General features: G+C 43.4%; 1 protein-coding gene, 1 long non-coding RNA gene and 1 pseudogene across 4 annotated transcripts; 2 read left to right on the plus strand and 1 right to left on the minus strand.

Annotated features, from left to right (window-relative positions):
• The first annotated feature begins 19,663 nt into the window (after positions 1-19,663).
• EIF4E3 (eukaryotic translation initiation factor 4E family member 3) lies at positions 19,664-103,660 on the plus strand. Of its 3 annotated transcripts, none has more exons than XM_066351809.1 (7): positions 19,664-19,866; positions 40,299-40,371; positions 50,654-50,748; positions 52,348-52,408; positions 54,936-55,002; positions 65,887-66,042; positions 99,761-103,660. In XM_066351809.1, exons 1-7 carry the CDS (start codon positions 19,739-19,741, stop codon positions 99,829-99,831), a joined length of 651 nt encoding a protein of 216 aa, XP_066207906.1. In that variant the 5' UTR covers positions 19,664-19,738; the 3' UTR covers positions 99,832-103,660. The 3 variants fall into 3 exon arrangements, with proteins under 3 accessions (XP_066207906.1, XP_066207905.1, XP_066207907.1); XM_066351808.1 differs by lacking the exon at positions 99,761-103,660 and adding an exon at positions 87,733-87,930; XM_066351810.1 differs by lacking the exon at positions 99,761-103,660 and adding an exon at positions 70,308-72,212.
• Positions 103,661-110,424: 6,764 nt separating this feature from the next.
• LOC136381994 (probable ATP-dependent RNA helicase DDX5 pseudogene) lies at positions 110,425-112,279 on the plus strand (annotated as a pseudogene).
• Positions 112,280-139,484: 27,205 nt separating this feature from the next.
• On the minus strand, positions 139,485-141,782 carry LOC136382464 (uncharacterized). Its single transcript, XR_010747238.1, has 3 exons — positions 141,687-141,782; positions 140,984-141,121; positions 139,485-139,717 (listed from the first exon to the last, which is right to left on the minus strand). It is a non-coding gene; the product is annotated as an uncharacterized lncRNA (long non-coding RNA).
• Between the last annotated feature and the right edge of the window lie 2,397 nt (positions 141,783-144,179).

Here is a 144,179-nt window from a genome sequence, read left to right on the forward strand (position 1 = left end):
AATGCCCTTTTTTTACCTTCATACTTGATAGTTTTCCTGGGAATAGAATGTCTGCTATATTGGAAATAATGACTAATGATGCTGGATATCATTTCATGTGTTTATTTGCTATGTCTTATTTGCTGATGAATTTGTTTAAATTTTTGTTCATATTTTTTCATTAGGTCATTTTTTTTTATTACTGACCTTCAAGAGTTCTTCATATATTCTTTTTCAGATATTTGATATAAAAATATTTTCTCCTAGTTTGTGGTTTGTCTTTTAATTTTTTTAACAGTGTCTTTTGGGCCCTGGCTGGTTGGCTCAGTGGTAGAGCGTTGGCCTGGCGTGCAGGAGCCCCGGGTACGATTCCCGGCCAGTGCATACAGGAGAAGCGCCCATCTGCTTCTCCACCCCTCCCCCTCTCCTTCCTCTCTGTCTCTCTCTTCCCTCCCGCAGCCAAGGCTCCATCAGAGCAAAGTTGGCCCGGGCGCTGAGGATGGCTCTATAGCCTCTGCCTCAGGTGCTAGAATGGCTCTGGTTGCAACAGAGCAACGCCCCAGATGGGCAGAGTATCGCCCCCTGGTGGGCATGCCGGGTGGATCCTGGTTGGGTGCATGCGGGAGTCTGTCTGACTGCCTCCCCGTTTCCAACTTCAGAAAAATACAAAAAATAAATAAATAGTGTCTTTTGAAGAACAGAACATTGTAATTTTCGAGTCTGGTTTATTTTGAATTATTTTATGAATCATGCTTTTGTTGTCATGTTAAGAAGTCTTTCCCTATACATGTTTTCTTCTAGAAGTTTTATTGACTGAGGTTTTACATTTAGTTTTACGTTCCACGTTGAGTTAATTCTTATAAATAGTGATTGAGAACTTACATGTATGACTTGAATTTTGTTAAATTTATTGAGACTTGTCAGATGGGCCAGAAGATGGTCTGTCTTGCTAAATGTTCCATGAGCATTTCAGAAGAATGTGTTTCTATGCTTGTTGGGTAGAATGTTTTTCAAATGTCAGTCAGGTCAAGTTGATTGATAGTGTTGTTAAAATATTTTATAGTCACTGATTTTCTGTCTACTTGTTCTATCAATTATTGAAAGAGGAGTGTTGAAATCTCTTGGCTATAATTATGGATTTGTTTATTTCTCCTGGCACTTATTCTAAGAGTTTGGCTTCGTGTATATTGGAGATATGTTATCAGGAACAAAATGATTAGAATTGTTATATATCTTGGTGAATTGACTTCTTTATATTATTAGTCAACCTTCTTTATTCCTGGGAACAGTCTTTGCTCTGAAATTTATTTAGTATAATATTAATTTAGCCACCTGAGCTTTCTTTTAATTAAGAGGAGCACAGTATATCTTTTTCTATTTTTTTATTTTGAAAATTATTTTATGGTAAGATATTGTCTTAAAACCAGGCAAAGGATCAATGTAACTTCAAATTTTGCTTACAGCTTACCTGGGATTTTAGGGTGTGTGGGTGTGAATATGTGTTTGCTCATGTACATCAGTGTGTGGTTTTGAATGAATTCTCACAATTTTTTTGTTCTCTTAACAGTTTTTCTCACATATTCCTGGTTCATAGTAGGTTCTCAGTAAATATTTGTTAAATTAAAACGTTTTGCATTCTACCTGTGGAAAGACAAGTAGACATTCTATCCTTTTCCTCTTAACATATTTCTGCTTTCTATTTAAAGTATATTTCTTGTCTTCTATTGGATTGCTTCTTATGATTTCTTTTTACCTCCTTTGTTAGATTATTAGCTTTACTTTCATGCTGTGTTATTTTAGTGCTTGACATAGAGTTTATGGAATAATCTTTAATTTATCACAGTCTGCCACCAATGGATATTATGCCTCTTCACATATAGTATAAAAACTTATAATGGCTCACTTTCCAAACTTTGTGCTGCTATTGTCACACATTTTTCTTTTATTTATGATATAAACCCCATACTATATTGTTATTATTTTTGTTTAAACATTCCACTCTAGTCTTTTAAAGAAATTATTTTAAATAATAAAATAATTCTCATATGTTTACCCATGAGATTACCATTTCCAGTTCTATTTATTCCTTTCTCTAGATTGCAGTTTCCTTCTGCTGTAGTTTTCCTTCTTGAAAGTCTTCATGTGATATTTCTTGTACCGTGGGTCTGCCAGTGATGGATACGTTCAGCTTTGCGTGCACTTTTCTTTCTCTCTTTTATTTTAAATTTTTATTTATTGTTTTAGAGAGGAGAGAGAAGTTTTTATTAATTTATATTAGAGAGGAGAGAGAGAGAAGGGGGGAGGAGCAGGAAGCATCAACTCCTATATGTGCCTTGACCAGGCAAGCCCAGGTTTTGAACCAGTGACATCAGCATTCTGGTCTATGCTTTACCCACTGTGCCACCACAGGTCTTTATTTTTGGTTTTATTTATTTTCGCTATTGTTTTCCATTTTATTTATGCTTTTATTTTTATTTTTTATTTTTCTTGCTTTGCGTTTATTTTGCTCTTATATTGGATGTCACTGGTGCCACCCCTCCCTCATCCTTGTGGTGGCACCAGTGACATCCATGCCTCCTGGGGCAGCAGCAGGTCACTTCTCTAGGCATGAGGCTTCATCAGAAAACAGGATACCTTGGCTCTCAGTTTTATACCCTTTGCTCAATTTCTGCAAAAGCACAATTTTCTCTAGGGTGCTAATCAACCCACCTGCAGAAGCATGTGCAATGCATGGTCCATGCTGCACCATGAGGACAGTAGGCTAGCGTTTCCCAGGGCCTGCTCAGTGGGAGATGTTTCTGGGTGGTGACTGGACACTATAGCCCCAAGCCAGAGCCATGGAGAAATCACCAGGGTCTGCTAAGTCAGCACGGCTTGTCTAGTTCTTTTATGGGATTTAGATTATTGAATTGAAAACTTTCTTTTTTAACGTAAGCATTTAGTGCTAAAAATTTCCTTCACAGCATGGTGTTTGCTGAACTTGATGTATTTTAATATGTTGTATTTTCATTTTCTTTCAGTTCCATGTATTTTTAATTTTTCATTGAGGCTTCCCTTTAGCCTGTAGGTTATTTATATGTATACTATCAAATTTTCAAGTGTTTGGAAATTTTCTTGTTGTCTTTTGTTATTAGTTTATTTAAAAATTTGTTAAGATTTATTTTGTGTCCAAGATGTAATCTATATTGGTGAATGTTCCAGAAGCATTGAAAAAAGTATGTTCTGCTAAAGTGCTATGTGTATATGTCAGTTTCATGCTATTTGTAGATTGTGTTTTATTTCTTCTATATCCTTGTTGATCTTTTGTCTAGTAACTCTGTGAGTTTCTGAGAGTGAGGTATTTAAGTTCTAAACTATGATTGTCTATTGCCTATTTCCCTTTCACTTTATCAGGGTTTGATTGGGTCTATTTTGAGGCTCTGCTGTTTAATGCAGATATGTTTGGGTTCATTAGGTCTTCTAATGATTGCTCTTTCATCATTATATAATATTCTTCTTTGTCTCTAGTAAACTTTGTTCTGAAATCTACTTTATCTGATATTAATACAGCTATTATTTTTTAGATTATTGTTTACATGGTATCTCTTTCCACCTGTTTTCTTTCAATCTACCCATGTTGTATTTGAAGTGAGTTTTTTGTAGTTGGTATATTGTTGGATTATGGGGTTTATTATAGTTATTATTTGTTTTTTAACTCAGTCTGCTTGGTGAAGATAGAATCCTAAGCTTCTTCTTGGCCTGGGTAGAGGTGGGATCACAGTTATTTCATGATGTTTGGCTGGTATTGAGAAGTTATTGTCTAAAAGTTTTCGGTCTTGGTAGGCTGCTTCTTTTCTTGTTCTTTGGCTAGAGAAAACAGTATTTCCTTGCCCTTGTTTATTTTTGCCTCAGCTCATTAGCATTTTTATGTTGCCAACTTCTTCAGATCCAAGTCTGGAATATGTGGCACAATGTCATATATGGGATATATATCATTCTGTCATTTCTTAGGTTCCAAGGTTTCTAGCTTGTATTCTACCTTCTTGTTATCTTTGATCATCTTATGATTTTTCTATGTATATAATTGTAAGGATTTTTCACTGTACTTAGTGGGAGGAATTAGAAAAGGCATGTCTACTCCATCTTTCTTGAAGCAGAATTGTTCTCCATTGTTTCTGAAAAGACATTTTACTGGGTATAGAATTCAAGGTTGACAGTTTTTTTTTTTCTTTCAGGACTCTAAAGAGATTACTCCAATATATTTTAGCTTGTATTATTTTGTATGAAAAGTCATCTCTAATTCTTACTTTTGTTTTTCTGTTCTTAAAATGTCTTTTTTTTTTTTTATTGAGCAATTTGATTATGCTTTGCCTTGGTGTGATTTTCTTCACTTCTTGTGTGTGTTTGTTGTTCATTGAAATTTTTGGATCAATGGGTTTATATCTCTTCAGTAGTCCCTCTCCAAAAGCAGATGACTCAACCAGACTTATGGCAGATGCTAAACTGTTGTGAATTTTTAGTTGAACTCTGATCTTTCCCAGGCCCCATACTGTTTACTTAGTAGGTGTACATATTTTTTGTACACCATATACACCAGCACTTTTTTCCACAGGGTTCTGTTTTTGAATGTCTGGGGACATGATTTAAATACTTCCCTAAGTCAAAAGCCCACCTCATATTGTAGATGATATAGAGAGAGATGCCCTCATGGAGGTGAAACTTGTCCACAGAGGAGAGTTTGTAAGTTTTAGGAGCACAGAGTTGGAACCAGACCAGCTTGGGTTTGGACTCCGTATCTCTTGTTGTTGTGTTATTGTAGGAATGTTATTTAACCATTTTGAGTCTCTAATGTATAAAATGGGAATGATAATCATACCTCATAAATTCAACATGTGTAGTAGTAAGATAAGTAAATATGGAACATTGTTAAATACTCATGTAATGGTAGCTATTATTACTTTTATCTTTAATAGCCTTTATTTTTGTAGAACAGTTTTTGGTCACAGCAAAATTGAGCTAAAGGTACAGAGTTTTCTCTCATATTCCCTGTCCCTACACACGTATTGCCTCTCTTACTATCAACATCCCCTACCAGCCTAGATATTTGCTACAATCAATGAACCTACATTGATAGATCATTATCACCCAAAATCCGTAGTTTACATTGGGTTCAGTCTTGGTGTTATACATATTGTGGGGTTGGACAAATGTATAATGATATGTATTTACAATTACAGTATCATACAGAATCATTTCATTGCGTGAAAAATCCTCTTTACTTTGTCTTTCTCTCCTGACCCCCTAACCCAGGCATGGCCAACAGTTTTTGCCCCCAGGTCAGATTAGAAAGAAAACTTTTTTCATAGGCCAGATGAAATATTAAAATTAAAAAATGTTAAATACAAAAATGATTCATTTAAGTAAACAAAATTTTATTATGTAATTTGTTTATGAATAAATGTGAGTGAAAAAATTTTAATATACAATATTATTTTAATAAAAATATATTTTAATAAAAATATAACTACATACCGTATAAATATCCAAACTATTATAATCAATCGAAACAATATTTAATAGAATGAGCTTGAAGAGGTTATATTGCAAATAAAACAATTATTTTGTTTTACAAACAACCTGGACATGTTTTCAGTTATCAACTGCAGCTATTGTCTATGTTACAATGCCACTTGATTCAGTACACTTGACCACAAAAATAACGAATTGTTTGACCTTGGGTGCACACTGGCAAACTTCGCCTAAAAGAATGTGGGTTTCACATCACCGCTAAACGTCAAACAGTTCATATTGAGTACAGACGAGTACAAAGGTTGTAAATCTTTATAATGGAATTTTTTAAAAAAATAAGTATCGCAAATCCATTCGACCAATTATTGGAAGTTAACCCTAGTCACACGCGGAATTCTTTTTCGCATATCACTGTCTTCTTAAATATCTCGATTTCCAATAATCAAAGATGCTTCCACTTCTGAGTAGCTGAGATTTTAAAGTAGCAGAGAATATTAAAAATTTAATTGCGGACCACATGAACTCATATGGCCCGCGAGCCATATGTTGGCCATGCCTGTCCTAACCTCTGGCAACCACTGATTATTTTACTGTCTCCATAGTTTTACTCTTTCTAGGGTGTTTTTTGGAATAAAGGATAGATTTTTATAATGTATCACTTTCTGATTAACTTCTTTCATTTTGGTAATATACATTTAAGCTTCCTCTATTATGTTTTTTCATGGCTTGATAGTGCATTTCTTTTTATCAAGGAATATTCCATTGTCTAGTCTATTTATCTACTCTACTGAAGGACATCTTATTTGCTTCCAAGTTATGTCAATTATGAAAAAAGCTGTTATAAGCACTTGTGTGGAGGTTTTTGTGTAAGCAGTTTTCCAGCTTCTGTGGGTAAAGACCAGGAGCACAATTGCTGGATCCCATGGTAAGAAAGTGTTTAGTTTTGTAGGAAACTGCCAAATTCTCTCCCTAAAATGGCTGTGCTACTTTGCATTCCCACCAGCAGTGAGTGAGAGTTCTTGTTGTTCCACAAACTTGTCAGTATTTGGCGGTGTCAGTGTTTTGAATTTTGACCATTCTAATCTGTGTGTAGTAATAGCTCATTGTTGCTTTAATTTGCAACTCTGTGATGCCGTAAGATGTAGAACATCTTTCCATCAGCCTATTTGCCATCTGTTTATTTTCTTTGGTGAGGTGTATGTTCAGGGCTTTTGCCCATTTTGAAATCATGTTTTTCATTTTTTAAATGTTTATTTTAATAGGTCTTTTGTACATTTTGGAGCGGTCAGCATTTTCACTTGACTTATTATCTTCTGTATTAAATGGAGGGCCTCAGCTTTATAGACTGCAAACATGAAAAATCATGTTTGTCTTTTGGAAGTAGGTGGATAAATTATCTTCATCTGAAAAAGAAAAAAATTTCCTTAGGATTCCCTTGATCCCAAAACATTTCAGGCCGCCTGCTAGGTACAAGAGCCCTCTGCGCTATAAATCCCACCCCACAAAATTAGCTTATGCCATCTGTTTCTTAACAATTGCCTTTTCAATAGTGGAAAAAACCTCTTCAACACAGCGATGCCTTTCTTCTCTGTCTTCCTTAGAAATCTGTGGATTTACCAAGGGACTGCTGTAATCAGTGATGGTGATAGTATACTTGTTAGCAGGTCACCCCAACTTCCTGAGAACTGTTCTGACCTAGATCATGCTGTAAAAATACTCACTAATGCCACCGAAGAGAAATCCTTCCCAGGAGTGTTATATTGTCTGATTTCCATTCTCCTACCCCTTCACTGTGCATCAGTAAATTTATATCAATGGGATTTTCATTTTATGTTTTTATTTACACACCAATTCTTTTGCAAATCATTTTAAGTCCCCTTTTATGAGAGTGAAGTTCTGTGACTATGTATTCCTATATAAAATACTACATTATTGTTTTTAATGCAGATTTGAAATAACGGTAATGGATTTCAGCTACAACAATTTCTCCCATTTAGAGGAAATGAGCACCTAGTTAGATGAAAAACATAATTCCTCATATATTTTGAAAACATCCTGTTTCCATGGCAACTTGTACTTATCAGCTTGCCTGGTAAAAGAAATGTTTGAATTCTTTCTATGATAAAAAATTTAACCAAACATTAGGATTTCAGGGTTTTTTATAATTTAATTATGGTTTTGGGCTAATTCTCTCTTTTTTTTTAACATGGCTGCTTTTGTGGAAAAGAATCCTAAAGACCATTTGAGGGTATCTTCACCTTCAAAATAAAAGAGGATTCGCAGGCAAAATGCTAATAAGCATTGGAAAAGAAACTATTTTTGCTGGTTATAATCATTTCCTGATACCTTCCAGTTGAATTATATCAATGGAGATGAAGCAGCAACTTATTAAGATGCTACTGTTTTGACAGAGAATAAATTGGTTATGCATTTTTATCTGGATATTATAATCATTAGGCATGTTTCCTCACTGCTAATCTTGCTTTTATTGGGTGGTTTGTGCCCATTTACTCTGAAGTTTATTTATTTATTTTGAGGGAGAGGCAGGGGGAGAGAGAGAGACAGGAACACCGAGCTGCTCCTGTGTGTGCCCTGACCAGGGAATTGAACCAGCACTCCCCGTGCTCCAGGGTGATGCTCCAACCAATGAAGCGATCCAGCCAGGGCTGTTTACTCTGAATTTTGATTCTTGCAATGATAGCTTTATTAACGATTTTTCTTCAGAATTAAATATAGAAATTATTTGTATTGTTAACTATGCTTTTGTAAAATATGAAAAAGATCATACTGTATTTTATTGACAAAATTATATTTCATGTAATATAAAATAACTTAGTCCAATAAGACAAGAAAATATGACCCTTCAGCATTTTAGGAATGAAAGAGAAACCACTCAAAGTTAGGATAATTCAGAGTTTAGTTCTGAGGATCTGGAGGTTTTTGAAAGGACAAAGATGATTCTTAGCCATCTTCTAGATCATTGTCAAGGACAGTAAACATTTGTGACACAAAATGTATGTGCAAAGTAAACTATAGGTGCCATATTTATCAGCCTCCCTAGTAGATGTTACATTTTATAACTCTGGGTATGATCACTATGTGCATCCATTTCACTTCCCAGAAAAAGATACTATCTACCATAGAAACTAAGAAACTTTTGTTATGTGCATTCTATGTAACAAATGAAAACCAACAGGAAAGGGAGTAAAAATTGGACAGACTCCTTCTGGGTTGGGAGTATGCAATCCTGCTGACCTTTAATAAAAGGAAAGAGGTTAAGTAACTGGTGAGGTTTTGTTGGCCTAAAACACCATTTGGAAGTATCTTCATGATCCTAATATAGTGCTTTGTACAGTAGTTATAGTTCCAAGAATGTTACACAATTAATTTTTTTTTTTTTTTTTTTTTGGAAAACAGGTAATATGTCTCCATTTCAAAAATTGCTTTATTTTCCTTTTATAATGGCCCATTAATTGATAATGGCATCTCAACTTTTAGAATACTTGGCTCTTAAGTAAAATGACATAACATTTCAATCTATACTTTAATAATGAATGTTTTAATCATAGAGGGATTCATTATTCAGTTACTTATTAACCACTTTGTGATATTCTGTGAAGACTACAGGTGAGCTCCTCACCCCCAGGGAACTGAAGCTGATGTGGAAAATGGGTTCAGGTCATTTTGTATACAACTCACCACCTCCTAGGCTTTGTACAGATATTTTCTGTATCAGGATTGCTTATGGTATTGTATTTTGTTGATGTGATTGTTTATATGAGGTGATTATTTAAGCTTAGATAGCACAATGGCCTTCCTTAGAGTGCTGGCTTGCAAAATGTTCCCCTAAATGATGTCTGAACGATAACTGAAAGCTCAAAACAAAATCTTACCCCTAAACTTGCTTTTTAGCTGTGAAGAGGTAACCAGTGCATTGCCGCCTTATCACTGTGCATGCGCTTGTCAGCTGGCAGAGGGCTGGGGGGCTCCACAGTGGGTGCAGAAAACCAAGGTAGGCTCTGTGGACATGCTCTTGTCACTACCAATCATTCCAGTGTGTCTAGGACTGAGGACGGTTTTTGGGTACTTAGTGCTGAAATCCTGACAAGAAACAGCAACCCCCAGTGTAGCATCGAAGGGTTTGTGCAGGGTCTCCCTCTGTCAGCCCTTTGGGGCACATATCATTAGCACACTCATTGTTCAGCTGAGAAAAATGGAGATTCAGAGAGTTTGAATGATTTGTTTCAAATCACACAGCTGTTAAGTGTGGACTCAAACACACTCTGGACTTTCTTCTGTTCACATTGCCTCTCTGTTGTCCATCTTTTCCTTTTCTTTAAAATCTGCTTAAGACCAAATTGAGGCTTGCCAGCTTTCCTGTTCAGCCTCAACTTCTGATCTGAGCAATCCTCCCACCTCTGGTCGATTGGCCTGGGGAGCATTAATAACTACTTTTCATAAGGAGCCAGTGACTTACAAAGTATTTATATTAGTGCAGGACTGCCTATTGTGGCGACAAACCTTGGTAGCAGTATATATGACAAATGCTGGGAGTTCGCTATATCAATCATTGGTCCTGCAATCAGTAAACAGTCCTGTGTGGCCACAGCAAAGGTTTCTACATCTGAATTCTTGTACTGGCCACAGAGCTGATGTTTCTGAAACCGTCAGGATTCTTTTATTTACCAAGGAAAAGCATAACTATTCTTTCGTCTTTCCTGTGCTAGGGCAAGAGATTCCTAAGGAAAGCAGTTTGGTCACCTGCTTAGCCATCACTCTGGAGCTGGAGCTCTGGCATTCCTACCCCTTTCAGAGCTATGTCTGGTGACTGATCTCTGATGGAACTTGACCTGGCCCTTAAAGGATGGTTGGAGAATTTTGATGGGCAGAGGAGAAAAGAAAGGTCTAAGGAAAACAGGATGAAGATTTGAACACACACAGTGTGTTTACTGAGTGGGTATTAGATGGGTCACTGGTTCTGCAAAGTTGAATCTCCATGTACCAGATGCTGCACTGAATGAGGAGGCAGTGGTAGAAGAGAGGGTCACAGACCATGTCACCTCACTGCAGAGCTGAAGACGCACCAGGAGAAGAGGATGCAGCCAAATAGATTTATATTTACAAATCCATATATTTAATATACCATATTTTTTGCTCCATAAGATGTACTTCTTTTCCCCCAAAAGTGGAGAGGAAAATGCCCATGCGTCTTATAGAGCGAATGTTCCTTATTTTTGGCTGCTGTGGGGCACTGCGCCAGTACACATATGTAGAATGAGTATTTGAACGTGAAAGTCTCTTCTCATTTGTTAACAGTGCTAATGGTTGTTAATACTGCTGTTGAGTTTACATTGTTGAAATATTATTGTGGTTTATTTTATTAAATATTTTAACATACCATTTGTTCAGAATATTTTTTTTCTTATTTTCCTCCTTAAAACCATAGGTGCATCTTATGGTCAGGTGCATCTTATGGAGGGAAAAATACGGTATATATGTATATACAGTGTATCCGTAAAGTTATGGTGCACTTTTGACCAGCCACAGGAAAGCAACAAAAGACAATAGAAATGTGAAATCTGCACCAAATAAAAGGAAAACTCTCCCAGTTTCATACCTATTCAGTGCAGTTCGATGTGGGCTCACGCACAGATTTTTTAGGGCTCCTTAGGTAGCTATCCCGTATAGCCTCTACAGACTCGTCACTGACTGATGGCCTACCAGAATGGGGTTTCTCCACCAAACTGCCGGTTTTCTTTCATTATAAACGCGCCAATATTCACGTTGCACTTTGGTCACGGATTTGAATTTAGCGAGCCACAGAACACACTGAACTTTCCTCTGTACCGTCCACATCTTGACTGGCATAGCCGTGGGCTGCTCTGCTGTATACATGGTGTTACGTCATCATCTGTGCATGCGCACATGCTGCCACATCATCCTACAGAAACTGGGAGGAAATGTACTTACAAATACATTTAAAGAGGTGGATTAGGTGGGAAGGATTTCACATGCTAGACTGGAGATTTCAGAACTCAGCCTATAAAAGATAGTAGGCCATTTAGGACTTTTGGACAAAGAAGTAGCGGGAAAAGTACATTTCAGGAATATTAATCTGCCATCCATGAAAAAGATAAATTAGCAGAGGAGAAAAACTAGACATTGGGAGATGAATTTACAGACCTATCCCTTTCTATCAGTAGCTGTTGTATACGTAGTTTATCTTCTTAACAAATTTTGGTGGTGTGCCATCCATGTGACTGGCCCTAGGCTAGCTAGGCACCGGGGCACAGAGGTGCATAAGAGGGGCCCAGCCTCTGGGACAGGCAGTGAATCCGTGCAGCTTGTGACTCCTGCTGTGAAGGAAACGATCAGGGATGGGGAGGATCTGCTCGGGAGTTGGGGGGGGTGTAGGGAAGATCTCCTAGGAGGCTTGAGGTGGGAGCAGAGGCCAGCATGCAGGGTGGAGGGGCTGGAGGGTTAAGAAAGGGAACAACATGCGCACTGGCCTCGAGGCTGCCAGAAGCTCTGAGGACAGGCAGGGAAGATCCAGAAGGTGCCAATCCTGCTGGCCACCAGAAAGTTAGGCTCTGTCCTGAGAGCAGTATTAACTAGCGAAGCACTTCAGGCATGATCAAATCACTGTTTGGAGACAACTGCTCCAGCTGCTCTCTGGCAGCAGGTTGGAGGAGCAAGTGCTGAAAGCAGGGCGACCAAATGAAGGATACTGTGCGTGGCTGGAACTCAGCAGCGGGGACTGGGAGGGGTGGAACCACTGGGGAAAGAAGGAAGACCAGTGCAAGGGGTGCAGGGAGAACAAAAGAAGGAGTCTGGTGGACAGTGGGTTTGGATGTAGACCATGGGCACATTTTCCAGGGTTGGTGACAGGCACGACTTCAGTCTCCTCACTGCAAGTGCTTAACAAACACTCCTTTATATCAATACTTTTTCCTTCCACGTGCCACCCTGAACCAGACCTTCACTGATCTTTTAGATTCTGTATTAGTAACACTTTTCTATAACCCTTGTTGAGCTTGCAAGGTGCATTATACATATTTTCTTGTGTATGACTCAAAGCAGCTCATTCAGGGAGCTCTTGTCATTGTTTCCCTGTTTCCTGTGAGGAATCTGGAGCTCATCAAGGTCAGTAACTTCCTGAAGTAACACAGTTTACCCATGACAGGATCTCAGTTAAAGTAGGATTCAGTCTCAAAAGCAATTACTCTTTTTTTAAAAATTGAATTTATTAGGGTGACATTGATTAATAGGATCATATAGGTTTCAAGTGTACATTTCTATGACACATCATTTGTATATCGCATTGTGGGCCCAACCACCCGAAGTCAGATCTCCTTTTGTCACTGTATATTTAGCCCTCTTTACCCTTTTCTACCTCTATCCCCCTCGCCCTGGTAACCACTTCACTTCTATTGACACTCAGTTTATATCCCACCTATGTGTAAAATCATATAGTTCATAGCTTTTTGTGATTTACTTACTTCACTCAGTATAATGTTCTCAAAGTCTATCCATGTTGCCATAAATGGCACTATGTCATCATTTCTTATGGCTGAGTAGTATTCCACTACTATGTGGAATATATGTACCACGTCTTCTTTTTTTTTTTTTTTAATTTTATTTATTCATTTTAGAGAGGAGAGAGAGGGGGAGACAGAGAGACAGAGAGACAGAGAGGAGAGAGAGACAGGGGAGAGGAGCTGGAAGCATCAACCTCCATATGTGCCTTGAACAGGCAAGCCCAGGGTTTCGAACCGGCGACCTCAGCATTTCCAGGTCGACGCTTTATCCACTGCGCCACCACAGGTCAGGCCACCACATCTTCTTTATCCAATCCTCCATCAAAGGTCACTTCAGTAGTTTCCTTGTCTTGGCCACTGCGCATAATGCTGCAGTGAACAGTGTGGTGCATATATCTTGGTGAATGAATGTTTTCAAGTTTTTCAGGTAAATACCTCGAAGTGGGATTGCTGGGTCATATAACTACTCTGAATTTGGGGGGGACCCTCCATACTGTTTTCCACAGTGGCTGTACCAGTTTGCATTCTCACCAGCAGTGAATATGGGTTCCTTTTTCTCCACAGCCTCTCCAACACATATTGTTACTTGTCTTTTTGATGATAGCTATTCTAACAGGTGGTACATCATTGTAGTTTGATTTGCAGTTCCCTAATAGCTAACGAAGTTGAACATCTTTGGCCGTTTGTATGTATTTTTGAGAGAAGTGTCTGTTCAGGTCCTCTGTCCATTTTTTAATTGAATTGTTTTTTGGTTTAATGTTGAGTTGTATGAGTTCTTGATATATTTTAAATAGTAACCCCTTGTCAGAACTGCTGTATGCAAATAGCATCTCCCATTTGGTTGGCTGCCTTTTTTGTTTTGTTGTCAGTTTCTTTTGCTGCGCAGAAGCTATTTAGGTTGATATAGCCCCATGCATTTATTTTTGTCTTTACTTCCCTTGTCTTTGGGGTCAAATTCATAAAATGTTCTCTACGGCCAAGGTTCATAAGCTTAGTGTATTTTTTTTCTAAGTAATTTATTGTTTCAGATCTTATATTTAGGTCTTTGATCGATTTGAAATTAATTTTTGTACATAGGGTTAATCACTTTTTTTTTAAATGAGAGGAGGGGAGATAGACAAACTCCTGCATGCTCCCCAACTGGGATCCACCTGACAACCCGTCTGGGGCCGATGCTCAAATCAACCAAGCTAAGCTCAGCACCCAGGGCTGACGCTCTAACCAGTTGAGCTACTGGTTGCAAGGGGGAAAGAGTGAGAGAAGGGGGAGGGGGGGAAGAGAAGATGGTCACTTCTCATGTGTACCCTGACCAGGGATCAAACCTGGGATGTCTGCATGGTGGGCCAATGGTCTATCCACTGAGCAAACCAGCCAGGGCCAGTAATCACTCTTAAACCATGATACAGTCTCCCTCACCGCCCCCACTGTCCTAGGGAATTTTCACGTCTCCCCCACCCCTCCAAGCCATCACTCGAGAACTGACCTACTTGCCATTGCTGGAAGTGTGCCACAGGCCTGTGGCTTCTCCCTATGCCCTAGGGAGTCTGAAGTCTGCCATCTAGTGGCCACTGTCTTCCTATTTCTCTTTAGCTTTTAGAAGGAAGGAAGGAAGGAAGGAAGGAAGGAAGGAAGGAAGGAAGGAAGGAAGGAAGGAGGGAGGGAGGGAGGGAGGGAGGGAGGGAGGGAGGGAGGGAGGGAGGGAGGGAGGGAAGGTAAGGGAGGGATGGAGGAAGGAAGGAGGGAGGGAGGGAGGGAGGGAGGGGGGAGGGAAGGAAGAAAGGAAAGGTAAGGGAGGGAGGGAGGGAGGGAGGGAAGAAGGAAGGAAGGGAGGGAGGGAAGGAGGGAGGGAGGGAGGGAGGAAGGAGCCTGACTAGGCGGTGCCACAGTGGATAGAGTGTGGGACTGGGACACATAGGACCCAGGTTCAAAACCCCAAGGTTGCTGGCTTGAGCGCAGGCTCACAGCTTGAGCATGGGGTTGCTGACTTTAGCGTGGGATCATAGACATGACCCCATGGTCACTGGCTTGAGCCCAAGGTCGCTGGCTTGAGCCCAAAGGTTGCTGGCTTGAGCAAGGGGTCACTCACTCTGCTGTAGCCCCCGAGTCAAGGCACATATGAGAAAGCAATCAATGAACAACTAAGGTGCCGCAACAAAGAATGATGCTTCTCATCTGTCTCCCTTCCTGTCTGTATGTCCCTCTCTCTGACTTTGTCTCTGACCAAAAAAAAAAAAAAAAAGAAAGAAAAAGAAGTTCCCACATATAAGACAGCCTGCATATTTAAAGCCCCACACCCTGTAAAAAGGAAACCTCTCAGACTTAGTGAAGGAGCCCAGTAACATAAACATAGGGTATTGCCAATAAATTCCCCAGCTTGGTCAACAAACATTTAAAAAATGCACATGCACACACTGTCATTCCACTGGAAAGTGAGCTCCTGGAGACAGGGATTTCTTTTTCTGTATTGGTCACTAATGAATCTCAAGAGCCTAGGACAGGGCATTTGTATAGCAGACATGCAACAAATATTTTTTGAATGTAGAATAAATGACCACCTAACGTTTACTGCCTCTTACGATATACCAGTCACTTGATGTGTCCACTTTCTCATTGAATCTTGATGACTTATGCTCATTGAAAGCTAGGCACTGTCAGAATGCTCATTTCTCTGATGTGGAAACTGAGGCACAGAGGGATAAGAAGCTTGCCAGGTTTGGGGAGAGCTGGCTTTGACTGAGGTTTTCTGACTTTAGAGAACATGGATGGAACTTTTGTGCATAGTGTCTCCTTGTAGATCTGTGTGCCAGGCTTTGTGTGTGGCATAGCCGCCTTTAGACAACTGCTAGAAGTACCTCCAAGGGCCCACCAACCACTCCCCTCTAATGTTTTCACTTTTTTCCCCGTAGTGCTGTGACAGAGACAATAATGGAGGGAATACAGGAAAGGCTGGCTGGCCAACAATGGGTCCCTGTCACTAGCTAGGTCAGTGGCTGTGTGACCTTGCAGTGTCCTCAAATCTCAGTTTTCTCAGTGGTCCAAGAAAGAGACTGAGTTAGGATCTCTGCCTTCCCTTCCAGCTCCAACATTCTACTGTTCCTGTGATTCCCAGGGAGCCAGATGTGAGTGGAAGAGAGAGGACCACTTGTTACTAGGCAACCAGCACCCACCTCACCCATGTTGCCATGGTGATGATAAAAGTTAGGTTGATGGGATTACCAGCTAATTACATATGAGAGCTCAAGGTCTGTCTCTTTCTTGCTTGTTCACTGGGTCTTACTTCCTCTTTCTCTTAGGAACTGTGGAGCAATCTCCCCCCAATCACCACCATCTGCAGTGTCCCCAAGGCAGCCCTAGTGCAATGGGCAGCAACTGGAAATAGAAAGCCTGGCTGAGTCTCTGAGTAGCTGTGTGTCATTGCACAGGTTGCTCAGCTTCTCTGGGCCTCCATTTCTTCATTTGGAAAATGAAAGTATTAGAATAATGCTCCCTAAGGCTCTTCCCTGCTCTCAAATCCTCTGATGCCTATGGAGTGTGTCAGGGGAGCCGACCATACTGTTACTAGGCAACCAGCAGGCACCCAGCCCAAGTTGCCTTGGTGACTGCATGCTGGAGGGGAGGGAAATAGCTGCTGCAGCTAATTGCTTAATTATTTATGAGTGCCTCAAGTCCTTTTTATTGTTTTTGTTGCTAGGGGCTGTGTGGTCACCCTCTCTTCCTCTCTCCTGCCACCCCAAGCCGTCTGAGTTACGTGTTACTCAATACATATTAGTCTGGATCTCAAGCTACCCAAGCTCTAGACCTGCTCTTTCATTTTCTAGAGTGTGGCCTCAGGTAAGTCACCTCACCTCTCTGGGCCTCAGTTTCCTCATTTGTAAAATGATAGGTTGGCTTAGATAATCTTCAAATTCCCTTTCTACCCTGAAATTCTAATTCCTGCTGTCCAGTTACAGAGGGGGATGACAAGGAGAATTTTCTCAATTTGTTATCTTCTAAGGATGACTCTGAAGAGTAATAACACATTTCAAACAGGAAGGAATGAATGTTATGCTCATTGTGCTATCCTTGCCTCTCACCTTAGTGACATCACCTGACCTTCTTTTAATCTAAAGCTCATTTAAATATGTTTTTGGATATCCTCTACTTCCAAAATAGATTTAAGGGGTTGTATAAGATGCATATGTGAAATTAGGTTATTACAATAAAGATAGCAATGAAATAATATAAAAATAGTGATACTTCTTCATTGGTTAATACTAATGTTGTTGTGATTGAGTATCAAATCTAGTATTGAGCATCCTGGAAGCCAAAGCAAAAAAGAGAGGGAGGTACATAATTGCTACTCAGTAAATAAAAATTGCCAGACTGTTCTTCTAACTTCTGAAAGTAATTATCAGTTGGTGCATACTGTCTTTTAGAAACTGCAGATAAAACTTGTAAATTAAGCCCCGTCTTGCTGAGGGTGTTTTTAAAGGACATTGGAAGAAGTGAAGTTGGACAGTTTGACTAGTGTTGACCGTCAGACAGCAAGCTCCCTTCCCAGCAATGCTCTAGGATTTTGTAAACATAAATGTTACTTAGTAAATATAAATTTGCAGAATCAACTATTATTTACAAACTAATAATATAGTAAAATATATCAAAATTTTAAATATAAGACAAATTTTATTTCTCCAAGCTTGTTCTGAAATAAACTTGTACAGATGAGGAAACACATCAAATACAAAATTGCTTATGGTAGCATTATTTATAAAAGAAAATGATTATACACCACAGAAATCTTGAGGACTAGTAAATATTACTGCTCTAGAATGGGTTACTTTGCTATTCTTAAAATAAAGCATCTATATGTTTTGATATGGAAAAAAATGTTCAAATATATAATGTTAAGTAAAATAAGGATTGCAGCAATGATATAAAATGCTTCTATTACTGTTATAAAAGATACAGGTGGGTATACAATTTATATGTTTAGATACATGCTTTTTGTGCATACTTGTGTTTTCTGGAAGGAAGCTGTTCCAAGTGGTTTCCTCTAAGCAGGAAGACTGATAGCCTTGGGATGAAGGAAGACTTCCTATTCATTTCCTTACTTTTACTACGTAGACCTGTTAGATTTTTTGGTTAGAGAGGCAGTAGAACCTGGCACTTAAAAGCCTTGACTGTTGTCTGAATACCTGTGTTCAAATCCTGGCTCTATCACGTACTGTGTGATTTTGTAGTTAATTTAACTTCTCCATTTTTCATCGATAAAATGGGCCAATAATAGTACCTTCATTATTGGATTGTTGTGAGGATTGGGTTAAGTATAAAGTGCTCAGGACAGCCTAAACAATACCGTATATGTATTTTCTTGAAAAAATAAAAGGCAAGGTTTTTAAAAATGCATTTAACCAAAGGACCGCCAGTATCTGAGAATTGGAAGGACTTTGTCACTGTTTCAAGCATCATATATTGTATAGAAATTACATTTGAAGCAAGGGTCAAAAAGCAATAGTCTTGTTTTCATTGTCATTTTATCGGGACTTGAATACTTGGGGAAGGCACCTACCCCGGGACTGGTAATAGGCATTTACGATTCTTGTAATGACCCTGAACCCATCTGAATTTGCAGCTCCTGTTCTGGTTCATCCCAGTGAATGCTCAAGCGAAGAGCACAATGCATGTTAGGCCAGGTGGAAAATCTATGAGGAGCTGAAACTGTTCAAGGCCAGGGAGGGCGGATCCAGAAATTCAGGGTTAAAGAGAGTATCCATGCCTATGTCCTAGCACCTCTCCTTTTGAGAGAGTGACAGAGACCTGTAAGGGGCTGTGCCAAGAGAATCCCTCAAGAATCTTCTAGCATAGGGACTTCCTCTTTATTCAGAGGTGCGGAAAGCAGAGGACTCTGTTCAGGACTGCCTGGTTTCCTCCTCCTTCCTTGCAGGTGCTTTGGGGCAAGCCTAGAGAACTTCCGCCGACTTTGGGAACTTCCCTTTGAATTTGGCCACACTTTGGGTCAGGCTTGGGACCATGGCTATGGCATATGGTGACCCTAGAGAGGGTGGGTTGGAGGCTCTAGTCCCTTCAAATCAGCGAAGTGGAAAATGTTGTCACCATGAGGAATGCAAGGCTGACCTGTTACAACGTCATGCCTGAGTCCGTGGTTCTTGGCCTTGGTACTCTGGCCCTTTCTATGGGCAGTTTTGGGCATCCCAGTCTCTATCTATCTGGCCAGAGGGGCCCATTGCATCTGTCTGTCACATCCATCTGTACCTCTATCTTCCCTTTCATCCCTCCACTCATAGTCCAACTATCTGCCAACTTGACCCACTAGGCCTCCTTCCCTTCCACCGTGGAGTCATTCCTCCGTCTTTCTGTAGCCCCCTCCATTCAACTGTCGACCTCCAGTTTGGCTGCAGAATTAGCCGCTTGACCGGTACTGTTCCCCTACCCTGATAGGCCGCGTCCACCTCGCAGGCCGCTGCTCTGCCCGGGTCCGTGCCCATTTCCGTGCCTAATTGGCCCCCACCTCGTTCGGTACTGGCCAGCTTCTGTTTGCCCCGCCGAACCGCGAGGCCGTGGGCGGGGCGTGGGCGGGGCGGCCGGCGTGGGGGCGGGGCCGGGCGCGTGAGCCGGCGGGGGGCGGGGCCAGGCGCGTGGGCCGGCAGGGTGACTCAGCCGCCGCCAGCCCCGCGGTCCGCTGGTCCGCTGCTGTGGCAGGCGGGGCGGGGAAAATGGCGAGTCCCCGGGCCGCTACCGATGCCGCCCCCGCGCTGCCGCCAGGTCTGCAGCAGCTGCCGGTCCTGCCGCCCGAGCCGGGCGGGATCCCGCTGCACTCGCCCTGGACCTTCTGGCTGGACAGGTGAGGGCCCCGCTGTGCGCGCCGGCCTGCGCCGTCGCTTTCTCTGCCGCCGGACCCCTCCGCCCGCTGAGGCCGGCGCAGAGCAGGATCGGAAGCCGCGGCGTGGGCCGGGCGAGCGGCTGCGAGAGAACAGGCGCAACCCCAGAAGTTTCGGCCGCACTTTCCTTTTCTGTTACTTTTAAAAGAATGACGGCGGGCGAGCTTCGGGCTGGGTGGTGGCTTGGGAGCTAGGGACACAACCTTGGCTGTGACGGCGCTGGGGAAAGCTGACCCGCCCCTGGCAGAGTGCGGTATCGGTACTGGACAGCACGCAGTGCCTGCACCCCGCGCCCAGCAAGACAGCCGCACCCCTCCTTGAGTTCTTTCTCCTCCCCTGGGCAGGCATTTTTTCTGAGCACTTACTGCGGAGCCACACACCTGCTGGGCGCTGGGAATTCAATGGGGAACAATACCTCACCTTGTCAGTAAAGTGGAGACTTTTTCTCAAGGGACAGCTCAAGTGCGCTGTTCTCAGAAATGCCTTTGACTACCATATCTAAATTGCGTACCCCATCCTGCAACAAGTCACCATTCCGCCCTCTTTGTTTTTCTTTATGGTGCTTAATGGTACCACAGTGTATTATTATGTATCTGTTTACTTTCAATCTGTCTCAGTCCCTCAACACTTCTCCTCTGTTAAGGGCCAAAAGCACAGACTTTGTTTTTGACACTTGCTCTATCTCAACACCTAGAATTGTGCCTGGCACACAGTAGGAGCACAGGAAATTTTTGATAAATTGATGAATACAAAGTCTTTTTTTAGTATCTGTTTTATAGTGGATGTCCAACGTAACACCCCAGGGTTGTCCCAAGAGCTTATGAAAGTTTTGATAGCACTGTATCTGCTATGGTTAAACTGTTAGGAGGAAATGTATGTGACAGTTTTCTATGAAATGTACTTACAGACACAAATGTGGTCTTAATAGGCTTTGTATAAAATGCTTCAAGACTTTTTAAAAGTGATATTCATCTTTTTAGGGAAGACAAGTTCATTGTTTCTTCCTGTTGGAATTAGCACCCATCTACACTGCTCACAAAAAATAGGAGATATTTTATCGCTTCGTATTCATTTTGAAATATCCTCTAATTTTTGTGGGCAGTATATAAGAATTCACACTTGGAGTCATTGTCTTTTCCCACCCAAAGAAGAAGTTGGAGATGGGGAAGATACAGCAAGTCTTATTTTCCAAAATATTTTCACTTTCATTCTGGGATGCTAAGAGAGCATTTTACTGTCAGAACAAGTGTGGTTTTGGCAAACTATCAAAATGAAATCATGGTGTTTTTGTTTTAAGGGGTGTGCGGTAACTGTGCTTGTTAACTGGTGTCTGTTTCCGAGGAGTTAAACCTCAACCTGTGGTCTAAATTTTGACTACTATTGAATGGTGGGAACAGTATCAGAGAGTTTCTTTTTAAACAGGTCAAAAATTAGTCTACCTAACAGGCAGCACTTTATAAATGGTCTAATATTAAGACTATATAACAACACACAACTTCTTAAGAATATTTGGTATCCTTTAAGGTAAGAACATGGTAACTTCAATGAAGACAAACTATAGCTTTCCTATTATACATTTGCACATTTTCATTCTCTGAAAGCCAGAAGTCAGGTGAAACACTATTATTGTAACAGTGTCCAACTCTTTAATAAAAATGACTCTATTAATTTAGAAATTATAACTAGTTCCAACATTGCACACATGAATTCATTTTCCTGATCAGTCATCCCATAGCTTTTATTGAACTTTCTCCACTTCTTTGGGAGCCCCATTACTTTTATGTAGGCTGCCCCTTCCTCTTTGGGGAATGAACACATTGAGTTCTAGAGGTTCATTTACAACTTTCTCCCCTAGAGAACAAGATTCTAGAGAGAGTGGTAAGGTTCTCAGCTAGTATCTGCCACCAGAGACGTCAGTTTTGAGCTCCACATCATCCAAAGGCCTCCCACTACTTAAAGCTCCCCTTTAGTATCTATCTCCTGGCCTGTCCTATCATTCAGCCTGCTGTGATGATGGACAAGTGAGCTAGCCTTCCTAAGCTTCACTTTCATTGTTTGTAGTAGGGGGATAATCATAGGACATATCTCATAGACTGTGACTGAGGATTAAAGGGGAGCCATGAATATGAAACACTGACACATAAATACTAAATAATGTTAACTTCTAACACTTATGTTTCATGCTCTCAAGTTACTAACCGCTTGCTCCCCCTCCCTTTTTTTTTTGTATTTTTCCGAAGTTGGAAATGGGGAGGCAGTCAGACAGATCCACCCGGCATGCCCACCAGGGGGCGATGCTCTGCCCATCTAGGGCGTCGCTCTGTTGCAACCAGAGCCATTCTAGCGCCTGAGGCAGAGGCCACAGAGCCATCCTCAGCACCCGGGCCAACTTTGCTCGAATGGAGCCTTGGCTGCGGGAGGGGAAGAGAGAGACAGAGAGGAAGGAGAGGGGGAGGGGTGGAGAAGCAGATGGGCGCTTCTCCTGTGTGCCCTGGCCGGGAATCGAACCCGGGACTCCTGCACACCAGGCCGACGCTCTACCACTGAGCCAACCGGCCAGGGCCTCCCCCTCCCTTTCGCACATCTCATCCACAGCCACCAGAGCAGCTTATCTGATGAATTCAGTGTGAATAAGCCAACAACCTCATTCATTCTCCTTGTGGTTGAATTAGACTCCTCAGTGGAGTTATTTGCATTTTTAGTAGTAAACTCCAATATGAAATTATTGGGGGTTTTGTTGTTGTTTTTAAATAGACTCTGGATTTAAGCACATGGGAGGTAATTTTGGTTGAGGGTATAGAATGAAGTTTCCTTCTGTTTTCTGGATACTTAAAGCCCTGCCCTGTCTTGATTCTTGGAGGTCACTCTTGTTTGTGTGTGTCTCTGCTTTGTTTTCATCACATGGTTACCCCATTTCCTGTGAGTTTTAGCCACAGGACTCAGTCTTCAGCCATCTTCTTGTCTCCATCCACATCCGTGACCTCATCCAGTCACAAGACCTTCCGTTCCATCTGTACACCGGTGATGCCCCAAACTCGACACTGCAAATGCAGCTTCTCCTGTGTCCCTGTGGATGTTTAATGCACATTCGACCTCAGTGTATTCTATACCATCTCAGTTATCTGTGACTCCTCCTCACCTTCCCCGTTTCTCCTCTCTCCTGTGCCTCTGCCATCCATTATCAACACATGCTATTGATTCTACCGTTAAAGTGTGTTGACCTGCATCCTAGACCTTGGCTTGCTGCACCTTTCTCACCTGGGTGAAAAACTGCTCTCCCTGCTTCTGCCCGTGCCTTTATATCCCATTCCCATCACAGCAGCCAGAGTGGTCTCTTTAAAACCCAAGTTAAAGCATGTCACTTTTCTGCTCTCTGTTTTACACAGAGCAAAAGCCAAAGTGATTATAACAGCTCTGTCCCAGCTCCTAGACTCTGCAGCATTTCTGCCCCCACCCAGGACAGCTTCCTCCCTCTGTCTGCTTGTTGCTAACCCTTTTGCCCACACCCTTCTAGCTCACTGGCCCCCTTGTTCTTTCTCCATCATCCTCAGCATGGTCCTTTGCCTGAAATGCTCTTCCTTCCATCATCTGCTAAGCACCTCTGCTTTTTCTTTTCTTTTTCTGGCTTCTTCTCAAATGTTATCTTCTCAGGGAGATTGTCCCTGAGCACTGATATAAAATGGCATGCACATTCAGACACACACTCCCCATCATATGGCAAACCTGCTTTATTTTCTCAATAGGACTAGCCCCATTTGCCAGTCTTCCCTCGCTAGAATGCAAGCTTCACAGGGTTCTTTATCCATTGCTCTATCCCAGCTCCTAGATCAGGGCCTAGCACAAGTTGGCCTACACTGAAGGGCATTATTGAATTCTATCCATAGAGACTTGCCTTCTGCCGTGGTGGATTTGTACTACTTTGATTATCATTTGCAAATCTGCATCTCTAGCCTTGACCTCTCTCCTGATTTCTGGACACATACTACCTACCATGTGCTGTGTAGCAATACTACCATCCTACACATTTTTCAAAGTTGGAATTTCCATTTGTCCCTTGAATCCTCTTCTCTCTCAAACACCCTCCTTCATCCAGTTCTGTACTGCGACTGTTGGTTCACTGGTGGAAAGCTTGTTCCAAGCCTCAGCCGACCCTCCTCCCCATGTCCCTCTCTACAGACCCAGTTCGCTCTAGCCCCAGGTCCTCACTAGCTACCTGACTCCAGTTTCCCCTTATCCAGGTACCTCCCCGACCTGGGTTGGCAGGGTCAGCCCCCTAAACGACACTGGATCTTGTCATCCCAGGGTTCCCTGCCCCCTCTGCTTCTGCAACGGGTTTTGACTCTGTCTCTCACCACCTACAGGTGCCTCTGCTTGTGGGGTTGCATGTGCCAGATGGGTGAAATTTTGGATCTTCACCCCGACTTTACTAGCACAGCTCAGATTGTTTTTGTTGTGTTGGTTTGCTTTTACAAATGGGTCACTTTAATTTGGAAATAACATTCTTCAGCTTTAAAAGAAGTGAAAACTATAAACTTAGAGATAATGGTACAGATTTCCATATTTCTGTGTTTAATATGAAATCTACTTCCTTCTAAGCCTCATGGCTTACCTATCCCCAACAACAAAGTACCACAGCCTGTCCATTCTTTCTGGTAACAGCAGATTACTGGTTCTTTTCCTGGATAAAGTATGGACTTGCCAGCCTCTGAGATTATTCTCACAATGTTTCTTCTGCTTGGGATGCCCTTCTCCCCTCTGTCTGCCTGAAAAGCTGCCATCGTACAAGGCCTTACTAAGATCAGAGTCTGGAGCTGTCCTTCAGTAGCCCCTTGTCCCAGCAGGTTAAGCACACAACCTTGTGTTTCCACAGCACTTTTTATAGCACTTTTTGATTTAAGGGTCATTGATGCCTTTTCTGTCCCTCCTTGATCATGAGGCTCTAACTGCTCCTTGTCTGACTCCTAGAAGTGCAATTCAATGTACATAGTAGATGCTTAGTGAGCGTTTGTGTTCTTGTGTTTTATGTTTTAGTAATGAAGGTGGATCATTGCGGCCATCTCCCACCAGCCCCACCCCATCAGAATTTATCCGCACCCTGCCATTTTTCTTCAGGTGTAGTCCCTTACCACTTACCTTCAATCACCTGGCTGTGCTTGTTAAAATTCAGGCTTACCATCTTGCTCAGACTTAGTGAGACCTGTGGGTAGAATGTGCATTTCCAACAAATGCCTTAGGCCTCAAAACTTGAGAATGACTGCTCTGTTTATTGATTGAGTTAATTGAGCATATTAGTTGCTAATCACTGTTCTGGGTGCTGAGAATGCAAAAATGACGACAGCATTGGACCTGGGCCTCCCAGGAAGGTTGTCTCAAATGCTGTACGCTTCAACAGCACCAGTAATGAGCTCAGCAAGGTACTGAGTTCCAGCGGGCCCCACCATTCAGGGTGCCATGCTCTCAAATGCATTCCACAGTGTACTCCATAATAACAAAACTCATCTGTGGAGGTAGGCCAGGCTTCACAAAGAAGATCCCCAAATCATCCTTGTTTATAGAATGACCCGTGGGGACCAGGAGAGGGCAGGAGGCTGCATGAAAGGCCGTAGCTGAGAGGTAGAGAGTGGCTGACATCTCAGCTATTCCCGTGACCCCCCCCCCCCATTCTTGCCTTTCTGAACCAACAATCTCTGTTAAAGTCCTAGGATTTTATTTCCTGTAAGGGGCACAGGTCTCTGGATTGATCAAACAGGGAAGGGCCTTGAGTGAGGGCTCACGGCCTGTCCAACTCGGGGTCAGTGGTTGCTTTCTGCTGATAGGAGGCCTGTGGCTCCTAAACATCCTCACTCAGAAAGGTTAGTACTAGTTCTAACCCAGGATTAACTAGTTCTAACCCAGGATTAACTAGTTCTAACCCGGGATTAACTGTTCCAAAATAGACTTCCTCCTTTCAATGTTCGAGATGCCTTTTCCTTGTTTCTAAACCTCAGACAGCTAGCAAGACTTTAGTGATCTGCCACGATGACAGGTCAAAACCTGGCCTTGCTCAGTTCTGTTGTCAGCTCTGACATAGCCATGCCTCTCTTTCAGCCAACCTCCATGTGCTGAAGGATTAACTGTGTATCAGGATCAAACCAGTACCAGTTGCTACTGTTAAGGAGCTTGTAGGCTAGGAGTTACAATAGATGGAAGCAGGACAAAACCAACATCTAGTTAAAATGCAAAAATAAACCATTTAGATTATATAGTTTCCATGGATATATTATTAAATGTTAATGATAGGCCCTGAATCATTTTTGTCTGTGACTCTTTCTCAAACAGCAAGCTGCTGTCACCACAAGCCGCAGATCTATCTAAAAGTGATTGAAATGAATCTGTCTAGAAGTGATTTAAAGGAGTGAGTGATCTATAAGGGACATCATTCATCATGAATGAGCCTGAGCAGATTTTTCCCTCCGACAGCTAAGCTTGATGGCAAATTCAACCGGAAGACTGGCTTTTAGGAGACATATTCCTGGCTTAGTAGTTCCCCTAGCACTGTTCTCTTTACTGAAATGAGATGACTTCTCAAATTAGGTGGAGTATCGTCATCGTTCATTCTTTCATCAGCCATTTTGTATGCATGTATACTGGCCATCTGTCTCCGTTCGCTGAAAATACTGTACCATGTAAAGTTTTAAACATCCTTTTCTACCTTAACCTGTTAATTTTAACTTCCATGTACTTCAGGGTGCTAGGTAGTTACTAGACTGGGTACTGGGCATAACTATCCACAAAATCCTCACAGTATTTAAGTAGAACATATCAGCAACATTTATAAATGAAAACAGTGAGGGCCAGAGAAGTCACTTAATTGAAGTCACACAGCTAATACAGATCAGAAACAGGATTTGAATTAAGTACTGTGTGACCCCCAAGTCCTGGGGTCCCAACTGCGCTGAACACTCACTGCATCCCGTGGACAATGAGGGGACACAGCTCTCCCATATTTCATATCTGAAAGACAGGAGCTGGACAGGATGTGCGAGGCAGTCTGGGCCTGCCACTTAATTTCACAAAGAAGGAAACCAAGGACCAGTGTCATCGAAGATAATTAAGCCAAGGACTTCCACTTTCAAAATTTGTAGGGAGAGAGGAGAGCCCTGTCTAAAAACCGTATTTATAGAATCATCCTTTACTTTTATGATAACACTGTCTCAATCTCTCTGACTAATGAAAAAATGCATGTGTTAGAATAGTGATGTTTACCTTTTTCATACGATGGTATCTATAATTCATGAGCTATTACTTCCTGAGATGTTAGCATTTTTTATGGTGCCTTGACTTAGATGACATAGGCATATCTCAAACTTTAATGTATATGTGGCATAATGCAGGCTGGATTTGGTGAAACGTTTTCAGCTTCTTTCCATTGTAAGAAGCATCTCCACACATTCAGTTCAGTGGTTAAGTGGTGCTGTGGCCCACTAAGAGCTAGCCAGGTCATGATTAAGGTAATTTCCTTAAGAATTTACAAAAGCCTCTGTCCCGATGAGCTTTGTTCACGAGTTGAGCCTGCACCCTAAGGATGGGTATAGTGGGGAAGGCATGTTTGGACTGCGAAGTCTGAAGTGAAGATTGTAGGCTGTAGGAGAGTTGAGACTATATTTGGTTCAGAGTGTGTTTGTGGCACCAGGCAGAGGATGGGTCATGCGGTAAATGACCAGTTTAGTCTAGTGACTAAGAGCACCATTGGCAGGCAACTCTTGGTTCAAGTCACAGTTCTGCCACTAGCCAGCTGTGTCTCTAGGCAAGTCCTGCCTCAAACTTAGTTTGCTTATGTGTAGAGTAGAGTTGCAACCATTATTTACCTTATGGGGTTTAATGAGGATGAAATGCATGCATGTAGCACACAATATGTACTCTCCTCAGTTATTGGAGGCTCAGTAAATTTTCTTTTTTTGTGTGACAGAGCATGACAGATAGGGACAGACAGGAAGGGAGAGAGATGTGAAACATCAGTTCTTCATTGTGGCACCTTAGTTGTTCATTGACCGCTTTCTCATATGTTTCTTGACCAAGGAGCTACAGCAGAACGAGTGACCCCTTGCTCAAGCCAGTGACCTTGGGCTCAAGCCAGCCACCATGGGGTCATGTCTATGATCCCACGCTCAAGCTGGCAACCCCGCACTCAGGCTGGTGAGCCCGGGCTCAAGCCAACGACCTTGGGGTTTCGAACCTGGGTCCTCTGCATCCCAGTCTAATGCTCTATCCACTGCACCCCTTTCTGAAAGGCTCTGTAAATATTTCTTAACTAAGGGTAGTGATGAGATTCAAATATACTGCTCACAAAAATTAGGGGATATTTTATTGCTTTATATTAATTTTGAAATATCCCCTAATTTTTGTGAGCAGTAATTCAACAACCAGTTCTCTTCCTTAATGACCATTTTAAGTATAAAAAAGATATACCGAAAGGTAGTATATTATTTCATGCATTTAATACTTAAATAAGAATAATAAAAGAGGCACACAAAACTAGATTGTTATGAGTTTTAAAATATTAATGAAAAAATACTGTATTAAATAATACCTAACAAAAAACAATAAAACTTATTTAAGATACTTCTACATTGCTTCTTAATTGGCATCCTCACTTGCAATTTTTTTCACCTGTGGACAGAATAAACATTATTACAAGGTGCTTAGAATATGCTATTGTACAGATGAACGTTAAAAAAGAGTAAAGAATGTAAATTTGTGATTTCTACATTGGGCAGCTGCCCAGGCACCCACCTTAGAGAGAACTCTGATCACAAGTGCCATTTTAACAACTGGTTTGCTGAACTCAACAAAAAATTAGGTATTGGTTCTGCCGAACTAGTGCGAACCAGCTGAATCCCACCACCGACTAAGGGGGAGGATCAAATGTTTTCAAGCATTTCAGACTGAAGTTGAGGTAAAAGAGTTTTGTCTTGTGGAGATTCTCAGGAACTTGCTTTAATGAGTAGATAAAGAAGAGTTATAAATAACATATTCAATTTTGCATGTAAATGGGGCTTAGATGGCTTAAAACCATTCAAGTAGAACAGTTGGTTCAACCTTATTGGACTTTCTGCCTCCTCCTAGCTACACAAATGGAAAGGAATTTTAACCAGTTTTACATAGAGAATCTTAAGAGGCTTTTCCTATTATTCCACTATTAAGTTGAAGATACACAGGAGTAATATAAAGCTGGAGTGGGAAGTTTTGATCTTAAGTAAACACTAAGCCCTGCCCTGACATCTTTCTGCTAATCATCTACAATACTTGGCAGACCTAGAAGGATCCTTCTCACTTCTGCCTTAAGCATCATGGCTCTGGCTTAGTTATATCATGTGGAGGCAGCCCTTGCTCTAGCTATGGCCTGAAGCCCAGAGAGACTGGCACTTGATGGGCTTGCTTTTGTGAGGCCAAATATAGCAGCTTCTCAGCTGTGTGTGTAACTCTCACAGACTTCTTGGAATTTTTACTCTTTTTCTTACAGGTGAGAAAAATGTGCTTGGTGTCTCATTTCTGATTACTTTCTCATCTGCTCCTTCTTGTGCCAATGATGGTGGTGACAATGACATCAGCAACAATTGCTTATTAGAGATCAGGAGCTGTGGCAATGCTTCCTACAGCATTAGCTCAGTAGTCGAAGTCGCAAAGCATTGTGCTCAAAGAGAAGGTGAGGGGCAGAAGATTCAGGCTTGTCACACAACTGGGTGATGGCAGAAATGGAACTTGAACTCAGATCTTTGATTCCAAAGACCATCTTTTTACCCCTTCTGCTTTCCTGTCTTTCTGCTATAGCCCATCTGGGGCTTTTGCTTGGTAAATTATTTTCCTCTCATGGCCAGCCCCAGAAAACAACCTGAAGATGTGTTCTTCCTGCATTGTGTTCCTTGTATCATATTTTGGATATCATTTGGATATCATTGTTACCAGGGTTTCTGTTGGCATCTAACCCTGTCCTGCATTGCAGCTTCTTTCTCAGTGGCTAGATGGAGGATGGTAACAGAGAGCATGATAGGCAAGTGCAGAGGGCAGGCACATGAAGGGGGAGCTGGTAGTCTAAGGAAGGGTGAGAGAAGGACTTGTCAGGAGCTGTCCTTTGTGACATCCCAGGCTGATATTGACTGGTTTTTACTGATAGGCATCCCTGTCCATGAGGAGATCATGGGCATCAGAGCCAGACAGAGCAGAGAAAGAACCCAGATCTGCTACTTAGAGACCGGCTCACTAACCTTCAGTTTCCTAATCTGTAAAGTGGGGATAATGATGCCTACTTGGCAGAATTGCTATGAGAGCTCACAATAACATATGTAAAACCCTTTCAAATAATACATGCTCAATAAAATGAAGCCATTATTACAGTGAAATCACTAAATCAGAGGGAAAGCTCCCGATGGAACTGTTCAAACTCCCTAACTTGTTCTGTCCCATGCTGCGTTCTCAGCTCCAGCTGTATGCTGTGGGAGGGTGTTGTAGAATTCAGAGAATGTGAAAATAGGTCCTCATTGCTTGGTTCTGTGATTTTCCACAGCTCAGGCTATATCTCCTGCTAGGAATAGACAGAGTCAGTGTGTTCTTGGCTTTCTCAGAAGAGTATCTAAGCATTGTTTCTTTACCTTGGGAGTCTAGAGATTCAGAGAGTAGGGGTGCCAGTTCTAAACTCTGCTGGGACGAGGGCTTTGTCTCGACTCCCATCAGCTAAAAGAGGTGTGCAATGAATTTTGGTGATTAAATAAATTATGAATCCTCGGGAACTATTGTGACATGCCTGTGGCAGGGTTTCTCAGCATTGATTCTATCGACAGTTTGGACTAGATTATTCTCTGTTGAGGGCTGTCATGTTCACAGTGGGTGGTTCAGCAGCAGCCCTGCTTCCATCCACTGGATGCCAATAGCATCCCATTCATTCATGACAACCCAAAATGTCTCTGGATATTGCCAAATGTCCCTTCAGGGCCATACCACCCAAAAGATGAGCATCTTTGGCCAGCAGAGAGAAGATGTAGTTAGGGCTCGCTTGGGCGATTTAGGTTTGTGACATGAAAGAAGTAAAAAGACTTTCAAAAAAAGAGGAAAATATACTATACATGTGATACCAGTAAAAATGTTTCTTTTTTGGAATTCTACTACAGACATTTACCTTCTGGTTGCTACAACTATCTGATAGCTCAACAGGGAGGAGAAGGTATGGCTGTCAGCTGCCTGCACTGCTGCTTTAGGAAACATGAACAGTAGGACGACACAGCTTCTGGGGCAGCATTGAACCAGCAGGTCTAGCACACACTGCTCTGTTCAGAAGGCAGATCATTTAACAACTTCAGCTTGTTTGCCCCTTTTAAAATTGATTCTGTGGATTTGGCCCAGTTTTGTTTGTTGTAGATGTCCAAGGTTCAAACATGAGGCTTTGCTGTATTGGCATTTTTCACTGACCATCAGAACCAGATTTGGTTCACAGAATAATGCCATGCCTTGCCCTGACCAAGCCAAATATTTACTATGATCAGAAGTTTTGACAACTCCATTTTGTTACTATGAAAACTGAATATTCATAAAACTGTGCAGCAGCCGGAAGGAGCCTTTCTGATCACAGAATCCAACCTCCTCCAGTAGGAAATTTGAAAAATGAACTGCTGTGGAACCTGACCCACTTCCTTTCAAATACTTACTACACATTGGTGTTGTACAATGTTAATCAGAGTAGAACTGTTGTTGAGCATGATCCTGTGAGTTCAGTGAGTATCTTCCCTACTCTGATCGTTGGAAAGACTCTTCTTACAAAGTTACATGAACACAATATAGTATTAAAAATATGGTTCAGCCTGACCAGGCGGTGGCGCAGTGGATAGAGCATCGGACTGGAATGCCGAGGACCCAGGTTCGAGACCCCGAGGTCGCCAGCTTGAGTGCGGGCTCATCTGGTTTGAGCAAAAAGCTCACCAGCTTGGACCCAGGGTCACTGGCTCAAGCAAGGGGTTACTCGGTCTGCTGAAGGCCCACAGTCAAGGCACATATGAGAAAGCAATTAATGAACAACTAAGGTGTCGCAATGCTGGACGAAAAACTAATGATTGATGCTTCTCATCTCTCCGTTCCTGTCTGTCTGTCCCTGTCTATCCCTCTCTCTGACTCTCTCTCTGTCTCTGTAAAAAATAAAAAAATATGGTTCAGCAAAAACTGTGGTCTGCATGAGAACACTCCAAGAGTCAGTTGCAAAATCCCATTGAAAATGAAAGTATGGCTTGACTGGACCATTCAGCAGTTAGGGGTAAAGAGCAGAAAATATCAGACACATCACCTGTATTCTGATATGGTAACCTTGCCTTGGGCAAGGTACCAAACCTTTCTGAGTTCTGGCTTGCTCACCTATGCAATAGTGACCACACAAGAAATAATACTGACAGCTACATAAGTAGGTTTGCCAGGACTCAATGCTGTCATGGAGGTGAATGCAAGAATTCATTCCATTCACACTGGCTGCTGACATAGTTTCCGTAAACCCTAACTAGTGCTGCCTAGTTCCTGCTTTATTCTGGAGGCCTGTTTGGACTCTTTAAATTTGTTCAAAAAAATGAAACAGAGGGGACCTAAATGACTGTGTAATGATCTCTTCCTCTAGAAAGTGAGTAAAAGACGGGAGGCATTTAAAAAGTTCATCAGTGAACCTTCTTCTAGGTTAAATGGTAGTGTCTTCACATAGTACCTGTTAAGTTGACATAATGCTATATGAAGTGAACATTCAAATTATTCTCATTCTATACCATCATAAATTAAAGTATGACTAAAAATTAGTAAAATTTTGAAATACACAGTTTTACCTTGGCTGGTTGGCTCAGTGGTAGAGCATCAGCCCAGCATGTGGGAGTCCTGGGTTTGATTCCCGGCCAGGGCACACAGGAGAAGCACCCATCTGCTTCTCCACCCTTCCCCCTCTCCTTTCTCTCTGTCTCTCTCTTCCCTTCCCTCAGCCAGTGCTCCATGGGAGCAAGGTTGGCCCGGACGCGGGGGATGGCTCAATGGCCTCTGCCTCCCTGTCAGGCACATGCAGGAGTTGGTCTGCCTGCCTGCCGCCCCCTTATCCCCCCCCCCCCCGCACTTCTCACTTCAGAAAAATACAAAAAAAGAAAGAAAAAAAAAGAAATACACAGTTTTAGAATGAAAAAATACAAAGTCCATGTACTACTCCCTTTGGACCCCAACACCCCACTCTTCAACCATAGGTGGAGCCCTGTATACATTCTCACACGTGATTCGTGTGAGCCAGGATATCTGTGCTGGGCATAGTCATTTGGGAGGTCAACTCAACTTTTCAAAAGAGGAAATCAGTATTGAAATAAATGCCAGTGAATATCTTTTTAGAAAAAGTTCAAGTACCTCTTAAATAGTTTTTCCCACGTTTTCATAATTTTAGCCCAGAACGACATAAAAGCCTGCATTAAACAGCAAATCACTATTTATCCAAGTCAGCATTTTAGCAGCCCAAGCCCAGGTAGTGGGACAGATGGATGAATCAGTCACAGGCAGGCAGTTTGAGAACCAGGTGCTGAACAAGTACCTGAACTCTTAACCACACTCTTCAGAATAGTTATTTGAGGCTTCAAGTCTGGCAACAAAATGCAGTCAGGGTGGTGGTTGTGGATTTCTTTTTTAAAGCACCCACGCCCAGCTTATTTATAAACAACTTAGAAATGAATTGTAAATCCAGTGCTTTAGGTCTATTTATTTATCAGAGTGTGCCCGCTCAATAGGAGTCCCTTGTTTGCCCTCAGACTAGTCCATAACTGTGCTTACTTAGTGGCCCTTCAGGCTAGGGAGCTGATTTCAGAAATGTCTTTGGTATTCATGTTTGATATCCAGGGAGCGTTCACTGGTCCATTGTTCTGGGAGTGTCATGTTTAGAGCCCTGCCATTTATGTATCGTGTCACCCCCATCCCCCAAAAGCAGACACCTGGGTGTGGCCCTTTGCTTTGCCATCCCCTCTACCTCTGAGCTTTATTAGTTTTGTGCACATCTCCAGTTTGCAGTGGTTTAATGACTATCCAAGGAATCTGACATCTTGATGTTCTACAGGGACTGTCTCTCTGAGGGTCAGTGACTGGCAAAGAGTGTCCCTTCTATGGATTCCATATCTTAGTGCAGTGGTTCTCAAAGTGTGTGCCAGGGCACACTGGTGCGCCCTAGAAGATTTCCAGGTGCGCCCTATGGTATTCCAGAGAAATATGTGCCTATTGGGGACCATAAAACCAATATGATTTTTGGAGTTTAGATTTTGGGGGGACAGAGGTGTGGGGAATTGGCTATAAGCTGACAGTCTGCCCAACCCCCCACCTCACTTGCCTGATTAGGTTGCAAAAGGCTGTTAAGCTGTGGTGCTGGATTGTTTACACTACCCTCCATGTTCCCTGGAAAGACTAGAGGCAAGTTTCTTCTATCCTTTGTTTGATATAAAGTTAAGATTTGCTAATGGCCTCACTTTGCCGTATAAATAAAGCAAGATGCAGTTTTGGGGCACGATTTATTCTTGCCAGCAGCAATTACAAGGCCCTCCCGACCCCATATTTTCTTAATTCTGCACCGTTCCTTCTTGGGACGTGGAATCACTAGCTGCGCTGGTTTGTGGCATGTGCCCAGATATAAAAATAAATATAGTTACTCTATTATACCACTTCATTACGGAAATACTGCTCTTTTTGTTAACACATCATTATTGAGGAGCCACTGTGCCACCACACCTGCAGCTGTTGTAAAATACCAAAAGCTACAGAATCAATATTCATATTTTAAGAGGCTTGAAGAACATTTTATTAATTTGGGTTAAAGTGTGCAGAAAAATTGTGAGAAATAGTCTCTGTACTGTGTGATTGGCATAAAACCAGGATGGCCCTTGGCATTGTATTGTAAATGCAAAGGGGAGGAAAACATGGATCCCCAGACATTCCACCACACCTGTGGGGAAAGGGGTGAATGGCTAGCCAGGTACAGGAAGAGAAAAGCCAAAATAAACCTTTTCTTATAGCAATGAGCCATTTGCGGGCATTTGTCCCCACAGAAACTACCTCTCCTATGTAAATGCGTGTGGTTAACACATGTGACTCTGGACAGAGAGATGGCGGATAAACACTAGATAATATAGGAAGGCCTTTTAGTATGTAAAGAGACATCTTTCTACCATTGTGTTGGCTTGTAAATTTTGTTTTCTCCAAAATGATGTATGGCTTGCAAATTGAACATGGTCCTATCATGTTAAAGGACATATGACTAACCAATAGTGGTAAAGGGCTCCTAATTGCAATTTTTTTACTTCTGTACTTCCCACTTGCAAAACTATAAAAACTAGGTAGAACAAAGGGCCGGCGCGCTCTCCCTCAAATTTCTTTCAGAGTTGCCGCCGCTTGGCCAAGCTAAGACAATAAAGCTTTGATGTGTAATGGATGGACTTTGTTCGTGTCTTCCATGTTTCAGGTCCCTCCAGATTAGGTTTAACATTTGGGGGCTTGTCCGGGATTTTAGAGATTAGAACTTGGCCTGCTTGATCTTTATGCAGGGCTACTATGATAGGAACAAAAAGATAGAAGCTAAACAGAACTCTCTCGAAAGGGTTTGAGAACGGCCGTTTATGAGATTCTGTTTAGCCACATCCAAACAGGCGTTCCCTTCGCTCTCATTTCAGGCATAGAACAGTAAAGAAATAAAATGAGTTTAGAGAAAGAGAATAACTGGAAAAAGCTGTAATTTTCCCAAACTCTTAAGTATTTCTATTTACTAAAGAAAATCAGATGATAATAACTTTAAAAAGCATTTGTCTTCTAATTATTCATAAATTCTAATAGCTGCTACAACCAGCAGCCGAAATCCCTCCATTTCAACCCCCGCTGAAAGGCAGGTATAGCTTATCTGGGAGGGGAATATTTTCCTGCTCCTCTCCTGGGGCTGTGGCTCCTAGGCAGAACCCAGCCTCGCTCGCACAAAGTTCAGCCTGCCGTAGAGTCGCCAACCCCGCGGCCACAGGGATTTGGGGACCTGGGCCTTGGAGGTGCTTCCTCTGCTGCTGCACCTCGAGCTCGTAGGAGCTGCACATTCCAGCAAAGGAGGCTGCGCTGTGCACCTGGCCTGTGCCACCCGTGAGACACGTCCCATCTGCTGCCTGTGTGCCCCTGCGGGACACGCTTTCTTCGCCGCCCACGCGAGTGACCGCCTGCACATCCATAAGGGGACCATGGCCGGGCCGCACTGGCGGCCGCTCAGACTCAAGGCAGTGGCTGCCACGGCTTCTCATGCTTGCGCTACCGGAAACTTGGTGGCGTCTGAAGCCTTGTATTTGGGGCACGCCTTCCCTGCTGCACCCCTTTTGTATGTGGATTCTGAGCACTGGCCAGAGCTCTCTCCCGCCCCATGTGTGTCTTTTTCGCCCTGCTGACCTGGGAAGCCACCGTTTCTGCCTCCGCCGTCACCTGCTCGCTTCACCTCTGAGGCACGAGGCAGGGCAAGCCGTGAGGCCAGCAGGAACCCTAGTCCGCAGGCGGCCTTGTCCCTGTCACTTGACTGGCTCTCGGCTCATCGCCCCTGCCTGGGGAGGCCAGCCTTCTGCTCTTTAGAGCAGGGATTTCCAAGGATCCGAGACAAAGACTTTGGGAGCAGAGGGCTGCGGAGCCTCAAAGTTTAAAATGGCCACAGCCGCGATATTCCCATCTCCCAAGTTACTCTCAGACTCCAAGCTCTTACATTTGCATTCCTCTGTTTCTACCTCATTCTGATTAAATAACTTATTCTCAAATAAGAACATTTGTACAAAAAGAAAAAGGTCCCTCACTTTTGAACCTAGTACTCCCATAGTTATTTATTCCCAAATTATTACTATATTCTCCCCTCACACTGTACTTAAAAGCTTCACTCTCTAAAAGCTTTAACTCACTTTGTGTGCTCACTTCTGGGGGAGTTCCATTACCTCTCCACTTTCCCTTCTGCCACCCATGTCTGGCTGTGGGGAGAATAGGGCCAAGACGAATGCAGTGACAAAAACAGATAGACAAACAGCAAATAAACCAGACAAACAGCAAAAACAGATAGACAAACAGGCGCCACTCTTCCCTAGAGCTCGGAATATCTAAACTCAACCGGGGTTCCCTAAAAGTGGGATGCCCTCCCAAATCTTCCACCCTCGCATCCGAGGGGAGATGGCCACCGGCCCCTTCCTGGCTCGTCAGTCAGGGCTCGCGTGGCAACCAAATGGTTGTGACCTTGTTCTACTTACCCGGGGTTGAACAAGAAAGCTCCGGTGTGCAGACTGACGGCGGTCCCTCGATCCCTGACGAGCCCCCAAATGTTAAGCCTAATCCAGAGGGACCTGAAACATGGAAGACATGAACAAAGTCCGTCCATTACACATCAAAGCTTTATTGTCTAGCTTGGCCAAGCGGCAGCAACTCTGACATAAATCTGAGGGAGAGCGCACCGGCCCTTTGTTCTACCTAGTTTTTATAGTTTTGCAAGTGGGAAGTACAGAAGTAAAAAAAATTGCAATTAGGAGCCCTTTACCACTATTGGTTAGTCATATGTCCTTTAACATGATAGGACCATGTTCAATTTGCAAGCCATACATCATTTTGGAGAAAACAAAATGGCTCATTGCTATAAGAGGTTTATTTTGGTTTTTCTCTCCCTGTACCTGGCTAGTCATTCACCCCTTTCCCCACAGATGTGGTGGAATGTCTGGGAATCCATGTTTTCCTCCCCTTTGCATTTACAATACAATGCCAAGGGCCATCCTGGTTTTATGCCAATCACACAGTACAGAGACTATTTCTCACAATTTTTCTGCACACCTTAACCCAAATTAATAAAATGTTCTTCAAGCCTCTTAAAATATGAATATTGATTCTGTAGCTTTTGGTACTTTACAATACCTGCAGGTGAGGTGGCGCAGTGGCTCCTCAATTATTATATTTATTAACACATCATTATATTACTTTTAGATAAACACACCCAAATAAAATGTATAGATTTTTCAAAAAGAAGCATGATATTGAAGAATTTGATTCTGGAAGTGAGCAAAAGTTAAGTGTAAATAAAATAGGACTTGAAGGCTGATGGGCAGAATTTAATTTTTAGCATTTTCCATCGCTAACACTGAATAATACGACTGGGTTAGAAACCTATTCATGGAAGCTTCAAGTGATTTTGGTTTAACAGTAACATAAGAAGAACTGGCAGCTAACTCCACTGATCGTGGATTGATGATTAAACATAAGGAATTGTCTCTTGAAGCCTTTTGGATTTCTTTTATTCATTCATTTTAGAGAGGAGAGAGAGAGAGAAAGGAGGGAGGAGCAGGAAGCATCAACTCCCATATGTGCCTTGACCTGACAAGTGCAGGGTTTCAAACCTGCAACCTCAGCATTCCAGGTCGACACTTTATCCCTTGTACCACCACAGGTCGGACTTTTTTTTTTTTTTTTATTTTTTTAAGACTTTATTTGTTTTAGAGAGGAGAGGGAGAGAGAGAGAGAAAGAGAGAAAGACGGAAGGGAGGAGAAGCAGGAAGCATCAACTCCCATATGTGCCTTGACCAGGCAAGGCCAGGGTTTCGAACTGGCGACCTCAGGATTCCAGGTCAACACTTTATCCACTGTGCCACCACAGGTCAGGAGCCTTTTGGATTTCTATAAAAGAAGAATATGTAGCAATATCTAAAAAAGCTTTGAACATTTTACTACAATTTTCAACATCCTATTTATGTGAATTAGGATTTTCTACCCTCAACACAATTAAGAGTAAAAAGAGAAGAATTCTTCAATATATTGACGAGGAAATGAGAGTTTGCCTTTCAAATATATGCCCAAACATGGAAGAAATTGCTAGGACACATCAGACTCACGTTTCTCATAAACACAAGAATGAAAAAACACAGTCGCTCCAGGACCTGCCAAAATTACTCTTACTAAGAATGTATCTCTATATATAAAAAGATAACTTTTTTGTCGTTTTTAAATTTTTTAACCCCTCTTTTTTACGAATTCTAGAAAGTATGACTCAAAAACTGTAACATAAAAATGTTTTTTAGAGTCAGAATAAACTTAATTTTGTCGTATTTATTTCATTTAATTACCATAAAAGCACGCTTGGACTTTTTTTTTCTTTAATATTTTACTTAATTATTATAATGTATTTTTCAGAAATTTGTATATAGTGCGCCTACAATTATTTGTAGGATTTTAAATGCGTCCTGACTTCAGAAAGATTGAGAACACTGTCTTAGTGGGTCAGCCGTGAGCCAGTACGTTCTCTCAGCAAGCCTCTTATTTCTTACCAACAGTCATGGTGCTTTCAAGCATTGTTTTGAGTGCTGAATTTTCAGCTTAGGCCTGATGTTGCTGGGCACCAACATGTTTTAAAAGATTTTATTTATTGATTTTAGAAATAGGAGAGAGAGAGAAGGCAGGGGAGGAGCAGGAAGCATCAACCTGTAGTTGCTTCTTGTATGTGCTTTGACCGGGCAAGCCCAGAGCCCCAAACAAGCGACTTCAGCATTCCAGGTCGATTATCTATCCATTGCACCAGCACAGGTCAGGTGAGGACATTTTTTTTTTTTTTTTGCAAGAACTGTAAATTCAGTATAGGGTGAAAGAACAGGGGTCCGTAATTGAGAGTCTTCTAAGGATTGTTGAGACCATGTTATGTTACCCCTATCCCAGGAACCTGTGCTGAGTAAAGCTAGTCATAGTGTGTGGTTTTTCTAGTGAATAAACCTGTAGTATGTTGCCATCTAGTGGAACATAAGGAAACTAAAAATTAATGTTTTCTGAAGTTTAGCCGAGCTAATTGAATTAGCCAGGGGAAATAAGTAAGTCCTACTTTCTACAGGCAGTTGTTTCAGAGATACATGCAAATTCAAGTAAAACTAAAGTTCACTTTTAGTAATTTTGTTTTTCTAACAGTTGGCAAATTCACTCATAAGAGTTCATGAATGTTTCCCACTGGGGAGCTAACAAGGTTTTAAACATTAACCAGGTCAGGACCCTGCATTTCCATTGTCATCTGTGCAGCAGTTTCTCATCCAAAGTCCTGGGCAGGGGTCTGGTTACTGCAAGGTTATTTTAGTATTTTAAAAGTGGGATTTAAAGGTTTCCAATACCATTCTTACATACATTTCTGTTTTTTTCTACTAAATTTCCACAGAATAAAATAAATTTATTTATAGGAGAAGCAAACCCATGACTTCATAAAGTAGGAATCTTACATTTTAAATTCTAAGTGAGTACCAGAACTGTGCAGCTCTGTGTCTTTGGACCTATTTGCATGAACACTGCAGACTATATTGTGAAATAGTTCGTGAACACTGACTACTTGTCTTCCTGTTTCTTTGCCCCTTTGCTCATGTTTGCTTAGATCCCTCCCTGGTGCCACTGCCGCTGAGTGCGCATCAAATCTGAAGAAAATCTACACGGTACGAACAGTACAGGTAAGATCCAAAAAGGGGCACACCCAGCGAACATGCCGTGTGCTGGACCTGTGGTCACCAGCCTGGAAACCACGCTGGGCTAGCAGCTCCCACCCAGCTTCCTGTTCTGGCAGTGGCTCGAGTCCATTTCGGTGCAGCTGTCATCAACTAAGTCAACCCAGAGGTCGGCAGAGCACCTGCCCCACGTGGCCTGCTCTTTTCTTGGTGAACTCCTAAAATTTATTAACTTCCTAAACATTTCACAGACCCTCATGAGCAGCAGACGGTGCTGTGGTTTGGAAGACATGGCTCTGTTTCTGCATTCAAACACCAGCTCCCTGCCTGAGCTCTCACTTCTCATCTGGGAGAGGCACAGGCAGCAGCTGCAGCCATCACATAGGAGGAGCCGGGGGAGTTGAGCATGAAAGTGGAAAGTCTGAGACCAGTTTCCTGCTTCATGTTCAAATTTGATTGTCCTCATGAGGCAGGTCTCAACTCTCTTGATTTCTGTAAAGTTAGTATACTGATAGCACCTAATTCATGGTTGTTATCAGGATTGAATACGGTAATATTTATACCTTGCTTAGAAGAATACCTAGTACTTAGTAGGTTCTCAACAAATGTAAGCTTGGTTCTGTTAGTTCTTTCTCCAACTCTTATCATGTACATTTTTAAATGATTTATTTAGTTGATCAGATTTCTGTTTTCTTCAAAAGCAAATTCTATCAAGCTTGTCCCCTTTTCTAGTTTAATACACTATTATAGAGACAGTAAGGGTTTTAAGTCTGCTTCATAATTACATTGACCAAGTCCTGAATTTTCTAGAAGGCCAGATTTAAATAGTAGTTTTTTTGTTGTGCCCCTAAATCTTTTAATGTGTTAGAAATTCTAACGGGTATGTAGATTGCAGTTCTTAGGCAGCCTCTCACTGTAGAAGAGGGCCTTTTTTCAGACACTGTTCCCAATATCTGGCAGAAAGTCTGGTATTTGCAGTTCTTTGGTCCCAAGAAGGACAGGGAGTGGGAGTAAAGACACAGTCCCAGCCATGGGCTGTTTCTAATCTATTGAATAGTTGGGAAAAGGACATAGCATGTGGAAAGTAGAGTAACAGTGTGGCTGTGATCATCACCTAGAGCCCTGCATGAGCTGCACACGGGCAGTGTGTGAGCCCCTGTCCAGAGGGAGCAGGCGTCTCAGAGTCCAGAAGAGGCTTCCCCGTGCTCCTCCCCGCTGGTGAAGTGCCACAGTATAAATTTCAGAGCACTTGATTTTAAAGCCAGTCCTCCCATGGAAGTTTTTAGATCCCGCTAATTTTTGAGGGACTTATTAGACTTTCCTCTTTGAGCGGCAGACCTTGGTACAGTCTGAGGAAGGGTTTGCTCAGCTCTCCCGATCCTGGATGAGTGTATGAAACATTTGGGTGAGTTTTGGCATCGAGCAGCAAGTTAGACAGGGGCTTCAGGGACCATGTTCAAGTAGTAGGTATATACTAGGAAATACTTTCTTGAAAAGTACATTGGGATATAATTTATATTCAGTAAATGCAGATTTCTTAAGTGTCCAGTGTGATAAATTTTTGCAAAGGAATGAACCATGTAACCATCACCCAGATTGAGATAAAAATTTTTCTATCAGGCCAGAAAGTTCCTCCCTGCCCCTTTCCAGTCAGTCTTTTTCTCCCAGGAGCAAGCGCTCTTCACGTTCTTGTCACCATATATTCATCTTGTTTTTTACTGAATCTCATATAAACAGGATCACACAGTACTTATTTTTCTAGTTCCTTTTACTCAGGAAGTATTGCAGGACTGAATGATTGAATGAGATATTAATAAATGAACCATGTTCCTGAGTCACAAAAGACTGCTCATATAAAAACCCAGCAAGCTATAGGTCATACATTTTAAATGAGAGCAAAAATTGATTGTTGGTGGGCAAAAAGAAAATTACTCTTTTTATGTATAAAGCCCAGATATACATACAGTCCAGAAATAGATACAGTCTCTCTGTGGTATTACAGTTTCACAAGAGAGTAGGAAAAGGGGCTCCTTCAGGTGCAGGGGTGATCATGGAACACTGCTCTAAGATATGACAGGAAGTTCTGTCATATCTTTAATGTCTCTGTCCCTACACTTTCCTTATTTGTAAAACTGAGATAATAACAGTGTCTCCTCCCTTCGGCCGATTGAGGGTTAATTGAGGTCGCATATAGTTCTTAGCTGTGCTTAGCACTTAGCAAGCCCTCACATGTCAGTGAGTCCCACCTCTCAGTCCCGTCAGTTTCTTGGTGAGGATGTGGGCTGTAGTGGAGGGTGGTCACACTGCCTGGGTTTATGTCCCATATCTGCTACTTACCAGCTTGGGTAGGTTGCCTAAGTTCTCTGTATCTGCTTCCTGGTCTTTAGGATGGGAATACGTATGACACCAGTTGTATCTTTAGGTTGTGAGAAGGAAGTGGCACAGAAAGTAGGAAGCACTAAGAAGAGCCTCGTAATAATCATCATCACCTCATCTGCCATCATGTGTCTGCTTCTGTTGGAACCTCTTTTGTACTTTCTTCAGCCATGTTTTATGTCAGCAAGCGGTGTGCTACAATTTCTACATTATTTATTTGAAGCAGTTATACCACAGCTAGCAGTCTACATATGAAAACATATCTAACTTACCAATAACTTGCGATTTCAGCCCTTGATTGTCCTTAATATCTATGAATAGTCCTTGGTATTTAAGGACTAGCCTAGGTGTCCATCTTAAAGGCAGTTGATGACTGCCTTTTGTCCCACTGTCTTCTTTTTTTCTGTAGTTGTAGGCTGATTCTTGGACTTTCTGTTAGCACTTAAAAAACTGCATCCCTCACCGTGTCTGAGTTTTCCCTTCATTTATGTTTGAATGAAAGGTAAAAATTGCGTTGTAATGATTACTTTGTATAGAGATGATATGTCTTTTTATACTTTGATGTCCTTCAGCAAAACATAGATCTTGAAGGAGTAAGGGAATAATTAGCCCTGTTTATTAGCAGGGAGACAGGCCAGTGGATCGTTTTTTACTGAATCTCATATAAATGGGATCACACATCACTGGAAACATCTAGTCATGTTGTGGACAGGAACTTCATCCCACTTCTGTCTAGTTCAGGTCTCTCTCTTTAACTCCACCCTGACTGAGGAGATTGGGTACTTGCTTATGGCCCAGTGACACCTGCAGAGGAGGACACTCACCAGGGCCAGTGATAATTCTCTATGCTTGTACACCAAAGGCAACCAATGCATGTATAAATAAGCGAAACAACAAATCAATGTTTCTCTCTCTCTCTCCCTCTCACTCATTTTCTCTCTCTCTAAAAATCATTTAATAAAATAACATTTTTTAAAAAGAGTGAAATATCTTGTGACATTGAAAAGCGCCCAATTTAAAAAGTGTGTGACATTAACCCTTTGAGTAGTACAGACGTTCATGTACGTCCTCACTCGAGGGTTAACAAAAAACTCACTACTCAAAGGGTTAAATTGGTCTATTTCCTTGTTTCAGACTTCATACAGTATTTGTTAGGTTTGTATGATGATGGAACAGCTCATGGAAGGGAGCCAGCATTACACAGCTCCTCAGACCTTCTCCTCCCTGTGAACATGAAAACGCCATTTTATTGGAAGCTTGAAAATTTGTGATTATATTTCTTTTTTTTAGTTGAAACATCTAAATTTTATTAGAAATAGAACCTTGCAAATAGATTTCAAAGGTGATTAGGCTTACAATCAATTCTATTTGGGCATGCAAATAGTAGATTGTAGTAAAGCTACAACTAAGTACAGTGTTCACTAATGATGGTCAAGTGCTTTTTTCAAAAGCCTAATGATAACCCCCAAACAAGAATTATAAGAGTTGGGTGTTGGCCCTGGCTGGTTGGCTCAGTGGATAGAGCATTGGCCTAGCATGTAAACATCTCGGGTTCAATCTCCAGACCATCTGCTTCTCTTCTCCTCCCTCTCCCCCTTCTCTCTATCTTTCCCTCTTGCAGCAAGTGGCCCTGTTGGTTCAAGCAGCAGCCTCAGGCGCTGAGGATGGCTTGGTTGATTTGAGCATTGGCCCCCAACGGCGGTTGCTGGATGGATCCCAGTCAGGGTGCATACAGGAGTCTGTCTATCCTCCTCTCACTTAAAAATAAAAAGAATTGGGTGTCATTCACTCAGTCAGCATTTGTGGACACTGGTGAGTCCTGCCTTGGTACACAAGGTTCACTCCTTGGTGGGTAAGCTTCTGAGCACCATTCTGGCGCCTCGTCCACTTAAGAACAAGGCAGGTCAGATAGTTAACCAATGAAGTCTTCAATCCAATGGAGTCTGCCTGGATTTAAGACCAAAGTTCTCAGGATAACCTTCACAGGCCACAGAGCCCTTGAAACCCAAATCTCCTTCTTTGTGTAATAGGGCCAATATAGCAGTTTCACTGGATACTCATTAGGTGGAAAGTGAAAGTGTGTGCTAAACCTAGAGGAAGAAGCGAGTGTGATTAGGTTCATTTGACAATGATGACCCTTGATAAACTAACTTCCAGTTTACTAGTTCTGATTGGAGCAGCTCTGCCCCACCTGACAGTCTCCTGCCATTCATTACCAGGAAAACTGGCAAAATTTCTTCTGGAATGTTCTGGAAAAAAACCCAAGAGACTATACTTGAGAAAAAAAGACACCAAGGTGTGAAACAAACACCCAACAAACACACCTCTAAAAATCAAAATTGAACCCATGAAATCCACAATTTCTTGTGAGGTTGCTGAATATGAAGCAGGAGAGGATTTTTGAAATACCAAACAAATGTTTTCTTTCATCAGGCATTTCCCATTGTTTCGGGCTTGTTTCCCACCGACTGGATCAGTGGTATTTCTGGGGAGAGCAGACAGCACCGGAACGAGGAGGCTGACTCCTGAAGAGCTTAATGGGGTTTTTAACTCAGCAGCAGACACAGCAGGCTGAAAGCTAAGTGCTTCTGCTTTGCAAGAGCTGGTTACTTGGGAGAGAATGGGTTTTGCTTTGAACTCCAAAAGGCCTTGACTTAAGGTAAGAGCCAAAGCTGTGAGGAGATGAAGGATGCCAAGACTGTCCGACCACACAGAAAGTCTATAAAGGAAAAACACAGTCTGAGTTGGGGAGCTAAGTAGGGTTTGAACTTTGAGAGAAGAGGACAGAGCCTGTCCCTGGAAAGTTTGGGGAGACAGCAGAGCAGTATGTAGCGTGCCACCTGGGTACAGCCCACACATAGATGATTCTTTACCAATGGCAATATTTGTAAGTTCACAGGGGCTTCACAGAAGACCCAAGAAATTGTTTGAATTCAGAAGCTTAGATGACGTTTAACAAAGGCTGATATGCTGTGAAAAAGCGACTAGATGAAAAAGATCAGGGTTTGGGCCCCTAGAGGTGCTAAATGGTGGGAAGGTGAGAGAAGGCTTGTTTAGTAGGTTTGTTCTGTAAAGTCAAGTGATGAGAAAGGGGAGCGCCTGAACGAGAGAATTCCATGTCAGCTCACAAAGGGAAATTTAGACCCTGCTTTTAGGTGAAGAGCTTTCTCAGTTGCCTTCAGCTCAAAATAACCCTTATTATAAGTGGCATCATCTTATCTCCAGAGGAGACCAAGTTTACCTTCAAAGTGACTAAATTCCTTTTACTTTGCAAGATACAATCCCTCCCTACTGTCTTCACCCCACCCACGCAAGGGCCTGCTTGCCAACTGACATGGAGTTGCATGGGTAACTTAACTTCCTCTCTGTTTCTGCATGCCTAGGTGTGACTATAAATGTTGATCCCGTAAACACTAGTGAATAAATTAAATAATAACGAACCCTGTTACACTTATTGTTAGTCTGCGCTAGCCACCGCTATGAAGCAGACCTTATGTCAGATCCTGCTCTCTTTCTTTCTTGCGTGGGTTTTTTCTCACTCTTCCCCACCCTCTTTCACCCAGATGGTTCCCTCCAGGTCATTCTATTGCAGGACACCACCCGTTCTGGGCTGCCCTTCTGTGTTCAGGGCAGTAAGTACTTTGAATCAATCTCATCATTCTCCATTATCAATACTTCACTATAAACCCTCTCCTTCGGAAAGGAGCAGCCTCACTTCTCACTTCCCAAGGCTCTGGGGAACAATCTGCTGTCCTAACTTAGTGAGCTGTAGCAGCACAACTCTACACACTTCTGATAAAAGATGTTGTCTTAAATGTCACTGGCAGTACAGCTACAGAAGGAACATTTTCTTAATTTCAATAGAATGTGTGTGTGTGTATATTATATATTTAATTTTTAAGTGAAAGGAAGGGAGATAGACTCCCAGATGTGCCCCAACGAGGATCCACCTGCAACCCCCATCTGGGGCCAATGCTTGAATCAACTGAGCTGTCCTCAGCACTTGGGGCCAATGCTCGAACCAATCGAGCCACTACCTGCGGGAGGGGAACGGAGAGAGGAGGAGAGCAAGGGGGAAAGGAGCAGATGATTACTTCTGTGTGCCCTGACCAGGAATTGAACCTGGGACATCAGCACACTGGGCCAACATTCTACCACTGAGCCAACCAACTAGGGCCTAGATGTCTATATTTTTAAGAAGACCTCTGTTTATGAGAATTATGCTGGATATCCATTTATAAAAGAAATATGAAGTATCTGTTTTATATTAATATAAGTAAAAATCAGTCAACTTGTGGGAAATGTTGGGTAGAACACAGTACAAGTGGACACAGTATGGCAGAACTTGAAATGACAGCACAGACAGCTGAGGCAGGACACAGGGTGCAGTGTCAGTCTCGTGGGAGTAAGGCTGGAAGACACCGGGCACGAACAGTTCTCCCTCACAATCTATCCAGCGGATAGCTCTCCATTTCTCCACAGGTGCAATGAGGCTTGTCAGAGCCGTGTTCTATTCTGTAAAGCACCCATTTAAGACATGAAAACACAGAGAAATGCAGAACATTTGGAAATGTTTACAAAAGAGTAAAAGAAACCAACACATGTCTTGAAAACAAGTGAAGTAGGAAATAAATTTAAGTACAGTACTATATGAAGTCTGAAACAAGGAGATGGACCAATTTAATGTCACATGCTTTTTAAATTGGGCACTTTTCAGTGATGTCACAAGATATTTTACTCTTTTTTAAAGATGTTTACTTTATTGATCAATTTTAGAGAGAGAGGAAAAAGTGAGAGAGAAACATTGTTTTTTCGCTTATTATGTGCCCTGACTAGGGATTGAACCCACAACCTTGACTTCTCTGGACAGTGCTCTGAGCAGCTGCACGCCTCAGCCAGGGCCTGTTTCACTCCTCTGTTCTCATGCAGAAACGTGCACCTGTCTGTTTTACGGAGTACCGCAAGTCAGAGTTAAATCTGTTGCTGTCTGTTTTTGTTTTCAAGAAAAGCTTGTAAAAATATAAAGCTTAGCACAGTCCTTAGGGTGTTTTCTTACCTGTGGAACAGTAGAAGCATTTTGTTTTTACTCATAGGTGCTTAAAACAGTAGATAAAAAGTCAGAATTCAATAACTTTGGCAGGGTGTAAGGGTAGGTGCTGTGGTGTGGGATGCCTTTTTTAGGAGATTTGAAGTTTGCCTGCACCAAAGTCCTTTTGATTTTACCGAAGGCAGGGATCTCTAGGTTAGCATAATGTCCATAAATTCTACACAGGTCATTACCACATCTAGTGAGAGTCCAAGGCTAGAGCGAAGGCACCACTCTGCTGGCTGACGTTAAGAGCCTATTGGTGGGGAAATGTCTGAAACATTCCCTCATCCAGTGATTCCCTCATCTGATGACCTGCTCCATGGCTTCCATGGTGGAAGAAAGATGTGTCAATAACAGAATAGTATTTTCAAAGGAGACAGCTTAGTGGTTAAGGACACAGGCTTTAGAATCAAACTGCTGGCATCAAATTCTGGCTCTGCCTATTTATGTGCACACCGCAGACGGACACTGGAGCATTGGAGTAATCTTATTCTTTGCACTAAGAGCAAACTATTTATATGGTAGAAACTGTGAAGGTGAGAAAATGATTTTCATCCCACTTTTCTAACTTTTGGCTGGACTGATAATTAAATTGACAGGTGACAAATTAACAGGAGAAAATGAACAAACTTTTTGTGCATGTACCTATGGGGTTCCAAAAGAAGATGAGACCCAGGAAGTATTGGGCAGCTGAGGCTTATCTGCCGGTCAGGACAAAGGAGAGGGAGGCGGGGCTCAGGGACTTCAAAGGGAAAACAGTCAGTTCCAGTAGATGAGAAAGAGCAAACATGTGGTAACCGAAGCATGCCGTGCTCTCCCACCTCCCGGCACAATGGGACAGAGGGTTGAACAGATTCGCTGAACCCTCCGTGTCTGCCACACTGAGTTCATGTATTCTCAGCTGACTATGCTAAGGCTGCCTTTCTGAAGCAGGTTTCTCCATCTGAATTCCTTTAGGCAGGGAAGGGCAGGGGTCAAAGGTCACTTCTGAGTCTTCTGTTTCTTAAAAATAACCAGCTTAAAATAATATCCCAAAGGCATATTTTGGGGTGGTAAACTCTAATCCTCTTCAGTACTTCCCTAAAGATGGACATTGTCTGAGGATCTGTTATTCCTACAAACCCATTTCAGCTACTCCCCACATTAGCACTAGGTCAGTATGCAGATCCAGGGTGTCCCCAGTGAATAAATCTACTGCCAGGTAGTTATTTGTCTTCTGGTTAATCTTACAGTTTATTGTTGCTGACCTTGCAATTACATATTCCCCATGTATAAGACGCACCCTTTTCTGAAAACTTTGGGGTTCAAAAACTGGGTGCCTCTTATATAGTGGTAGATTTTTTTTACTCGCATTTTCTGCTCTTTCACGCTTGTTTTTGTGCTCATTGTTGTAGATTTTTTAACTCGCATTTCCTGCTTGCTGTCTTTTTTTCAAATTTTGGGCCCCAAAATTAAGGTACATCTTATACATGAGGAAATACTGTAATTCCGCTTTAATTTTTACACAGGACAGGCTTGAAAAACCAACAAGGGTTATTAACGCAGGACTCCTTTAACTGTTCCCTTCAGACCCAGTAGGAGACTCAGCAATCACTCTCTACTTGCCTCACCGCACAGAAGGGTAGTTCTCATTGGGGATGTAATTCTGTGCATAGGATTCATGGCAGAGTGTGATTCTATAGTTCATTCCAAACAAACTGGGAAAGGTTTTGTTCTTTATAAACTTAATTCTCATCCAAATCTTAATGGTCACACCAAACAGTGACACTTGAGCAGGTGAGTCTCTATGCCTCAGTTTTCTTCTCTATAATGCAAGCATAATAATCGTGCGCCCTAATGAACTTGTCATTAGGATAAATTACATAAACATGTAAAATTTAATAGACCAAAGTCTGGCACTATTACCATGGCTATTACTATTACTCTATTATTTTTATATAATGTTTCTGTTTACTAGCCACTGAGTTTCTATTAGTTCTGGCTGCTATAACAGAAACCATGTTCTGGGTGGCTTAAACAACAAAAATTGATTTCTCTCAGTTCTTGAAGTCCAAGATCAGGGCCAGCATGGCTGGGTTCTGGCGAGAGCCCTGTTCCTGGTTTACAGGCAGAGGGCCATATCCTTACTGTGTCTTCACATGATAGAGAGAAAGAGAGGGCTAGCCCCCTTCTCTTCTTGTAGGGATACTAATGCCATCATGGAGCTCCATCCGTATGTCCTAATTACCTCCCAAAGGCTCCACCTCCTATATGAATTTACTATATGAATTTGAGAGGTACACAAACATGTAGTACATAACACCCTATATCTTTGGCAGCTGAGCTGCTGCCTGTTCCTCCTAGAAGGGCAAAGGAGAACAGAGCACCTCGAGTGACTCTTCTCTGCCACTTGCTTCATATCCCTCCTTTAGTACAAAGGGTAAGAGACTCCTTCTAGGCTTAGAAAGAAGTCCATGTGGCTGGAAATATGGTTCAGCACATATACTCAGCACGATAGACTTGATTAGATGCCACCTACCTGTCAGGGTGATCATTAGCAAGATCCAATGTGAAAATACATTGCATAGAAATGTTTGCTTCATAACCACAGCATTGTGAAGCTTAGAACTTGTCCCGACTTCAGTAAGGAACATTTTTTAATGTTATGTTACATTTTCTAGCAGATAATTATACATATAATAGAACACTGAGAAAAATCTATTTGGAATGGATAGGACTTAATGGAATCTGTTTTTTTCCCCTTTAATTCACTAATTTTTATAATCTAGTGGTATAGTAAAAATCAATACTGGGTATATTAAACAATATGTTTTTCTTTTAAAGATATTCTGGAGTGTGTACAATAACATTCCTCCTGTGACTAACCTGCCTTTGAGATGTAGTTATCACTTAATGAGAGGCGAGAGGCGACCACTTTGGTAAGTGTCTGATGTTAACTTGAGGTTAGGGTGGAAGGGAAGTGATCATATCCCTCATTAAATACTTCATAATGAATTGGAGTGCCATTAAAGTTTTCTTCAGGTGGTGCTGGAAGTAATATTAGCTATTACTTAATTATGAAATAAGCCCCTGCCCCCTACCCCAGTCACCTTGGGCTCAGGATGGTGGGAAGATTTCTCAGTGCTCCTACCTCAAGGGCCGCCTTCAGTCTCATCACAAACAGTTTGCTACTAGCACTCTGAAGGTATAATGCAGTCCTTCGTATGGGGGGGTGTCACATCACTTGGATTTCTTATTTCATTTGTTCAATAATGACCTGGACAGTTGAGTAGGAAAGTGTAGAAGAAGCTAGTGGGGAGCTGAGGGGTTGATGTGGGATCTATGTCTGTTGTGTGGTTGAACAAACTCATGTCACAAAGATACATCTCTCACATGGACCACAGAAAGTGTGTGCTACTGACTATGGCCTAGGGTCTGGGAAGGCAAGGGTGAGGGGTCCTTTTTAATAGCTCATGCAGTGATGAGGGTGGTGGACAGTTTGCCTGGGCTGAAGTCCCAGTTAGTAATAAATCCTTATATCATGCCTTTCAACTATTCTAAGTTATGTATTCGTTAACAAAATAGGAATGTATCTCAGTTCTTTACATAGCAAATGACAGGAACTAAATCTAAGCAAAAAAAGAAAAAGAAAAAAAAAGGAATTTCTGGCCCTGTAACTGAGAAGCTCAGTGGTATGGCTGATTTCTGACAGTATTCAAATATTATTTGAAACATGACGCGCTTCGTCAGGCTTGCTTTGCTTCCTCTGCGTTGATTGAATTCTCAGGCTGCCCCACTGGTGGCGGCACAGTGGCTCACGGTGCCCTCAGCCTCCTCTCCAAGGTGACTCGTGTCAGCATTCACCAGCCTCAGGAGTATATCAGGGCTGGCTCTTGTTGGCTCACTTGGGTCACCTTTCCATCCTTGGCTGATCACAAACACTACGAAGAGGCAGTATTTCATGGGCAGATGTGGATCATAAGCCCATCTTTGAAGCAGTCACCCCTATCTGAATGGGTCTAACATAAGATTAGGGGACAAGTGGCTCCTTAAAGGGAAATTGGGATGCTCTTACCAGTGAGGAAGCAGATACTAAACAGGAAAACGTAACAAATTCCCACCAAAAGGCTGACTGTCCTAATAGACCTAAAAGACAAGGTCTATACGAGAGACAGACGAGGCAGCGCCATTATCCTGGTGATGAAGTATAAAGGCCTTTCCCTAGGTGAAACATTTGTATGACTTGTCCATCCCCTGGTAATTTAGGGAACCCCTCACTGCAGCCTCCTTGGGGATAAGAATCTGGTGTCCCCTCACCTTTTCTGCCCTTGTGGTCACTAAATTCCATTTACTTCCCTCTTCATCCCACCCCTTCCTTTTTCTTTCATCTGCTTCTGTCTCCACTGAAAGGTCTAGGGAAGAGTTTATTGGAAAATACTATTTGTTTTTTTGTTTTTAATGTCATCTATTGTTAAAGTACATGTATGTACAACCACTTGCTCCTTGAGTATAACTTTAGACGTTGATCTTTGATCCAGGGAAGAAGAGAGTAATGCAAAGGGCGGTGTGTGGAAGATGAAAGTTCCCAAGGACAGCACGGTAGGTTTGTTCTGATCCTTTTTTAGAACTGGCTGAGCTTGAGGTTGATTGAAGATGACATTTTGAGCTTTTCAGACAGCCTGCCTGGTCATCTCAGAACAGGACTAGGGGTGAGAAATTCTGTTCTAACCTTGGTGATTTTCTGTCTTGCACTGTCACTTTGAAATTATACTATTTCACTTCTCTATAGAAGTGGTGTAATAGTCTACGCGGCCATACCCTAAACACACCTGATCTCTTCTGATTTCTGAAGCTAAGCAGGGTTGGGCGTGGTTAGTACTTGGATGGGAGAAGTACTGTGATAGTTTCACTGTGTCATATAGTCTGAAGAGCTAAATGACTATTGTTTTTACAGAAAGTTTATCATCTTTATGTGATTATTTCCTCACCAAGCCATCACTAACATGCGGATGTTGGCTTTACAAGGTGTAAAGCAGGCTTCTTCCCACCAAAGGCTTGTCCCTCCTCAACTAGGGGCAGAGCAGTTCTGGGAACGACCATGGCGTGAAGAGTGGGGGTTCTGGGGAGACCTGGATCTCACCAGTCTTTGGGGTTTCACATGAGGCTGATGAGAACCTCGCTGGAGGAGTGGCCTGGTAGGATGCAGGTTTACTATGGCCAAGCCTCAAAGACCTCAATTTCCCAGAGATGGGTGGGCTCTAATTTATTATGCTGACTGAAAATGAATGTTCAAATCTGGGAACATTCCCTGGGAAACCAAAAGCCTTCTTTGAAAATAGATGAAAGGGCAAATGTTACCCATTCTCACCTTTTCATAGTTTCTTTCATGTGGATAAGCTCAAAGAATTGAAATGTCTCCAGAGACCCAAAGGCTTGAGCTGGAGTCATTTTCCTTTAAGCGCATACCTAAAGATGGGGCCAGATTTATTTGTTAGAGATGCAAGCTATTAGTCAGGATTTGCCCATTATTTGGAATACATAATAAAAAATATCAGGGAAGCCAGTGACTAATCGGATAAGTTAGGACTATGAAAAACCCGTCTCCTTGAAGAGGAGAGAAAACTACTGTAGGAAAGAAAGGAAAAGATTGTGTAAGAGGAGAGAATTTAATTTCAATAGGAACAGGTTTTTCTTTTTATGTTATTTTCTGATACTAGACTTTGAATTTATAATAGAACAACCTTGATGCCAACTTTCAGTGTAAAGAGGCTGAAAGCCATGCTTTTCCCTTCCTTGTTAGCCCACTCAGCCACATTTTGTCACAGATAATCACACTTCACGTCTGTATAAGCATCGCCATCCTGAGAAGTTTGATGCACACTTAATTGTTGGCAGGTGGGAGTCTTGTGGGCCAACCTTATCTGAATCCAAAACAGGACAGGGAACTTTCCTTTCCCTAACTTCCTTCCTCCTCTCTCAACTCCAGCACTACAGTGTTCAAGACTGAGGTTGGACAGACAGAACACAGAGAGGATGCTCTCTAGAGAGGAGACAAGTAGACCAGAAGGGAGGACCTAGGGAAACAGAAGAAAACCCTCCTAAGAGAGAAAGGTCACAATTGGTAACTGGGTTAAAAATTTAGCTAGGCTGCTCTCAGCTCATTGGAACACAATAATAAATACTGTTATTGTGGTTGATATGTACTGAGCTCCTGGCATATAGCAAACACACAGCTATTTATGGAATGGTTGAATCCTTTGGCTGTAATCACAGTACTAAGTGCTTTGAATGCATTTGTTGACTGATTTCATGGTCACAACCTTGGAGGTTGTCATTCCCTGTTTGCCTATGGAAAACATGCCCAGAGAGGTTGGTAACTTGCCCAGGTTCACAGATACTAAGCAGCCTGTCAGGATTCAGACACAGTTCTGGGAGAGTTCAGAGACTGTGGGCCAGGACAAGGAAGATAAATGGGACCAAGAACTTTTCAAGGGGGGATAACTGGTAGAACTTTTAGGACTTCAGTAACTTGTTTGTTGGATGGCATTCATAGATCTCGAGTAGAAGGAACTCTATTTTCTCACTGGCGCAAGGTAGACCGTGGTCTAAGTGCTTCGTACTGTGTGACCTAGGAAGTACTTTATAAACTGCAGGAAAAACAGAAAAGGGTTTTCAAGAGAAGGATTTTACTTAAAGCATTCAAATATAACCAGTTGATATGTTTTGAATCAGAGAGGAAAAGAAATCAGAAAATTATGTCATTTGAATGTATTCTCCTCATTGTTTGAATTTTATCAAGGGTTTCACTGGAAATTAGTTTTGTGACTTGGGACACCTAGGTTTCTGGACATGAAGTTTGTGATTCTGGATCACTGTATCTATCTATGTAAAGTGATTTGTTGAACAAGACAACACACACTGCTGCTGTGAGTTTATGCCTGTAAGTTGTCAATGTCTGTGGGCTCCAAATACAGCCTGCATGTGAAGTTGCAGAAAATAGGACTTGTGTAGCTCCTGGATATAATTGTCTATACACACACACACACACACACACACACACACTTATATATGTTGTGGGGGGTTTTGGTTTTGTTTTTTGGTTTTTATTCTTTTTTTTTTACACCAGTCCACAGTTTGGAAAGAGTTGTTGTTAGCGACTATCGGGGAGCAGTTCACAGACTGCGCTGCAGCAGGTAAAGCGCCACAGCTCGGGCCGCTGAGTCTGCTTGGCTTGTGCTTGTTACTTACAGAAGTTTGCGTGTGTTTGACTTTCTACGTTTTCAAGTTGTTTATTTTGTAATTTTGAAGTTTCTTAGATTTTTTCATGTGATTGTGTTATGTGTATGTATACATGCCTGTTTACTGTGTGTATGCCACATATACATCTGTGTATAGGCATGTGTATGTTCCCTCATAACTCGTCTTAACAGTATCTATGGCCATCTGTCCAAAGTAAATAGGCAGAAAGAAAACAGTTGGTATCAGTTGGGATCTTAACACAACTTGTGGTTAGTTTCCTATTCCAATCCTTCCAGAGAGGAAGTGCCTCTGGTGTCCAGTGGCTTGTAGTTAGGTAGAGACAATTCTTTCTGTCCCTCTCAAGCCCTGTCCTCTTTCTCCTGTTCCTCTCTTGGTCCCCTGATGAAAGGGAGTGATATCAAGGGTGAGCAGGAGGCACTCACCGTTATTAGCTGTGACCCCACCTACCCCCATTATTGAGGCTAAAATATCAGGTCTTCAGGACTTGACTTTGGAGACCATTTTCAAATAGTGAATTTCTGAGAGCCTCTGTGAGTACATTTTTATTTTGTTTTTTAATTTTAGTTTAGTTCATCATGAAACCACTGAAAGAAGGGACCTGAATGGCTTGTCTAAAGTTGTTTTTTTTTTCCTTGAGTAGTTCCTTCTGGATGCTTCTGAGGTAACATTTAGAATAACATTTTTCCTTTTCAGCTTTCAGTTATGACTTTTTTTTTTTTAACAAAATGGTATTGACTAATTTGCCCTCTGCCGTGCTGGCTGGTGCAGCTTCAGGAGCCCTGAGGCCCAGACACTGCTGTGGCGAGTCTCACACTCATCTTACTCGCGGTCTCACGCCCGTCGCGCCCGCGGTCTCACACTCGTCTCACACCCGTCTCACCCGCGGCCTCACACCCGTCTCCCAGCGGTCTCACACCCCTCTCCCCTCGGTCTCACACCCGTCTCCCCGCGGTCTCAAACCCATCTCCCCGCGGTCTCACACCCGACTCGCCCCGCGGTCTCACACCCGTCTCCCCGCGGTCTCAGACCCGCTCCCCACGGTCTCACACCCGTCTCCCCGCGGTCTCAAACCCCTCTCCCCGCGGTCTCACACCCCTCTCCCCGCGGTCTCACACCCGTCTCCCAGCGGTCTCACACCCCTCTCCCCGCGGTCTCACACCCCTCTCCCCGCGGTCTCACACCCACTCCCCGCGGTCTCACACCCGTCTCCCCGCAGTCTCAGTCTCACACCCGTCTCCCCGCAGTCTCAGTCTCACACCCGTCTCCCCGCAGTCTCAGTCTCACACCCGTCTCCCCGCAGTCTCAGTCTCACACCCATCTCCCCGCAGTCTCACACCCGTCTCCCCGCACACCCGTCTCCCCGCAGTCTCACACCCGTCTCCCCGCAGTCTCAGTCTCACACCCGTCTCCCCGCAGTCTCAGTCTCACACCCGTCTCCCCGCAGTCTCAGTCTCACACCCGTCTCCCTGCAGTCTCACACCCGTCTCCCCGCAGTCTCAGTCTCACACCCGTCTCCCCGCAGTCTCAGTCTCACACCCGTCTCCTCGCAGTCTCAGTCTCACACCCGTCTCCCCGCAGTCTCAGTCTCACACCCGTCTCCCCGCAGTCTCACACCCGTCTCCCCGCAGTCTCAGTCTCACACCCGTCTCCCCGCAGTCTCAGTCTCACACCCGTCTCCCCGCAGTCTCACACCCGTCTCCCCGCAGTCTCAATCTCACACCCGTCTCCCCGCAGTCTCAGTCTCACACCCGTCTCCCTGCAGTCTCACACCCGTCTCCCCGCAGTCTCAGTCTCACACCCGTCTCCCCGCAGTCTCAGTCTCACACCCGTCTCCCCGCAGTCTCAGTCTCACACCCGTCTCCCTGCAGTCTCAGTCTCACACCCGTCTCCCCGCAGTCTCAGTCTCACACCCGTCTCCCCGCAGTCTCAGTCTCACACCCGTCTCCCCGCAGTCTCAGTCTCACACCCGGCTCCCCGCAGTCTCAGTCTCACACCCGTCTCCCCGCAGTCTCAGTCTCACACCCGTCCCCCCGCAGTCTCAGTCTCACACCCGTCCCCCCGCAGTCTCAGTCTCACACCCGTCTCCCCGCAGTCTCAGTCTCACACCCGTCCCCCCGCAGTCTCAGTCTCACACCCGTCTCCCCGCAGTCTCAGTCTCACACCCGTCTCCCCGCAGTCTCAGTCTCACACCCGTCTCCCCGCAGTCTCAGTCCCACACCCGTCTCCCCGCAGTCTCAGTCTCACACCCGTCCCCCCGCAGTCTCAGTCTCACACCCGTCTCCCCGCAGTCTCAGTCCCACACCCGTCTCCCCGCAGTCTCAGTCTCACACCCGTCTCCCTGCAGTCTCACACCCGTCTCCCCGCAGTCTCAGTCTCACACCCGTCTCCCCGCAGTCTCACACCCGTCTCCCCGCGGTCTCAGTCTCACACCCGTCTCCCCGCGGTCTCAGTCTCACACCCGTCTCCCCGCAGTCTCAGTCTCACACCCGTCTCCCCGCAGTCTCAGTCTCACACCCGTCTCCCCGCAGTCTCAGTCTCACACCCGTCTCCCCGCAGTCTCAGTCTCACACCCGTCTCCCCGCAGTCTCAGTCTCACACCCGTCTCCCAGCGGTCTCAGTCTCACACCCGTCTCCCCGCAGTCTCAGTCTCACACCCGTCTCCTCGCAGTCTCAGTCTCACACCCGTCTCCCCGCAGTCTCAGTCTCACACCCGTCTCCCAGCGGTCTCACACCCCTCTCCCCTCGGTCTCACACCCGTCTCCCCGCGGTCTCAAACCCATCTCCCCGCGGTCTCACACCCGACTCGCCCCGCGGTCTCACACCGGTCTCCCCGCGGTCTCAGACCCGCTCCCCACGGTCTCACACCCGTCTCCCCGCGGTCTCAAACCCCTCTCCCCGCGATCTCAGACCCCTCTCCCCGCGGTCTCACACCCGTCTCCCCGCGATCTACAACCCCTCTCCCCGCGGTCTCACACCCCTCTCCCCGCGGCCTCAAACCCACTCCCCGCAGTCTCACACCCGTCTCCCCGCAGTCTCAGTCTCACACCCATCTCCCCGCAGTCTCACACCCGTCTCCCCGCACACCCGTCTCCCCGCAGTCTCACACCCGTCTCCCCGCAGTCTCACACCCGTCTCCCCGCAGTCTCAGTCCCACACCCGTCTCCCCGCAGTCTCAGTCTCACACCCGTCTCCCCGCAGTCTCAGTCTCACACCCGTCTCCCTGCAGTCTCACACCCGTCTCCCCGCAGTCTCAGTCTCACACCCGTCTCCCCGCAGTCTCAGTCTCACACCCGTCCCCCCGCAGTCTCAGTCTCACACCCGTCTCCCCGCAGTCTCAGTCTCACACCCGGCTCCCCGCAGTCTCACACCCGTCTCCCCGCAGTCTCAGTCTCACACCCGTCTCCCCGCAGTCTCACACCCGTCTCCCCGCAGTCTCAGTCTCACACCCGTCTCCCCGCAGTCTCAGTCTCACACCCGTCTCCCCGCAGTCTCACACCCGTCTCCCCGCAGTCTCAGTCTCACACCCGTCTCCCCGCAGTCTCAGTCTCACACCCGTCTCCCCGCAGTCTCAGTCTCACACCCGTCTCCCCGCAGTCTCACACCCGTCTCCCCGCAGTCTCAGTCTCACACCCGTCTCCCCGCAGTCTCACACCCGTCTCCCCGCAGTCTCAGTCTCACACCCGTCTCCCCGCAGTCTCAGTCTCACACCCGTCTCCCCGCAGTCTCAGTCTCACACCCGTCTCCCCGCAGTCTCAGTCTCACACCCGTCTCCCGGCAGTCTCAGTCTCACACCCGTCTCCCCGCAGTCTCAGTCTCACACCCGTCTCCCCGCAGTCTCACACCCGTCTCCCCGCAGTCTCAGTCTCACACCCGTCTCCCGGCAGTCTCAGTCTCACACCCGTCTCCCCGCAGTCTCAGTCTCACACCCGTCTCCCCGCAGTCTCAGTCTCACACCCGTCTCCCCGCAGTCTCAATCTCACACCCGTCTCCCCGCAGTCTCACACCCGTCTCCCTCGCAGTCTCACACCCGTCCCCCCGCAGTCTCAGTCTCACACCCGTCTCCCTGCAGTCTCACACCCGTCTCCCCGCAGTCTCAGTCTCACACCCGGCTCCCCGCAGTCTCAGTCTCACACCCGTCTCCCCGCAGTCTCAGTCTCACACCCGTCTCCCAGCGGTCTCACACCCCTCTCCCCTCGGTCTCACACCCGTCTCCCCGCGGTCTCAAACCCATCTCCCCGCGGTCTCACACCCGACTCGCCCCGCGGTCTCACACCCGTCTCCCCGCGGTCTCAGACCCGCTCCCCACGGTCTCACACCCGTCTCCCCGCGGCCTCAAACCCCTCTCCCCGCGATCTCAGACCCCTCTCCCCGCGGTCTCACACCCGTCTCCCCGCGGTCTACAACCCCTCTCCCCGCGGTCTCACACCCCTCTCCCCGCGGTCTCAAACCCACTCCCCGCGGTCTCACACCCCTCTCCCCGCAGTCTCAGTCTCACACCCGTCTCCCCGCAGTCTCAGTCTCACACCCATCTCCCCGCAGTCTCAGTCTCACACCCGTCTCCCCGCAGTCTCAGTCTCACACCCATCTCCCCGCAGTCTCACACCCGTCTCCCCGCACACCCGTCTCCCCGCAGTCTCACACCCGTCTCCCCGCAGTCTCAGTCTCACACCCGTCTCCCCGCAGTCTCAGTCTCACACCCGTCTCCCCGCAGTCTCAGTCTCACACCCGTCTCCCCGCAGTCTCAGTCTCACACCCGTCTCCCCGCAGTCTCAGTCTCACACCCGTCTCCCCGCAGTCTCAGTCTCACACCCGTCCCCCCGCAGTCTCAGTCTCACACCCGTCTCCCCGCAGTCTCAGTCTCACACCCGTCTCCCCGCAGTCTCAGTCTCACACCCGTCTCCCCGCAGTCTCAGTCTCACACCCGTCTCCCCGCAGTCTCACACCCGTCTCCCCGCAGTCTCAGTCTCACACCCGGCTCCCCGCAGTCTCAGTCTCACACCCGTCTCCCCGCAGTCTCAGTCTCACACCCGTCTCCCCGCAGTCTCACACCCGTCTCCCCGCAGTCTCACACCCGTCTCCCCGCAGTCTCAGTCTCACACCCGTCTCCCCGCAGTCTCAGTCTCACACCCGTCTCCCCGCAGTCTCACACCCGTCTCCCCGCAGTCTCAGTCTCACACCCGTCTCCCCGCAGTCTCAGTCTCACACCCGTCTCCCCGCAGTCTCAGTCTCACACCCGTCTCCCTCGCAGTCTCACACCCGTCCCCCCGCAGTCTCAGTCTCACACCCGTCTCCCCGCAGTCTCAGTCTCACACCCGTCTCCCCGCAGTCTCAGTCTCACACCCGTCTCCCCGCAGTCTCAGTCTCACACCCGTCTCCCCGCAGTCTCAGTCTCACACCCGTCTCCCCGCAGTCTCACACCCGTCTCCCCGCAGTCTCACACCCGTCTCCCCGCAGTCTCAGTCTCACACCCGTCTCCCCGCAGTCTCAGTCCCACACCCGTCTCCCCGCAGTCTCAGTCTCACACCCGTCTCCCCGCAGTCTCAGTCTCACACCCGTCTCCCCGCAGTCTCAGTCTCACACCCGTCCCCCCGCAGTCTCAGTCTCACACCCGTCTCCCCGCAGTCTCAGTCTCACACCCGTCCCCCCGCAGTCTCAATCTCACACCCGTCTCCCCGCAGTCTCAGTCTCACACCCGTCTCCTCGCAGTCTCAGTCTCACACCCGTCTCCCCGCAGTCTCACACCCGTCTCCCGGCAGTCTCAGTCTCACACCCGTCTCCCCGCAGTCTCAGTCTCACACCCATCTCCCCGCAGTCTCACACCCGTCTCCCCGCACACCCGTCTCCCCGCAGTCTCACACCCGTCTCCCCGCAGTCTCACACCCGTCTCCCCGCAGTCTCAGTCCCACACCCGTCTCCCCGCAGTCTCAGTCTCACACCCGTCTCCCTGCAGTCTCACACCCGTCTCCCCGCAGTCTCAGTCTCACACCCGTCTCCCCGCAGTCTCAGTCTCACACCCGTCTCCCCGCAGTCTCAGTCTCACACCCGTCTCCCCGCAGTCTCAGTCTCACACCCGTCTCCCCGCAGTCTCACACCCGTCTCCCCGCAGTCTCAGTCTCACACCCGTCTCCCCGCAGTCTCAGTCTCACACCCGTCTCCCCGCAGTCTCAGTCTCACACCCGTCTCCCCGCAGTCTCACACCCGTCTCCCCGCAGTCTCAGTCTCACACCCGTCTCCCCGCAGTCTCAGTCTCACACCCGTCTCCCCGCAGTCTCAATCTCACACCCGTCTCCCCGCAGTCTCAGTCTCACACCCGTCTCCCCGCAGTCTCAGTCTCACACCCGGCTCCCCGCAGTCTCACACCCGTCTCCCCGCAGTCTCACACCCGTCTCCCCGCAGTCTCAGTCTCACACCCGTCTCCCCGCAGTCTCAGTCTCACACCCGTCTCCCCGCAGTCTCACACCCGTCTCCCCGCAGTCTCAGTCTCACACCCGTCTCCCGGCAGTCTCAGTCTCACACCCGTCTCCCCGCAGTCTCAATCTCACACCCGTCTCCCCGCAGTCTCACACCCGTCTCCCTCGCAGTCTCACACCCGTCCCCCCGCAGTCTCAGTCTCACACCCGTCTCCCCGCAGTCTCAGTCTCACACCCGTCTCCCCGCAGTCTCAGTCTCACACCCGTCTCCCCGCAGTCTCAGTCTCACACCCGTCTCCCCGCAGTCTCAGTCTCACACCCGGCTCCCCGCAGTCTCACACCCGTCTCCCCGCAGTCTCAGTCTCACACCCGTCTCCCCGCAGTCTCAGTCTCACACCCGTCTCCCCGCAGTCTCAATCTCACACCCGTCTCCCCGCAGTCTCAGTCTCACACCCGTCTCCCCGCAGTCTCAGTCTCACACCCGGCTCCCCGCAGTCTCACACCCGTCTCCCCGCAGTCTCACACCCGTCTCCCCGCAGTCTCAGTCTCACACCCGTCTCCCCGCAGTCTCAGTCTCACACCCGTCTCCCCGCAGTCTCACACCCGTCTCCCCGCAGTCTCAGTCTCACACCCGTCTCCCGGCAGTCTCAGTCTCACACCCGTCTCCCCGCAGTCTCAATCTCACACCCGTCTCCCCGCAGTCTCACACCCGTCTCCCTCGCAGTCTCACACCCGTCCCACCGCAGTCTCAGTCTCACACCCGTCTCCCCGCAGTCTCAGTCTCACACCCGTCTCCCCGCAGTCTCAGTCTCACACCCGTCTCCCCGCAGTCTCAGTCTCACACCCGTCTCCCCGCAGTCTCAGTCTCACACCCGTCTCCCCGCAGTCTCAGTCTCACACCCGGCTCCCCGCAGTCTCACACCCGTCTCCCCGCAGTCTCACACCCGTCTCCCCGCAGTCTCAGTCTCACACCCGTCTCCCTGCAGTCTCAGTCTCACACCCGTCTCCCCGCAGTCTCACACCCGGCTCCCCGCAGTCTCAGTCTCACACCCGGCTCCCCGCAGTCTCACACCCGTCTCCCCGCAGTCTCAGTCTCACACCCGGCTCCCCGCAGTCTCACACCCGTCTCCCCGCAGTCTCACACCCGTCTCCCCGCAGTCTCAGTCTCACACCCGTCTCCCTGCAGTCTCAGTCTCACACCCGTCTCCCCGCAGTCTCACACCCGGCTCCCCGCAGTCTCAGTCTCACACCCGTCTCCCCGCAGTCTCAGTCTCACACCCGTCTCCCCGCAGTCTCACACCCGTCTCCCAGCAGTCTCAGTCTCACACCCGGCTCCCCGCAGTCTCACACCCGTCTCCCCGCAGTCTCAGTCTCACACCCGTCTCCCTGCAGTCTCACACCCGTCTCCCCGCAGTCTCAGTCTCACACCCATCTCCCCGCAGTCTCAGTCTCACACCCGGCTCCCCGCAGTCTCAGTCTCACACCCGTCTCCCCGCAGTCTCACACCCGTCTCCCCGCAGTCTCAGTCTCACACCCGTCTCCCCGCAGTCTCAGTCTCACACCCGTCTCCCCGCAGTCTCACACCCGTCTCCCCACAGTCTCAGTCTCACACCCGTCTCCCCGCAGTCTCAGTCTCACACCCGTCTCCCCGCAGTCTCACACCCGTCTCGCTCGCTGTTGTGAGAATTCTGCTTGTTTTGCTTTCTTTTTATACTATGGTTTTTATTGACTTAAGACAGAACCTGTGTTAGATGAAACTGTCTTGTTTTTTTTTTTAAGTAAGAGGAGGCAAGATAGATAAACAGATTCCCACATGTGCCCCAACTGGGATCCACCCGGCCACTCCCCAGCTAGGGCCGAAGCTCGAATAAACCGATATAGTTTTAGTGCCTCAGACGGACTGACATGCTTGGACCAATGGAGTTATCCTCAGTGCCCGGCGCTGATGCCCAAACCAACTGAGCCACTGGCTCTGGGAGGAGAAGAGAGAAAGAAGGGGGAGGGGAGGGAGAGAAGCAGATGGTCACTTCTTTTATGTTCCCTGACCAGGAGGTGAACCCGGGACATCCACTCACCTAGCCATGCTCTATCCACTGAGCAAACCAGCCATGGCTGATATTGTCTGAAATATAGATTTTCTCTGTTTTAATAGGAAGTGCTTAGCAACTGCACAATATGCAGCCAAAATGCATCCTAGGTATAATTATAAACACAGAAATCCCTACAAGAGGAAGTATTCTGTGTGAATTATTCCTATTTCCAGAACCAGGAAAAATTATCTAAGTAATAATAAATAGCCAGGATTAAGTAAAGAAGACCAATTGTTTGTGGTTGACTCAGAAAACCAAAGCACCATTAACTATTAACCTTCCATGAACCTGGTGTGCCACTTGAAGCAAGTCAACTCATCTCTTTGGGCACACTGTCTCCATCTTTAAACAGTGGCTCCTCCTGCCTCTAATGTCAGGAACTGCCAACACCCTAAAATAATGAGGGTTTGCTGATTGGCTCGACTATGACACTGACATGTTTGCTGATGGATGAGCCTTTGCATAACAGTTGCAGCCTCTTACCGTGCCATTTCTGAAAGTACTGTGCTAGCAGGCTATGCCTAGCTGCCAGAAGCCGAGCCACATGGAAACATTGCTGGTTCAGCATAGGCAGCACCCTCTGACCAGACGTGTAGAAGTGGGCAATAGCAAAAGACTAGAGAATGCTCATATTTCCTAAAAGGCTGATCTAGGGACTTCATGACCATTCTTAAAAGTGGTACTTTATGCTTAATGTCACATAAAATTTGACAGTTGAGCTCTAGCATTGATATTTTGAAGGTATAAATAAAACAAATGTTTTGATGGAATAATAAGTTCCTATTTTGTGGCCATGATCAGATACTATTTGGTTTTTTGGAAATTTTTGTTTAAATGTGACATATACACAAAATAGTGTACAAGCCAAAATGTGTACAGCTTGATAAATATTCTCTAAGTAAAAGACCCCTGTAACCAGCATCCAGATTAAGGAGCAGAATATCACCACCCCCAAATCCCTTCTCGTCCTCCCTCCCCCAGCTGTTCCGGCAGTCAGCTTCCAAATCGTAGGCTGATTCCACCTGCTTTCAAACATTTATTTAAATGGAACCATTTAGTGCCAAGTCATACACATTTAGCTAGACAAACTTCATTTAAAAAAGAAAGAAGGAAGAGAGGAAGGGAGTGAGGGAGGGAGGGAGGGAAGGAGAGAAAGAAGGAGGAGAGAAAGGAATTATTTTACTGAAGATGAATTCCTTTAGTAAATTGGACAGGTGTTCATTTAAATTGTATCTAAATACTAGGATGTTTTAACTTGCAAAAGACAACTGAAAGAACTGAGGACGTAAATTATTTACATTTACAGTAAATTAGGCAAAGTATATATCCTAAAGCAACACTTTTTAATTTTAATGCTTACTTTTCTCATTTTACTTACTGGTGCCGAGCATGCAGTTACAGAGAGCTGACCCTAGTTCATGAGCATGTCATGAACATGTAAACCAGGAGCCAAAAATCTTTACTCCTGTCATTTTGCTACAAATTAACATACACAAAGTGGCTGCGAGGGAGTGTATGAGAGTACAGCAAGAAGACCATATTGACCCACTGTCATTTTCAGATACCTACAAGGTAGCCCCAAATCCAGAATTTAGACCTCCATTAATTAATGAGGATAAGTGCTTTAATGTCCATCTACTGCAGTACTATGTTAACAGAGCCACACTCAGAAGATACTCTTACTTTATACACAGTACCGACAGATGGTCATTGATTCTCTAGCCCACAGTTTAAAAGCCCAAACACAGAACAGAATGGCTAGAGAGAGGCATTGGAGAAAAGGAAGAATCAGTAAGTGGAAAGCAACTTGGAACACACAGTCTGAGTCTAGTTAGTGTTGGGGCAAGTAGTACTAAGATCTCTGAGCACTTGGCAGGAAGTCAGGAGAAATACTTGCTGTTCTGAACAAAGACAGTCAAACATCGAGGAAAAGTTCATTTGAGTTCACTTGGCTTTCAGAGGGAAGACTTAGGCAACTCAGTTTTTTTTAAGCCTTACCAAAACAGTAAGAAATAGTCACAAAGCTTTGGTAATGTATTAAAAAGGGTAAATTACTTATCTGGAAAATTTGTTTGGCTAGAACACTTTGTTTATCTAAGTCCCTGGTTAAATGTGATGTGATTGCTACAGCTTTTGCCCAATAACTTGCTTTTTTGTCCAACAATTCCCTTAGAAACAAATATTTATTATGGATTTCCTTGTGCGACCTTTTTTATCATCTTATTTATAGTTTACAGATAAAATAATAAGTGCTTAAAACCATTGCTGACAGACTTGAAATTATCACTCATTTCTTTTTATCCTGCCTTCCCTTCAGATGATGAAGTAATAGGAGTCAGCGTCAGTGTTCGGGACCGAGACAACGTAGTCCAAGTCTGGAACGTAAATGCCTCTTTAGTGGGCAAAGCGACCGTTTTAGAAAAGATCTATGAACTTCTACCCAACATAGCTTTTAAAGCAGTATTTTATAAACGTAAGTGCTTCGTTTCCAGTTATTACTTTCTAGATAATTCTATCATACTTTTTAAAATAGAAATTGTGTTGCAAATGAGGTGAATGCAGAATCACTTGAAATTCTATAATCCAGAAAATATTTCAATAAAATACATTTAAGTATTCAAAAAAAATGCTTCATCTCAGCACAGATAAGACCTAATTGTTGCCTAAATACATATATCAGAATAGGAGATACATGTTGTATTTATCATTTCAAAAATTTAAACCTGATCATAAATTTGTCATTCTCAGAAAAAAAATTAACCTTCTATTTGAAGCAACAATAACAAAAATGTTACTCTGTGAGCTGGCAGGTAGATATTCAATTATCCCTTCATAAACAGCAATTTGTACTGTATAACATTTGTATTTGTGGAGGAACTCTTCTGAGACGGATGAGTGAATGTTCTACTGAAATGCTAATACTTCCTCATTTCAATAACTGTGACACAGAACTGAAGGAGAATTCATGCACAGTGGTGACATGTTAAAAGTATGAATAGGTGTGTGAACCCATTGTTTGCATCATTATTCATGTTCATTGCTTTTGTGTGCTATTTTTTAAAAAGTCATTTTTGTCATAATGAAAACAGCTCAGTGCTTTTAAACCAAATATTTTGTAGATCAAACTTCAGGTTACACTTTCAACAGTGAGATGGAGCAAAGCATTGGCAGCCTGCACATACCTGATGAACTTCCTATTTCCCAAACTGTTGTGGAGTCAGTAAACCGATTTTTGTAACTACTGTGTTTTATTGAGTCTAAGATGCCCTTGATAATAAGTATTATTTTAGTATCACTAAGAAAGAAAAATAAAAGGCTCCCAGTTAAACTATGACACACCATTAATTCCAGAGGTGCCGCTGGGGGCAGCGCATCATAGAATCACTGAAATACACTTCCTTTATTGTTTCACTTTTCTGAGCCGTTTGCCAAAAAGGAGGAAAAAAGTCAGATTTTGTTTTATAAGTGTATTAGTATGATGGAGCATATTAAAACTAAGACCTCCCTCAATGAAACCACATGACCAGGTCAGGTGAGTTAGATGTCAGCACAAGACTGAACTGGGCTGCAGGGATTCCAGAGATGCCTAGCATCTGAATTAGAGGTGACAATTTAAATAAAAGGGATAATGAGGGCACTGCAGAAGGTTGCTTATTGGCTGTGCTGTGTGGAAATTGCACATTTGTAGATAAAATTTTCATCCCTAAGGAAACATTAATTGTATTTTCAACCCAAATATTAGTTGGAAGGCCACTGAGGGTTCTTTTCTTCTTTCTACTCCACAAGATGCACCTCAGCAGAAACTCCCTGGAAGGAAGTATGTCTCACTGCCATTCATGAACAGGGCTAAAACGTTCTTCACTGCCTTTGAACCAGCTCCACATTTTACTCCAAAGAGAAGAAAGCAGTTTGGAACTACTAAGTCAGGCACTCTGGATTGTTGTTCCACCTTAACAGTGTGACCTTGAGCAAGTCACAACTTCCATCCTTATTCTTTCTCATCTAAGTAGCGAGGAGGTTGGTCTTAAATGATCTCCAAGGTCCCTTCTGCTTCAAAATTGTGTGATTAGCTGTTCAGTTGGTTAGCAGCAGTGTTTCATTAGCGAATTAGCCACAGAACGGTCAGTTTGGTTTTTAGGGCAATGGCAGCCACCAGGTCAGTACAAGCAATGACACATCCCTGCCAGCTTTTGTTGATGGGCAGGAGGCTTGGGGAAGCCAAACAAAGGGGCAGACCTGCAGGTTGGCCAGCTGAGTCAAGCTGAGTAGACATTCTAAAGATAGATGCCATTGTGAAGTTTGTGGGTGATGCAGAACAGGCTACGGGTCTCGTTAGAAATTCACATTTTAATGGTATAGATGAACATCTAAAAACTCAAAAGATTATTCAAATAAAGATTTAAATCAGAGAGAAAGCAATTATTTTTATTTTACATAAAGCAGGCAGTCCTTTACTCAGTAGGGTTATGTACCATACACTCCAGAGTTGATCTAGAAATCTGGGGGGTGGGCAGGAATCTCACAGTGTGGTAAGAAACAATTGTAGGGTGAGCTGAGTTAGAAATGGCCAACTGCATGTTTTCACTCTGTCTTGGTCACAGGTATCAGTATTCATTCACAGGGTGCAGAGCCAGGTGACACAGCAGGTTTTCCGCAGGGTGGATAAGAATTGGGCTGTTGATAAGTTGTATAGTGGATAAAGATTGTACAGAAACCCCTCTCTTCAAATTCTGATAGGTTATCCAGAGCAGCTGAATGACAAAACGTCTTTTTCGATAGGAAAATTGTTTAGAGCAGAGGTTGGTAAACTATGAGCCTCAAGCCAAGTCTGCCTGCTCTGTGCACATTTTTGTATGGGCTGCTGCTCCGAATGGCTGTCACGTTTTTAAATAGTTGGAAAAAAAATCAAAAGAACCACAATGCATGAAAACTGTATGGAATTCATCTGTCAGTGTCCACATGTGCATAAGGTGTGCCAGCCCCTGGCAGCGCCCATTTCCGTACACAGTGTCTAGGCTGCTTCGTGTTACAGTGCAAGAGTTCGTAATTGGCACAGAAACTGTATGGCCCATAAAGCCTAAAATATTTATTCTATACCCCTTTCCAGAAAAAGTTTGCTGAATCTTGAATTTGTGCATTTCTGTATTCCCCTTTGCCAAGGCTCACCTGTGGCGAATCGAGCTTCCTCTGCTTCCCAGGACTCTCCCACATCTGATGCTCTATTCTGCTGTCTCTGTGACTGGTTCCAGTCACAGCACTCTAGTGTCCCTCACATCCAGAAGTGATAAGACCTTTGGGGAGTTCCTGTCTCCTGACATTTCTCCTGGAGTCCAGCATCCCTGGACTGTGGCCCCTGGGCACTCAGTGGCACTGTGTGTTTCATCACAGAGCAAGCCAAGCTTTCTTTGTTAAAACACACACACACACACACACGAAGTGAAATATTTGTAAAGTTCTCCTTGTATTCAGTTAAATCAGTTTGGATTACAGGCCACCCTCAGCAGTGCAATTCTCGCCGTGTTTTGTCCAGGGAAAGAGAAGGTGGGGTCAGTGTCCAGGATGAACCTGAAGGGAAACGGTCCCATCCCCACCCACTAGTCTGAAGGCATCTGCCCATGTTAAACCCAAGAGTTGTGTGCCACTGCAGAGTGAAACCGGCCAGCCTACATGTGCCTCCGGGACATCTTCACTGCTAGTGGTTACTGTGTGGCAAGATTTTAACATTTTAGAAGCCAGTAAGCATAATTTATGTACTCATTGATTTTGTTTTATGAAACATCACTTTTTAAAACTTCTTATTGTAAAATAAAGATACAAAGATATGGAAAAACTACCCAAAACAAATGTGTAACTTAGTAAATTGTTATAAGGAGAACATTCTTATAAGAGCACCCAGGTAGGGGTGGGGGGATAGAGCTCAGGGGACCCTGCATGGCCCTTGGTTTAATCAGACCCAGGCCAGAGACTTTTCCACTGAAGAGAAGAGAATCTGCCCTTGCTTCATGGTGACGGGTACCCAGGTCCAGAAAGGAGATCCACAGTCTTGGCCCTTTGCCTTGAAGGAAATGTTATGTATTTCATAGGTCTCCCATTTCCCACTTTTACTTTTTAAAATTTTAAGTCTTGGAAAAATATTTTTGATAATTTCTTAGTCTAGAGTTTTACATTGTCATTGGTAATTTTACAAGCCAAACAGGAGAGGTGGGAGGAAAAATAACGCTTGGAAAAAATAAGACATCAATTTTATGAAGCTTCACTTCCCACAGAGGACATTCGGAGATGGGGAGACATAATTGCTACCACCCTTCTGTTGTTTGTTTTGTTTTGTTTTTGTTCTGTTTTATTTTTAAAGGCAGACTTTGAATGGCCCTGCCTTGGGTCAGTGAGGCCCCTCCCAACTCCCGCACTCTGTGGGCGCACCTTTCCCTGCGGCGCTCGCTGGCTCCGAGCTGGGAGCCACAGGCTCTCCGTCCGCCCGCTGTCTGAGTGCTGCTCCTCTCCAGCTCAGTATAAGAAGCAGGCAGCGTGCCCACTGCCTGTCTATTCCTTGTTTTAATTTTCATTACTACATTCCTCAGGAAACGCACACCTTACCTAACAGTTACTGGCACAAAAAGGTATTTGAATTCTTGCCAACATTTGGGGAAACTGAATGAGATGCCTTAGAGAAGGGTTGCCCCATCCTTTGCTTAAAGTTTTCTTTCCTTTTTTTCTTTTTTGTTTTTTTCTGTCCTTTAGCCCATGAAGAGCATCATGCTTTTGAAGGTGGACGTGGAAAACACTAATTGCACTCTGTAAAGAATTCTTTGTCCTTTGCTGATTGGTTTTGGAAACGGTCTTAACAGGAGGGAGAGTGAAGAGGAGATGTGCCGAAGTCCGATGCTGGTCAATTTAGAGTGGGTCTCTGTCCTTGCAGACCGGGCAATTAGGACTCAGAGTGGCAGGGGGGGTGGGGGAAGATTGTGTGGGGTTTTTACTGTCACGTTGCTTGCTTTTTTTTTCTTTCTAAATTCTGTTCTTTTCATTCCAATTCCTTTTGCCCATTTAAATTCCTTATTTTATCTAATTCTTGTTTTGTACACTCTCCTTTCATTGAGGCACAAGAAATCAGTTTCCCTTCAAGGTACTGTACCTAGTTAATGAAATTTGCATAACTGTGACAGGACCACTTTTGGAAACCAGGCTGCACTCGAAGGAATACTGGCCATGGAACCTGTCTTGATTGTTTGTGTGACACGTTCCTGTATACTAGGCACTGGGCATTGCTCTTTCTGTCCTAGGTAAAAGAAAAACCACACTTAGTCAGATTTTGTGCTGACAGCACACACTTTTATTTTTACTTTTTAAAACTTTTTTTAGCTATAAAAGGAAAATAATAGTTGGGTTGCCTGACATGAAAATTATAATCACAGTTTAGTATCAGGATACAAATCCAACTCGAGGATGGGACTCTGTGACATCTTCCTACCCAGAATTCCAACCTGGCCTTTTCAAAGGAAGCTTTAAAATGGTGACAAGAAATTTCTCCAAATAAGAAACTATACTTCTGATTTAAAGAAGGAATACTTTAATTGTTTAAACTAAGCTTCTTGCAAATTTTGGGCATGTGTACCCACCTAAGGTTTTCCACAGCAATTTGATACATTTTGTTAAATGACCCCTTTCCTGCTCACATTGTATGTCATTTCCAAAGATCTGGAGTCCTCCAAAGTTAAATCTCATTTCCAGGACCAATGTGAACATTCACGAAGTTGAATTTTGATTGCATTCTGTTCATATTAGCTTTGGGAGTTGTTAATATATATTAAGTTACCAAAAAAATAGTGGTTTTAATAGAAGGAAATGGCCACCCTCTGGAACATCAAGACTTGTTCAAAGATGCCTCTTTCCCTCCATGACTCTGCCAACCTTCCTGTGCTTCTTTCTGACAGAGGCAGGCCCGTCTGAGGGTGCCTCCTCCTGCTGGCGCTTCTTGGAGTCAGGGCCACTGATGCATGCTTACACATTTTGTAAAATGTGTAATGCCAAGTGCCCAGAACTTCAGTGTACCCAGGATTTTTAATTCCTTTTGCAGTGTTGACCAGCAGAGAGACATGGAGGTACTAAGCCTTCATCCTGTGGTTTGTAAATAACATTCTTCATTTAGACAGTTGATAGGACTTTCAGCAATATCTAGTTATGAAAGTTGGGCCCTTCATTTGCATTACTAACCATATCAACTATAATAACAATGATTGTAGGTTTTGTTTTTTTTTAAATGCTTTGTTTCTCAACTTTAGTTTCTTCAGTGATCTTAATATGAGGTATAAGGATATCAGACCCATTTTTTCAAAAGCCTGGAACTTGTTTCTTTAAATATTATACTAACATCCAACTTGTTTTTATTATCCATTAAGGATTTAAAAAAATTATTCTGTACATGAATAAAAACTCTTTTTGATAAGTATTTTTTCTGATAGATTAGAAAAAGGATATAATTGACTTATCTACATTATAATTGTCATATATACTTCCATTAGTAAATGGATTTTGAAGTATTTTTATTTCTGAACTTTATTTAAAAGCATTGTGGTGACATGTTCAACTTTTGCATGTATGTCGCTCTTGAAGTAAAAATAAATAAGTAGGAATGTTAGGCTCACATTAATGTTTTTCTAGTTACATTGTTTATGATCATGAAACATGGCTTTTAACACACAAACTAGACTCTTGTCCCACAGGACTTGTGCAACTATTTTTGACCGTATGGAAAATACCAACTGTGAGAGGATTTAATTTGTCTAAATTAAGAACCTATCATCTTAATTACATTAAGAGATTATTTTGTCAGATTTTCCTTTAGACATTGTTTTAAGTGAATATTTAATTCATAGAAGATGTTACATGAGCTAACGTGATTGACCAGTTTAAAAGCCTCTCATTACCTTCTTGGATTAAAGAAGCCAGTACTCTTCGGAGATACAAGGAAGTATTTTCTGGGCCATGTGACTTTTATGTTAGGGCAGTAGACGCATCTCGACCAATGCTGGGGAAAGTGAGACCTTTCAGTAGAATCCTGTTTTTGTTTTTCAGCCAAGTCCTTGCAGGTGCAGTCTAAACTCCCCACACAGATATACACCTAGCCAAGGAGCTCACTGTCCTGTCTTTGTGGTTCCTCAGGGTCTGGGACCTGGAGCTTGGAAGCCAGCTTGTTTCTTCACCTCCCCTCATCGCGGAGGTTGTCAGAGCTTTGGGGCTTCACTGTTTGCATCACGAAAGTGCACTTATTAGATAAGGATGAGTAATACTCGTTTACAGTAACTCGTCTATATTTCACTTTTCCTTTGGAAGCACTCCGGAAGTGCTGACTCTCTCTGTTGAAGCGAGAGAGTGCTACTCTCCCTTCACTGTTCCACATCTCTGAAATGCGGGGCAAGTTCAGAGTGAACATATAAATTTAATGTGGCTGTTAAATTTATGGTACAATTGACAGAAAAAATGAAAAGAAAAACAACTCTAATGAACTTGACTCTAACCTTCTCAATTTCATTCCTGAATTTAGTTCATGTCTGTATCTAATACACAGTCACAAGGCTTTATAGTTAAAAGAAGCTTTGAGTAAAGTTGGGTCCACTAGATACAATGTACAATCTAGCCACAGAACCTCTTCGCTGACTCTATCCTTTCTTAAAGGACATGGGGCTGACAAGCAACAGTGTGGGCATTGAAGTCTGCAGGCTACATCTAGTCCAGGATTCCTTAAACCAAGAACATGCAAAGTCTGTCAACCTAACCCCCCCACAAGTCACCCTGGTCAAGTATCTGATCCGGTCAGGACACTGATAAGACTATATACATACTCAGACTTTCTTGTTATTAACAGTTCACATTTGTCATTCTCACTGTGTGCCTACAGTGGTGTTCCAGCCTGGTGTTTGAAAGTGGCCTGATTATGACTGCAGGTGGGCATTGTTGTGGGAACCTCACCTGGGCACTTACACTGAGCTGATGGCATTCGGAGCCATCCCATGGTGGCGCTGCCTTCCAGCCAGCGTCTGGCTCAGCAGCATAATGTATTCAGCTATATTTGTATAATTATTTTAAGAGTCTACTGCATTTTACTCTTATGATTTTATAAAAACTAGATACTACCAATAGAAGTTTAGCTCTCCTATACCTAGGAAAATGCATCAAAGATAGAATTCTCCAGATATACTTTGAAAAACCTCAAACCTTAGGCTTTCAATGAGCCTGTAAACAGTTATGAAGAAAAATAATGAAATAAATTAACATATAGGAAATATTCAACTATTATGCATAAGAAAAGTAAAACTGTAGTTTGATTTCTTTTTTAGCTTTCTGAATATGAAACTCCCCTTTTAAAATACATTGGCCATTCACTTTTACTATATTCTATGTTTCTATAAGATTTCACTTATTACAAATGAAAGTAGAGGACTGCCTGTAGAAGTTTATTTCCTAAAAGAATATATTCAGATCAATTAAAAATTACTTAAGAGTTTGGTGACAGGACTGTAGAAAGCTTGGGTAGTTTCTCAGCAGCTGAGAGCAGTCAGGTGAAGAGGAAGAAGACAGGAAGCAGGGAGCGGAGAAGCCCGGGAACCTGGGCTGCAGTGCGTTCATTAGGTGGCTTGTTCCTCTACTTCTCCCATGAGGAAAAAGCCCCAAACAGCATCCTCACACGTCAGCCTCTACTGTTGTGTGTTTTTATTTTCTATTAAGAATCTAAGAACACTTCTGATTTAGGCCAACCCATTCAGGCTGAAAGTCACCTTCTGCTGTTGTACAGGTACTTTCATCTTGCCAACAATACAACATTTCTAAAAGAAAACTCATAGACTCTTAGAATTTTAGAGTGGAAGAGACCTTCGAGATCATCTATCACTGCTTCCCACCCCTTCGCATGCAGAAGGATCCCTGGGAGCTTACTTCATGTGCAGATCTCAGCCTGGACTCGGGAGAATGACTCAGCAGTCCCGGGGGGCCAGGGTCTGCCTGTCCAGCAAGCTCCTCAGGGACGCTAATGTGGATGGTCCTCAGACATCATTGTGAGAATCCCTGATTATATCCAACCCCCGCATATGACAAATGAGGAAAGCCTCTCCCCCCAACCCCCAGCCCCAGCCCTCTCAGGTGACCTGGTTAGAATGTTTAATACCAATGTCCTTAAGAAGGCTGGAGAAAGCCACTATTACTTTAGACTTGAAAAGCTGATGCTTGTAAATAAGAACTTTATGGCTAGGATCACAGCTGTAACAGGTAGCCCATCTCTGCAAGTCCATAATATAAAACCTTTAATATGGAGTGGTGGCTTTTTTTCTAAATACCATTTCAACCTGTTAAGAGAAAAATTAATGTTCAGAAAAAGTAGTTAGTTACTCCATATGTGCAGTAACTGCTTTCCTGTAATGTCTTATGGCATCTGGGGTTCAGCATCATTGAACTAGATTAAATGAATGTTATAGAGTTATAAAATTGCGTGTAAAATAACACCAAACTGTTCAAATGACTATAAAAGTAGCCTGGGAGTGAATTTCTACTAAAATTAATTGTCACTCCTAGATGTAGCTTAGCAAAGCTGTTACTAAACTAGGAAGATACTGTAATACATAGAAATGTAAAAAAATCAAATAAGTGTTCACTAAACCAAGTGAATGATAAGCAAAATCATTGTTAGTATTTTCTTGTTCATCATTGCTACTGAAATTTAGATTCCCATTATATATGTGTGTGTTGAATGTCCTTTACTAGAATATCCAATAAAAGCAGCCTTTTGGATATTCTATGCTCTTGTGCCCTTCAAATGTCATGAGGTTGAAGGAATCTGTGTTGAGTGTTTTTGTTTTGGTTGTTGCCTGAAAAAATGTTATCCACTCATTTAATGAAATGCAAGATTTCATACTGAAAATTTCAAGTTCTAGTGTTCAAGTCAGAGAACTTAAACTTTTATTTTGGAACAAGTTTTTTTGGGAAATACTCAACTGGTAACTTTGCATTATAGAAAAGAGCATGAGGCAAATATGAGTGCTTCTGAATTTTCTATACAAAATTAATGGTACCTCTCATATTTTTATGTGCAAAGCAACTTTTAGTAAAGATTTAAGGTGAAAATTGTAGTTTTAGCACTTTACATGATGTGATAAATGAAGACTATTGAGGAACTGTGAGCATTTTTAATAAACTTACAAGATTTTTGTTTTCAAATAGAGCTATTAATTTTGTGAGCCTAGATTAAATTCCTCCCAAATTTCTCAGACTTAAATCGGGTAATATGGCTTATAACCACTGTATGGTTTTATAAAAAATGTTTTAACTGTTTTCTCAGTAATCATTTAATAAGAAATCACCATCCCTTTGCACGTATCCTCACTGAGATTTTAGTTTCTTTAAATTATTACACAAAAGGACTTAGAAGCTTAAACTCATGAACACACTTTAGTTTGCACTATTTGTCCCAAATTTAAAATCAGTTAAATTCAAAATTATTCATTCTTTCGAACTGCCTGCCCCGTGTAAGTTGAAGCAAGTGTACTTCCTTCTGTTTTGGATCTGCCTGTGGCCCCTCCCCCACTGTGTACCATCTGTGCCCTGTGCAGTGAGGCCCGTTCACATGTGGCTCCAAGCTGGTGTGATGCCCTTCCTTTGATCTGGCTTCATCCAGTGATTTGCTCAGGATTTTTAAGGTCAAAATGAATACTTTTCTGTTCTAGTTATTTTTTATTTTATATTGTGTGTTATGTTTGATGTTCAGATATATGTGAAAGTTGCTTCTATGAACCAGTAATTTTTATTCCAGCGTTTTGCAGCAGTAAGGTAAGACTAGGCTATACTTTTCTTACTTGAAAATGTAGTGATTTATGTGTTTCATGCAAATGTTCAGACTTTTCATGCAAAAGTTCTTGCTCTTTTCTCATTTGAATCTAGATTGCTATGAATTTTTGCTCTGTCCTTTTTTCCAAGTTTTAACCTAATGGGGTTTCAGAGTTCATTAGTTTGTATAATTTAATCTTTTTTGATCTGTTGCCTGTCATTCTCACTCTGTAACTGGGTTCTTTAATACAGAAATGTTCTTCTCTTCCTTTGGGTTTAACATTTTATGCAGTTTTATTCATCACATTGCTTCATCTCAGTTGAGTTCCAAGTATATGTGTGGTAGTTGTCTTAAGCTTGTTTATCCCAGCATATAGTGAGACTTCCTGTCCAACTGCTGTAATGTGGGTGAGGCTCCCACCACAGTGGTGCCTATGGTGCTCTGACAGGAATCAGCTATTTCTGTTTCTTACTCTCCCCCATTGAACACATTTGGTGATAGTGCTCACTTGGTCTATTAAAGAACACATTTTGCTTATCTTAATTCTTTTTCTTTACCCTTTACTAAGAATGGTTTCATTTAGAATAAGTCAGTTACCCTTGTTTCTTGTTTGTCCTGCAGTTTGCCAATAAGATCCACTTGCCAATTAGATTCAAAGCTCCTATTGTAAAATATAGATTTTTAAAGTGTCACAAAATAATTTACTCTAGCCAAGTAAAGTGAATTTACTCTTCCTTTCTGACTAAAATATCCCTTTGAAAACAAGCAAAAAATACGAGCAAATTCTATTTCCCCCATTCATTTGGAGACTTTCATATTTCTCACTATAGAAACAAGCAATTTCGAAGTTATGTATGTGATGCTCAGGTAATTTGAACAGTGAATCTAGTGAAAAAGTTGAGTGGCAGGACATCACACTCTGAGGCTTTAACATTTCCTAGGGTCTGCTTCTTGTATTGGAGGCCGCTTACTGCTGCCACGCAGTCCATGTGTGCTTTGTATCTAGTGATTATCCGTGCACTTTTTGGAATGTGTTCTTGGTGGTTTTTTACGTGTAGGCTCTGCCTTCCTACCTGAGCTACAGCTTTATAGAGGTCAACACCAATGATTCTTTTAATGTAGTAACTGCTGTTAAAAAAAAAACCTTTAACTGTTTTCACTAATGAATGTGTTTTGTTTTGTTTTGTTTTTTTGAATCTCTGGAATCCTAACAGGAAGATAGGTTTTTTGTTATTGGAAAAAAAGAAAACAGTAGCATTTACAAGGCTCAGCAAGTTTAAAATGTATATCATTGAAATATGTATCTATTTCCCATCATCTGGCTAGGCTGTGGTGCTAACATTTCTTGCCAGAGAATCTAAGTTTAAATCGTAAGCATATTTAACTAGCAAACATAAATCATAAGCCCTCTAATCACAAGCATGTTGAACCCTGGTACCATTTGGACAGATGGTCTGGTTACATGTGTGCTCCTCCTAGCCTCAAAGACTGGGACAAGCTCTTACTCCCCAATTTCCTCTTTCATCCAGGAAACTTCAATCATTTGCTTTCACACATAGAGAATTCTAGAAAGCGTGAACCTAGAGGAAGGTTTCAAGTCCTAGCAAAGTTTTGGGTCTTGTGACTCGTATTAGAGAATGATGGAAGTGAAGGTTAAACTCTAAAGCAGTGTTCCTTTTTTTAGGCAAAAATAGTTGCTATTTCATGAAGACAGCAAGTTATGAGGGACAAGACTTTGATATTCAGCATGTATCTTTTAAAAATCATGGAATCATAAAATTTTAACAGAAGTCTTTGGTTTCAAAGAGTATGTTCCCCAGGTGATTGGTTCTATAGAAATACTTTTCAATAATGCAAACAAAGCTCCTATTGTAAAATATATTTTTTAAAGTGTCATAAAACAACATACTCATAATGATGTGTACTGTGTGGCAAAATGTTAACATTTTGGAAGTCGGGAAGCATAATTTATGTATTCATTGATTTTTCTTTATGAAATACCACTTTTTAAAACTCTTATTGTAAAATAAAACAATGATATGGGAAAAGGACTTAAAACAAACGTGTAACTTAGTAATCTGTAATAAGGAGAACATTCCTGTAAGAGCTCTCAGGTCAAGAAATAGGACTGTGCCAGCCACCCAGAAGCCCCCTCCCCAGTCTCCTCCCAATCACAACCCCAGCTTCCCCCTAAAATAACTATTATCCTGACTTACAATAGGCACCTCCTTGCATTTCTTTCTAGTTTTATCACTCAAGTGATAAACATTATTTTTTTTATAGAAGTTCCTCTTCTAAAGAAAGTTGGGTTCACAAAAGTTATATATAAGCTCTTTAAATGATAAGAGCAGAAATTGATACTCTGTAAGCAATCGTTACCCCATAGGTCAGTGATTCAGCAGAGCTTGACATGCTTCTGTTGTAGTGGGTCACATTGTTCACACTTTTCTATTAATTTTAACAGCTAACATATGGAGTTCCATGCCATCTAAGTAGTTAACTAATTTACTTCACCCCTAACCCTGTGAGACATGTACTGTTATGGTTGTTCCCATTTTCTGTTTGTAGAAACTGAGTTCAGAGAGGTGAACTAACTTGCCCAAGGTCACACAGTGAGTCACAGAGCCAAGACACATGTAAGGTAGTGTGTAGCTCCAGCCAGTTCTCCAACGCTAGCCTGAACTGATGGAAAGCAAAGATTCTGAGGTACAATAATTTGGATATTTCTTATAAGAGCTTGTTTCCAAAAGGATCTATAGCTGTAAGGGAAAAAATGAAAAACTCTGGTCTAGTTCAACCTTTTCCTTTGACAAATGAAGAAATGACCCAGAAAGTATAAAGAATTTGTTTAAGCAGGTGGTGGCAAAGTTGCTGCTAGATCCCCAAATTTTCTGGCTGTTAAAATCAGTAATCTTTCCTTCAATCCATACCTTATATGGAAAAAAAATAATACATTTTCTAATCTTCTTTGTATCAATTCCACAAAAACAGATTTGACTTGAAATCAGTTTATAACTGTGACACACCATCCACTTGCTTACTTTCTCAAGGTTTTAACTAAGAATTTAAATTTTTTACTTGAAATTTGCTTTTCTGTCTTACTCATTGAGTGCCCAATCTGTAGATGCACATGCCTAACACTCTTCTCTAAAGAATGTACAAAAATAACACATTTGACTGGTGTGGATGGCAGGTGAAAAAGAATTACTGGTGTAGTGTAGGCCCTTCCACATATTCACAGCCAGTTCTGCATTATCCCAGCACAGATGGATCATGTAAAATCCCTCTTTTGCTTCTTACTAGTGACCTTTAACTATTTGTGCTGCAAATGCTCTACCAGGGATTGAAAAGGAGAAGAGAGGAAGATAGAATTTGATTACTTGAGCAGAGAGTTACATATCCTAGTAAGAGATCTGGAGATTTGTGTGGGAGACCATGGGATTCTCTCTGGGTTGAACCCCTGTGAGATGCCCAACTTAGCTTTGGATGTTAACAATCAGAAGGGAAGCAGACTTCAATGATGCAAAGAGCTTAGTTTGAAATTTTATTGGGCTGAAATCCCATTAGCTTGTGCCTTGATTGAGTTTCTCATCTTCTCTGAGCTCCAGTTCTCTTATCTTTAGATTGGAAGAGGTAGAGGAGCTTTTCCAAAGCAGATAACATTTAGGCATCCAGCTCAGTACTTTGCTCTGATAGAGTTAGTTAATGGTACTTCCATTGGTTGACTGCATCCATTCATCCATATGGCAGAGTGAACTGATCTAACATTGGCACTTTCCTCTTGAAGTATTGGTCCGGCTTAAGTTGTTTGAGGCCTTGCAAGTTGTTGGTGATAACACTGTCCCAACTTACTAGTCTTCTAGATGCTTGTCTACTTATCTTTCTACTTCATCACACCATATTGGGAAAAACAAATCTGCTTTCTTCACTTGAGCTCTATGTATCTGACTTGTGAGTCACTTTGCCATGAATCAACTTAAAACCTGAATGAACTTTCAGTTAATTATTTTTCTTTTCTGTTTTTTTTTTTTTTATTGTGACAGAGAGAGAGAGAGAGAGATGGGGACAGACAGACAGGAGTGGAGAGAGATGAGAAGCATCAATCATCAGTTTTTTGCTGCGACACCTTAGTTGTTCATTGATTGCTTTCTCATATGTGCCTTGACCGCGGGCCTTCAGCAGACCAAGTGAACCCTTGCTCAAGCCAGCAACCTTGGGTCCAAGCTGGTGATCCTTGCTCAACCAGATGAGCCCACACTCAAGCTGGCGACCTCAGGGTTTCGAACCTGGGTCCTCCGCATCCTAGTCTGACTCTCTATCTACTGCGCCACCACCTGGTCAGGCTCCAGTTAATTATTTTCTAAGGATGTTCTTGCCTTCGTTACTCAGGAATATAAGGAAGTTCAGTTAATGAAAATGTTTCCCAAGCTGAACAAATTCTTGTTGAAGCCTAAGCCCTATATTGTCCTCTGTGGGTTGTAGGCATTGAAATTATCATTGGATGATTTGAAGAGGCTCCCAAGAATTCCTTGCATTTCATGCTATTCTTTTAATCCTGGAGACAGTAAAGCAACGTTGATAGGCATTAATATATTTGAGATAAGGACTGTTTGGGATATTGAATTATTCACTCAGTGAGTATTTATTGAACAACTATGAAGTGCTAGGCACTGGGAATACAAAAGTAACCAAGATATGACATTGTCCCTTTTTCATGGAGCTTACAATTTTTAGTGGATTGGTAAAAGGCATTAAAACTTCTTAACTTGTAGAGCATAAAAAAGGCAGCAGGAAGTGTATATTAAACATCTCTCAGTTCCACATGCTGTGAACTCAATGTATGTTTCAATTAAGAAATGTTTAAAAGTCATACACAGGTTTGTGTAAGTCCAAATAGTGTTATATTTCTAAAGCCGAGTGTTTCACTAATCTAATTAATGATTTTAAATTCTCTAATAATAGTTTTGACACTGAATTCAGTAACCACAAAGGCTGTTTATAATTTGTTGGTGCTTTTCAAACATTTTTAAAAGCCAAGCGAGCCCTTGACTTTTGCTCAGTGATTCACTATGTCTTTATGTGTATACCTGAGGGGTAACCATCATAAAAAGGCCTTTGCGCCAACATGTTAAATATGGGGATTCTTTTACTGTGGAATTTCTAAAGATGGCTTACTCTGTAATTTTTTAAAGCCCTGTAATTCTCTATAAAGTATATATAGCATCTGAGCAAGAAATACGACACGAAGTCTAGGATTAAATAATATCTTGGGGCCACTACCTTATGTATTTTCAGCAGTTTGAAAACTCCTCTAAGTACAGGTTAACAAGACCCGAACATCATAAATAAGCATCTGTCCCTTGACCCAGCTGGGGACCCTTCTGATTATTCATTCCAGAAGTGCCCGCTGACATGAGTCCCGCCTCCCCAGTCTCCTGCCCGCAGTGGTCCTCGGAGATGGGCAGGTCACCTCTTTTCACCCTGTGCTTGGTGTCCTAGCCAAGTGCTCTCCAGGTCATGCTTTGTAGCTCTGATAACTCTATTTTCAACACTGAAGTAAACAAAAGGAGATTCTGGACAGGGAGCCCTCCAACTTTGCACATGTGTGGAAGAGGTTTTTTTTTTAATGTGTTGTAAGTGAGAGCAGGCAGCTCTGCTGCTCCGCCCGCTGCCCCAGCTGGCTGCGGGGCCTTCGCAGCCCTGGCTTACCTTCCACTTCAAAGGCCTGGCTCTGAGAGGGTCACACATTCCCTTGATGACAAATTAATCAAACTAGATTTTCTTGGGTAAGATGGATATGAAAACTACAACTCCCCAAGGCCCAAAAGTCAATACAGCCCTTCTGGCTCTGATTAGAGTAACAAAAGGGTACCTCAGAGCCATCTTCCTCCTCCTGCGCCCTGGATGGGGCTGAAAACCAGCCAGGCTGCGCTCGTAAAGGAGGAGGGCCTTATTAAAACATGTTTCAGCTGCGATCGAGTGCACAGCGAGCCCTCCTGACAGAGAAAATTACTTTTTAGTAGATGCTCACCTTTTGTCCAAAGCAGAGTTTCCTCTTAGAAGAACCTAAAGGAAGTAGTATATTATGAATCTGAAATGTTTATAGATCTCCCCTTTTATGTTTCTGCTGTAAAGATGAGGTTTGAAAAAAGGAAAGAAATTGGCCTGTGATATCTGGCAAACGTTAGAGCTAGCCCGAGTTTGGATAAGGAAATTTACCTCTACCTGGTTGGAAAGGAAATGCCCTGTGTGCAGGGGTCCTGCACCTGGTAGGGTGGGCTAAAGACGGGGGAAGTGCTGGTGCAAAACATGGGCGGGGGGTCCTCTCCACAGCCTGTCCTGCGAGGGGAGTGAGCCTTCCGCTGGATCAGGGAGCCCAAGGTTTCGGTGCAAAGCCCTCTGAGCAGCTTGGCCACCGCCTGTTCTGTGGAGCATCTAAGGACACAGCTCCCATCCTCTTGTGATCGCTCTACATCCTATATTTAGAAGAATTGCTGTTGCACAAAATATGGTCCTTGGATTGTCCTTGGGTGTGCCTCACACCTTTCCCAAAACGACTTCCAGAAATGAAGGGTTCATTCATACCTTTATTTCACAATTTCAGGAAGAAGGCCCAGATAGTCTTCCCTTCGATATGGAAGCAAAGCATGCAGCTGTCCATACCGTGCCTTCCATTTTCATACGTCTGCAGGTCTGCGTCCACGCAGCACAGCCCACTTGATCACCGTGTGCCTAGGGAAATGGGATCGCCTGCGCCCATCTCTTGTTTTTGACACTGGTTTGAAGGTCCTTCCTCCAGGGATCTTTCTGATCCTGACAGGCAGTTTTCAAAACATTTGTGGCATTCCAGGACCCTTAATAATTAAAGCTATAATTTAGAGTCCAGCAATGAGCAAAATGTACAGAGATTTCTCCCTTCCATGGTGGGCTGGGTCCCGGGCTGTCTCCCCACCTGTGATGCATGGGCTCCAAGCTGCTGCAGCCAAGGCCCCGGGGTCCCCTGCCTTCCACCTCCATCCCCCCCTGCTCACCGGCCCGGTGCACGAGGGTGAGCCAGGGTCCCTCTACCATGAAGTTTGTTGAGCTCTCGAGACCCTGTTCTTTCCTGCCATCTAGGAAGTGCTTGAAAGATCCTGCAGCCCCTGTGGCCTTGGCTCACTGTAGTGTGGACTGTTGGTCAGTGTAGCACTAACTTGAGAGTTCCCAGGTCTTTCCACATCTCCTTGTTCAGAGCCCTCCCGGAGAGGCTCAGCTCTCTATTGAATGGAGGAAGGACACTGCTGGAAGCCTGTCAGAGAGCCTTACTTAAGAAAGCTATCCTGCACTGCTGGGGACGGTGCATGCTGGGAAAGAGTGCTGTGCTTGACGTGAGAGGACTAGCTCCTGCCTCCCTGCACTGCACTTGCTAGTTTGTGACTTTCAGTGAGCTGACTTTTCTGAGCCTCAGTTTGCTCACCTGGGGAACAGGAAAGATGCATCATTGAGTGGGGGCATTGAGAAAATGTGCTGAAGACCCTGTACAAACTGTCAGTGTTGTTCTTTTGTGGATCTCTGTGGGATAGAAAAACGTGTTTTAAGTTCGCCCCCTTGTATTGGGGCAGCGCCAGGTGCAGGAAAGGCTGCGGGTGCCCGCCCTCAGGGCAGCAGATTGTAAATTGTGCACTGCCTTCCTGCTTAAGAGGGGCCATTGTTTTCTATTGTTTGCTGGAGAAGGGTTTTTTCCGAGCCAGTTTTTGCTGGAGTGCAGGGAGAGAGAGAGAGAGAGAGAGCAGAGAGAGAGTCTGGAGGGTGAGTATGGAGAATAAGTCCAGGTTGTGGAATGGGTGACCAAGTCAGGGCTTCGGAGCCCTGATTTCTGCCCGGCCTGTTTGGCTGGGAAGTGCTGAGACTGGTGGGGCCTGAGATGGGAGAAAGGGAAGCGGTCTTCCCTGCCTGTTTGCTCGTCTGCTTCTGTCCGCCGTTAGGAGACTTTAATAAACGGAATGGCCCACCATCTTCTGGCTCCACAGTTCCTTTACCGTCTGCTTGAATCCAACCTGATCCTGACTGGCCATGTAGGCGGCCACTGGCTTCACATCTGGCACAGCCAGCAGAGTTTGGATCGGATTGGTATGGAGCTGCAGGCACTCGAGGGATGAGAGGACTGGTCATTGTTATGGTTCCCCATGGTGTCTTTTTGGGGACTGTGGGCTGGATGTTTTTACAACCCTGTGAGAGGAAACTGAGACTTCTGTGCAAGATGCTTTCCAAGGTCAAACCGGGCAGCAGCAATGGCTTGAACTGGAGCAAGTGCTTGAAAAGGAGGCCAACTGGGTTTGAGAGCTGCAGATGCAGGCTGAGTTCCAGTGGCGCCTGGAACTGAAAAGGTCTCTGGAGAAGGAGAGCGAATGGGTTCATGAGTAGCAGTTTGCCCTGCAAGTTGAACACTGGCAGCAGCAGTTGTTGGAGGAAGAACTGCAGGTTCAGCTTCAGGCTGAGAGCCGGCAGCACAGGAGCCGAAGATGGAGCTGTGCTGGCCGAGTGGCTCTGAGTCAGCAGGAGCAGGCGTTTCCAGTTTCTCTTCTGAGGATGAGGAGGTTCGGGCTGAAGCTGCCGTCCACACACTCAGAGATTGGCCGGAGGTCGTGCAGAAGGTAGAAACCCAGCAGCAAAGAGTATCTACTGAGCCCTGGTAGGCTTGCTGTGATTGTGGAACATAGAGGTGGATGGCATCACGCTCTCTGGAGCAGAGCTGGAGAGATTGGCCACTGGTGCCATGTGCTCCTCCTTGGGGCAGCGTCTTCAGAGCTGCCATGACAAGAGAGATGAGGGGGAGGCCTGAGGCCCCATGTGAACCTAGTTGCCTGTAATGGACGTTTACCTTGGTGATTTTCATAGACATCTGGGCCGTCTATTGTGGACTGACTCTTGCGCTGTGACTAGAGAGGGACACCAGCTCCCTTGTTGGATGGACATGCCACTTTTGGACAGTATGAGAGACCCTGATGGGATGGTGCAGCTTTGGGGGAGGCCCTCCTGCACCTGGAAGCTGCTCACATCCAGCTGGAGAGACACACCAAGGACACTTTAAGGCAGGGGTCTCAAACTCGCGGCCCGCCAAACAATTTTGTGCGGCCCGCAGACTAATCCACGAAGTTCAAAATATTTTGGATAAAATTAAGTAAGCCTAGGGGCCTACTTGTATTTTTCATTTCTCTAGCATCCTAGCTAGATATTAGCTTAGTTAACAGCAGTTGTGATGCGAACTACAGTTTCTGGTCGTTTTGTGACACTGAGTAAACTGCATGTATGATTGTGCTTGTACTGATTTTTTTTTTGTTTTCAACTGCAGTGAGAAAAGTGTTGCGTAACAGTTGCCTTTTGTAGACCTAGTGCGGCCCGCCCAACGGCTGTGATCTTGCTCTGCGGTCCACATGCTGAGTTGAGTTTGAGACCCCTGCTTTAAGGCTTCTATGGACACAGCTCTGGACTATACAGGCCCTCTCACCTACGGTGGAGTAGGGGGCTGGAGATGGGCCTCCAGTTTGTACCTTGGGCAGAGTGGTCAGGGAGACACTGAGAATGGCACCTTTGTAATTATTGCAATTATATAACTTGTGCTGTTGCTATAGTTTGTTTATATAATGTACCTCATTCCTCACACAGGGATGGATACCTGTGGTGTAGATTGTGAATTGAGCAAAAGGGGTGGAATGTTGGGTAAACAAATGTTTTTAGGTTTGCTCCCTTGTATTGAGGCAGCGCCATGTGTGTGTAGTCTGTGTAAGGCTGCGTTGCTTGTCCTCAGGGCGGCAGATTGCAAATGCAGACTGCCTTTCTGCTGGGGGGGTGATTGTTTGCTGGAGAAGGGTTTTTCCCCTCAGCAGTTTTTTGCTGGAGAGTGCAGAGAAAGGGAGAGAGAGAGAGTGAGCAGAGATAGATCCCGGAGGGTGGGCTGTGGGACCGGAGACTGAGTTAGGGTTTGCGGGCCTAGGGTTTGCAGGCCCTGGTTTCCGCCCGGCCTCTTTGGCTGGCAGTGCTGAGACTAACGGGGTCCTGGGATGGGAGAACAAGAAGCGGTCTTCCCTGCCTGTTTGCTTGTCCACCATTAGGAGACTTTAATAAACGGAATGGCCCACCATCTCCTGGCTCCACAATTCCTTTACTATCTGCCCAAATCCGCTGAGAACCTGCATGGCCACCATGGCGTCAGCCACTGGCTTTAAAATCTCGATGTTATCGTTTCATGTTACTGCAGTGTTCTGATCAAGGTAGGCTTGTTTCTTTGTTTGTTTTACATACTTGGCCAATTGTTTTAAAAGCATATTTGAGAGTTTACACACCTTTTATTCTTACAAAAAAATTTTAGGATAAAAGTAATGCATGCTCATTTTAAAAATGCAAACAATAATAATAGCCTCCCCATTTTTAAAAATTTTTAAATGATATTAGTAGTAAAAAGCAGTGTTTATGGATATCTGAAGATATGCAAGAAAATTGGGCTGCCTGGGCCGGGGTTAGGTGAGAGGAATACGGCAAAGGGTGGGGAAAGGAAGTAAGGAACAATAAATCTACTGCTCACAAAAATTAGGAGACATTTCAAAATGAATATAAAGCAATGAAAAAAGCATTTGATTTGTTCTAATTAAATAAGAACATCAGAAAAGCGAACGACAAGTCAAAGAAAGTTGTTCCATTATGCAAATGAGATGCAAAACCAACTTTGATTTCATTGGTGAAAATGCACCATACAAAAGGCTGAAAGTACTGGAGTATCTTCACGTTCCCTGACCCCCTAGGTTTTGTGAGGAAAAAGGAGGAAACAAATTCTGCACGTCTTGCGAAGAGGCACCCACCTGACCTCAGGTGATAACTTATTAACAATACCTGTCTCCTCTCCATGTTTAGGGAATTCTTTAAAGGAACCATAGCCATTAAACTTTATTTGTGTAGGTGTAACACCTGTCAGACTTTCTTCACTCTTCACCTGGAGGTGAAGGTTGAGGGCCAATATCACCGGCCAGAGCCCCTGTGAATTTCTAGGGGTCAGAATCCTCCTATAGATAATTAAGTCATCACTCATCTTGATCAACAAGTCTGCATTATCTTCACTCCAAGAGGCAGAAATTATTGGCCCTGAAGACACATCAGTTAAATTTTGTAGTTTTAAGTCTACCGGTAATTCTTTTTCTTGTCAGTGTTGTATCTTGTGTTTATATCACCTGAATTATAGTCACTGTGGCAAGAATTGTGTACTGTTAATAGTTTTTACTGGACATTTCCTAGAATTGGAGTGTATGTCAAATTCCAAGAGGAAAAAAAATGGGAGTTATTTTGATGTTCACTTTTCTGTTCTGCTATATCGTTTGTTAGGTCTCTCTCCATGTGGAGCCCCCAGACAGGGCAGCTCTCGAATGTCAGAGGGCAGAGGTCAAAGCCCCGTTTGGACTTCACCAGGACAGAGAGCAAGCTAGAGCATGCAGGAACGTCAGATGATCTATTTCTGCCTGTGGAAAGGTGTCAGTGATATCTGATTATAACTCATCCTCAACCATTCACACATTCATTTGCAAATTTATTTTTTAGAAAAACAAAATTTAAAATCCTATGTTGCAGACAAAAACACATAGTTCATAGACTAAACTCTTGGAGAACAAAATCTCTTTATCTGACACAATACAAGTGGTCTTTTGGGGGAGGTTGGGGGGGTTGGGGGTGTATTTTTCTGAAGTTAGAAGTGGGGAGGCAGTCAGACAGACTCCCGCATGCACCCGACTGGGAGCTACCCAGCATGCCCACCTGGGGGCGATGCTCTGCCCATCTGGTGTGTTGCTAAGTTGTGGCCGGAGCCATTCTAGCACCTGAGGCGGAGGCCATGGAGCCATCCTCAGTGCCCAGGCCAACTTTGCTCCAACAGAGTCTTGGCTGCAGGAGGGGTAGAGAGAGATAGAGAGGAAGGAGAGGGGTAAGGGTGGAGAAGCAGATGGGTGCTTCTGTGTGCCCTGACCGGGAATTGAACCTGGGACTTCCACATGTCGGGCTGATGCCAACCAGCCAGGGCCACAATACAGGTTTTAAAAGCAGATTGCCTTGGCTGGATAGCTCAGTTGGATAGAGCATCATCCTGAGGCACAGAGGTTGCTAGTTCGATCCCCAGTCAGGGCACACACAATAACAGATCAAAGTTCCTGTCTCTCTCTCTCTCTCTCTCTCTAAAATCAATAAAATAAACATTTAAAAAATAGAAAAAGCCTGACCAGGCGATGGCACAGTGGATAGAGCATTGAACTGGAATGCAGAGGACCCAAGTTCGAAACCCCGAGGTTGTCAGCTTGAGCCGCAGGCTCATCTGGTGTGAGCAAGGCTCACTAGCTTGAGCCCAAGGTCTCTGACTTGAGCAAGGGCTCACTCGGTCTGCTGTAGCCCCCAGTCAAGGCACATATGAGAAAGCAATCAATGAGAAACTAAGGTGCCACAATGAAGAATTGATGTTTCACATCTCTCTCCCTTTTGGTCTCTTCCTATCTGTCCCTCTCTCTGTCTCTGTCACAAAAATAAATAAATAAATAAAAATATAGCCTGACCAGGCAGTTGCACAGTGGATAGAGTGTTGGACTGGGATGCAGATGACCCAGGTTCAAATCCCTGAGGTCACTGGCTTGAGCGTGGGCTGATCTGGCTTGAACGTGAGCTCACTGGCTTGAGCATGGGGTCATAGACATGACCCTGTTGTCGCTAGCTTGAGCCCAAAGTTGCTGGCTTGAGCAAGGGGTCACTCGCTCTGCTGTATCCTCTCCCTGCTCCCCCAGTCAAGGCACATATGAGAAAGCAATGAACAACTAAGGAGTGGCAACGAAGAATTGATGCTTCTCATCTCTCCCTTCCTTCCTGGCTGTTCCTGTCTGTCTCTATCTCTGTCTCTCTATCTCTGTATCTCTGTCTCTGTCCCTGTGTCTCTTGCTAAAATAAATAAATAAATAAATAAACGTAGATTGTTTTAAAGTTTTATTATGGTGACAGACTTCATACCTCCAATTTTTATAGATATTTTCTTCATTGTATGAAGTTTAAAATACATGAAAAATGTCTATATTTAAAAGTTATAGAAATCCTAAGGTTAATTTTTAGCAGAATTGATAAATAAAGTATTCTGCCCACCAGATCGTTTCGAAGTCCCTGGCTGACATCGAGAGACAACCAGGACCAGCCGGGGACTTGTAAGGAGGCCTGCCATAGAGAGAATCCACAGTGGTGAGAGGGAGTTGGGTAGGGTGTTGTCTCTCGAGCACAGGAGGGCTCCAGCCAGGCTGGGGACTCTCTCCCAGGACTACCATTTGAGATTCCTAAGACCCCATACAAGAGAGGTTCTTTGGGGTTTGTCATTGACACGATTGCGTTCCCTGGGCACAAGACCAATGATGGGCCTCTCAGCTGCACCTACCTCGCACAAGCAGGTGTGGACTCTCTTGGAAGGAATATAACCCTCCGTTTACTTTGGGTATGCATGGGCTTCCTGATTCTGTCAGTCAACTTCTGGTGATTCAAAAGCAGTCTAGGAAGCCGTTCCCAGCCTGAGTCAGGGCCCATCCAGGGACATTTCCTCATATCATAGCTGAGGGTATTGAAGCTCAGAGAGGAAAGGGCCTCTGGGGAAGCAGCTGTGTTAGGCTTACGTGCTGGTTTGCCGGCCACAAGCACTGTGCCTGATTGATTGGTGCGTGCACACATGGCAGTGCCATGTGGATAGTCTGTGATGCTATGGGTGCTTGCCCTCAGGGAGGATGATGGGCTGCCTGCCTGCCCGCTGCTGTGGGGGGCCATTTTGCTGTTTGTTTGCCTGAGAAGTGGTTTCCCCTGCCTGTCTGTTCATCTGCCCTTGCAAGACTTTATTAAATGGTAATGGCCAACTTTTTCCAGTTCCACAGTTTTTCTACCATGTGCCCAAATCCAATGTGGACCTGCCCAGCCAAGGCCACTGGCATTACAGGTCCCTTGCCCAAGGTCACAAACTAGTGCTCCCCAGAGCTGGATCTGTGCTGCAGGCCCCATTACTCCACGTCCAGTCCCCTTCCCTCTGCAACTGTAACTTGACAGTTGTAACAACACATCCCTGTACTCCACTCTGCCTTCATTTGATTTAATCTGTCTCAATTTAGTTCATGCTTAAAATTTTTACTGTTTTAACTGTAAGAATTTAAGAACACATCAAATCAATCTCAGTAACTGACGACATCAGGCATGCAGTAAGAGAGGGTCACCGTAAACACCACTGTTTCAGGGCTGTTCAGAAAGCCACCATGCCTGGTTCATAACAGGTGATCTCCAGCCTTTGGACACCTATTCAGTACCAAACAAGGAGGGTTGACAGGCAAGCGGACAGGCAGAGCACCTCCCAGCCCTGTTTGGCCCTGTGGTTTGCTTTCCTAGTGCATCATGGGGCATCACTCTGATCTGTAGCTGCAGGCATTATCCCAAGACCTAGGCCACAGCCTTGAAAGCATCCTCCCAATGTCCAGGGAGTGTGCTGGGCCCAGAGTGGGCACCCCATCCCAACTCCTACTCCCACCCTGGTTCTGCCAGATAGCATAGCAACGGTCACCTGTCCGACGGCAGAGGCTCTCAACACTCCTTGTCTAGGTTTGTAGATGACACTGTAGTTTTTAAATAAATTCTTGTTTTGAAAGGATGATCTCCTTCTTGATTCAAAAGCAGATTTTAACCCATGAAAGAATTTTCCTGAAAGTAAAGATTTACTTTCTGTGTTAGAGCTTCAGAGCTGCTCAAGGTAAAAATGTCACCGACAACATGTCAAGGAAAATCTCTGGGAGAAGAATTAACAATATAAAAGAAACAAAAATTTGAAATTAACCCACCTGACACTTGGACCCACCCTCTGCTGCCCTCCCCCTTCTTCCTCAAGGAGAGGAGTCCACTGTCGTCATCTTCCAACGGGGCTGAACACCTGCAGGGAAGGTATTGGTAAAGCGAAGCATTTAATATAATTCATTCAAGTTCAGTTTTTACTATTTACCACCTAGAACCCAAGAAAGGCATCCTTGCTGTAGATGTTGGAGGTGAGCTAAGTCTTAGACCCCTGCTGCAAATGTGTGCTGTCCATCTGAGAAGTGAGCACCAGGCACAGTCGTCCCTCTCTTTCTGCCCCCAAAGTTCCTCTTGGTGGAGCTGCCATCTCTCTTACTGGACAATTTCCCGTGTTTGCTGGAGAGGTGTCTCCAGGCTTTGAAGTCTCCGCAAGAAACTCGGCAAAGAGAAACCCAAGTGACTGAGTTTGCTGGGTGGTGGACAACATACTGTTTGTTTTGGTTTTCTTGCTTGGCGTGAAGACAAGCCCAGGTGCCAGCACGCCAGAAATTAAAGGGTCTTCGTCCTTACACCTGAGACAAAAGCTCTTCAATTTTTTCTTTATTGAAAGAAATGAAAAATAGAAGCATACATAGAAGTGTTTAGTTTCCCCTTGCTCAAATGAAAACAGATCTTTGTGTGCTTTGGAAAAATAAGTATGTTTCTGAATTTCTGTTTATAGTATTTAAAGTTTACAAAGTATATTTATATACATTAGCTCAAGCCACCTTCCCAAAAAGTCAAGGTGGTGAACACGTTACCTTCCTTGTGCAGATGTGTTGACTAAGAGAAAGGCCAAAGGACTTGCTCTGTGTCACGTGGCTCTTGAGCGGCGCCTGCAGCCTGTCTGTCCTCGAAGGAGCATTTTCTGGCTAAGACACACTACTTTCACTTTACTGGGGGAAATGGCCTGATCTGAACTATTTTCCTTTCCATCTTACCATCAAATTGTGGAGTCATCTTTTTTTCTTGGGGGGTGGAGTCCAGTATTCATGGCTCCAAAGACAAAATAGAAACAAGGAATTAAGCAGCAATCACAATATGATTAATGATAACATTGATCAGGCAGGGACTTGGTGCCTCACAGGACGCCTCCTTGTTCAGGGAGGCGTGGTGACGTAGCTGGAAGGCGATGAGCTAGAATTCAAACGCAGGCAGTCTGACAGCCGCCTGTTCTTATCACTGCTCTCTCTGTACTCACTGAGTATTGACTAGTGCCAGACCTTTAATCTGCACTATCTCATTTAATCATCCCCATCCCCATTTACAGACGAGGAAGCAGGTTCAATGTGGTTGGGTGACCTTCCCAAAGCCCTAGTCTTGGAGTCAGGATCTTAATCAGGCTGTCCATGTTGCAAGCCAGGTCTTGGACCCTCCAACTCCATTCCGTGCCACACTATGCCACCTGCACTGCAATGAGTAAAACTGCTAAAAAGCCCAGGGGGGTTGGACTCCAGAGGCTGCACTACCCAATACAGACAGAGTGTGTGTGGCAATTGTGAAGAACCTGCCCAACAGCCCAGCCGTCTTTCCCACACCACCATCCAGCATCTCACTGGAACCTTTGAAAGATGGAACGGTAGCCCAAGGAGGCTGTGACTGGCACAAACGCGTGTGTCTTACTGAGGATGTGAAGCCCAGGTGTGAATACAGGTGTTTGTACTTGAGGCCCTGGCCGCTGCAGCTATGTACCTTGGAGGACTCTGACCTTGAGAGGACGTATGGGTGTCTAGTTCCCATTTGTGTGCCATCCCCATGTCACTCCAGGCCTGCACCTCCCTCTGCCTCCCTCGTCTCTGGGAAGGCAGAGAAACTGCCACCCACCTTCTTCATAGGAATTTTGCAAAGATTAATTGGATAATTCCAGAATAGTTCTTTGAGCTACTTGAAGGAAAGGTGCCATCTAGAAGTACAAAGTAAAATAACAATAATAATTATTATATTTAAATGTATTTATTAAAATCTCTGTGGGCACAGTTATGAGGAAACCAGCTATTACTTGTGGAAAATTCACAAGCTGTCGAAACACCCATTCCACATAACCCTGCTGGCTTGCTGGCAGAGTGACCATGTTCTGGTACCAGATCTGAAGTGTGCCCATGAGGGGTGGGAGCTTCTATCCAGAACCACCCATTCTTCTGTACAGAAATAACCTGCCACCCACCCCAGGCCCACAGAAGACAGCACCTGTCATGACCCCAGACTGGTGAATGCAAAGTGCTCACACAGCTCTTTCCAAAACGACACTCCCTTATTATCTGCAAAAGAGAAATTACATTTTGGGCTTCAGCATCTGTCTTACAATTAATGACTGCCCATTTACCACAGGGACAGAAAATTCCTACCACCTCAGCTGAGTGCCTGGAGGGACTTCTTTTCTCTCTTCTTATAGAACCTGTGTTTATATTTAGTGGTAGGCCAGATAATGAGGTTTTGATGCCACAGAGCTATTTTGGAGAGTTTACTCTAGGCTCTCAGGATCCCTCGGCTGCTAACATCTGGTCTGTTCAGATGTCACCCTCTCTCCATTCAGAGGGCCTGGGTTTGGTGGGTAAGATGTTCTTTTTTACAATTGACTTGCCTTTGATCTTCAAGCCTGCCTTTCCCGCTTAAACACCTGGCCATGCTTAGCCTCTGCCGCAGTTCTGCACCCTGCACAATGTTTGTTTCCTTTCATGTACAGATGGCCGCCATGCTATGTGCAACTGCACCGCTGGCCTGCTCATCAGCTGAGGAGAGACTTTCCTCCAGCCGATTCAGACAGCAGAACTGAATAATTGCTTGGATATCTTTCCACCTCTCACCACTTCATCTTTGCTCAAGGCCACCCCACCAGTCCCTATCCATCAAGTCCGAGCAGTGGCTGAGCCACCTAGAGCAGAACTTCTCAAACAGCCATTTGCATACAAATCAGCTGGACACCCAATTACAGTATAGATTGTGACCCATTGGACAGGGGTGGGCCTCAGTTTCTGATTTCTGACGGGTCCCAGGTGACTGTTGACTCAGGAGTCACACATTGAACAGCCAAATCTTAGATTGCTTCTGGAATCATCTCCATTCTGACCTTCGCTGTGATGTTTCTGTCTCTTCCCCTTTCTCTTAAAACTTAACTGTCCTAGGTTCTATTGCCAGAGAAGCACCCAGGTGACTGTTTCATACTCAGGTGCTAATAGTCAGTAGAGAGCAGATGTAGAATCATAAGGCTTTATCTGAGAGAGCAGGGTACAGGATCTGTGTTGTGACCACTGTGTGAGAAGCACGCTTCCAATGGATGAGCCATTATTGTTTTTAATATATCCTGACAATATCCTACCACTATACAAGTTCTTAAAAGAGTGATTGTATTGACAATATAAAATTATGTATTGAAAATTTATTCATTTTAGAGGAAGAGAGAAAGAATGTGGAGGGAGGAGCAAGAAGCATCAACTCCCATTTGTATCTTGACCAGGCAAGCCCAGGTTTTGAACTGGCGATGCCTGGGGTTTTGAACTGGTGACCTCAGTGTTCCAGGTTTATGCTTTATCCACTGTGCCACCACATGTCAGGCAGTATTGAATCTTTTTACACATATTCTTCTCCCACCCTCAGAAAACACAGAGAAGCAGGGAGACATAATTTAGTAATAACTCAGAGTCCCCAAACATAACAATAGCATCACATTAACTTGTGGTTGAGAAGATGAGCTATGTGCCTGTCAAACTCCATTCCTCAGCTCAGACCAGCTGATTCTGTTCAGTCTTGAGAAAAGCAATTTCCATATAATAAGTCTAATGACATAATTAAACATTGTCATCACAACAAGATTTATGCTTGCTTTTCTTAGGAATCTTCAAGGGTGACATTCAAGGTGAGCATGACCATCTGAAATCTAGCGGAGGCAATGGCTCTCTCTCGAAGGGATGGTCCTTTATACCATTATTAAATGGGTTCTTCTGATTCTCCCATTGGTACATCAAGGTTAATAGGGAGTGGAGAATCTGTGTCAACTAAATGGATATCCTGGTTCCATAGCATGATTTTCACCATGTTATTTAACCTTGTTTAGCCCAGCTTTCTCTACCTGTGTAATGGGCATAATTACCATCATTCATTTGGGGCCTGTGATGTGATAGGCCCTGTAGAATCTACTCCCCTGTGCCTAGGACAACCTTGTATAGCTACCTAACAAGTATTGTGCTATGAGTATCAGCCAGTGAGAGCAAACCAGCCCTTGCTGCTATTCAGGCCCTAGGGACTCTGCTATGCCCTCACCTCCCTTTAGTTCCTGGATGCAAAGTGGCCTATCATGGGTGAGGTGATTCCCTAGGAGGGGCTGGTTCAGGGTATGTGCTCTAAGAATCCCAGGCAACTGCTCCTGACAGTCTGGTATGAGAGGATTTCAGTAATACATTCCTACTTGGCTGATAAAAATACTGAGAATTAGGTGATGCAAATTTCCCAAGACTACACAGCCAGTGAGTGGTGGCCAGGGTGTGTCTGACTTTCAAGCCCAGCCTTATCCACTGAGCTGCCCCATTCGATGTGACATGAGATGATGCATATGAAAGAGCGTGGCATGTATCAGACATGTGCCTGGTGGGTGTGCTGGTCAAATAAGTTTATAAATATGATGTATATGTTTGCTCGCTTATAGTTTACATTGGGCATGGGGGACAGGCTGTAAGCAGGCAGGGTCGTTATAGTCTAAGGCTTACTTTTAAGCCTAAGCTTTTCCCCACACCCTTGACTGTTACATGATGGGGGCGGTGCACTCTCATGAGGAATCCCATTTATGCGTCAGATAAGTGGCTTTGTATCAGAGACTTCCTTGTTTGTATATTGAATTAAAGGTTTTGATTTCTACACTATAAAATGGGGCAGAGGAGCCCATGCAGAAGGAGAGCAGAGAAAGGCTACATGGAGGAAAGGAGAAGCAGCCAAGATGGCGGAATGTTGAAGGAGAAGCCAGTTTGTACAGTTTGTGCAGAAAGGAGATGGGGAACTGTTGAACAAATAAAATATATTATGCTCACTTTGTTAAAGATGGTGCTGCCCATGTGGAAGCCCGTCACCTAAGTGATATTAGTTGCCCTTCTTGCTTGGGATGGGCGTGATTATGTTAATATGTGTTGGGGGAGGGCTTTCACGCCAAAAGGTTTTAAAAAAAAGATCACGTTGTTCCAGGGAAGAGTGATTACGTTCTAGGAGGAGCCCATGCTGTAGGAGAGCAGAGAAAGGAGAGCAGAGAAAGGCCACGTGGAGGAGAGGAGAAATAGCCAAGATGGCGAAGTGCTGAGGAGAAGCCAGTTTGTGCAGAGAGAAGGAGATGGGGAACAGAGGTGAATAAGGCTGGTGAGGTAGAAACCTTTGATTCTAGGAAACTTGGATGAGTCAGTGGGTTTGAGAGCCCTGAATGGAAAGGGAAGTGTTTTCCCACTGTGTGTATTTCTTGCCTGCCGATGCAAGCTAGGATTAAAGCTAATGGCCCACCAGTTTTTGGCTCGGTTATTTCATTACCATCTGTCTGAATCAAATGCGAACCTGCATGGACCAGGCGGCTGTAATGGTGGCTGTGGCTACTGGCTTTACAGGGTGCTCATCATATCTTAGTTTTCTTTGCCCATTGATTCCTGTATATATCTCCTCTCAATTCAATGCTACCTGTACATTGGGGGCTGAGGTGGAGTGGATAAAGTTAAACCTTTGACCTTCTCATTACCCAGCAGGGCCTGGTCGGTGCTGTGACTCATGGTTTCCAGGTCTCCCAGCTGCACCCTGTGCATGTGGGAGTTTTCTAGCTACAGGTTGGTGAAGAGTTCCAGGGCAGGATGTTTACATCCCCTAGAGGAATGGGCACAGAACCAAGCCAACCCTTGCTTGGCAACCCCTAGCCATTCTTTCCAGCCTGAGGCACCTCGCCAAACCAACTCAGGAGAAGAAAACACAAGTGCTGATGTGCTTCCATTTTACATAGAGCATAATAAAAGTTTTCAGGATGATTTATTTTCCTGAACAAGAGAATACAGGGGATGGCATCCATTGTTCAACATGCTATTGATGACTTTTACTCTCTTGTCGAAGACAATTGATCCTACAACACTCCGTGGCAGCGGGAAAGTTATTTGTGGAACATAAGGATTTAAACCCAAGGGAAAAGGTATATTTCCAAGCACCATATAAATGGGTTTCTTTAGGCCCTGGCTGGCGGCTCAGTGGAAAGAGCATTGGCCCAGCGTATGGACATCCTGGGTTTGATTCCTGTTGATCAAATAACTTTGTAAATATGATGTATATGTTTGTTCGAATCAAATGCGAACCTGCACGGGGCAGGTGGCTGTGATGGTGGCTGTAGCTAGTGGCCATACAATTCCCCATAAGGGCACACAGGGAAAGTGACCATCTGCTTCTCTCCTTCTCCTTCCCCCTTCTCTTCTTCTCCCCCTCCCGCAGCCGTGGCTGGATTGGTTTGAGCCTGGCCCCGGTGCTGAGGATAGCTTGGTTAGTCCAAGCATGTCAGCCTCAGGGCTAAGAAGAGTACTCAAGCATCAGCCCCAGATGGGGTTGCTAGGTGGGTCCCGGTCAGGGTGCATGTGGGAGTCTGTCTTTCTGTCTCCCCTCCCGTAACCTAATAAAAGTGGGGGGCTTCTTTAATTTTAGGTGATAGGCTTGGAAATGTTACCCATACAAACTGAGTTTTAATAACTCAATGGATGCTTTATTGTAATTTTTATAAAATATATTTCTTCCAACTGACATCATTCAAGCTCATGGAGCAGAGGGCCTGGAATTGTACTATTTCTCAAGACCCTTGTTTGTGGCCCAGTTAACATCCGTGTGTGGCCTTGGGGGTAGGGATGACTTGGAATCCTACTGTTCTTTTCTCACCTGAGAAACCAGCTGAGCACTTTTCCCCTGAGAATTACAGTTAACCAGGAAAACACAGAAGTTTGTTTTCATTTCAAGCAAGTTTGAAAGAGTGGCAGAGTCTTTACTTTCAGATGAATGAGGAATTTTTCCTTTCCAAGAAATGGCATCTAAACTTACTAATTTCTCACATGTTTAGTGATGTTATATATGTTCAAATGGATATCAATAAAAATTTAAAATATGCAATAGCTTATTTTAGGATTAGCACCATAACTCAGGTATTAATGTCAGCAGATAGAAGTTTAATTCTACGTTTTCCTTTTATTTTAAGCTTTTTAGGTAGTTTGTGGACAAATGAGTCTGCTAACAAGAGATCCTGAAGAAAGCTGTCAGAGCGAGGCATGTGACTGACTGTGTCTCCCAGGAGACTTTAGGGAGGAAATAAAAAATAAACAAAGGCACAAACTTTTGCTGATTCCCTTAAATGGCGTTTTAGCTATGAAAATGTGAGCATTTCTAAAAAATTTTAGTAGACTCAACCACTCTTCAAAGGTTTCTTCCATCTTGATTTTTAGATTTATGACTATTAACAGAAATCAGCATTTCTCAATTGTGAATCACAGCCAAACGGGCCGTGTTTGGGAACAGCTGGGTCTTGGGCTCCAAAGTTGGTTGTCTGGGTGACCCAGAACGAACTGGTTAACCTCAGCCAAGTTGTTATGCCATTGTAAGATGCGAACAATTGTAGCTTGTTGTGAACTTGAAATTAAGCGGCACAAATGAAGTATTATTGAATACAAAGGAATCCTTCGAGAAATGTTTCCCCTCCCACTTCATCCCCCCAAAAAGGAAAAAGATAACCTACATATATGTCAAAATTAAAAAATAAAATGGAGAACTTTAGGAAACTTTCTCAAATGATACATAATCATATCCTTAGTACATGTACTAATAAAAGAAGTGTGTTTTGATTCTTTCATCCTCTCAATAAATATCAATTGAATGACTATCATCTTTGAGGCATCAGAAATAACTTCCTTCTACCCCAGAGATGGTGACACCGAGCTATGTAAGCAGTCATGTCTAAATTTAAAGGGGTTTTTTGTTTGTTTTTCCCAGCAAGAAAAAGTGGCTGGGGGCAATGCTACTGAAACCAACAGGATTTAAAGTTGAACCACCAGATCTCATTCTAGAGATTTCCAAAAGATCTTTCTAAAACAATATTCTTCTTTATGAAAGAGCTCCTAAAATCCTTGAGGCTTAACTCCACTATTCCCTACTTGCAATATCATGTTTAGGATTATTCTAAATAATTCTGAGACTTTTCATAACTATGTCTATTTCTAGCCTGCTCTGGGAAGATGGGATTCCACAGAAGGCAGCTCACGTGATTTTTAGTCCGAATCTATAAATAATTGGTGTAACCATTTTAGCCACCAAAACTTCCATCTGGTTCCCTGTTCACAGGACAGTAGGCCAAAAGCTTGGAAGGGTAATAATATCCTGCAGAGCGTGAACACTGTGGGGTAATTGTGGGTGTAGTAGGAAATTTACGGTTTTCTGAGGATTGTAACTTCGGCTTCCCCAGGGTGATTTGCACAGGATCAGCAGGCTAGATGGGAAAACAAATCAGTTCTAGGAAGGTATTATTTCCTCTTCCATGTTCACTTATCCTTTGTGTTTCCAGGCATTAAATGTAATCATGGTTCAGGATCAAGAAGGCCTCACCTCAGCCCTGGCCAGTTTGCTCAGTGGTAAAGCATCAGCTTGGCATGTGGATGTCCCAGGTTCAATTTCCAGTCAGGGCACACGGAAGAAGCAACCATCTGTTTCTCCACTGCTCGCCCTCCCCTCTTCTCTCTTTCTCTCTCTCTCTCTGCCTCCCTACCCATCCTGCAGCCATGGCTTGATAGGTTCAATATGTTCCAGCCTGTTGTGGATGACTCTGTGGAGCCTCTTCCACCTCAGGTGCTAAAAATAGCTCAGTTGGGAGCATGGCCCACATGAGCAGAGCATCGGCTCCTGACAGAGATTCCAGTGGGGTGCATGAGGAAGTCTGTCTATCTCCCCTCCTCTCACTTGGAAAAAGAAGGCTTGACCTCACTGCTGCTCCTAGTGCAGACTTTTTATAATTCATGAGTTTGAGAGTCAGAAGAATACTGCTTGTTTGCGGAATCCCAGGTGGAGTTTGCAGGATAGATATTAGAAAAGTCATGTCTTTTGAATGGTAAACTGAGAAGTTGAAATTAGCAATGAAAAACCATACATGCTGAGAAGTGGGGTGAGGCTGAGGCAACCCATGATGTCACTTTTGCATCTGTAAAGTGTGGACAAGTCCTGCCGGGGGTGAGGATGACGGAGACGCAAAGACCCGACTCCGGGGACCAGGTTCAGTGACACAGATCCACTTTATTCAGGAAGTAAACTAGCTTATATACATGGGTTCAGCCAATAGGATGGTAGCGTGTCCTTCATAGCCAATGGCTGAAAAGATCAGGGAGCTGTGTGGTTAGCGCTAAGTCACTTCCTTACAGCGAGCGAGCTCCCTTCCTGGGTATGCCCAGGAGGGTTCTGGGAGCTGGAGTATTCTCACAGCATTGCATCAGCCACAGCTGCTAGGAATGCACTCTGCACTCCGCCCACAGTAAAAGGTCATTTAGTAGAGCTGATCTGCACTTGAAGAATTCCTAATGGGCACAGTCAGTTCAGACTCTGAGTAGATTTTGTTGAAGTTCTGGTTGAAGGGGGTAAAAACAACAGACACACAAGCATCCACTCAACAAAAGAAGGGGAAAGTGTGGGCATCAGGCTTGTCCCTGCTGATTTAAGGATAACAGTTAAAGAGAGAACATTTCAAGTTCAGGGATGGAAGCAAGGACAGCCCTGAAACAGGAGGTGGAGAGAGTCAGCGAAGGGGAGTTTACAGCAGCAGAGGCTGGGAGCACTGGCAGAAAGGGGGCCCCAGGAGAGAACGTGTGAAACAGACAACAAAACCCACCGTGATGTGTTAGGAATGGTTAAATCCCAAAGTTGTTGAATGTCAAAACTGTGGTCCCTACAATTATTGAAAGTGAAGCAGTTAAAATGGAAATCATTTGAATTGTGACAGGGCAGGAAGAACCTAAGAAATATTTGACATTCAAATGCCCTTTTTTAAAATTGCCTTTTCCCCAAAGTTCTTATTTTGTGTCTGCCTAAGTGAATATTAATAAGGTGGCCGATCATCCTCCTTTAGGGAGGACAGTCCTTCTTTTGTAAGTTCTGTCCTCCCTTGAAAAATATCCTCCTACATGTCCTCCTTTTTGATATTGGAAGACTAATCTGTAAATGTCCATATTCGGTCGATGCAGAGTCGATCCATTGCGTGTGATGTGACATATTTGTATTTGACATGATGATTCATCAAGGATCAGTACAGTGTGTCTAGACATGATTATGAGATGCAAGTGTTCTGCACGGGAGACCTTGAGAGAGCATGTGATATACCGAGCACGCAAATGGCTTTGTACACTTCTTATTGAAACACAACACGGCACATACTACATTGTAGATTCACGATTATTTCTTTCTCAGTGAATATTCAATCATAGGTAAGCACAATTCACGTTTTATTAATTCATTATCTATTTAATAATTTCCAATTATGTATCATTTTATTTACAAGTATTTTCCTGAAATTCAAATTTTAAAGTGGAAATCTAACCTCAAACCATATCTATTAATAATGCATTTTGATTAAATAGTTGCATAAAACATGTTTTAATTAGAAAATGATAAATACACCTGAATATCACTCCAAATTAGTGGTTTTGTTTGGTATTTAGTTTTGTTAATTTAGCTTCCAGAAAATTTGCCTACTATGATGTAACATTTTCAATTCATAATGTGCTTGCATCATTCGTGTAGCTCTATATTTTAATTTTAAATTTCATTTAAGGGATGGAAAAATAAAAAAAGAGAAAATGCCATTTCAACGATAAATTGAAAAAGGAATTTCCATTCCTCATATCAAAGAAAGATACCTTTGTTTTCTGCAATATTTGCAGCAGAGAATTTTGTATTGCAGTTGGGGACAGAGCAGTGATAAGGAAACATTGACTACCAACAAACATAAGCATCATTAGATGCATCAGCTTCCAGTTATAAAGTAACAAGTTTTTTTAAAGCTTCGAATTATTTTGAAGATGAAAAACAGTTGGCTGCAATGGAGGGAACATTTGCATTTCATACCATAATTCACAATGAAAGTTTTCATAGTATGGATTGTACAACTAAATTATTGAAAAAGTTTCACAATGCAAAATTTTCATGTGCCAGGACAAAATGTGAGGCTATTTTGAAATCAGTATTTAAAAATTACTGTGAAATACAAATTTTGGTGGGCAAAGACCCAAAGAGGTGAATAATGTGTATGTAAAATGACAAGAGTTCCTCCAAAAGAAGACACTAGGAACAGGTCGTAATGCACATATTTTGTCAAATGCAATCAACACAGCATCATGTACTGTGCCAACTGATGTAGAAGTAATAATAACTCCAATTTATTTACATTTTAGTTGTTTTATCATTCGTGTTGTTACTTTAAAACAATTTTGTGAAGAAGCAAATGTTGAATACAAAAAACTTTTAGGATATTCAAAAGTTAGATGTCTTGCTCTAACACTTGCTATAGAGTGTGTTCTACAATTATTTGAGCCTCTTCGTTCATATTTTTTAAGTTTAGACAAATGTCCTAAAATCCTGGAATTGTTTTTCAATAAAAAAAATCTGAGATATTAATGTATTTTGTACATAATCAAGCATCTATTTTTTACAAAACGATTCAAAAGATTGAAGGTGAACACGTTTCAGCTATGAAAATTAGTCTTATTTTGAATGATGTTATCCTTCAATATAAATCTCATTTTGAAGAAAAATTTCTTTCTTTAATTATAAAAAGAACATTGTCAAACTTAGAGGAATCAAATTCAGGCATAACAAAACAGTTAAGCAAAGAAGTGCAGGATTTTTACCAGACATGTTTTCAATATATCAAAGAATGGTCTGAAACAAACATCATGGGACATAACAATTTTCAATGGTGTTTTTTTACTTCATCACAAGTATATTGGACAGATACTGATCTTGTCTTGAGTTTTTATCTAAAGAAATGCCAGACATCAAAATAGAGGACAATTGTCTCTTTGAAGAAATTAGAAGACTGAATGTATATTTAAATTCTGAAAAATTAATACAATGGGAAAATGAACACGTTGAAATTGATAAAAGATGGGTGGAAATATTCAGCCATTTCAGAAATGAACATATTCCATGTGAAAATTTATTTATTCTTGTTCAATTTACATGTGCTGCCCTGGAACTAATGCAGCAGTTGGAAGAGTTTTTTCAGTTGCTAATGATTTTGAACAAGTGAGAAATCGAGATTGAATGTTGATACTCTAGCTGCAGCACTTGCCGTAAAATTCAATATGAAGGATATTTCTTGTTCAGATATTTTCAATATATTGTTACAAGATGATACATTGACAAAAATATTCATTCAGATAATATTATCTAAATGAGTACTTTTTTCTTATACTTATTGTTAAAAATTAATAGACATGTAAACATAATTACAATATAAATATTACAAATGTTTTTATCATGCATTTATCATATTATAGTATATTATTGCAATGAATAAAATGTTTCTTTTATTTACAATATTGTTTTCTTCAATTTATTTTTGTCTTCCTTTTCATTGTAAAAATGTTGGTCATCTTAATATTAATTGTTCTTCCTTTCTCATTAATCACGGGGTGTTCTGTATCTTCTCTATGGAAAGAAAAGGAGCATCTATAGATGAGAAATGAATCGTGCCCTCCCTACCTTGTGCCATGAACTCATACTTTTCACCTGTACCCCATAAGAGTGATGAGAGAATAACTGGAGCAACCTGGAAGGGAGACGTGTGTGAACGAAGACCTGTTGAGTGTGGAGTTACAAGTAGAGCACTGTGCTGGCTGTTAGAGCATCAGTCACTGGAGAGGACAGGTGGGGCTGAGGCCACCCTTGCTGCCACCCACTCCCTCAGGATCCCCATCTCATGAACTCATTTCACTTCCCCATTAACCACAAAACAAGCCTGGAATTAAAACCATCTTTATTCTTGTGCTTCCTGAAAGTGACTGGCAGAGAAGCCACAGTACTAGCAAGTTCCGATCAAGGAATTAAATTCAGGTCTATTCACAACATACATTAACTTTGTGGGTGGAGATAAACCTGGAGGAGAGAAAGGAAACATGCCTGGAAGCCCCCGGAAACTGGCAGACAGACTTCCTGAATGAGGTCTCTCCAAGGAATGTTCTCCTGGAATTAAACCTAGGACTGAAATACATTTGCACATGATTGGGCTTAGACTTGGAGTTGTGTTTCCTTGTGTCGTGCTGCCAGGGGCCCAGTGTGTTCTGTGGCTGTTTAGAGATGAACAGGGAGAAATGATCCCCCTGTGAGAATGCAGAGCTGGAAATTCCATGCCACACATCACTTACTTAGACCCCTCATCCCAAATACAGCATGGCATTCATGGCGATGGCTGCTTCTTAAATGTCGGATTATGCTGGCCATCATGGTCACTGAATGAGAACAGAAATGCCTTTAAAATATTTCATCTGTTGTCTCTAATGTTTGTGTGGCTGCTCACATGCTGTCCATAGATTTTGGCTGTTAGCCGACTGTTCTGAAATAGCTTCTTTATCTACTGACCACCGTTTTTGGCACGTTTATTCGGTGTGATTAATTAAAGATGATTTTTAAATCCACATATTTCTTTAAAACACTGAAAGGACAGTCCAGAATTTTTCCATCTGTAAATGGTGGTCAGAAGCTACCATAAGATGGCACTGTGACATAAATTATGGGCAGAGCCAGGTATTTTGGTATAAGGACTGAAACAATTAAAAGTAAATGGTCTGGGCCCAGGTTGGGTGGCTCAGTAGATTAAGCATCATTTCGGTGCTCCAGTTTTGTGGGTTTGATCCCTGGTCAGGGCCCATAGGAGAAGTAATCAGTGAATGCACAACTAAGTGAAACAACAAGTTGATGCTTCTTTCTCTCTCAACCTCCTCCCTACCTTTCAAATCAATGGGAAAGTTTTGGGGTTTTTTTTTAAGTAAATGGCCAGACTTGCAGGTGAACATATAGGACCTATTCCCACAGAGATGCATTAACTAGGAAGCATGCTGAGAGCATGTGAGATCCACATTGTACTTCCATCAGTGAGGTGCTGTCCAGGAATCCAGTACAGACAGGATTCCAGTGCAGTATCAGAGAAAATGAATTCAAATGTCACCTGAAGAAAAATATTTTAAAGAATAATAAGAACCCAATCTCTAGGATGGCAATGGACTAGGTGGACATCACAACTCCCACCTCTCAGAACCAAAGTGGATTACAACTTAATTTGGGAATCAGTCATCTTGAAAAACCAACTTTGGACTAAACTAAGAGGAATCGATAACCAAGGATCACCGAAGAAACCACACTGAGACTGGTAGGAAGGGCAGAGACGTGGAGAGGGCTGCCCTGCTCCAAGAGTGAGTGGTGCCCTGGAGGTTCTCTCATGGGGTGGTGGGTTGCCCAGAGAGTTGTGGGTCCTCAGCCCCAGGACCAGAGCCCCAGCTTAGAGCCCCAGAGACTAGAAGAGGAATACGGACAGTATTTAGCTGAAAGAAGAGCCAGGTTACTGTTTGCAAAAGGGAGACAGCACTCTCAGACCCAGGCTCCATCTTAAAGGGACTGCACAAAAAACCTCATTCACAGCCACTTAACTGGGGCTCCAGAAGCAGGGAGCGCTGAGAGGACTGGAGTTGCAAGAGGAGAATGTAATCTCAGAGGCACGGGGAGAGACTGTGGGAGACAGCCACCCTAACCCCTGTGCTGAGTCACTCCTCAAATCTAAAGTGGCCATTTTCCTGGGAGAGGCAGTATCAGCAAAGGGAAGCAATTACCCAGCCCACCAGAGGCTCTCCTACTCCAGTCAGAGCAAAGAGTCACTTAGAAGAAGAGGGAGCATCAGGGACACAAGTTTAGAGAGCTGAGGTCTAGGCTACATCCCCCCATCTGCTGAGTACCCTCCAAAGGGTGGGCGGACCCAGCTGCAGTGTGCTGGTGCCCGAGTGCCCAAGGAGGCGGCAGCGGCAGCAGTGGTGGTGAGTTGGCAGACAGACTACACCTTGGGAATACAGAGGCCACACCTACTGGCCAAGAGTAGATAAAAGCCAGCCTAAGAGTGCAGCTGGTATTTACGATGACACCTGGGCCCAGCAGAGGCAGACACAAATTCTGGATCACCTGTAGCTCCAAGAAGTTGCTAAGGGCCAGTCATAAGAGGGACCCCTCCCCCCCCGATCTGTGCCATGTTCTGGCCAGGGAGGTCCAGGGCTGGTGCATCCAGCTCCATATATGGAGAGCATCAGCTCAAGACCTAACAACCTTAGTTAGAGTGGTATCTTAAGGAAGGACTCTTCACACCTAACCCAGCTAAGGCATAGAAAATTCTGACACAAATAGCAAGAAGAACAGTAGCAGCAGACAAGTAGCCCACAGTGAATTACAAATAACAGCTGAGGTCAACCCAAGAAGATCTAGAAACAACAAAACTGGAAGCTGGAGGCAGGCAACACCAACCCTATACTCAGCAAGCTACACTAACAGCACATCCAAAGGAGCATCTATACATGGACAAAATGGGAAGACAGAGAAATGCAATCCAAATGAATCAACAAGAGGAATCCCCAGAAAAAGAACTGAATGAGATGGAAATAACCAAGATACTAAATACAGAGATTAAAATAATGATTGTTAGAATGCTCAAGGATCTTAGAGCAACAATGGACGGACATAATGAAAACGTAAATAAAGAGATAGCAAGCATCAAAAAGGACATTGAAATCATAAAAAAGAATCAGACAGAAATGGCAAATACAATATCAGAAATGACTACACTGGAAGGAATTAAAAGCAGGATGGATAAAGCAGAGGATTCAATCAGCAATTTAGAGGACAAGATAAATGAGAAGCAGAACAGCAAAAAGAAAAAGAGGATCAAAAAGTTGGAAGAAACTCTAAGAGAGCTCTGTGACAACATGAAGAGAAACAACATCAGCATCATAAGGGTTCCTGAAGGAGAAGAGAAGAACAAGGAATAGAGAACCTGATTGAAGAAATGATAGCTGAAAACTTCCCTAAATTGATGAAGGAAAAAGTTACACAAGTTCAAGAAGCACAGATAGTCCCAATAAAGAGGAACCCAAAGAGACCCAAACCAAGACACATCATAATTAAAATACCAAGGTTAAGAGATAAAGAAAGAATACTAAAAGCTGAAAGAGGAAAGCAATCAGACTCCTAAAAAGGAGCTCCCTTAAGATTTCATTTGATTTTTCAACAGAAGCACTTGAGATCAGAAGGGAATGGCAAGAAATATTCAAAGTAATGCTAAACAACAGCCTACAACCAAGAGTTCTTTATCCAGCAAGGCTATCATTTAAAATTGAAAGAGAAATAAAAAGCTTCCCAGACAATAAAAACTTGAGGAATTTATTACAACCAAACAAATACTGCAAGAAATGTTAAGGGGCCTGCTGTAAACAGAACAAAGCAGGAAAACAATCTAGTTAAAGAAGAATGTAGATTTAAAGAATAAAATGGCAATAAATAGCTACATATCAATAATAACCTTAAATGTAAATATATTAAATTGTCCAACCAAAAGACATAGGGTAGCTGCATGGATAAGAAAACAGTACCCATACATATGCTGTCTACAAGAGACACACTTTAAAACAAAAGATACACATAGACTGAAAGTAAAGGGATGGAAAAAAATATTTCAAGCAAATAAAAATTTAAAAAGCTGGGGTAGCAATACTTATATATGACAAAATAGACTTTAAAACAAAGGATATAGTAAGAGATAAAGAAAGTCACTACATAATGATAAAGGGAGCAATCCAACAAGAAGATATAACCATTGTAAATATCTATGCACCTAATATAGGAGCACCTAAATATATAAAGCAGATTTTGATGGATATAAAGGGGAGATCAACAGCAATACTAGAATAGTAGGGGATTTTAATACCCCACTAATATCACTGGATAGATCCTCAAGAAAGAAAATTAACAAAGAACCAGCAGCCTTAAAGGACACACTAGATCAACTGGGTTTAATAGATACCTTTAGAACATTTCACCCTAAAGCAGCAGAATATACATCTTCTCAAGGGCTCATGGTACATTCTCTAGGATAGACCACATGTTAGGACATAAAATGAGTCTCAATAAATTTAAAATTGAAATCATATTAAGCATCTTCTCTGATCACAATGGCATGAAACTAAAAATCAAATATAATAGAAAAACTGAAAATCATTCAAACACTTGGAAACCAAATAGCATGTTATTAAATAATGAATGGGTTAACAATAAGAGCAAGGAAGAATTAAAACATTTTCTTGAAACAAATGAAAATGAACATACAACAATTCAAAATTTATGAGACACAGCAAAAGCAGTACTGAGAGGGAAGTTAATAGCATTACAGGCATACCTTAAGAAGCAAGAAAAAGCTCAAATAACTTAACCCTGCATCTAAAGGAACTAGAAAAAGAACAGCAAGTAAAGCTCAGAGGAAGTAGAAGGAAGGAAATAATAAAGATCAGAGCAGAAATAAATGACATATAGGCTAAAAAAAGATACAGAAGATCAATGAATACAGCCCACAGTGAATTACAAATAACAGCTGAGGTCAACCCAAGAAGATCTAGAAACAACAAAACTGGAAGCTGGAGGCAGGCAACACCAACCCTATACTCAGCAAGCTACACTAACAGCACATCCAAAGGAGCATCTATACATGGACAAAATGGGAAGACAGAGAAATGCAATCCAAATGAATCAACAAGAGGAATCAGAGCAGAAATAAATGACATATAGGCTAAAGATCAGAGCAGAAATAAATGACATATAGGCTAAAAAAAGATACAGAAGATCAATGAAACCAAGAGCTGGTTCTTTGAAAAGGTAAACAAGATTGATGAATGTTTAAGCAGACTCACCAGGAATAAAAAAGAAAGGACTCAAATAAATAAAATTAGAAACGAGAGTGGACAAATAACAACTGACACAACAGAAATACAAAATATTGCAAGAAAATACTATGAAGAAGTGTATGCCAAAAAATTAGACAACCTAGGGAAAATGGACAAATTCCTTGAAACATATAATCTTTCAAAAATCAATCTGGAAGAATCAGAAAACCTAAACAGACCAATTACAATAAATGAGGTTGAAGCAGTTATCAAAAACTCCCAACAAACAAAAGTCCTGGGCCAGATGGCTTCTCAGGCGAATTCTACCAAATATTCAAAGAACTAACTCCTATCCTTCTCAAGCTATTTCAAAAAATACAAGAGGAGGGAAGACCTCCAAACTCCTTTTATGAGGCAAGTATATATAATACTGATTCCAAAACCAGGCAAAAACAATACAAAGAAAAAAATCTATAGGCCAATATCCCTGATGAATTTAGATGCTAAAATTCTCAACAAAATATTAGCAAACTGGATCCAGCAATACATGAAAAAAATCATACATCATGATCAAGTAGGATTTATTCTGGGGATGCAAGGCTGGTACAATATTTGCAAATCAATCAGTGTGATTCATCACATAAACAAAAGGAAGGAGAAAAATCACATGATAATTTCAATAGATGCAGAAAACGCATTTGATAAAATCTAGCACCCATTCATGATCAAAACTCTCAGCAAAGTGGGAATACAGGGAACATACATCAACATGATAAAGGCCATCTATGACAAACCCACAGCCAACATTATATTCAATGGGCAAAAATTAAAAGCAATCCCCCTAAGATCAGGAACAAAGCAGGGGTGCCCTGTTTCACCACTCTTATTCAACATAGTCCTGGAAGTCCTAGCCACAGCAATCAGACAAGAAGAAGAAATAAAAGGCATCCATATTGGAAAAGAAGAAGCAAAATTATCATTATTTGCTGATGGTATGATACTGTACATAGAAAACCCTAAAATCTCAGTCCTGATAAATGAATTCAGCAAGGTGGCAGGATATAAAATTAATATTCAGAAATCAGAGGCATTTTTATACATCAACAATGAACTGTCTGAAATAAAAATCAAGAAAACAGTCCCCAATTCATTCATTTCTATCGATCTCTAGGTGAGTTGCTCCGGCTGCTGTCGGTGCCCACCCTCGGGCGTCGCAGCCCCCGCCAGGCTTCGCCATCACTGAGGCCTCTTCTAGCATCTCGTCGCGCCCCATTCTCTTTTACTTCGTTCCTCGCCAACTGCAATCATTGACGCCATGTTTGTCTATTCGAGTGACCGGGACCGCGGTCGGGATCGAGGGTTTGGTGCACCTCAATTTGGAGAAAGTAGGGCAGGGCCTCCATCAGGAAAGAAGTTTGGAAACCCTGGGGAGAAACTAGTTAAAAAGAAGTGGAATCTTGATGAGCTGCCCGAATTTGAGAAGAATTTTTATCAAGAACACCCTGATTTGGCTAGGGGCACAGCGCAAGAGGTGGAGACATACAGAAGAAGCAAGGAAGTTACAGTTAGAGGTCACAACTGCCCAAAGCCAGTTCTTAATTTTTATGAAGCAAATTTTCCTGCAAATGTCATGGACGTGATTGCAAGACAGAACTTTACTGAACCCACTGCTATTCAAGCTCAGGAATGGCCAGTTGCTCTAAGTGGATTGGATATGGTTCGAATAGCACAGACTGGATCTGGGAAAACATTGTCTTATTTGCTCCCTGCCATTTGTTCATATCAATCATCAGCCATTCCTAGAGAGAGGAGATAGGCCGATTTACTTGGTGCTAGCACCAACTCGGGAACTGGCCCAACAAGTGCAGCAAGTAGCTACTGAATACTGTAGGGCATGTCGATTGAAGTCTACTTGTATTTATGGTGGTGCTCCTAAGGGACCACAGATTTGCGATTTGGAGAGAAGTGTGGAAATCTGTATTGCAACACCTGGAAGACTGATTGACTTTTTAGAGTGTGGGAAGACAAATCTGAGATGAACCACCTACCTAGTCCTTGATGAAGCAGATAGAATGCTTGATATGGGCTTTGAACCCCAAATAAGGAAGATTGTGGATCAGATAAGATCTGATAGGCAAACCGTAATGTGGAGTGCAACTTGGCCAAAAGAGGTAAGACAGCTTGCTGAAGATTTCCTGAAAGACTATATTCATATAAACATTGGTGCACTGGAACTGAGTGCAAACCATAACATTCTTCAGATTGTGAATGTGTGTCATGATGTAGAAAAGGATGAAAAACTTATTCGTCTGATGGAAGTGATCATGAGCAAGAAGGAGAATAAAACCATTGTCTTTGTTGAAACCAAAAGATGTGATGAACTTACTAGAAAAATGAGGAGAGATGGGTGGCCTGCCATGGGTATCCATGGTGACAAGAGTCAACAGGAATGTGACTGGGTTCTAAATGAATTCAAACATGGAAAATCCTCCTATTCTGATTGCTACAGATGTGGCCTCCAGAGGGCTAGATGTGGAAAATGTGAAATTTGTCATCAATTATCACTACGCTAACTCCTCAGAGAATTATATTCATCGAATTGGAAGAACTGCTCACAGTACCAAAACAGGCACAGCATACACTTTCTTTACACCTAATAACATAAAGCAAGTGAGCGACCTTATCTCTGTGCTTCGGGAAGCTATTCAAGCAATTAATCCCAAGTTGCTTCAGTTGGCTGAAGACAGAGGTTCAGGTCATTCCAGGGGCAGAGGAGGCATGAAGGATGACCATCAGGACAGATACTCTGCAGGCAAAGGGGTGGATTTAATACCTTTAGAGAAAGGGAAAATTATGACGGGTTACTCTAGTCTGCTTAAGAAAGATTTTGGGGCAAAAACCCAGAATGGTGTTTACAGTGCTACAAATTACACTAATGGGAGCTTTGGAAGTAATTTTGTGTCTGCTGGTATACAGGTCAGTTTTAGGACTGGTATGGTTATGATGGCATTCAGCAATATGGAAGTAATGTTCCAAATATGCACAATGGTATGAACCAACAGGCATATGCATATCCTGCCACTGCAGCTGCACCTATGATTGGGTATCCAATGCCAACAGGATATTCTCAATAAGACTTTAGAAGTATATGTAAATGTCTCTGTTTTTCAAAATTGCTCTTTATATTATATGTTATCAGACAAGATAGTTATTTAAGAAACATGGGAAATGCAGAAATGACTGCAGTGCAGCAGTAATTATGTTGCACTTTTTTGCTATTTAAGTTTGATATTTCTCTACTTTTCTGAAACAATTTTTAGATTTTCTTGTACTAGAAAATGTAGGCAGTGTTTTCACAAAAGTAAATGTACAGTGATTTCAAATACAATGAATGAAGGCAATGCATGGTCTTCCAATAAAAAATATTTGAAGACTAAAAAAAAAAAAAAGAAAGCAATCCCCTTCACTATTGCACCAATAATAATAATAATAATAATAATAATAATAACAATAAAGTACCTTGGAGTAAATGTAACCAAGGAGGTTAAAGTCTTATACTCAGAAAATTATAAAACATTGATAAAATAAATCAAGGAAGATACAAACAAATGGAAGCATATACCGTGTTCATGGATAGGAAGAATAAACATCAATAAAATGTCTATATACCCAAAGCAATTTATAAATTCAATGCAATTCTATTAAAATACCAATGGCATACTTCAAAGATATAGAACACATATTCCAAACATTTATATGTAACCAAAAAAGAATATGAATACCCTCAGCAATCTTGAAAAAGAAGAATAAAGTGAGTGGTATCACACTTCCTGATATCAAGTTATACTACAAGGTGATTGTACTCAAAACAGCTTGGTACTGGCATAAGGACAGGCATATAGATTAATCAAACACAACAGAGAACCCAGAAATAAAACCACACTTTATGGACAATTGATATTGGACAAAGAAGATAAGAGCATACAGTGAAGTAAAGACAATCTCTTTAACAAATGGTGTTGGGAAAATTGGACAGGTACTTGCAAAAAAATGAAACTAGACCACCAACTTAAACCATTCACAGAATAAACTCAAAATGGATAAAATACTTAAATATAAGTCATGAAACCATAATCATCTTGGAAGAAAACAGGCAGTAAGCTCTTTGACATCTCTCAGCAATATATTTGCTGATTTATCTCCATGGGCAAGTGAAATAAAGGACAGGATGAACAAATAGGACTATATCAAACTAAAAAACTTTTGCACAACTTAAGACAGGGGTTGGGAACCTATGGCTCATGAGCCAGATGTGGCTCTTTTGATGGCTGCATCTGGCTCACAGACAAATCTTTAATAAAAATAATAATAACGTGCCCTGGCCAGTTGGCTCAGTGGTAGAGTGTCGGCCTGGCGTGTGGGGGACCCAGGTTCGATTCCCGGCCAGGGCACATAGGAGAAGCGCCCATTTGCTTCTCCACCCCACCCCTTCCTCTCTGTCTCTCTCTTCCCCTCCCGCAGCCAAGGCTCCATTGGAGCAAAGATGGCCCGGGTGCTGGGGATGGCTCCTTGGCCTCTGCCCCAGGCGCTAGAGTGGCTCTGGTCGCAGCAGAGCGACGCCCCGGAGGGGCAGAGCATCGCCCCCTGGTGGGCGTGCCGGGTGGATCGCGGTCGGGTGCATGCAGGAGTCTGTCTGACTGTCTCTCCCCGTTTCCAGCTTCAGAAAAGTACAAATAATAATAATAATAATAATAATAACGTTAAAAATATAAAATATTCTCATGTATTACAATCTATTCATTTTCTACTGCTCATGTTCATGGTTGTGGGTGGCTGGAGCCAATCACAGCTGTCCTCCGGGACAACACCAAATTTTTATTGGATAATGCCTAATGTACACGGGTCATTGTGAGGTCAGGAAGTAAACTTCCCTCCTTTTAATCAAGTAGTCAGCTAGCTAATTGTAGAAACCCTTTTGACGAAGAAGATGGCTAAAAGAAAAAAAGATGAGGAGTATTGTACTTTTTAGCAGGAATGGACAGAGGAATTCACCTTTGTGGAGAAAGCAGGTTCTGCAGTGTGACTAATATGCAATGATAAAATTGCATTGATGAAACAGTCAAATATAAAGTGGCACTTTGACACACGCCATACTACATTTGCATTGAAATATCCAGTGGGGGACAGCAGGAAGAAAGCATGTCAAGAGCTACTGTGCATAGTGCAAGCTAGTCAGCAGCAACTCCGCATTTGGACCCAATAAGATGACTAGAATTCGGCTAGCTTTGCTGGTGCTTTAGCAATTGTGAGAAATGGAAAGCCATTCACAGATGGGGAGTATGCCAAAACATTCATGCTTGATGTTGCCAATGAACTTTTTGACGACTTTTTGGATAAAGAAAAGATAATCAAACGTATAAAAGACATGTCTCTGTTGGCAAGAACTGTTCATGATCGTACATCATGATGGCAAATCAAATTGAGGCAACACAAGTGAAGGACATAAATGCAGCACCATTCTTTTCTCTCTCTTTGGATGAGTCAACAGACGTAAGCCATTTATCCCAGTTCAGCGTGATTGCAAGGTATGCTGTCGGTGACACACTACGTAAGGAAAGTCTTGCTGTTTTGCCTATGAAAGAGACAACAAGAGGGGAGGATTTATTCAAGTCTTTCACTGAGTTTGCTAAAGAAAAAAATCTACCAATGGATAAACTTATTTCGATGTGTACTGATGGTGCTCCGTGCATGGTGGGGAAAAACAGAGGATTCGTAGCGCTTCTTTATGAACATGAAAAGAGACCCATCCTAAGTTTTCACTGCATCTTACATCAGGAGGAGCTTTGTCCTCAGATGTGTGGCGAGCAGCTTGGTGAGGTGATGTCGCTGGTCATTTGAGTGGTCAACTTTATTGTTGCCCGAGCTTTAAATGTTCGCCAGTTTAAAACACTGCTGGATGAAGTTGGGAATAATTATCCTGGTCTGCTTCTGCACAGCGGTGTGCATTGGTTGTCAAGAGGGAAGGTGCTCAGCCATTTCGCGGCTTGTCTGAGCAAAATCTGGACTTTTCTTGAAATGAAAAACGTCAAGCATCCTGAGTTAGCTAACACTGAGTGGCTCCTGAAGTTCTACTATCTCATGGACATGACTGATCATCTGAACCAGCTCAATGTGAAAATAAAAGGCGTTGGAAATATATTCTTATCCCTTCAACAGCAGTGTTTGCATTTGAAAACAAACTGGAACTCTTCATCGCCGACATTGAAACAGGTTGTTTACTACACTTTGAAAAACTAGGAGAGTTTAAAGATGCATGCACAGCAAGTGACCCTGCTCAACATCTTGATCTCCAGCAGCTAGTGGGCTTCACATCTAATCTCCTGCAGTCATTAAAAGCATGCTTTGGACAATTTTGTGAGCACACTCGTCTTTTTAAGTTCATCACCCATCCACACGAGTGTGTAAGTGGACAGCACCGACATGAGTTACATCCCCGGTGTCTCTGTCAGAGATTTTGAGCTACAAGCTGCTGACCTGAAGGCCTCAGACATATGGGTGAATAAGTTCAAGTCACTGAATGAATATTTGGAAAGACTTGCACAATAGCAAGCAGAGTTGGCGAGAAAACACAAGTGGGGAGAAATGAAAAAACTTCAACCCGCGGACCAGCTGATTGCCAAAACTTGGAATGCACTTCCCGTCACATACCACACACTGCAGCATGTGAGTATTGCTGTACTGACAATGTTTGGCTCTATGTATATATGTGAGCAGTCTTTCTCACATGTAAAGAACATTAAGACCAACCTATGATCATGTTTAATGGATGGAAGTCTCAACGCCTGCATGAAGCTTAACCTCACCACATATCAACCAGACTACAAAGCCATCAGCAAAACCATGCAGCACCAGAAGTCACATTAATGGTAAGAAGTACTTTATTCATCATTGGTTAGCAACAGCATAACAACGTTATTAAAAAGAATTCAGAGACTTATTGTACTTTAAAAGTGTTGGTCTTACACAAAATGCACACATTTCCTTGTATTTAGTGTTAAACATATTGTATAGCTCGCAAGGAATTACATTTTAAAATATGTGGCATTCATGGCTCTCTCAGCCAAAAAAGTTCCCGATCCCTGGCTTAAGACAATATGAACAAAATAAAAAGACAACCCACACAATGGAAGTATATATTTGACAATATGTCTGATAAGGGGTTAATAACCAAAATTTATAAAGAAACTCAACGCCAGGAAGATAAACAATCCAATAAAAAAAATGGGCAAAAGAAATGAACAGACACTTCTCCAAAGAGGACATACAGATGGCCAATAGGCAGATGAAAAAATGTTCAACATCACTAATCATTAGAGAAATGCAAATTAAAACCACAATGAGATATCACCTCACACCAGTCAGAATGGCGCTCATCAACAAAACAACACAGGATAAGTGCTGGCGAGGATGTGAAGAAAAGGGAACCCTCCTGCACTGCTGGTGGGAATGCAGACTGGTGCAGCCACTGTGGAAAACAGTATGGAGATTCCTCAAGAAATTAAAAATGGAACTGCCTTTTGACCCTGCTATCCCACTTTTAGGACTATATCCTAAGAATACCAAATCACTGATTTAAAAGAAGATACGCACCCCCATGTTTATTGCAGCATTGTTTACAATAGCCAAGATCTGGAAACAGCCCAAGTGTCCATCAGTGGACGAATGGATTAAAAAGCAGTGGTACATATAAACAATGTAATACTACGTGACCATAAAAAAGAAGGAAATCTTACCTTTTGCGACAACATGGATGGACCTGGAAACTATTATGTTAAGTGAAATAAGCCAGGTAGAGAAAGAAAAATATCATATGACCTCCTCATTTGAGGAATCTAATGAACAATGTGAACTGAGGAACGGAATAGAGACAGAGGAGGAATCAAAGGGACCAGAGGGAAAGCAGACAGAGGGAAAGGGGATGATAGGATGGGATCAGAGAAGGGAAAGAGATTAGTGAAATTATATACACATTACAACGTTATAGAGAGCAGCAAAGAAAATCCTGGAGGGAAGGGGGAAGGCGTTGGGGGGAGGGGCAAGGGGGTGTCGAGGGGAACACGGGGATGGGGGGAGATATATTCGGTGGGACACTTGAATCTATGTAAACACAATAAATTAAAATCATTAAAAATAAAAAAAAACAGAAGGGACCCAAACTGCACAGAATTCATTGTACTAAGTGGAAAAGAGCTTTTTCTGGACATCTAGTCTCCTTCTGAGAAACTAAGAACTTGTTTCCGCTTTCATTTTCAACTGACATGTGTTCAGTAAAAGTACTTTCAAGTTGTCCTTCAAAAAAAAAACAATAATAATAATAGGTAGGTCATACTGAAACCACAGTGTAAAAATGGGGAGGTGTTTTCCTCTCTTGGTTGGGTCTCAGGAATATAGTTACAAAGGCCCAAGTGAAAACCTTGTTCACCATTTTCCCTTTTTCCTTCTCTGTGTTATCTGGGGAGGTGGGGCTGTGAGCAGAGTTGGCACCACAGGGCCAGGCTGTGGGCTGTGCAGCAGCCAGCACACCTCTCTCTGCGGTTCACCAAGGAGACGCTGCCTTTTCCAGAGGAGCAGTGGGGAGCAAAACGTATTCTGGGATGGCGATGCTGCAGGCATTTCTGTAGTTGTTTTACAGTGTGTCTTTTGGTTTTCTTGTTTGTTTGTTTGTTGTTTTTGCCAAGCCCTGTTTGAGAAGGGCCTACCCCGTGCTGCCTCTGCCAATATGACCTTGGTTTACAGGCAATTCCTAGAGATTAAGGAGGGAAGAGGGGAGGAAACCTCTCCAGAATCCTTTGTAGAGGCTCCGTAGCTTTGGGTGCCCCTGAAGACAGCAACCTTGCCAGCATGTTCTCTGGCTTTCATAGAAAACGGTTTTTGTTTTGTTTTGCTTTTCTTTGTTTTGTTTTAAATCACTGTTTTTTGGAGGTCTTAGGCTAATGTGATATGAAGCAAGTAATGTCTTAGACTTTGCGTACAACTGGGTTCGTGCTCCTCTCTTCCTGGCGAGCAGGTATCCAGGCTCTGTTCCACATCAGACTCTCAGGGGGGAGGCGCAGAGGCTGCTGCGATGGCTACGGGACGGCTTTCCAAGTGTTCAGTTTCCCTGCAAACAACCCAGTCCACTTGGCTAAGAGGAGGTCCCTGGGGGGCCTGGATTTATGTGGAAAACTTGGCTCTCTTTTTAATGACTTTCCTCTCAACCACCCCAGCTGAGAAAATGGACAGAGCATCAGGTGACTGGCCATACTGGTCAAAGTCCAGTGAGAAATTCATGGGGCATGCCAGCTTCTAGAGAGGCCACTCATGGCACGTGGCCTCGTAAACCCACAGAGCTCAGCAGCTAGCTGACGTCAAGTTAATGTGCTATCTCTCGGGTGGCTGAAGCCTTTGTTTTGAAGGAGACAGGCTAGCACCTTGGCAGTGAGCCAGGTGTCAAGGAGTCTGTGGGACAGCAGTGCAGGGATGACCACCCTTACTCTGTTGAGTGAACTAAGGGTGATGGCAGCTCCTCACCTCCCTTGTAAGATCGCTGAGGCATGGAGCTGGCTGTCTCGTCAGAGTGTGACAAATGTAAAGTGGAGTTTGTCTAGGGACGGAGGGATGGAAGCAGGGAAAACAAATGACTTGCTTCTTGATAAACGTGTGTCCTCCACTCTCTGCTGGCAAAAATCTGTTGTGAAATCTCACACAAGTTTTGATCCTCTGATTTCCTGTTCATCTGAGAAAACTGCTTTACACCTCCCAATTTTTGCTAATTATCTTCAAAAATGTTATTTTGAAGATATTGTTTTAAACACCCCCTTTTTTCCAACAGAGTACATTTTTTTCCTCAAGTGGAAAAAGTTGTATCTCAGTTTATAGGTGTGTGAAAATTAATATTAGAGTCCAATCCCTTAAATAAAATCTTTATTGTCAGAATATAGAACTTGAAGGGTTTTATAAGGGTACTGTGGTGCACAGAGCATACATCATGTACCCTATTACTGATACATTAATATTTCTTCAGTGAGATATGTAAATGTTCACCTTCGTGGTATAAGGAAACTGTAAAAAGTCCTATATCAGGTCAGGTCTTGCCAATATTGAGTTAATTTTTAAAAATAAGCAAGACTGAATTTTAGAATTGTAAATAAGGGAATGTGGATCTATGTTTATATTGTATATGTGAATTTCTGTTTTAGAAGAAATATGGCCTGACCAGGCGGTGGTACAGTGGATAGAGTGTTGGACTGGGACACAGAGGACCCAGGTTCGAAACTCCGATGTTGCTGGCTTGAGCATGGGCTCATCTGGCTTGAGCACAGGCTCACCAGCTTGAGCATGGAGTCACTGGCTTAAGCATGGGATCACAGACATAACCCTATGGTCACTGGCTTGAGTCCAAAGGTCACTGGCTTGAGCTCAAGGTTGCTGGCTTGAGCAAGGGGTCATTCACTCGGCTGTAGCCCCCTGCCCCCGGTCAATATATGAGAAAGCAATCAATGAATAACTAACGTGCTGCAATGAAGAATTGATGCTTCTCATCTCTCTCCCTTCCTGTCTGTCTGTCCCTATCTGTCCCTCTCTCTGACTCTCTGTCAAAAAAAAAAAAAGAAGAAGAAGAAGAAGAAGGAATGTGATGTACAAGTTCCAATAAAAAATTCATAGATTATAAAAGAAAAGGTAGCCCCTTGAGATCTGGCTTTGAAATTGCCTCCAATCTTAATGTCTTTACATATTTATTGCTTTCTACTTCTCCCTTGCCACTGACTAATTAGAACCTCCTGCTCAAGGGTTGCAAACTCATGTATTTGAGAAGACCACAGGTAATATACACAGAGTGATTTAGGTTAGACAACAGGGAATGATGGGAACCAGGACACAGACGAGCCCCTGCGCACCCAAGGAGTTGGATAGCCTCCTTTTTAAATTGAATAGGTTATCTTTTTTCAAAGTAGGCAAACATATTCTAGATTTCAAAGTTCAAATTCCAACTCAAGTAATTGGAAATTCTCACATGCCTTCCAGAAAATATTTGGTTTCTTGAAATATTATTAATGCCACATGCAGATACTTTAGCATGCACCAACACAACCACTGTGAGTTGAGAGAAAACGTTAGTGCTTTCAGTGTGGACAGGTGTCACTTCCCAGTGACACACTGCACGGGGTCTGTGAGTACTTACCCATCATGTTACTCTCTAATATGAGTTTTTCAGCCTCAATTTATGCTAAAGAGGCCACTTTATTTCAACCTCAAGACTTTAGCCTTGGCACTAGTGGGTGACTAACCAATCTTTGGTTATCAGGTGGCAGAAGCAAGTGTCAGAGACTGTAATAAGCAGCTGGGGCTTTGAAATCTTTCCAAAGCAAGTTTGTATCCCTCCATTTCTGCACTTGTGGCTGCATGGCTGGGAGAAGATGGTCCTAACACTATTCCCCAAAGATCAATCCAGCATCCCCCACAGCCCCATTCTATACTCTATGCCAGTGGTCCCCAACCCCCGGGCTGCGGACCGGTACCGGTCCGTGGGCCATTTGGTACTGGTCTGCAGAGAGAGAATAAATAACTTACATTATTTCCGTTTTATTTATATCTAAGTCTGAACTATGTTTTATTTTTTGAAAATGACCAGATTCCCTCTGTTACATCGGTCTAAGACTCACTCTTGACGCTTGTCTCGGTCACGTGATACATTTATCCGTCCCACCCTAAAGGCCAGTCCGTGAAATTATTTTCTGACATTAAACCGGTCCGTGGCCCAAAAAAGGTTGGGGACCACTGCTCTACACGGTGGCATACCACAGAGGTGCTGCTCTGTGGATTGCAGCTCCCAAATACCTGCAGATAACGGAGTTGATCAAGATCTGGCACTTGAAGTTTATCCTATATATGTTCATTGTCAGCCGCACCAAAATGGCTGAGTCCCATCTTGTGGGCACAGTTGTACTTCTTCGCACACCACATGTTGTTTCAACCATTACCAGGGTAATTTGAGTAGAGGTTGGTGATTTTGAAGCACACTTCGAGCACCTGGTTTTAGACAGAATCTTTCATCCTATTTTTAAGTTCATTGATCCTCACTGTGACTTGTCACTCTGGCTCTGTTTATGCTCTGTAGTGTGGTGTCGAGTGGTATTGCGTTTTGGCGTAATCATCAGCTGAAGAGATCACAAATCAAGCATTATTTCTGAAAACAATAATAGGCATGCCAGTGTATTTTAAAATTCGTTCATACTTTATTTTTCTCCAAAAATAGAAGTATTTATTTTAAAGGTTTGTGTTTTAAATATTCTTGTTTAAAGAGTTGCTGTTCTCACAGACTGGAGGGCAAAAAGTTTAGTGACTCAATTGCATAAGTATTTATTGAATAGTTACTATAGTATAGGCCCCATGTCTGACACCGTATTCATTTTCTGGGCTACACCGGAGTGAGAGATACCATTCAAACATTCAGTTCAACAAATGGGATTTGTGTGGTGACTGTTCCATATGCTGACAACACACACAATTATGTCTCTAGTTCTTACCTCTCCCTTTAAACTCAGAATCAGTGCATCTAACTGCCTTTCAGTATCTTCACTGGGGTGTCCAGTAGGCATCTTAAACTTACATGTTCACTGGAGACAGAAAGTACAATAGAGATGACCAAGGCCTGGGGGTTCGGGGGTGGGGAGTTCATGTCTAACGGGTACAGAGCTCGTGTTTGGGATAATGGAACAGTTTGGGAAATGAATAGTGGCGATGGTCACAACACTGTGTATGTACTTCATGCCACTGAATTGTACACTTAGAATTGGTTAACATGGCAGCCCTGGCTGAGTAGCTCAGTTCGTTAGAGCATCTTTCCGATTTGTCAAGGTTGCAGGTTCAATCCCCAGTCAGGGCACATATAAGAATCAACTAATGAATGCATAAATAAGTAGAACAATAAGTCGATGTTTCTCTCTCTCTAAAATTAATTAATAAAAAAATTAAAAGCCACTGGATATTTTTTAAAAAAGGTTAACATGGTAAATTTCATGTTTGTATACATTACTATAATAAAATAGTACACATTCAAAACTAGATTTTTATGCCCCCAAGCCTGTTTCTTCTGCCATTCTTTTTATCTCAGTAAATAACATCTCCACTGAACTTTAGATGTGTGTTAAAAACTTGGTGTCCTCATCCTTGGTCCTTTCCTTTTTATTTATTTGTTTATTTTTCTTAATTGATTTTAGAGAGACAAAGGGGAGAAAGGAGGAGAGAGAGAGAGAAGCATTCATTATGTTGTTCCACTTAGTTGTACACTCATGGACTCTTCCCATATGTGCCCTGACCAGGCATCAAACCTGCAACATTGATCTTTCAGGACAACGCTCTCTCTGAATGAGCTAACTAGCTGGAGTCAATTCTTTCCCTTTTTCCCACCAACATCCGATCTGTTACTAAATCCTCCACTCAAAATACATATAGTCTTCCTGCATCTACTCTTTTTGTTTTTTGTTTGTTTTCTCTCTTTTTTTATAATTTTATTTTTTAATTGCAGTTGATATTCAATACAGCATTCTATTAGTTTCAGATGTATAGCATAGTGATAAGACATTTATATAACTTACAAAGTGATCACCCAGATAAATCTAGCACCAACCTGGCACCATACATAGTTATTACAATATTATTGACTATATTCCCCATGCTGTACTTTACAACCCATGACTATTCTGTAGTTGTCAATTTCTATTTCTTTTTCTTTTTCTTTTTCTTTTTTTTTTTTTGTATTTTTCTGAAGCTGGAAACGGGGATAGACAGTCAGACAGACTCCCGCATGCGCCCGACCGGGATCCATCCGGCACGCCCACCAGGGGCGACGCTCTGCCCCTCCGGGGCGTCGCTCTGTCGCGAACAGAGCCACTCTAGCGCCTGGGGCAGAGGCCAAGGAGCCATCCCCAGCACCTGGGCCATCTTTGCTCCAATGGAGCCTTAGCTGCGGGAGGGGAAGAGAGAGACAGAGAGGAAGGAGAGGGGGAGGGGTGGAGAAGCAGATGGGCGCCTCTCCTGTGTGCCCTGGCCAGGAATCGAACCGGGACTTCTGCACACCAGGCCGACGCTCTACCACTGAGACAACCGGCCAGGGCCCAATTTGTATTTCTTAATCCCTTTATCTTTCCTACCCAGCTCCTGAACACCCCCTCCCATCTGGCAATCATCAGTGTTTTTTCTTTGTATCAGTTTGTTTCTGTTCTGACTTTTTTTTTAATATTCCACATATTAGTGAAATCATATGGTATTTGCCTTTCTCTGACTGACTTATTTCACTTAGCATAATACTCTCCAGGTTCATCCATGTTGTTACAAATGCTAAGGCTTCATTCTTTTACATGGCCTAGTACTATTCTGCTATATACGTATATGTACCACATCTTCTTTCCAGGTCAATGCTTTATCCACTATGCCACCACAGGTCAGACAAATACCACATCTTCTTTATCCATCTGTCTATCAATGGGTACTTAGGTTGCTTTCATATCATGGCTATTGTATATGAAATGTCCACGTTTGTCTCTTATTGTAGAATTTATTGTAAAGTCTACTTTGTTTGATGTAACTATTGTTACCCAGCTTTTTTTAAAATTTGGATTTGCATGAAATATATTTTTCTCTCCCTTTCAGCCTGTGTGTATCTTTTGTTCTGCAGTGTGTCTCTTGTAGACAGCATAAGTATGGGTCCTGTTTTCTTATCCACGCAGCTACCCTATGTCTTTTGATTGGAGCATTTAATCCATTTATAGGTAAAGTAATTATTGATAGGTATGTAGTTATTGCCATTTAATTGTTCATACTTTTGGACTTTTTGTTCTTATTTTTCAGGAAGTCCCTTTAGTATTTCTTGTAAGCAGAGGTGGATTAAGGTCAGTTGAGGCCCCAGGCGCAGAAGAAAATATCAGGCCCCTTACATTAGAAAAACATGTCAAGTTGGGGTTTTGTGGGACTTGGGTGCATGCCCAGTGTGCCTGCCATTAAATCTGCCTCACTTGTACTACTGATTTGGTGGTGATGAACTCTTTCAGCTTTCTCTTGTCTGGGAAGCTCTTTATCAGTCCTTTGATTCTAGATGATAGCTTTGCTGGGTAGAGTAATTTTGGTCATAGATCTTTCTTTTCATCACTTTGAACATTTTGTGTGAATCGCTTCTGACCTGCAAAGATTCTGTTAAGAAATCAGTTGACGGTTTTATGGAAGCATCCTTGTAGTTAACTAACTGCCTTCCTCTTGCTGCTTTTAAGATTCTCTTTGTCTTTAACTTTCTGAATTTTGATTATGATGTGTCTTGGTATGGGCCTCTTTGAGTTCTTCTTGTTTGTAACTCTGCACTTCTTGAACTTGTGTATCTTTTTTCTTCACCAAGTTAGGGAGGTTTTCAGGTATTATCTCTTGAAATAGGTTCTCCATCCCTTGCTCTCTCTCTCCTCCTTCTGATACCCCTATGTTGTTACACTTTACATGATCCCAGAGGCTCCTTAAATTATTCTTGTGTTTTAAATTATTTTTTCATTTGCTGTTCCAATTGGGTGTTTTTGCTAAATTGCTGATTTATTCCTTTGCTTTGTTAATCTGCTATTGATTTCTTTCAGTGTATTCTTTATTTCAGTTAATGTATTCTTCATTTCTGACAGGTCGTGTGTGTGTGTGTGTATGGTTTCCACACCCTTTCTTATGTTTTCCATCACTTTGTTGCAGTTCTGAGTTTATCTATTCTTCCCCTGAGTTCACCAAACATCCTTATAACCAGTGATTTGAACTCTGCATCTGGTAGATTGTTTGTCTCCATTTCATTTTAGTTCTCTGTCTGGAGTTTGTCCTGTTCTTTTATTTGGGACATGTTTTTGTTCCCTCCTCATTCTGGCTGCCCCCTTGTGTTTGTTTCAATGTATTAGGTAGAACTCTTACATCTCCTGGTCTTGGCAGGGTGGCCTCATGTAGTAGGTACCTGTGGGGTACAGTGGCACATTCTCCTTGGTCACCTGAACTGGGTACACCAGAAAGTGTCTCCTGTGTGGGTTTTATGAACCATTCTCTGTGGTTGATCCTAGGTTGCTGTTGGCACATCAGTAGGTGGGACTGACCCGCAGGCTGACTGACTGTGTGGACTGGCTGTGACCACAGCAGATGAGCTGCTGTTCAGGGGCTGATCCCACAGAGTAGGATTCCCCTTAGTGGGATTCTGGTGCCTGCCAGGTTCACCCTTTGGATGTGCTGTTTGTAGAACCAAGTAGGTGGTGCCTGGTGTGGTCTGGAGTCAGTTATCAGGCATGGAAGTTCTGGGGCTTTTGGGGAGAGGCTCCAGTGCAGGACAGGCAGGCTGCTGCCTGTGCCATACCCAGGGCCACCTGTGGGAGCTATGAAGAGATCTGTGGTTAGTTACCTGTGCTGTACTTGGAGACACCTGGGAGAGGTTGTGTTGTAAACTGAGGCTGCTGCCACTAGTGCAGGGCTTGGAGCCACTTAGGAAAAGGTACAATGCATGTTGAAGTCAACTCCTGATTGTCTGGATATTTGGACCTTTCAGAGATTTTAGGGAAATCTGAAATGTGGGCCAGGGCTGACAGCCTATGAGGAACAGCCACTGAAAGAGCTTTGGGTTGGGACTCGAGCAGCCTCTGTCTCAGCCACAATCCCCATTGGTTTTCATAGCCAGGAGTTATGAGGACTTCTCTTCCTGGCACTGAAACTCTGGCCTGGGGGCCTGATGGAGCTGGGACCTTTCCCTTCTCAGGAGGAACCTCTGAAGCTGACATATCTCCTCTGATTTGTAACTCACACGTGTGTGGGATCAGCCCATTCCATGTTTCTGCCCTTCCTGTCAGTCTCTACTTGGCTTCTTCTGTTTATTTTTAGTTATAGGACTTCTGTTCAGCTGGGCTTCAGGTGGTCCCAAGGGGGTTGTTCTCTAATTCTGTTGTAATTTTCCTTTTTCTCTTCTTCCACTTGTTCTTCCTTAGTTCCTTCTTCATGTGGTACTAGAGCGAACCTTTGAACATAGATGTTCCATCATGCTGTTCTTCTAACCCACTTGCTCCAGTGCTTTCCCATCACAGCATAATCAGAGCTAAAGTCTTTTGCATCCAAGAAGAGGGAATGATATAAGGTTGGCCCCATTCAGCCACATGGAACAAGCACCAGAAGGGGTTTATTGAAAGGGAAATCAAAAGAAGGTGAAATAGATACTGTAAGGACAAAAACATCTGCTGATAACTAAACCAGGAGAAAAAAGATTCTACTTGAATGTGATGTAATGCACTGCTCTTTGACTTATATATTTTCAATTAGTCTTAACAAGTTGTAGCAGGTTTTAATTTGATTGTGAATGGATTCACACAGTTGTAGAATGAGAGAAGGTTGTCCTTAGGACAGAAGTGCCTACATTGTTCCCTGTGCTAGAGTCCGAGATGAAAGGGACAGTGCCTGCCTCATGTAGTTCACAGTCCAACAGTGACTGAATTAGAGAGAACCTTTTGGACTTAAAGTATAAGTTAGAACCTTTGTCCCATAAAAATATTGTGCAGAAGGAATGAGTGGTTCTCCAAAGGAAACTGAGGCACTGTTAGCAGAAGGAGAAAGGCTGCTGGCGGAAAACAGCAGCTGCTTTTCCAGAACACCCGGTCTTTCTGGACCTTGTTTCCTCACTTACAAAGCGGGGTAACAATGAAATCCACCTCCTAGAGTTACTTTGAAGGGTAAGGGGGTTAACTAACACCTGTAAGGTGCAGAAAGTAGTGCCTAGAGCATAAAATGAGTTCTAGTTTGACTGGTGATGACGCACTGGCCAGAGCATCGATCTGGGATGCTGAGGTTCCAGGTTCAAAACCCAAAGGTTGCTGGCTTGAAGCCCAAGGTCGCTGGCTTGAGCAAGGGGTCACTGGCTTAGCTGAAATGCCCCAGTTAAGGTATGTATGAGAAACAATCAATGAACAATTAAAGTGATGCAACTATGAGTTGATGCTTCTCATCTCTGTCATCTTCTCTCTCTCTCTTGCAAAAAATAAAAAATAAAATAAATAAAATGTGCTCTAGCATCCTCCTCCTCCTCCTCCTCCTCATCCTTGTATGCCAAGCTCTTGATCTATTATTCCTTCTTACATACTGTTTTCATAATGGAGCCCTAGAAGTGATAAATTCCTAGCTGTGCCCTAACCCCCCAAGCAATAGGGCTTTCTGAGTAGTAATGAAAAGGAAGAGGGGTGTTTGATAACCTCTTCTGCAATCAAGTGCCATCTCAGGCTTCCTCCCCTTTGACTGGGGTAGGGGTAGCCTGTAAGTGTTTGTTCAATGTGAACTCTCTAAATGTCAACCTGTGCAAAAGACACAGGCTACGAGGACAGGACTCTTCTCCGCCGAAGTTCCCAGCCAGTCCCTGCATTCCAGCCCCCACCCTGCATACACTCATCACCTAAAACTGACAGAAAGTGATTGAAATGCAAGTTTTGTTGAGATGCTAAATTCAGGATTGGGAGCATATGGATCACTCCATATTTGTTTTGTGCATATCTGATGTTAGCAATTTAGAACATCACTGGGACGCTCCCTAGAGAATTTCAGTTCTGTAAATGAAACAATTATTTTGGCAGTGTGGGAAAGATATATTCATAACTTTCATGGTATTTAAAGGGGAAACACACCTTCCTCAGCCTCCTTCCCCCTTGCCAGATATGAAAAATGAAATTAGAGTGCTAAGGAAATAAATGGCATAAATAGGAAAAAGGACAGTCAGTGTGTCACATTCATAATCAGATTTCTAGGATTGACAGTAAGACAGGATGTTACAGGGTTCCCCTAATTCTGGGCACAAAGAAGTTGTGGAGAACCCAAGGCCTGAGGGATGACATCCATTCGTTCCGACACCAATGTGTTCTTACCAGGGCTGAGGGAAAGGACCAGAGCTTGCCCAGGGCTGTTTGCAGTCTGTAATTCTGTCCTGTAGGGTTCTGTGGCTGCGCAACAGAAAGCAATTTACAACAATCTTAAGTGAGAAACAGAAAATTATAATGAGGGAGCGTCTGTGGGACCCAGTGAGGGAAACCCCAGTGGTGTGAGTAGAACCTAGACCCAGGGATTCAAAAGCGGGCCCTCCGTGTCTCTCAGTCTTGCCTACTTGTCGATTCTTCTGTGCCCCCTGGTTTTCTTTCTTACTTAGTCCATGTACCAAAAAATGACCATCCTATAGTTTCTGAGTGTTTAGATCTCTCCACATTTGAGAAATCATACCAGAAAGAAAGAATCTTCTTTGTCCCAAGTTTAAATGTTTGGGAAGGAGGAGGATCGGCTCAATTTGGTCAGTGTTTGCTCTAGGTCCAGTCAGCTGTGGTTAGGGTGGGGTTATATACAACCTGTCACTCGGAGTGTGAGAGCCTGACAGCAGAGTGGACTCTCCGGCCACCCAGAATTACTGAAGCAGGAGCTCCATGTTTGCCAGCGCCCAGTCCCGAGGCTAAGGTTTGAGAAGCTGTGCTGTAGAACCTACGTGGCCACCTGGCCACCACTCTGGGGGTGAGATGGGCAGATAGGAGAGTTTCTGTCAGCTAAGCATATAGCTCACAGCATTGCTACAACAATCACATAAAATTGCTCAGCTGCGGGTGCTACTTCCTGAGAGAAACGTTAGCTCTTAAGATCATATATCTTAGCTCTTAAGATATAGGTAGGGGAGATGACTTAGATCAGTGGTCCCCAACCCCCGGGCCACAGACCGGTACTGATCGTGGGCCATTTGGTACTGGTCCACAGAGAAAGAATAAATGACTTACATTATTTCCATTTTATTTATATTTAAGTCTGAACGATGTTTTATTTTTAAAAATGACCTGATTCCCTTTGTTACATCCGTCTAAGACTTACTCTTGACGCTTGTCTCATAAGTTCGACAATTATATTTAAAAATACCACAGTTTTTACACTGGTCACATAATTTTATTTTGTGCATTTATCCGTCCCACCCAAAAGGCCAGTCCATGAAATTATTTTCTGACATTAAACCGGTCCGTGGCCCAAAAAAGGTTGGGGACCACTGACTTAGATGTTTACCATGATAGAAATGAAATTTTTCATGTCTATGTGATATTTCTCTGTAACCCCCCTAACCCCACAGATGTGGCAGACTTCTAACAGAGCTTTTTCAATCTGAGATTCAGACTGGATGTTTCATACACCCCGCACTGGCCATGGGGGTGGTTGGTGAATGTGCTACAACAAGAAAGTCCAAACGTGGGAATCCTACAGCATATTTGGGAGTTCTGTGTCTACCGCTGACCGTGGTTCTAAAGGAAATGGCCTTGGACGTGGCTCTTGAACCCTGGACTCCGGGCCTGGGATTCCCACGAGAGAAGCAGGGCAGGGGAGACAGGCGAGCCTTTCCTGCCCACCCCGGGTGCTGATAGCAAAGAAGGCACTCTGCCTTTGCTGGCTCTCCCTTCCCTGTGATTAGCCCTCTCGCATGGACCCTCTGTCAGGATCCTGGAGTGTGAGGTTTGAGCCAGGTTTTTAGTATTAACTTCTCCCAACATGTATGAGTTGTTTTAGGAACATATAACACCTCATCTTGTATTTTTTCCTGTCCCTAGGGCACATTAGGTAAGTGCTCACATCATGTTTGGGAATACTCAGAGCATCACATCAAGAGTACAGGGCTTGCTCAGCGGCTTCCACTGCAGATCTGAGACAAGTTCAGTCACTGAGCTCTCTGAGCCCAAGACGTGTGAGAAGAATCAAGGGCCTGACTTCACCCACTTCACGTCCGTTGCAGAGTTGTTTGCACACCTTAAAACACAAAGGATATTGAACAAAGTACATGTATGCTTAAAGTTGTCACACATGAGAAGTGCATTTTCAGAATTTCTTTTCTGATAAGGACATATGTTCTAAAAAGTTTAGAGCTACAATTTAAAAACGTTTTAAAGAGCAGCACACAACTTTATTTACTTAAGCCTTATATAGTCCTTGCCACATGCTGGGCACTGCTCTGAGTGTACTATAAGTGCACTGCTCTGAGTGTACTGTAAGTGTACTGCTCTGGGTGTACTGTAAGTGTACTGCTCTGGGTGTACTGTAAGTGTACTGCTCTGGGTGTACTGTAAGTGTACTCCTCTGAGTGTACTGTAAGTGTACTGCTCTGAGTGTACTGTAAGTGTACTCCTCTGAGTGTACTGTAAGTGTACTGCTCTGAGTGTACTGTAAGTGTACTGCTCTGAGTGTACTGTAAGTGTACTGCTCTGAGTGTACTGTAAGTGTACTGCTCTGAGTGTACTGTAAGTGTACTGCTCTGAGTGTACTATAAGTGCACTGCTCTGGGTGTACTATAAGGGCACTGCTCTGAGTGTACTGTAAGTGCACTGCTCTGAGTGTACTGTAAGTGCACTTCTCTGGGTGTACTATAAGGGCACTACTCTGAGTGTACTATAAGTGCACTGCTCTAGGTGTACTGTAAGTGTACTGCTCTGAGTGTACTGTAAGTGTACTGCTCTGAGTGTACTGTAAGTGCACTGCTCTGGGTGTACTATAAGTGCACTGCTCTGGGTGTACTGTAAGTGCACTGCTCTGGGTGTACTGTAAGTGTACTGCTCTGAGTGTACTATAAGTGCACTGCTCTGGGTGTACTATAAGTGCACTGCTCTGGGTGTACTGTAAGTGCACTGCTCTGAGTGTACTGTAAGTGCACTGCTCTGGGTGTACTGTAAGTGTACTGCTCTGAGTGTACTGTAAGTGCACTGCTCTGGGTGTACTATAAGTGCACTGCTCTGGGTGTACTGTAAGTGCACTGCTCTGGGTGTACTGTAAGTGTACTGCTCTGAGTGTACTGTAAGTGCACTGCTCTGGGTGTACTATAAGTGCACTGCTCTGGGTGTACTGTAAGTGCACTGCTCTGGGTGTACTATAAGTGCACTGCTCTGGGTGTACTATAAGTGCACTGCTCTGGGTGTACTGTAAGTGTACTGCTCTGGGTGTACTGTAAGTGTACTGCTCTGAGTGTACTGTAAGTGCACTGCTCTGGGTGTACTATAAGTGCACTGCTCTGGGTGTACTGTAAGTGCACTGCTCTGGGTGTACTATAAGTGCACTGCTCTGGGTGTACTATAAGTGCACTGCTCTGGGTGTACTATAAGTGCACTGCTCTGGGTGTACTATAAGTGCACTGCTCTGGGTGTACTGTAAGTGCACTGCTCTGAGTGTACTATAAGTGCTCTGAGTGTACTATAAGTGTACTGCTCTGGGTGTACTGTAAGTGCACTGCTCTGGGTGTACTGTAAGTGTACTGCTCTGAGTGTACTGTAAGTGCACTGCTCTGAGTGTACTGTAAGTGCACTGCTCTGGGTGTACTGTAAGTGTACTGCTCTGAGTGTACTGTAAGTGCACTGCTCTGGGTGTACTATAAGTGCACTGCTCTGGGTGTACTGTAAGTGCACTGCTCTGAGTGTACTGTAAGTGCACTGCTCTGGGTGTACTATAAGTGCACTGCTCTGGGTGTACTGTAAGTGCACTGCTCTGGGTGTACTGTAAGTGTACTGCTCTGGGTGTACTATAAGTGCACTGCTCTGGGTGTACTGTAAGTGCACTGCTCTGAGTGTACTGTAAGTGTACTGCTCTGGGTGTACTATAAGTGCACTGCTCTGGGTGTACTGTAAGTGTACTGCTCTGGGTGTACTATAAGTGCACTGCTCTGGGTGTACTATAAGTGCACTGCTCTGGGTGTACTATAAGTGCACTGCTCTGGGTGTACTATAAGTGCACTGCTCTGGGTGTACTATAAGTGCACTGCTCTGGGTGTACTATAAGTGCACTGCTCTGGGTGTACTGTAAGTGCACTGCTCTGAGTGTACTGTAAGTGCACTGCTCTGGGTGTACTGTAAGTGTACTGCTCTGAGTGTACTGTAAGTGCACTGCTCTGGGTGTACTATAAGTGCACTGCTCTGGGTGTACTGTAAGTGCACTGCTCTGGGTGTACTGTAAGTGTACTGCTCTGAGTGTACTATAAGTGCACTGCTCTGGGTGTACTATAAGTGCACTGCTCTGGGTGTACTGTAAGTGCACTGCTCTGAGTGTACTGTAAGTGCACTGCTCTGGGTGTACTGTAAGTGTACTGCTCTGAGTGTACTGTAAGTGCACTGCTCTGGGTGTACTATAAGTGCACTGCTCTGGGTGTACTATAAGTGCACTGCTCTGGGTGTACTGTAAGTGTACTGCTCTGAGTGTACTGTAAGTGCACTGCTCTGGGTGTACTATAAGTGCACTGCTCTGGGTGTACTGTAAGTGCACTGCTCTGGGTGTACTATAAGTGCACTGCTCTGGGTGTACTATAAGTGCACTGCTCTGGGTGTACTGTAAGTGCACTGCTCTGGGTGTACTGTAAGTGTACTGCTCTGAGTGTACTGTAAGTGCACTGCTCTGGGTGTACTATAAGTGCACTGCTCTGGGTGTACTGTAAGTGCACTGCTCTGGGTGTACTATAAGTGCACTGCTCTGGGTGTACTATAAGTGCACTGCTCTGGGTGTACTATAAGTGCACTGCTCTGGGTGTACTATAAGTGCACTGCTCTGGGTGTACTGTAAGTGCACTGCTCTGAGTGTACTATAAGTGCTCTGAGTGTACTATAAGTGTACTGCTCTGGGTGTACTGTAAGTGCACTGCTCTGGGTGTACTGTAAGTGTACTGCTCTGAGTGTACTGTAAGTGCACTGCTCTGAGTGTACTGTAAGTGCACTGCTCTGGGTGTACTGTAAGTGTACTGCTCTGAGTGTACTGTAAGTGCACTGCTCTGGGTGTACTATAAGTGCACTGCTCTGGGTGTACTATAAGTGCACTGCTCTGAGTGTACTGTAAGTGCACTGCTCTGGGTGTACTATAAGTGCACTGCTCTGGGTGTACTGTAAGTGCACTGCTCTGGGTGTACTGTAAGTGTACTGCTCTGGGTGTACTATAAGTGCACTGCTCTGGGTGTACTGTAAGTGCACTGCTCTGAGTGTACTGTAAGTGTACTGCTCTGGGTGTACTATAAGTGCACTGCTCTGGGTGTACTGTAAGTGTACTGCTCTGGGTGTACTATAAGTGCACTGCTCTGGGTGTACTATAAGTGCACTGCTCTGGGTGTACTATAAGTGCACTGCTCTGGGTGTACTATAAGTGCACTGCTCTGGGTGTACTATAAGTGCACTGCTCTGGGTGTACTGTAAGTGCACTGCTCTGAGTGTACTGTAAGTGCACTGCTCTGGGTGTACTGTAAGTGCACTGCTCTGAGTGTACTATAAGTGCTCTGAGTGTACTATAAGTGTACTGCTCTGGGTGTACTGTAAGTGCACTGCTCTGGGTGTACTATAAGTGTACTGCTCTGGGTGTACTGTAAGTGTACTGCTCTGAGTGTACTGCTCTGAGTGTACTGTAAGTGCACTGCTCTGAGTGTACTGTAAGTGTACTCCTCTGAGTGTACTATAAGTGTACTGTTCTGGGTGTACTATAAGTGCACTGCTTTGGGTGTACTATAAGTGCACTGCTCTGGGTGTACTGTAAGTGTACTGCTCTGAGTGTACTGTAAGTGCACTGCTCTGAGTGTACTGCTCTGAGTGTACTGTAAGGGCACTGCTCTGAGTGTACTGTAAGTGTACTGCTCTGGGTGTACTATAAGTGTACTGCTCTGAGTGTACTGTAAGTGCACTGCTCTGAGTGTACTGTAAGTGCACTGCTCTGAGTGTACTGTAAGTGTACTGCTCTGAGTGTACTGCTCTGAGTGTACTGTAAGGGCACTGCTCTGAGTGTACTGTAAGTGTACTGCTCTGAGTGTACTATAAGTGTACTGCTCTGAGTGTACTATAAGTGCACTGCTCTGGGTGTACTGTAAGTGCACTGCTCTGAGTGTACTGTAAGTGCTCTGAGTGTACTATAAGTGCACTGCTCTGAGTGTACTGTAAGTGCACTGCTCTGGGTGTACTGTAAGTGTACTGCTCTGAGTGTACTGTAAGTGCACTGTAAGTGCACTGCTCTGGGTGTACTGTAAGTGCACTGCTCTGAGTGTACTACTATTTAGTCTTCATAACATTCCATTAGAGTTGGTAGTTTTCAATATTTTATTTGTGAAAACTGAAGTCCAGAGAGCTTAGGTAACTTGCCAACGCCACCCAGCTACACAGTGGAAGCTGGGATGTACACCCAGGCAGTTCGACTCTAGTGTCCAGACTCTTGCACACTAATCAGGGTGCTCCTTCAAACAAAACTTTACCTAAAGTTGAATGTACAGAACAAAGCTAACCAGGTAGAGGGCCCTTGTTTACCTGGACTGAGGCTCCTTGGCCTTCCCCTGAGCCTATTCCTTCCCTCTCTCCTCAACCCTTTTGCCCCTTTCTCTGAAGTGCAAAGTACCCCTGGGAATGTAGCCTGGAAACCACCAATCTACTCTACTCCACCCATATTGTGAATAGGGACCCACTCTGCAGCGGTGAGGAGGTGCTGTGTTACCTAGGCCCCCAGCTTGTGAACAGCAGGACTGGGAGGACAGCACTTGCAGGGCAGGTCTTTCTGCCTCCCCAAGAAGACATGTTGGGATGACTTAACTCAGCCTTTCTCCAGAGTGTGTCTCAGGGTCTCTCCCCAACCCTCCTTTTTAAAAAGCACACTTAGAATATGTGCTACCCACTGGGTTCTAGTTCTCCCCTTTTATGATTGTTCAGTTTTGTATGATTTACCTTTCAGATCCTCCTTTTGCTCAATTAGTTCATTTCACCAAGTTTTATATTTGGGATGGTGTCCGGCAGCTACATTTTAAGAAGACAGAGGTGGGCGCAGTGAGACCCAGCCGTGCTGCTGAGTATGCGCTTGGGCTGAGCCAGCCAGTCGCGATCACAGCTGCTTGTGCTGACAGTTTGGGGCCAGGAAGCCACAGCACATCGATGGCCCACGTGGCAGTGCAGGGGACAGCTCAGGACCTGCTGGACTGGCCTGTACATTATGACAGCCCACTTTAGAAAATCATTTGCTATCAATTGAGATTGAGAGTATTGATCCCAACTGATTGCCAAGGACCATAATAAAGTGAAAGGGTAATTGACTGTGGTGCCCCCCATTGATTGAGTGCCACAGTTCATCACCACTGAAATTATTTTCAAGTACTTTGGTTTATCATTCTTAATAAATAAAGAAACTGAGTAATCAAAATGACTTACATTCACATTGAACAAAAAGCTTTTAAGGAAGTGTCTATGTTTAAGTGAGTCCATATTCTATGCTGGTTTTCCAAGCAAGCCCCCAGGGCCTATTCTGACAGCATGGGATAAAGCCTGGCTTATGAAAAAAATGAAGTGCCATCTGTCAGAAGTAGGAATCCCAGGCACCAGCGCTTTTCCAGTGACATCATAGGAATTGTGGCCCCTGAGATTTTTAAAGAGCCTCCTGCATAGTCACACTGTCCATAAAACACATATTTCTCGAAGCAGCACTTCCCCTAGCACTGCTCATAAAACCACAACAGTTGTTTGCAGTTTGTATGATATTAGCAGTAATGTTATTAAATCAAAGTAATCATTAGCCACACATAAATAGGTTATGTGCTGTTTGGCCCTACAGTATGGTAGAAATATTGCTTTGGGCCCTGGCCGGTTGGCTCAGCGGTAGAGCGTCGGCCTGGTGTGCGGGGGACCCGGGTTCGATTCCCGGCCAGGGCACACAGGAGAAGCGCCCATTTGCTTCTCCACCCCCCCCTCCTTCCTCTCTGTCTCTCTCTTCCCCTCCCGCAGCCAAGGCTCCATTGGAGCAAAGATGGCCCGGGCGTTGGGGATGGCTCCTTGGCCTCTGCCCCAAGCGCTAGAGTGGCTTTGGTCGCAACAGAGCGAAGCCCCAGAGGGGCAGAGCATTGCCCCCTGGTGGGCAGAGCATCGCCCCTGGTTGGCGTGCCGGGTGGATCCCGGTCGGGCGCATGCGGGAGTCTGTCTGACTGTCTCTCCCCGTTTCCAGCTTCAGAAAAATACAAACAAACAAACAAAAAAGAAATATTGCTTTGGGTTTTTTAAAGGTTGTTTTAAAGGAAAGTCCAGCACACTATTAAGCAGGTGGCTGAGAGAAAGACTGATATGCTAGAATATGCTTTGGGAAGTAAGGCTCGGTAGCACAACACTACCCAATAGCCATAAGCTTTGCTGAAAAACACCATGAGCAAGATCTCACAATAAAAGCTGCAGGGCTTACAGAGAAAGTGGGGTTAGGGGCATAACACTCAAAAACTTTGCCAGTAACACACATAAAAGGTAGAAACCTATTAAAAACAGTAGCCCGCTTTTGCATATATTACATGATTGAGAATATGTAAATCCTATAATAAATATTGCACTTAACCTTGTAAAAGTCCTGACATTTACTTGCCAGTGGATTGCTGCTTATGAGCTTCTGTGAAGTGGAGGGAGGAGGCGCATCTGAGATGGGACAGACGCTGTGGCCCCAGATGTGGGTGGTGCGGTGCGTAATTCCTAGGGGGCAGGAGTAACTGCTAGATGTATGAGGTCTACGCTGTCTGAACATTTCGTGTGTTCCCCCACAGCTCAGTGTGGGTGGGTGTCCTTTTCTGGTTCACCTAGTGTTCCCTGCAGACATAAGCAGACACAAACCGTTCCTCAGTGTATCAACCACACTGGAACAAATTCACATTTTTAAATCAAGCGTTATAATATAACTGAATGTACAAGTGAAGCCACAACTGGAGCCATATATATAACTTTTAGTTTCCCAAGAACCATATTTTAAAAAGCAAAAAGAAACAGATGAAATTCATATTAGTTATATATTTTACATAACTCAAAATATGCAACATATATTAATGTGTAGTCAACATAAAATCATCATGAGATGTTGCATTCTGTTTTACACTAAGTCTCTGAAATCAGTTTTGTGTTTTACACTTACAGTGCACCTCAGTTTACACTAGTCCCATTTCCAGGTCTCCAAAGTCATATTGGCTCCTGACCACCACACTGAACAGAAAATGCGCAGAGAATGAAAACAGCAAACAGCAAGCTCTGGAGAGTCCGCGGGATCTGCAGTGTGGAGTGGGCACCTGTGGGGGTGGAGGACCTCCCGCTCTCTGCAGACCAAAGTTCCTGATTAGGCCCACACTCCAGGTCTTTAAAACACTTTAGGTGTATATATTTAGTATTTACATGTGAGGTTGGCAAAAGTAGGTTTGTAGTTGTTCCTATGGAAAAAGACAAATATTACAAAGTAACAATACAAAGATAAACTTTAGTAAACTGACTTTTACTAAACTGTGTGTGTGTGTGTGTGAAAGAGAAAGAGAGAGACTGAGACAATGTTCAGAAACAAACCATCATACTCAGTCCACATTAAAATTCCACTTCATTTGTGCCTCATTTTTAATAATAGTCACGTGCCAAAGCACAGTCTTCAATGGTCATACAAATAATACTTGCCTTTGAGTTTCTCAAGAGCAAGAACCAGGTTTGCAGACCCGTCCACCATGGACACTTAACACATTTGACATATTTTAAGTACTCAAATAAATGTTTTCTGAGCTGAGTTTAGCTCATTTATCAAGTTGTTGTCTGCTATATGGTTTAATTCTATATGGTTTAATTCAAATGGCAATATTAAAGAAAATGTTAGATTAGGATTTTCTTCTTTTTGACTTGTGTTTCTCACCACTCATTTACTTAATAAACCTCACCTTTCATGCCTCATTCTCATTCTCCATGCAATTCTCCCAAAACACCATGCTCTTTCCTCTTTGGCCTTTGCACGTGAACTGCTGTGTTTGGCTAATCTCTCCCCTCCCATCCCAGCCTCAGCCTCAGCCTACACCTCAGCCTCAGCCTACACCTCAGCCTACACCTCAGCCTCAGCCTACACCTCAGCCTACACATTTCTCCCTGAACTTTTCTTGGTCTGAGTTCTGAATCTCTTTGTTGTACCAACAGTCTCTACCATCAATGCACTGTGTTGTCATTATTGCTTACTTTTCTGTCTCTAAAGATTTTATTTATTTATTTTTGTGTGGGGGTTGGGGACAGAGCAAGAAGTATCAACTCATAGTTGCTTCACTTTACTTGTTCATTGGTTGCTTGTCGTATGTGCCTTGATGAGGCAAGCCCAGGGTTTCGAACCGGTGACCTCTGTGTCAATGCTTTCTTTGTCCACTGCGTCACCACAGGCCAGGCACTTTTCTGCGTCTAGATTAGCTTATTAGCTCTGCAAGGGCATAGATCATATTTGTTGTGTTCTGCCTGCAGCTTGCCCACCTTCAAGGAAGAGAGTTGGAGACTCTCATACAACTATGGGATGGTAAGAGTCAAAGTGAACATTGAATGGAAGATGGGTGAGATAATAGATGTGCTAAAGCTGTGGGGTTGTGTGAAGTGGCCCTTGGTTACTGAGCCACGTGGCAGTATCTGCCACACTTGACTATTTCATTCTTCTTGGAGTGGTCTTTAACATGTCCTTCATGACCTTGCTGCATTCTTCTTTCCCTTGTGCCTTTCCAGCTTTTGAAAAATATGAGGGATAGGGTGGGAAAATGGATGAGGAAGAGCAAATGGAAGAATCTGTCCCAGAGGCTGAGAAAAAGGGACTCAGGACACAGATGAGAGTAAGGAAGCAGATATTAGAGCTACAAATGAGAGAAGGACATGATGGATCAGAGCATTGGGCAAATCCAGACTTCAGATTCGGGGTTTCTGTTCAGTCAGTAAATAAATATTTTGTGTTGTGTTTCAATGTGCTTTATGGACTTTGAGAGGCAGAAGGAATGTGTCTTCCCCTAAGACAGGAGCAGGAGAAAGCGGGATCAGTATAGTCATAGATAAATTGTATCAGTAGCTATTGCCAAGTAACAAGTCACTACAAAGTTCCAGTGGCTCTTTTTAAAAGGTGTCTGTTTTGCTCATGTGGCTGTTCACAGGATGGCTTTGGGTTAGAGGGCTGAGGCTGAGGCTGGTGGGTGGGTCAACTCGACTGCCATTTATCCTCCTCGTAGGACTGCTGAGCTAGTCTGGGCAGTGTTAGAAGCACGGGACAACATGCCTGATCTCACAAATGCTTTTTGAGCCTTTGGTTATGCCATACTGCTTACCATCCCACTAGCCAAAGCAAGTTACATTGCCAACCGCAAAGTCAAGTGGTCCCCACTCCACCCATGGAAATGATAGGGTAAAAGTGAATATTTCTGAATTACTTTTTTTAATTTATCGAAAAAGAATAGAGGCCAGAGAGAAAAGAAATCAAGGGAGTCCCCATCTAATTCCTTTCCTGGATTACACAACAGTGTTTTTCTCTTACCCTTCAATTGTCCAAGCCCTAGCTTGGTTGTGGTCACTGGTGTGAGTGCATTAGTCAGAACTGGTAACAAGGTCTGGCTGCTTCCTCTTCAGAAGATTATGACAGGGTCTTCAGGGAACCACTGGGACCCATGTCACAGGTGACATTTACTTTGAGCGTGGAGCCTTACCATGCCAGCATCGTGGGTGTAATTTGAGAAGGCTTCACAACTTCTGCACATCGTCTCACCCTTCACATGGCTGAGGAGTTGAGAGAGAAGTATTAGAAGGTGGAGAAATAGGGAGAATCAACAACTTTGAACAATTGTATCTCCTCCTTTATCACTACGGTTCCCAATTTTGTATTTTCTGAATCTTCAGTGTATTCATTAGCATGAAACAGAGAGATAAAACTGCATTGCTCCAATTACAGGGTATGAGCCAGTGATTATCATTGAGGCTTACAACTGAGAACACATGACAGTGCTTCTCCTGAGCACAGTGGCCGGGGAGCCACAGCCGCCTGTCTGGCTCTGGCGCTGGCTGCTGGAGCCTGGAAGTTCTGTCCCTGGACTCCACCTCCCCAGCACTGCCAGCGATGACTTGATGCATTTTCATGGAATGAATAAACTGTAAAATTGGAACAGAACAGCCCCTGGAGATGTGAAGAATATGAATGAAATGACATTTAAAAGAATCTTGGGTCTTAAAGTTTAAAATTCTGGATTCTCCCCACTTTGAGTAGAGTCTAAATTGAAGAGTGTGTGATTTTGTGCAGTGTAGGGACTGTAAATATCCTCAAATTACATAAATATGCCTTTCCCCCTACAACTTCAGATATAGAATTTTGTGGGCTCTTCAAAATAGAACATGTTTTAGGCACAAAAGCCTTTATTCTCTGTTATCTTTTTTTTTTTTTTTTGACAGCTGGGGTGATGCAGGGCCAATTTCTATGTTAAGAGAGTGTCAATTACTTTGATAATTTTATTTATCACTCAGGATTATTCTCTGTTGATAGCAACTGAGTATTTGAAGTTTCTGTGTGTTACACAGTTATTTCCCTAGCTGCAGTGAATATGGTTTTATATTTATGTGAAACTGTTAATGTGCTGCTCACTAGATCTTGAGCAGTGGGCTTCTGACAGTTCTGTTCATTAGTCAGCTTTGGGGGAAATATAAAGCACATTGATATAGAAACAGACTAGAATCCAGCAGTTACCATCAGAGAGGACAACTGAAGCCATATTTCAGTTAAATATTTATCTTGTGAATTGATACATACAAACAAGATGCTGGGGTTGTTATTTTTTAACTTGTGAATAACTTTGCTGCAAAAATTTGAAGTATAAGATCACTATTTGACTTGAGTTTGAAGTATTCCACATCTTCCTGTACAAAGAGTTAAATAATGTCAAATTATTCACTGTGATGTATCTTTTCTTTTTTTTCTTTTTCTTTTTTTGTATTTTTCTGAAGTGAGAAGTGGGGAGGCAGATAGACTCCCACATGCACCCTACCGGTACCCACCTGGCAAGCCTGATAGGGGGCGATGCTCTGTCCATCTGAGGCATTGTTCCATTGCAACCAGAGCCATTCTAGCACCTGAGGTCAGGTCATGGAGCCATCCTCAGCGCTTGGGCCAACTTTGCTCCAATGGAGCCTTGGCTGCGGGAGGAGAAGAGAGAAAGGAGAAGGGGAAGGGTGGAGAAGCAGATGGGCGCTTCTCCTATATGTCCTGGCCAGGAATCAAACCCAGGACTTCGATACATCGGCTGACGCACTACTGCTGAGCAAACCGGCCTGGGCCTATGATGTATCATTAAGATTGCTACATATGAATGTATAGAAAGATGGTAACACAGTGTAGCTGCAGCTGTTACTTTGGAATCCTAACTTTGCATAGTAAGAAGGGGAAAAAAACCTCATAGATAACTTCTAGTACCTATAACAATAATAAACAGTGCTTACAAATGGGCCACGGTGCTTCTTCATGCATTCTAGGTATTAAGCCTATACAGTGAGTCCTGTTCTTATTTCCATTTTGCAGATGAGAAAATGGAGCCATGAGGAGATGAAAGGTTCTAGCCAAATTCACACCAGAGTGTATAGTTATAACTCACAGGGCAGAACTTCTGTGGGTTCAACTAAAAGCCCTGGCCAGTTCCACTTCTGTTTGACACCTGTGGATGGTGTTTGGCCACTGCAGTTTAAATAACAATGGGGGACAAACCTGGCGGCTGTGTTATGCCAGGACTTCCAGTGATGGCAATTCCAGGAATCTTCCAGATAGGTGACATTCATTTCATAAGCTCATCTAGAAAGTTTGGTCCATATCCATCTCTCTCCTTCCTAAAACAGATCCCCAGTCTATCACCTGACCTCCACTCCTCCAAACCCCTCCCCAACACACAAGGAAATGTCCTCAGCTCACTTCTGACAGCCAGACTGTGGACCAGAGCTCATTCATCAATTGCATTATACAGGATTTGCATTATTGTAGATAGTTGCTGGACTATACTTTTTGTATTGATCCTTTATAATTATCCCTCAAGGTTATTACTGTTTGCCAATATATGCATTGCAAGCATCTTGACCAGACAGATTTGCAAACTTAATCTTACTGCTGTTTTAGGACAAATCCCTGGATGTGTTATTGTTGGGTGGAGGTTTTTTATATACCTTGTATTTATTCTCAAAAAAGTTCAATCCTGTTGAAATTCCACACAGCAAGAATGTGGGTGCCACTCCTGTTGTTCTATGCATTGTGGGGACAGAGGGAGGCAGGATTCATGAATAAATACCTAGGTAAGTGTGTTGAACACAAGTGTTAATGGCAGCAATTAATTTGGAAAACAGAAACCTTTAGAAAGAGATGGTATCAGCTCAGCTAGTGGTGCAGCCAGAAATGTAGTGGAGCAGCAGACGGGGGCACCAAGCACAACTTGGGGGAACGCTTGGACCCATGGAGACAGACTTGGAGCAAAACATTACAAAAAAAGGGCTTAGGAAAGAGACCATGAAAAGGAGCACTGACTGTGGACATTCTGTATGTCACAGGAGCTGGAGGAAATGCCTGATGTCACTAAATGAAGTTATAAATATGAGAAGAAGGGAAAGGTCACCTTTCTGTTGCACATGTTGGAAGGAGGTCTACGGACCAGCTGGGCTTAACTGTTTAAAGAAGTCCTGCCTAGCCTGACCTGTGGTGGCGCAGTGGATAAAGCGTCGACCTGGAAATGCTGAGGTCGCCGGTTCGAAATCCTGGGCTTGCCTGGTCAAGGCACATATGGGAGTTGATGCTTCCAGCTCCTTCCCCCTTCTCTCTCTCTCTGTCTCTCTCTCCTCTCTGTCTCTTTCTCTCCCTCTCTCTCTCTCCTCTCTAAAAATGAATAAATTAAAAAAAGAAGTCCTGCCTAAAATTAGTGGGGTATGGGTGTGACATCACTTCATTCCAGGGACTGGTTTGGGCATTCATTTTGTAAGTATACCCAGATGTATTAAAACCTGGACATTGACTCATGGGAACTACACTCATGACAGCTTGCTGTATACAGCTGAGCTACAGTTCATTCCCAGTGCTATCAATAGGTACGGAAAGGACCACATTCTTATGCTCACCGAGCTCTACATTGTCTCCCTGAGGAGAGAGCTTCATGAAAAACCATTTTAGGGTTAGAAGTTGCTTCATAAGTGTGGTCAAAGGATGAAAATGTGTTTTGTGACCTTGGAGGACGGTATGTTAGTTGAGACTATCTCAGAGACAAATGATTAGAAATCAAACTTAAATTGGTGTATGCAAAGACAGACCTTATTTACTCATGTGTCTAGAAAGTCAAAGGGTCATGTCACAACTGGATCCAGGAGTTTGAACAATGTCTTCTAGACACTGCGTCTCTGCCACTCAGGGCATTATGGGGCTGTAATCTCTGTGTTGATAAGGAAACATGTCTCTTATAGTCACTTGCCCTGGGCCAGTGTTCAGTGAGGGTTTGTTGACTGTTTAGAGCAGGGGTCGGGAAACCTATGGGTCGCGAGTCAGATGTGGATCTTTTGATGGCTGCATCTGGCTCGCAGACAAATCTTTAATAAAAAAATAATAATGATAAAAATATAAAATATTCTCATGTATTACAATCCATTCATTTCCTACCGCTCATGTTCATGGTTGCGGGTGGCTGGAGCCAATCACAGCTGTCCTCTGGTACAACACCAAATTTTTATTAGATAATTTGTAATGTACACGGGTCGTTGTATGACTCTCACAGAATTACATTTTAAAATATGTGGCATTCATGGCTCTATCAGACAAAAAGGTTCCCAACCCCTGGTTTAGATAATAAGTTCTTGAGCCAAGACACTCTCATGCCAGGCAATTCTAGAAAGTAACTGCTACATTTTGCCTTTAGTAAAAACACTGCACAGTTCCCCAAACTTCTTGATCATAAGAATCACTTTAAATACCAATTCCTAGTTCTTTCTCCTGCAGAGTTGATGTAACAGGTTTGGTGGGACCCAATAATCTGTGTTTTTAAACAAAGGGGCAGGGACTCTTATGTGTAGGAGAGGAGGGGAGACCACTGATATAGATAATTGCTTATGCAATTTTAATGTGCCTATGAATCATGTGGGGATCTTGTTAAAATCAGGTTCAGATTCAGTAGGTCTGGGAAGGGGCCCAGATTCTGAATTTCTAATAAGCTCTTGGGTGATGATGCTGCTGCTA

Source organism: Saccopteryx leptura, chromosome 10 (assembly GCF_036850995.1).
Source record: "Saccopteryx leptura isolate mSacLep1 chromosome 10, mSacLep1_pri_phased_curated, whole genome shotgun sequence".
NCBI lineage: Eukaryota > Metazoa > Chordata > Mammalia > Chiroptera > Emballonuridae > Saccopteryx > Saccopteryx leptura.

Excerpts from the sequence above, each read along its gene's own strand:
- EIF4E3 (XM_066351808.1), top strand. The coding sequence starts at position 19,739 with ATGGCGAGTCCCCGGGCCGCTACCGATGCCGCCCCCGCGCTGCCGCCA. Across the intron at positions 50,749-52,347 it reads GGCGAGAGGCGACCACTTTG|GGAAGAAGAGAGTAATGCAA; the intron begins GTAAGTGTCTGA and ends TCTTTGATCCAG. Across the intron at positions 55,003-65,886 it reads CACAGACTGCGCTGCAGCAG|ATGATGAAGTAATAGGAGTC; the intron begins GTAAAGCGCCAC and ends CCTTCCCTTCAG.